Raw genomic sequence first — 144,179 nt, 5'->3', positions numbered from 1 at the left:
TCTGTCTATTTCAGTTTAATCCTTCAATAAATTGTATTGAGGCTGTTCATTTATTGTACAGTTAAGCTTCACAATGAATGGAATTCTGATGGTCAATCAGACTTGTGGGTTGAACATTGCCTAATTTCTAGCAATTACTTGTGATTTTATTAGCTATTTCTGATGGATTGGGAATGGTTTCAACTGACAGAAAATTGGCATGTGTAAGGTCAGCTTTAGATTCAGTAGGTAAAGTATATGTAAAGCCATTTTTGGGGGTAGAATAGGAAAGTAATCAAACTTTTGACAGTTTTTTTTTTTTTTGCTGTCATTGTCTACTGAGGAAAATTCCCTTAGATGGTTGTCAAAGGTGTTTCCATCAGACAGTTTGGGTGACAACTTTGAAATTTTCAATTTCCTGTTGACAATGGTCACCACCCAATATAAGAAGAGGGGAGAATCTCCACAACGAGGACATAGACAACCATAAAAAATTAAACAGGGGGTCCAACCCTTCTTTATCTCTAAAAAAAATTTGTTTAGAGGTACACTTTGATATATCAGCCCTTTGAATGCCCTGCATTGTTTTACAACAAATAGCAATTAAATGTATAGCCACACTGACATGTTTACAGTGAAAAACTGACTGGTTGCCACAGGAAAACGCAAACAATTCTTATTGTATGCTCTTTTTGATAATAAAGAAAATTGCTGTACAGTTACTTGGATCTGCACAGAACAATTTAGTAGTGTTTCATGACAGTCCTCAAAATATGTTTTGTTCAGTGGGGATTTCTTTTAATTTGGCTGCTGAAATATTAATGCATATATTTGTTTAGACTGTGTCCTGGAGAACTTAAAAGCTTATTAATGATATGGAAGCATGGAAAGTGTTAACCAATGATGTACAGATTGTACAGATCTAAGATATTGCTTCCCTTACCTATCTTTCTAAAGATAAATACATGTAGCATGTTACAGGGTAACATCTTTTTTGTAAGGAATGGTAATGTCAGATTATGTAGAAAACTGTTAAATAAACCTGTGCCCAGGTATGGACCTAGCTTACTGCTTGTATGAAGTATACAACCCTCAAATATCATAAAAAGACTCAAAAGTTATTTTTCAGTTATTTTTCACATCTGTTTACATGTGTTTACATTATATGTCTGGATGAATTTATGCACAATGCCTATAGCTACAGAGGTGAATGAGGGTTTGTGTTAACCAATTAATGACAACCCACCTGTCCACATTGTACTGTGGACAGGCGGCCGCTGTAGGCAAAGTGACGTACTGGTAAGTTGCTGCCTACTTCTGAGTTAGGGCTTGCGCATGCATGTTCCCTGGCCGGCTCCCGCTATGATTATACACAGCGGGAGCCTTTCAGCAAGTCCTGGCCAATGATGTACATTCACAGCCAAGAGCTCTGTGTTGAAATTCAACACAGAGCTCTGTACACATGGAGTGAAACAGGGATAATAAACTGAGAGATCAATAGTAAAAAGCAGCAAACTGTACACTTGTTACACATTGTTAGGCACATATTTAACCCTTATATGGTATAATCACTAATCACTGTATTAATGGCACTGGTGATGTCAGTGTCAGTTAGTCAGTTCCCCACAGCATCAGTTAGTGTCAGATTCTCCGTCGAAATATTGCAGTCCTATTACAAGTCGTTGATCGCTGCCATTAGTAGCATAACATTTTTTTAAAAATTCCATTATCTATATCATAGCGTGTATGTGCTATAACTTTCATGCAAACCAATCAATATACACTTACTGGGATATTTTTATATGAAATATATGTAGCAAAATACATTTTGGCCAAAATTCTGGAAGAAATTTGTTTTTTATTTTATTTTTATTTTGGGTGAGATTATCATAAATCATCCCAAGCTCCCACACCATACCTCTAGGGATCACAGAGATCCCCCACATCAATAAGTAGAAGGTCCCATTAGTATATACTACAATATGTCCTAGTCTGGAGTGTAACTATGATTAATAAGATTATTAAGAAACTATAATAATTTTGTTTGTGAGTGATCTAGCATCCCATCAATCATATTTATAGTACAAAGGAGATCAGTTTTCCACTGAAATTAATGAACTAGGAAGTGCTCAGTAATGTGCATTTCAGTGTTCATGGTATGTCCTAGTACCAGAAAGAAAAGATAAGGACATTGATCTCGGTCTGCAGCAGAAACAACAGGGGTATGTTTAAAACTATGATGCCTACTTGCAACAGTATACAGCAGACCTACATGGTGGACAGTGAACAATACAATAGAAAAAGGATTAAAAAGCATATTAATGTGCAATACATTGAGACTGATATACCAAAAGAGTTGAGAATTTTTGTTTGATAAGTTAAATGAAGATTCACTTCAATTATCCAAACATGTGAAAAGCAAATTTCCATATATTTATTTTATCCTCACATAGATGGGTTTTCAAGTTATTGAGTGAAAACCCAGAAAAATTAAATTTTCCTATATATAGCTGGCACGGAAGGTAATAATTAAGTAACATTTCTAATTATGCTGATACAGTTTTATTATTACTGATAAGCCTTTAGTAAATCTAAAAACAACTGAGGAAGACATAGGACTTTATTGACTGGTGTCTCACATCAGAAACTGCACTTAATTGTCGGGAGGGCGTCTATAGAAGTCCTCCCGAGCATGCACTGTCAGCACGTCCCTGCACATGGTGCGTTCTGTGATCACTAAGTCTATGAGACTCGGCTAATCACAGATCCCGGCCCAATAGCATGTGATTAGCTGTCACTAAAGATTGGTAAACTGTCTTTTTTTTCCCTCAGGGGGGGAAAAAGCCAATCACCGGATTATTTTCAAGGAATATTATTCCCTCACACGGAGAGGCACTGCTGTTATGCAGTGCCCACCAGTGTTACCTGCCAGTGCTCACCAGTGCCACCTACCAGTACCCACCAGTGCCACCTACCAGTGCCACCTATCAATGCCCACCAACGCTGCCAAATAATGCCCATCAGTGCCTCATCATCAGTGCCACCTATCAATGCTGCCTATCAGTGTCACTTACCAGTGCCCATCAGTGCCACCTATGAGTGCCACCGACCAGTGCCTCCCATCAGTGCCACTCATCAGTGCAACCTCTCAGTGCCACCTCTCAGTGCCCATCAGTGCACATCAACGAAGAAGAAAAATTACCTGTTTTCAAAATGTTATAACAAACTATGAAATCCGTTTTTGTTTTTCAAAATTTTCAGTCTTTTTTGTTTTTTTAGCAAAAAATGTAAAACCCAGCAGTGATTAAATACAACCAAAAGAAAGCTCTATTTGAGGGAAAAAAATTATAAAAATTTAATCTGGGTACAGTGTAGCATGACTGTGCAAGAACTTAAGTTATAGGGCGGCACAGCGATATAGTGGGTAGCACTCTCACCTAGCAGTAAAAAGGGTCATTGGTTTGAATCCCAACCACGACACTGCCTGCCTGGAGTTTGTGTGTTCTCCCTGTGCGTGCATGGGTTTCCTCCGGGTACTCTGGTTTCCTCTCACACTCCAAAGACATGCTGTTAGGTTAATTGGATTCTGTCTTAATTGGCCCTAGTATATGAATGTGAGTTAGGGACCTTAGATTGTAAGCTCCTTGAGGGTAGGGACTGATGTGAATGTACAATGTAAAGCGCTGTGTAAATTGACGGCGCTATATAAGTACCTTAAATAATAATAATAAACTGCTGAAAAGTTGAGCGTTGCCCCTCCTCTTCCTTGTTGCAAGTTTTCCTCTTGGTCACTGAGGCCTTCAGCTACAATAAAGGACCAATAGACAGGCTTAGGAGGCAATGATCGGCATAAATTTGAGCTGACTATATCTCTAGATCTACTTATCCTATTGGCATGCAGTTTTATTGTAAAATAACCTTCAGTTTTTTTTTTTTTACATCCTATGCTTGGTTTGAATTGTACTGGTTTGAGATAGAATTACTTTAGAATTTCAATATCATTTACAGGAATATATTACTGAGCAGATGCATCTGTCTAAATCATTTCTAATATAGACTAGACACACATGAGCATGTGCTCCCTGTAATATGACTGACAATGGCACATAACCATAATAAAACTGTTTGAAGAAATCATCTTGAATAAATGGTGGAAGCTGATATCAAGAAGTGCACAAATCAACTGCACAGAAATACTTTCTTTGTGCTCTACAGTTATCTGTAAAAACCAGAAACACTTTCCAGGACAAAACCTCCGTGGAAAAAATATGTAATGAGACTGTCCCTTCAGATTACAGACAAATGTCAAACAAGTAGTGTAAGCTATTGTATTAATATTTTCAAAGACCAGCCTTTAGATTTATTATTCAAGGAATGACTAGGAATGAAATTTATTGCACAAACTTGCAGGCATGAAACCAAAATATAAGCATTTTGTTTTATTCGCTATAACATTGGTTAGTTCTAGGCTCTAGTGACTAAGTGAAACACAAAGACATACATTTTATACCCTACAAATCTGTTGCTAAAGAAGCGGTATCACAACAAATTTAAATCCTTATGGAATCCTCCAGTGGACCTAGTGCATGGAGTACTTGGTCCAGTTCCGATCCATGCGATGGTTGCGGTTGACCATTCTGTTAGCAAGCAGATTCATTTTTAATTATGACTGAGTGAATAGGAACCTGTTTTCTTCTACAGGGCTCAGTGCAGTCACAGTGGCTGCATTCAGGGACTAAGGCCGCGTACACACGGTCGGACAAAACTGATGAGAATGGACCGAGGTTCAGTTTCATCGGTCCAAACCGACCGTGTGTATAGCCCATCGGTCTGTTGTCCTTCGGTCCAAAATTTTAAAACATGCTTTAAAATCGAACCGATGGCCCGCTGCCCGATCGGTCCAAACCGATGGTTAGTACAGAAAGCATCGGTTCAAAACCTGCGCATGCTCAGAATAAAGTCGACGCATGCTTGGAAGCATTGAACTTCGTTTTATTCAGCATGTCGTGTGTTTGACGTCACCGCATTCTGACCCGATCGGTTTTTGGAACGATGGTGTGTACGCACACCAGACCATCAGGCCACTTCAGCGGTGAACCAATGGAAATGGCCTGTCAGACCATTCTCATCGGTTTGGAACGACCATGTGTACGCGGCCTTACTCAGAAACTTCCAATTCTGGCCAAACACGTAATGTTTTTATAGGCCCAGGAAAGTTCAAACACCTCATAAATCGGCAATATTTTGGAAAGTAGACACCTCAAAGTATTTGCTGAGAGGCATATTGAGTTCATGGAACATTTTATTTTTTGCCACAAGTTTTGGGAAAATGACAAAAAATTATATTTTTTTGTTTAATCCTAATTTTCAATTTATTGATATATTGCTCACACATTCCATGGGTATATGTAAAAAATGTATGTATAAAAATACGTTCTGTTACTTCTCCTGAGTATGGGAATACCATATGTGTGAGGCCTTGGACACACGGTTGGACCAAACCGATGTGACTGGTCCGTTGGACCGTTTTCATCGGTTCACCTCTGAAGTGGCCGTACGGCCTGATATGCGTACACACCGTCAGTCCAAAATCCGATCGGGTCAGAATGCGGTGATGTCAAACACACGACGTGCTGATTAAACAAAGTTCAATGCTTCCAAGCATGCGTCGACTTGATTCTGAGCATGTGCGGGTTTTGAACCGATGCTTTTCTGTACTAACCATCGGTTTGGTCCGATGGGGCAGCGGTCCATCGGTTCGGTTTTGAAGCATGTTTTAAAATTTTGGACCGAAGGAAAACAGACCGATGGCCTATACACATGCTCGGTTTGGTCCGATGAAACTGAACTTTGGTTCATTCTCATTGGTTCGGTCCGACAGTGTGTACGGGGCCTGAGACTTTCTGTTAGCCTAGTCACGCACAGAGGCCCAAAATCCAATGACGTCGGGAGCGAAAAGGAGGATTAGGGCTGCTCTGAGTAAATTTAATATTGCATAGAGCAGGTGTAACATGTTTGTTATTTTAATTAAAAAACAACGCAGGTTTATTGTTAGTTTATTGTAAATGCCAGTGCCAAAAAAAAATAACTTCTCCTGGCCACATGAATTTTAAACATTTTTTTTGCTTTGGTACAAGTTCCCCAGGGAAATCCCCACCACCACCACCACCATGCTGCTTTTTGAGACCCCCTAACCTATTAGCCCTATTAGGCTTTTGTAGTGTCTGCAGGAGTCTTCAAAAATAGTGGCCCGTCTATAGGCTGACCTTTTGCTCAGTGTCAGCAGGACAATGATTGGTCTTTTACAATCATAGTCATAATAAGCAGCTTGTGTGATTGTGAATGACTGCGCTTGCCATTCTCAACAGCAAAATGATAGCAACACAAGCTGCCAGTTATTACTCTGCTTGCTTGCAAAAGATCAATCACTGCCCTGCCAGCACTGAGCTATGCACTGTGCCCTGGATCTTCCAGACAGACAGCAGCATTTAGCATAAATAGAAGAAAATTTGATTAAAAGAGTCAGTTTTGCCTAGTAGGAACACGTATAAACTCCCCAAAAGGAACAAATAAATTGGGCTTCTCCCTGAGGTGAAAATACAGCCAGCAGAAACATAGAAAAATAATAAAAAAAGTTTACAAAATGAAGGGTTGTATCAGAACAGGACTAAGTGCTCCATGCATTGAGTCCCCTGGGGAATTGCATAAGGATTCAAAAATGTTATCTGTTCTTTAGTAGGGATGGGCTGAACACCCCCCGGTTCGGTTTGCACCAGAACACTGCAAACAGGCAAAATGTTCTAGCGAACTATGGGACATGAACATGAAAAATCAAAAGCGAGCTATGGGACATGAACATGAAAAATCAAAAGTGCTAATTTTAAAGACTTATATGCAAGTTATTGCCATAAAAAAAATCCAGGAGGAGGGATTTTAATAAAGCTTAAAGTGAAACAATACAAATGAAATATTCCTTTTTAATATCGGGCCTGGGGGTCTCTTTAGTCTGCCTGTAAAGTGGCGCATCTGTGCCACTTTACAGGCAGACTAAAGGGAGCCCCAGGCACGATATTTAAAGAACATTGCCACAGCAAATCGAAATTTCTAAAGGAAAAAATGTAATCTAAACGGCTCCTGGCAATATAGATAAAAAATAAAAACTGGCGTAGGGCCCCCCCCCCCCAGTCCATACCAGGCCCTTCAAGTCTGGTATGGATTTTAAGAGGAACTCCACGTCAAATTTAAATAAAAAAAATGGTGTGGGTGTCCCACTCAAAATCCATACCAGACACTTATCTGAGCATGTAGCCTGGATGTCAGGATAGGGGGGGAATGAGCAAGCTCCCCCCACTTCCTTAACCATACTAGGCCACATGCTCTCAACAAGGGGAGAGTGCTTTGGGGTCCTCCCAAAGCAACTTGTCCTTATGTGGTTGGGGATAAGAGCCTCTTCCCGACAACCTTCTCAATTGGTTGTCGGGGTCTGCATGCTGGGGGCTTATCGTAATCTGGAAGCCCGCACCCTGGCTCCAGTGTCACTGGATTTAATTGACAGCAACGGAAACCAATTTCTCCTGCTGCTCTCAATCTATCCAATGAGGACCGGAGCTGCTGGGCTTGTGCTCGTCGCTGGAACGATTGGGTTTAGGTAAGGAGCTGGGGGGCAGCTGCAGCACAGAAGGTTTTTTACCTTAATGCATAGAATGCATTAAGGTAAAAAACCTCGAGACTTTACAGCTTTTTTTTTTTTTTTGGAAAGAATATTGTTTCTGTATATTATGACAATTATTTTCTTGCAGACTTTTATTTTAGGATTAGCCTGGTAAACATGTGAAAATGTACCTAGTGTGCCACCTGCTGGCTGGAAATAGTAAAAATGAAATAATTATATGAAATATTTGATCTTTATTTAAGAAATGAAAAATTTCTACTTTTTTATTTATTTATTGTTCTAAACTTAGTAAAACAAGGAAATACGTATAAAATGCTTTACATTTCCCCTAACAATGTAGGCTGTTTTTATACAACAAACTGTTGTTTCTCATGTAAGCCCCTATCTTGGTGATATTACTGCTTAGGTCTATAAACCATATATCACTATAGAGTCTGTATTGTTATTTATCACTTGTGTTGATTTCTGCCATAGAGAAATGTGTGCAAGATAAACATGTTTTAAGAAGGAAAGACGGATCATTTCTCCCTCAGTGATCGATTGCCTCCTAATGTAGAGAGACCCTGCTGAACCTGCAAAGATAATGCCTTGTTCCTTTTACAAGGTTCAAACCAGAGTGGAAAAAAAGAAGGAGCCCATAGAAAATGTAGGTCAGGACCAAAGATTGTAACACAGGATGTGAGCTGGTGCTCAGGGGATACTGGTAAAGAGATAATTGGGAAAATAAAGTTGCAGCAGGTTTCATTTTTGTTCAGAAAAAAAAAAGATGTACCAGCATATCTCACAACACTGTGTTTTCACAGTAGTCAGGGGCAAGAAGACTGCAGCCTGCTTCGGTATCTGCTGACACTTTATAATTTATACGTAGCAGGAAAGATATGCCTGAACATTTAGATGCATTATCAGCAATATCATTTATTTATGTGATTTTATTCCTTTGACATATACATTATCCATGCATTTAATGAGAAAAACAAAAAATATTTTGTTGTATAGTTAGTATACTCTGTAAGAATATTTTCATATTTTTCATCATTCATCTATACCCTAACCCGTTGTGACTAATCTTTTTATGGCATTGTTCTGCATCAAGCATTCTTTATATATCAGGCATTACATCTGGGTCCAGATTTGGTTAACAGTTACTATGGACTGTGATGGTGGCACCACAATAAAATGGCAGCCATTCTGCATTTCAGAGTGTGTAATGTAGACAGAACTTTCCAGTAACATTAGTACATCTCCCACTATCCATAGAGTCTGACTGACAGTGTAGGCTCAATGCTGGAAGCTTTACACAAGGATAAGAATCTTTATTTTCAGCAGTGTGTTTGTAATTTCCAAATTTAATTTTACACAAGGATAAGGATCTGTATTTTTAGCCATCAGACTCAAAATCTCATTGAACTAAGCTGAACATAACTGTCACTTTTTTAAAAATAAGGATGATCGTTTCCTGGTGCTTATCCTTGTGAACTGAGTTTCCATGTTATTTCTTTTAAGTATTTTTGAGCACAAATCACCTCCTGTTATGTGACTATATCCTTTGTACTGCTTCCGGCTTCTAGCCCTGAAATACAAGCAGACTAGCAGGAACATGTGACTTTATTTTAGAAGACAAGTTTATGGTACTTTGACTATTTTTTTTTTTTATAAATGGATACATTGAATGCATGTACCAGCATTTCCTCTGCTAAACTATGTATTCTAGTGCTTTTACCTGTGCTTTAAATTGAAAACAAAACTTTTTTTATGAGTAAGATCTGCATATTATTAGGTTAGAAAGAATACAATTTGACCTGCAGCACACGTAAGTGATTTACTCATATAAGTGGACTTGTAACAACACATTTGAGATTGTGCAAGATACGTTTCTTATTATTTTCAAAAACAGTTAAAATTCAGGCCATGCATTTGCGCTCTACCCCATTCCTCTTGGTCCAAGCAGTACTGGACCCCTGGAAGCATGTCCTACAAAATGAAAATTAATAGAAAAAGTATCACATATAATACTCAAAAACTGTATACTAATATGGCTACATTCAAGTCACACAAGATGGAAGATACTGTCTATAGCCACACAAAGAAGCAGTTAACTATCTGGATTATAAGGGAAACATAAGTTAATAGTAACAATACTGCTTGGACCTTAGAGAAGGGGGTAGCATCCTGCTTTTGAAAACAGTGAGGAAGCATCAAGATCAGTTTTTTGTCATAATAGCATATTTGAACCAAATCCTGGGGTCCAGCAAATCACACCATGTCCCCAGGTTGGGAGTTGGGACAGTAAAAGTTTGTAGAGATGTAAAATGATTTGGTCAATGAAAATCATTTCATGAATATATATATTCATGAATTTCATGAATATAATGTAAAAATTTGCATTTTTTATTGTGTTGGCCCTTTATTAGCCACCCCTGTCTGGACATACAGATAAGAGTACATGAAAAAATATTGTTATGCCAATTGTCTTTATATATACCAGCAAGTATTCATTTACATACCTTTTTTCCAAATGTGTGGCTGTGTGGCATCATAGGTCATCTTCCTCCTTGTGTGACATCATGGGTCTTAAATTCTACAGGGAATAAAAATATAACACTGTTTTCTGTGAAAATGACCATGGTTGCTTGATGAGAGCATGTCCTTGATATTCTGGGCTCACAGAAAGTGGGTTGAATAATGCTGAGCATCATTCAACCTGAAGAAAGGTCTGTACTGGATAGCAGAGAAGTGAGTCTGATGGGAACATCATCTAAAATTAGGTGAGTATTGCATTGATGGCTACATTTCTTTTTTACTACAAAAAAGCAGTGGATTTTAGTGAAAATTACCCATAAGCCTCGTTCACACAGCCAAGGAACTCGACGGGCGAAACACATCGTTTTGCTCGTCGAGTTCCTTGTGAGGCTGTCGAGGAACTCGGCGAGCCAATTTTCTCCATTCCCGTCGAGGAAAAAGAGAGCATGCTCTCTTTTTGGCTCGACGAGTTCCTTGACAGTTTCCTCGTCGAAAAATGTACACACGACCGGTTTCCTCGGCAAAGAAAAAAACCCAGCAAGTTTCTTGCTGGTATTTGCCGAGAAACTCGGTCGTATGTACGAGGCCATACGCTCTATTTAAGCTGTGATTTTATTTTGTGATCATTTCATAACCAAAAATTTCTTTTCACAAACATAAATGTCGCAAAGGTGTGGATCTGTTATTGTTTCACTTGAAATTGATATTATTTAGCTCTATTTTATCTTATTTATATTGTGATTTTCTACCCACCTTCTTGAATCGTAGGCCCTGTACACACGATCGGTACATCCGATGAAAACGGTCTGATGGACCGTTTTCATCGGTTAACCGATGATGCTGACTGATGGTCAGTCGTGCCTACACACCATCGGTTAAAAAAACGATCGTGTCAGAATGCGGTGACGTAAAACACAACGACGTGCTGAAAAAAACGAAGTTCAATGCTTCCAAGCATGCGCCGACTTGATTCTAAGCATGCGTGGATTTTTAACCGATGGTCGTGCCTACTAACGATCGTTTTTTTTTCTATCGGTTAGGAATCCATTGGTTAAATTTAAAACAAGTTGACTTTTTTTAACCGATGGATAAATAACCGATGGCGCCCACACACGATCGGTTTGGACCGATGAAAACGGTCCATCAGACCATTCTCATCGGTTTAACCGATCATGTGTACGCGGCCTTACAGTTAGATCAGATATTTATTATATTATTTATATTATAAACTAGTTATTTGAAGTAAAAACCTATACAACTGCAGTAGTCATTTTTTAATTCCCTAGAGTATTTATTTCTGAAACTGGTGAAAAATTATGTTTTTGGCTTTAGCAATTAGATCTGTTAAGAGACATCCAACTTTTTAACAGTTTTCATAGCTCCATTAGTTTAGTCGGGCATTGCTAGTCTTTAGCTGAGTAGCTCTGAATGAGACTGCAAGATTGTTACTTACATAGGTAACTCAAGTAATTTGTTGAACTACAACAAAGAGAGATTTCAGTGTGGCAAGTTTTGCCAACAAGGTTAAAAAGATACATTTTTGAAGCTTTTAGGAAGAAGTCAATTGTTTTTAAAAAGAAAAAAAGAACAAACTGGAACAAAAGTTGTGATGTTGCCCCTATTTACATATCATTCTGTTAAATTTTTCAAGAGAATAAAGGATGAAATCAGATTGGTAACCATGGGCTGGTTCTACACTTATATACAGTATCTATTTTTCTTTTCCTCTGTGCTATAGTTATTAAAATCATTTTGAGTATTATTAGTATTATAGAATGTAATGAGAATACAGAACAGTAAGGCCCCTTTCACACTTACGGACCATATGTCCGCTTTTTCATCCATCCGTGTGCAGATGAAAAAGGGACATACATTGGTCCCTATGAGATCGTGGGTGTCAGCGGATGAATATCTCACCCGCCTCCGCATTCCTCTGATTCTGCAGACGGAGGAAAACCCTATTTTTCCTTCCGTCTGCGGATCGGATGAACACGGACACACGGTCCATGTTCATCCAATCCCCCCATAGGGGAGAGCGGAGAAAAGACAGGGCGGTCCCTGCACAGTGTGCGGGGACCGCCCTGTCATCCGCTGGCTCAGCGGGGATCAATGGAGCAGATGGAGGTTCACGGGCGGATCATTACTGATCCGCCCTGTGTGAAAGGGCACTTAAAGTTACCTGCACAATCAGCTAATAGGCAAACGATAAAAGGCATACCAATTTTTGAAGGGGAAAGCCATATCCAAATATTTGAGACATTAAATACTTACAACCAGAACATTCTCTACAAAAAACAATAAAAAATTCACATTCTCTGTGTGTTTGTATAGATTTGATGCTAAAAACATTGTTTGTGAGATAAATAACTTCTGTCTACATTTTCAATTAAATGCAGTTGTTTGTATCATTGCTGTGATAGGAATAGAACATTGTATGCTTCCTCTGAAAGTAGAACTATGGCCTCCAATTACAAAAAATAAGTTGTGCTGCTTATTGTCATTCCTCTGCAAATTCTCACAAATACCCTTTGATCTCAGCATTAAAGTTTACCTTATGTAGCGTTCTGTGATGGAATGATAACACTGTAGCACTAGAACTGCTCCTGAATACAGAGCAGTGCTGTCACCATTATTAATTTATAAGGCATGCACATCACAAGGTAACTGAATTTGGGGCATATTTAGGCTGTCACAAGTGCTACATAGGAACCTTTAGATGTACTTAAGGAAAAGTAGGGTCAAAGCTCTTTTGGTTTCACTTATCCTGTAGGTCACAGGAGTACACTTCATTCTGCACTCTTGTGACCCGTATTCAGTCATCAACGGGCTAAAGTCCACTGTCAGTTGACGTCACTCAGCAGATCCAGGGCTGACTTTAATGTAGGGATCCACCCAGATGCCTGACCGTCAGCTGGCTCAGCCTCTTAGCGTGCTGCTGAGAGCCTGAGCAAGCCACTCCTGCATCCCCCCCCCCCACAGCCCGGAACTCTAGGACAGAGCACATAGACGGTGACTCACAGTATGCAGAATACAGACAACTGAGTAATAATTAGTCTTTGAACGCTTCGTTCTAAGTTTTAGAGGTGGCAGTGGACAGATGCAGCATCAGATTTATAGTACATTCACCTAGGTGAGTTAGTAGAGTTTTTTTTTTTCAAACCTCATACTTGTCTTTTAAGGCATAGTCAAATGTTAATGGTAGTTTAACTTTTTAAGCCACTGCAAAATATTATTGCCGGAGCATCTCTATAAATGCTTCTGATTAAGCTGTTATTGTGATCATCAACTCTGTATATAGCACTTATGGTCTTAAATTCTACACGGTTGCCCAGTCAATAATGTTCAAATTTTGCTTGCTGTTGTGTGGGACCTGTGGAGACAATGTAATGCTGTGTATATGTGAACATTGGTTAGTTGTTACTGACATGCCATCAATCAAGTTATGGTGGTTAATTTACTAAAATGCAAAATTTGGTGCAGCTCTGCATAGAAAGCAATCAGCTTCCAGTGTTTTTTGTCAAAACTGAAGTTAAAAGCTGATTGGATGCTATGCACAGCTGCACCAGATGTTGCCCTCTCTTGTTTTAGTAAATCAACCCCACCATTTCTAGTAGGGCACATTAGCAGTTGTAATGCTTTTAAATACATATTGAACAAATACAAAGCTAAACAATAAAATGCAAAATTGATTATTTCACTGTTTTGTTCCACAGCAGTAGATTTGTTGCAAACATAAAGTTAACCTTTTAGCCAATTAGTAAAAAAGTCAATGATATTTTGATGAACATTTAAAAGCCTTTGCATTACAGTTATAATACCTAAGAATGCATAATAATAATTAAATTTAATTTGCAAATGATATCATGATCTATGTAGCAGTATGAATAATAGATGAAGAACATTAACACTTTTCCATCATTTCTTTTCCAGGCGCTAAGCTGCTCTTACTCCTTACTTGCTGCATAATTTACATATTTAAAGTGGAATGTTGTCCAGAAACCTGCCTGTGCTACAATGAACCGAAAATCACCTTCAGTTGTTCACAGCAAAGACTGACTTCCATCCCTTTATACATTCCAACACAGACTCAGCGTATTTTTCTTCACAATAACAAAATAACATTTGTAAGGGCAACTAGCTTCACCTCCTGCCAGAACCTTTCTATTCTATGGATCCATTCAAACAACATCAGTCATATAGAGTCTGGAGCATTTTATGGATTAACAAAACTGGAAGAACTCGACATGAGTGACAACTATAACCTTAGATCTGTTTCTCCACTCACATTTCGAGGTCTTGTTCACTTACATACTTTACACCTCAATCGCTGTGGTCTGCAGGACTTACCTCTTGGAATCTTCCAAGGCCTTTTCTCTTTGCAGTACCTCTATCTTCATGATAACAACCTTTACTTCTTGCATGATGACACATTTGTAGATCTGGGGAACCTCACTTACTTGTTTCTTCATGGCAACAAACTAAGTACCCTATCTGAAAATGTATTTAGTGGCCTCATAAATTTAGACAGATTACTGGTTCATCAAAACAGGCTGGATTATATCCATCGCAGAACTTTTCATGAACTTAAGAAAGTAACAACTCTCTACTTGTTTAGTAACAACTTAACCGTACTCAAGGGAGAAATACTGTCACCTTTAGTATCCCTTCAATACCTACGTTTAAATGCAAACCAGTGGACCTGTGACTGCAGAGCTAAATCCCTCTGGAACTGGTTGAAAGCATTTAAAGGCTCATCATCAGAGCTAGAGTGTTATGTTCCACCAAACCTAGCTGGGAAGGACCTTAAAAAACTAGTCATCGCAGATCTTGATGGATGTGCCAATACTTCTTTCCATCAAATGAGAACAGGTTTATTTGGAGTCAAGGGCGAAGAGATTGCAGACAGCTGCTGTCAACCTCCAGTCGATAAGTCCCTAATTACTGGAACAAATGCTAAGTCTGGCCCATCTTCTCATACAAGTAGAGTTTTGCCAAATATCCCAGTCAAAGACAAAGAAAATATTTCAAAGACAAAAATCATTGGTAATTCTGACCCTAAGAAAAACAAAACTTATAAGCCTATTAATCACTCTCCTTTTGGAACATTCACAAGCAAAGTAGATAACTCTTTAACAAAGTTGAATCAAAATAATGTTTTTGATTCAGTTGAACCATCTACTGTCCCAAACAAAAAGAGGCTTCCCTGCTCAAAAAAAGTTAAGTCAAAATCACAGTGTCGAATGTACCAACCAGGAACCAACTCTGCATTACCGAATTTGCACACCATGGATCTTCTATATATAACTCTGATTTTCATCCACCAGATGCACTTTTAAGCTCTCTATCACACAGTTTCTCTCTCTATCTCTCTCTCTCTATATATATATATATATATAAATATTTTTGGGTTTAAGGAAGTTTCAAAGAAAGACTATGAATGACCTTAATAAATTGTTGCTACTATATACAAAAATGTGCATAAACAAATGGCTTCACAAAAGGTTATTGGTTATTTTTTTATGGTTGTGTACTTAAGAGTGCAGCAAGTGAAAAAAATATTGCTTTATTCCTCATATATTTAAGGATATGTTTAATCCTTTAAAGATTGAAAAAAAAAAAAAGCTAAACCTGAATGTTTAGCCTTTATTTGTATTTAAAGTTGTACTTAAAATGATTCAAAGTGTACATTGCAAAGAAAATGCTGTTGTCTGCTCTGTTTATGACTTAGAGTTTATTGTAATTATTTCTGTCATTATGTTACTGGGTAGTATTTGTTGAAGAATGCTATCCATTTACTTAAACATTTTCCATGTATACACATATAGATATGCATTTTATTTTAACTGTGCCGAATTAAGTAAAAAATAAATCTGTTCTTTTTTTTTTCTGTGCAAAGTTTTATTTCAGTATAAAAAAGGACACTGGTTTAAATTGAGGAGTCCTTGACACCACCAAATATAATAAAATTATACCTAATGTTTATTTTTTTTCCTTGTTATGGGGGAGAATCTAAAAAGGTTGGGGGTCTTATTACTGACTGTCAGTTTTCCTGGTTGGGATGTAAGAATTTTAGGAAAAAGGAAGAAAGAAGATAGGCCTCTAGCGAGAAGGGATCTGATAGAGAAAACTAATGCAGGTGTGCCACATCCCAATGGATATAGAATAAGGAAATGGGGGAACCCCTGGGGGTGGGACTTTAAAGGCACTACCAACAGAATGGAGAGGATGTATTAAAATATAACAAAGTTAGTTATTAACAACAAGTAAAAAATAGAACACAGTGTTCTATATATTACTTGTTAATAAAACTAACTTTGTTATACTTTCATACATCCTCTCCATTCTGTTGGTAGTGCCTTTAAAGTCCCGCCCCCAAGGGTTCCCCCATTTCTTTATTCTATAGGCCTCTAGCAGTCATTTACATTCCTAATGCCATCTTAAGCATTCGACTGGCTGACCTTTAATATTTGTTTTTCTTGTTGCACAAAGTTAGGACAATTTATGCACTAAACAATCAACATGCATTGCAGCTTCCTGTAGACTGTCGAGACATGGTACATTTTTAGCCAATGCAATATAATTCTATAGCAAGCCAGTTTTTTCACTGCAATCCATGCAGGCAATCCTGGTCCAATCTAGTAATCTGAACCAAAATAAATATCAGAAAAACACCAACAAAAATTTGGAAAACTAGTGTTCAATCTCAAACCAACAACAATCCTTTGCAAAAACAGCATGGTAACAAAATTGTGCAACCTGGAAGAATGCTTGTGACTTTCATCCAACAAATGTTTTATAAACGGACCCATAAACTTACCTAAAGCATAACTTCTGGGCCAGGAAATACAAATATTCCTCCAATATTTTGACCATAAGGCCTCGTACACACGACCGGACATGTCTGCTGAAACTGGTCCGCGGACCAGTTTCAGAGGACAGATCCGATCATGTGTACAGGCTAGCGGACAGATTTCCAGCGGACTAAAGTTTCTTAGCATGCTAAGAAACTTGTCCGCTGGAGAACTGTCCGTCGGACATGTCCGCTGGTTAGTACGTCTAACCAGCGGACCGAAATCCCGTGCATGCGTCGAATTGATTCAACACATGCGTGGAAGCATTGAACTTGCGCGATAGAGAACGTCGGTGTCGTCTACGTCACCGCGTTCTCTGTCCGTGGGGATTTCGGTTTAATGGTGTGTACAGCCATCAGACCGAAATCTCCAAGCGGACATGTCCGATGAGAACGGTCCGCGGACCGTTTTCATCGGACATGTTCCCTCGTCTGTACGAGGCCTAATGTTCAATGTTAGTCCCATCACTCTAAATGATTTGTTCCAAAGGCTTTGAGACTTCTCTATGTGCTGTTTGGTATTTTGGAAGTGGTCTGTTCTGTGGCAGTGGTACAGCAAAAGTGGCTAACATTTTTGTATGTCAAAGGTATGCAATCTCCAGCATAAGAACAACTGTAAGTCTTTGGTGATACCGTACATAACAAAGTGGGCACTCAGGCATTAGAGCTGTAGAAGTACCTAGAAAAATAGTAAGTAAAGTAAACTGTAGGTATAGGCGAGAAGGTAGAGCCTAGCAGAGTCAGAAGAAATGCAAATGAAACAAAAACAGGGTTGACAATGGCCAGGAACACTGACTAAATTAGAGTCAGAGATTCTTTTTAGTTGTAATATGCAACATAATATACACAGTGCTATGTAAAAACGATTTTTATTTCAAGTTACCTACCAAATAAAACATACAATCTAATTGTACAACAGCATGTCTAGTTATGAAATTGGTGCCTATTAAAGTGCAATAATGAATGAATCAGTATCATACAGTCAGGAGATTAGAGTAATAGTGAACATAGCTTCAATATATATATATATATATATATATATATATATATATATATATACTATATATATATATATATATATATATATATATATATATACACTGTATATATATATATATATATATATATATATATATATATATATATATTGTGCATGCACTGTGCATTTCCACTGTCCTTACATCTTTATGTCTAAGTCGTTTTAAAGGACACCCAGCGACTTTTAGTGCTATTATGCAGATTATTCCATTTTCTGGTCCTGAATTTTATATCTCTCAAGTTAAATGTTCCTAAATCACTACACTTTTTCCCCAGGAATTTATAAACCTTGCCAGCCTTGTTCTTTTCTGCAGTGAAATATGCGACAGCTCAGTATGGGCAAAGATATAGAAAAATAGTTTTCTCTGAAAATATGTCTGCCTTACTCAAATGTATTCAAGGCCACTGCCAGTAACTTAAAAAAAAAAACTTTTCAGCCCCGGAATATAATAGCAGGTAGTAAAATAGATGTTATAGCAGTAGTAAAAACTATTTTGATTTAACAAATAATCCTTAGAAGTAAAAGTAAAAAAAACTGTAAATGTATTTAATATTTGAATCTAGACATTTTACTGGAATGTAAAGAAAAGTGAATAGATTTTATGTTCAGAAATCAGTAAATTTTGCTTAAAATTACCCATTCATTAAAAAAAAAAGAAAAAAATAATTTTTTCAAGAAGATAAATTTCTTTGCATTGATCAGTAGTTTCTTTCTCCAGCATCCATGTCAATACTGTATCCAGTAGTGATCTGGAGGTTAGTTGGGGCATCAACTGAGTTCTATGGTGGACTAGATGTTGGTTTCTCAGTTGACTTTAGGATTTCTTGTGAACAGGGAAGCTATTTGGCAGTGCAGGCACACAGTACCTATTCATAATTTGTTTTTAAAGTTATTTTAATTCCCAAAGCATGGGACATACCTAAGAATGTTGTATTTCTTTGGAGAAATACAAGAATCATCAAGTTACCCAAGCTGAGCAAAATGGATGAATGTGCTTATTATCCACAATCTTACACTAACCTATCTAGATCTGTAAAAAAAAAATCAGTACACATACCTTTTCTGCAGCCGATTCCACTCTGAGCTGTCAGCTACGGCTTCGCAGTGGAAACGGGTGCAAAGGACACATTTGACAATGGAAGCCCCATAGCATCACTCCCCATTCATTTCACAGTCATTGTCGGTTGTGTCCTCTGCAGAGCTTCTGCTGCTGGAGACCAGATCGGCTTCAGAAAAGGTTTGTACAGTGCCTTGAAAAAGTATCTATACCCCTTGAAATTTTCCACATTTTGTCATGTTACAACCAGAAATTGTAATGGATTTTATTGGTATTTTTGTAATAGGACTTGGTCTTGGTCTTTCAGGAAGAGTGGAAAGAAGAAAGCCATAAGAAGTCCCATTTGCAGTTTGCGAGAAGCCATGTGGGGGACACAACAAACATGTGGAAGAAGGTGCTCTGGTCAGATGAGACCAAAATTTAACTTTTTGGCCTAAAAGCACTAACACTGCACATCACCCTGAACACACCATCCCCACCATGAAACATGGTGGTGGCAGCATCCTGTTTTGGGGATGCTTTTCAGCAGGATGGACATGGAAGCTGGTCAGAGTTGATCAGACGGATGGAGCAAAATACAGGGCAATCTTAGAAGAAAATCTGTTAGAGTCTGCAAAAGACTTGAGACTGGGTGAAGGTTCACCTTCCAGCAGGACAATGACCCTAAACATACCCCCAGAGCGACAATGGAATGGTTTAGACTTTAGATCAAAGCATATTCATGTGTTAGAATGGCCCAGTCACAGTCCAGACCTAAATCACATTGAGAATCTGTGGCAAGACTTGAACATTGCTGTTCACAGACGCTCTCAATCCAATCTGACAGAGCTTGAGATATTTTGCAAAGAAGAATGGGCAAAATTGTCACTCTCTAGATGTGCAAAGCTGACATCCCCAAAAAGACTTTCAGCTGTAATTGCAGTGAAAGATGATTCTACAAAGTATTGTTTTAGGGAGGGGGCTAAATACAAATGTACCCCAAACTTTTCATATATTTATTTGTAAAATGATTTTTAAAAATATTTATAATTTTCCTTCCACTTCACAATTATGTGCCACTTTGTGTTGGTCAATCATATAAAATCCCTATAAAATACATTTCCATTTTTGGTTGTAACATGATAAAATGTGGGAAATTTCAAGGGGTATGAATACTTTTTCAAGGCACTGTATAAAGATTTATTTTTTACATGGTTCTGTGCTGCAGCTACCCTTCAGAGCCCCCCTTTTTCTTACCTGAACCCGATCGTTCCAGCAACAAGCACAAACCCGGCAACTCCAGCTGCTGTCCCGGGTCCTAAATGGATAGATTTATAGCAGCAGGAGCCATTGGCTCCCACTGCTGTCAATCAAATCCAATGACACGGGAGCCAGGGGTGGGCAAGTCCTGCTGTCTGTGTGAATGGATGCAGCAGCAGGACTCGGGAGCACGCTCGCATGGGTGCCCCCATGGAAATCGGCTCTCCGTGATGGCACTCACCAAACAGGAGGAGCCAGGAGCGCCACCAGGGGAACCCAGAAAAGCAGGATTAGGGCTGCTTTGTGCAAAACCCTTGCACAGAGCACGTAAGTATGTTTGTTATTTAAAACAAATAATAATTTACAATCACTTCAAGTGCCACTGCAGCTTGATAAATCAGGGCATACTGTACATTCAGGGCTGATGCAAGGATTTTTGCCAACTAAGGCAAAGGTGCATTTTGTCTACCCCCCCCCCCTGGCGCATGCGCACACACACACACACTATACATTATATCTGTGCTCCACTAAGCTTTAATGGTTATGATGCTTAAAGCGATCGTTTAACTTATTTATCATTTATCTTTTACAGAGAAAGATAGCATAGGTGCCGTCGTATCTTAGCTGTCTATTTACGCCGGCCGCTAGGGGCGTGTACGCTGATTTACGCCTAGAATGCGAAAATCAGCGAGATACGCCTATTCACGAACGTACGCTTGCCCGTCGCAGTAAAGATACACCGTTTACGTAAGGTGTTTTCAGGCCTAAAGATATTCCACCAAAAAGATGGCGCAGCCAATGTTAAGTATGGACGTCGGAATCGCGTCAAATTTTTAAAATTTTTTATGTCGTTTGCGTAAGTCGTCCGTGAATGGGGCTGGGCGTAATTTACGTTCACGTCGAAACCAATAAGTCTTTGCGCGTAATTTGGAGCATGCGCACTGGAATACATCCACAGACGGCGCATGCGCCGTTCGTTCAAAACGTCAATCACGTCAGGTCACGATTCATTAGCATAAAACACGCCCACCTCTTCACAATTTGAATTAGGCGCACTTACGCCGGCACATATACGCTACGCCGCCGTAACTTAGGACGCAAGTGCTTTGTGAATACAGCACTTGCCTCTCTAACTTACGGCGGTGTAACGTAAATGACATACGCTACGCCCGCATAACTTTAAGCCGCCGTACGTGAATCTGGCTATCAGTCTACTGTTTTATCTACCAAAGGATTTGTAATTGTTTATATTCAGTCTTCTGATTTGCATAGGTCTGCCACACTCCACAGCAATGAGGATACTCTACTGTTTCCTGCATTAGATTTACAGCTTCCTGGGTCACTTTCCTGCTAATTAAAAGGAAGCAATGATACTGATTCATTATCCAATGAATGAGCTAGAGAAGGAAAACTGACCCAGAAAGCTAAATTGCTGAAAAAAGTATATGACCTGAAAAGATAATTAGACAGAATTAAAAATTATTTGGCAAATAAAACAGTTTATAAACTGTTTAAAACAAATAAAACATTTGTTATAAACTGTAAATATTCCTCTTTGTATGTTGTGTATGCAAATTTAAGTAAAAATACTATAACAAAGAAGCTTCCTATGAAGTTATTAAAACAAACATTGTAAAACGTGCCTAATTGATACCCTAATTGATGACTTTGCCAAGTGGCTTGAAACTGGAACTATACAGACACCAACAAAAGGGAGTTCAATCATCCACAGCCCAAGGAACCCTTGGCAACCTCAGGAGGAACCCCAAGGTTCCATAGAAGCCTAGTTGAGGATGGCTGCTCTAAGGTCAGTGCTACTAGTGCTGATGATCCTGTATTAATCCAAATGGAGATGATTTAGTAAAGAAGACACTAATTGAACTTTGATATCATACACTGAGCAAAATTTTAAACACAACACTTTTGTGTTTGCCCCTACTTATCATGAGCTGCACTTAAGCGTTTGCCGAGCACACCATGTAGATATACATCAGCAGAATGGCACGGCTGTGCAAAGACACGCATATATACGTTGCTTTGAATTTTGCACCATGCGGGCGCACACCCCTGCCGCAAGCTCCGTGACCATGCCTGTGGGACCCGTGGACTCGATGTCTGCCGGTGTCCCGCGATTGTGTCACGGAGCTGCAGAACGGGAAGAGGCCAGTGTAAACAAGGCATCTCCCTGTTCTGACTAGTGACACGACACTGATCTTCTGCTCCCTGTAATCGGGAGCAGTAATCAGTGTCATGTCACTCGTAGCCCAGCCCCCACACAGTTAGAATCACTCCCTAGGACACACTTAACCACTTCCCCGCATTTTTATAGCACTGATCGCTGTAAAAATGATAATGGTCCCAAAATAGCATCAAAAGTGTCCGTTGTGTCCGCCATAGTGTCGCAGTCATGATAAAAATCACTGATCGCTGCCAATTTCTAGTAGAAAAAAAATAATAAAAATGACATAAAACTATCCCCTATTTCGTAGAAGCTATAACGTTTGCGCAAACCAATCAATAAACGCTTATTGCGATTTTTTTACTAAAAATATGTAGAATACATATCGGCCTAAACTGAGGAAAACATTTTTTTTATATATATTTTTGGGGGAGATTTATTATAGCAAACAGCAAAAAATATTGTTTTTTTTTTTTCAAAATTGTCGATTTTTTTTTATTTATAGCAAAAAAAAATTAAAATCGCAGAGGGGATCAAATACCACCAAAAGAAAGCTCTATTTGTGGGGGAAAAAAGGACGTAAATTTTGTTTGGGAGCCACGCTGCATGACCGCGCAATTGTCAGTTAAAGCGACGCAGTGCCAAATCGCAAAAAGTGGCACGGTCATCTGGCAGCCAAATCCTCCGGGGCTGAAGTGGTTAAAGATCTATTACTTTTTCTATGTACACAAAAGGCCTTTTTCTCTCAAATATTGTCCATAAATCTGTCTAAATCTGTGTTAGTGAGCACTTTACCTTTGCTGAGATAATCCATCCACCTCAGGTGGGGCATATCAAGACAGCATGATTATTGTACAGGTGTGCCTTAGAGCCCACTCTAAAATGTGCAGTTTTACTGTATTGGGGTCGGGGGTTCGAAAACCAGTCAGGTTCTGGTGTGACCACCATTTGTCTCACTCAGTGCAGCCCATCTCCTTCGCATAGAGTTGAACAGGTTGTTGATTGTGGCCTGTGGAATGTTGGTCCATTCCTCTTCAATGTCTGTGCCAAGTTGCTGGATATTGGAACATGCTGTTGTATAGTGGATGGAGGTGGATGGATTATCTCGGCAAAGGAGAAGTGCTCACTAATGCTGGCCAGTCACGGGTCGAATTTCGAAAAGATCTTTCCTTTGAAAATCTTATCTAACAATTTTCGTTCGTATTTCACACCATTAATGGGCTGCAGCAACAGCCGATTTTCGTGCGGCAAATTTTAATAATCGGACATGTTGGACATTTTTTGAAAAACAAATAATTTTCTAATCAATGAGAATGAGAAATGTAATCGAAAAAAAATGCGCATGTGCAAGAAAAGAAAATTCCCGGAAAGAAGAGGATTCCTGGAAAAAAACTAAGATTCCCAGACACGAAAATTCTTTTCTGTAGGAACATAAGGCGAAATTGAAGGTTGGGTTGGTCGAATTTTCGAAATCAATGGTGGCACCATCGGATCACAAAACGCACACATTTTTTGATTTTCAAAAGAAAGTTCTTTCGAAATTCGACCTGTGTATGGCCAGCATAACACAGATTGAGCCCAGGTTCACACTGGGCTACGGGAATGAAGCCGTGCAAGTTCAGCTGAACTCGCACAATTTCACTCCCTCTGGCAGTCCCGATTTCAGCTACGATTACAGAGACATCTGTGCAGGTTTCTGCACAGATGTCAATGTAAATCGCGGGCCGAAATCGCAAAAAGTAGTACAGAAACTACTTTTTGAAATTGGTGCAGCGCCACATATGCAGCGTTGCACCGATTAGGGTGGTGTCATTGCCGACAATTGCAGTAAAATGCCGCCGATTTGACATGTGATTTGACACGTCAAAACCCAGCAGGGTGAACCAGGGCTTAGACAGATTTTAAACAGTATTTGAGAGAAATAGGCCTTTTGTGTTCATAGAAATATTTGTAGATCTTTAAGTTCAGCTCATGATAAATAGGGCCAAACACAAAAGTTTTACGTTTATAACTTTGCTCAGTGTATAAACTGCTCAGTGCATTAAAAAATACATTTAAAGATGTGGTTGCTATTTATTTTGCTTTAAGGTGTGCTGTCAACCCATTCAAAATGAATGGGCTGCCTTAACACAGTGCACTTTAACCACTTGCCGCCCGCCAATGACAGATTGACGGCGGCAAAGTGGTAGTAGAATCCTGACTGGACGTCATATGACGTCCTCAGGATTCTGAGCCGCTGCGCGCCCCCGGGGGCGCGCATCGCGGCGATCGTTGTTGTGGGGTGTCAGTCTGACACCCCGCAACACCGATCTCGGTAAAGAGTCTCTCACGGAGACTCTTTACCACGTGATCAGCCGTGTCGAATCACAGGTGATCACGATGTAAACAGGAAGAGCCGTTGAAGGCTCTTCCTCACTCGCGTCTGACAGACGCGAGTAGAGGAGAGCCGATCGGCGGCTCTCCTGACAGGGGGGGTTCGCGCTGATTGTTTATCAGCACAGCCCCCCCTCGGATCGCCACATGGACCACTAGGGAAGCCCACCCTAGACCACCAGGGAAGGGCAGATCAAAAAAAAAAAGGCTCAAAAAAAAAAAAAAGGCTGTAAAAAAAGGCTGTAAAAAAAAAGATGCCAATCAGTGCCCACAAATGGGCACTGACTGGCAACATAGGTTAATCAGTGCCGCCCCAGTGTCCATCAGTGCCACCCCACATTGTCCATCAGTGCCACCCTACAGTGTCCATCAGTGCCACCCCACAGTGCCCATCCATGCCCAGTGCCCACCTATCAGTGCCCATCTGTGCCACCCATAAGTATCCATCAGTGCCACTCATAAGTGCCGCCCAAGAGTGCCCATCTGTGCCGCCTATGAGTGCCCAGTGCCGCCTATGTGTGCCCATCAGTGCCGCCTATGTGTGCCCATCAGTGCCGCATACAAGTGCCGCCAATCAGTGCCACCTCATCTGTGCCCGTCAGTACTACCTCATCGATGTCCATCAGTGCCATCTCATCGGTGCCCATCAGTGCCGCCATATCAGTGCCCGTAATTGAAAGAGAAAACTTACTTATTTACAAAAAAATTAACAGAAAAAAATAAAAACATATTTTTTTTCAAAATGTTCAGTCTTTTTTTGTTGTTGCGCAACCAAAAAAAATCGCAGAGGTGATCAAATACCACCAAAAGAAAGCTCTATTTGTGGGGAAAAAAGGACGCCAATTTTGTTTGGGTACAGTGTAGCATGACCGCGCAATTGCCATTCAAAGTGCGACAGTGCTGAAAGCTGAAAATTGGCTTGGGCGGGAAGGTGTATACGTGCCCTGTATGGAAGTGGTTAAAAAGTGAAAAGATTTTGAGTTAACACCCATGCATTAATGCAATGCATAGTGCAAATCCAGCCTTAAACAATCCTATTGAGCCTTGTGTTATGGGCTAAAATGTCTGCTCCTGTGAGGCAGTAATGTTCTGTCAAAACCCATTACACAACCTATTCAACTCTGCCTGTCCCATGCTAAGCATTATACAGGCAGTGAAAGCTATCACTGGGGTATACCAAGGCATCAAAGCAAGTATCATAAAGTAGCTTCCATTGCAGACTTATCATTTTAAAAATATTATTTCCAACTCTATGCTCCCTAAACATTTAGCGAACTGGCATCTGAAACGTATTCCTGGTACATGGGAAAACTGAATTTAAAATCCACAAAAGAAAACGCAGCAGCAAAAAAATATATATAATAATAATAGCGAGTTATACAAAAAAAAAAAAAGGAATTCAGTGAACAGGTAAAAAAAAACACATCATGCTGCAAAAAAAGTCATAATCTTCATGCTTTAAATAAACTATATTTTTATTTTGGCTTTCATTTAAGCCATGGATCGAAATTCAACTGGTTCAGCAGGGAGCTGATGAATTTTGGTCCATGTATGGACAGAGTGGTTGTAACTTCTTTATAACCACCTTATTGGATTTGTGCCGTTTGGTCAGCGCTGCTGGCTATAATTGGCAGTGCTGACCTGTGTACTCTAATGGTGGGGAAGCCTCCCCGTTGTTAGAAAACAAAAGCACAACAGGAATTTCGTTTTTTCTTTTTTTTTTTTTTTTTCGTTCAATCCCCTGTTGAAAGGAAAACAAATCTATAATCTACGGGTTGCCTTGTAGCAGCATTCATTGATAATAACACCTCAAAGAACAACCACATTAGCCTGAAATGGAACTGCACTTCAGGTTGTGCATTGAGTTTTACTGTGTTAAAAAATAAAATAAAAAAATAAGCAGCAGGTCCAGTTGCAGTCCATTAATTTGGATATAATGAATTAGCTGCCTTGATGCAACACACATCAACAAGATATTTCACTTTGCTTGCACTGTAGAACATCAGGAAATGTGAGGAGTTAAATCCTCTCTAAAGCCCTGTACACACGATCGGTTCGTCTGATGAAAACGGACCAATGGACAGTTTTCATCGGATGAACCGATCGTGTGTGGGCCCCATCGTTTTTTTATCCATCGGTGAAAAATATTTGGTTTCCCTCTTCAAAACTCTGTTTCTGCCTTTAACTAAATTATAAGATTTGTGCCTTAGTTATTCTACAAATAATTTATATCATTATTCTCAAATTTATAACAGTGAAGTTTTTATTACTTTAAAGAAATTAAAGCCCAGCTTGCGCCAGGCTCATGCTTACCTTTTCCTGAAGCTTTCTTAACAGTCACATGTTGGGTTGGTCCCTTTCCACTTTGGCCTTAACCCAGAGGCAGTTCTATAATTAGGCAAATTAGGCAGACGCCTAAGGCCTCGCACTCACAGGGGCCTTGCGGCAGCCTTACTTCCCCAATGCATTACCCCAGTTTTGAGGGACAGGGGACCTTAATGCTGCTGTGCTCAGGCAGCGTCCCTAACAACCAGTGAATATCTGTGACTCCACCCCTTGTGACGTCAATGTCCCAGCATGCCCTCAGTCAATGATGTCACAAGGGGTTGTGTTCACCAGATGACATCACCGGGTGGCCCCCGCCCCTTAGTTGTTAAAGTGCAGGATCTGGAGGCCACCTTGTTAAAGGGGGCTTTTAGATTCTGATAAGCGCCCTGCCCACAGACCCCCCCCCCACAACCACCGGCCAGGGTTGTGGGGAAAGAGGCTCTTGTCCTTGAATTATTTTTCCCATCATGGGTGTGATAGAGCTTTCTTTTGGTGGTATTTGATCACTTCTGCGATTTTATTTTTTTTGCGAATCAACTAAGAAAATACAGAAAATTTGGAAAAAAATAAAGTTTTTATTTTTTTCTGTTCATTTTTTTGTAAATAAGTAAGTTTTCTTCTTCAATTATGGGCACTGATATGGCGGCACTGGTGGGCACCGATGAGGTGGCACTGATGAGGTGGCGCTGATGGGCACTGATAGGCAGCACTGATGGGCACTGATAGGCGGCACTGATGGGCACTGAAAGGCAGCACTGGTATGTGCCACTGATGGGCACTCATAGGCGGCACTGATGGGCACTCATAGGCGGCACTGATGGGTACTTATGAGTGACACAGATAGGCACTTATAGGTGAGCACTGGGAATGGATGGGCACTAAGAGGTGGCACTGATGGACACTGAGGGGTGGCACTGATGGCATTGCTGGGCATCACTTGTTTATTTATTTACTCATTTTTGCCAGTCAGTGCCCATGTTGCCAGTCAGTGCCCATTTGTGGAGACTGACTGGCATCTACTGTGCTTATTTTTTTACATGTGGATGGCCATGGGGGATGAACCTGGCCATCCACATGTTGCCCCCTTCCCTGGTGGTCCTGGTGGCTTCCCTGGTGGTCCAGTGTGTTCACCAGAGAGGGGGCTGTGCTGATAAACAATCCGCGCGAACCCCCCTGTCAGGAGAGTCACCGATCGGCTCTCCTCTACTCGCGTCTGTCAGACGCGAGTGAGGAAGAGCCGATCAACAGCTCTTCCTGTTTACATCGTGATCAGCCGTGATTGGACACGGCTGATCACGTGGTAAAGAGCCTCCGCCAGAGGCTCTTTACCGGGATCGGAGATGCAGGGTGTCAGACTGATCACCGATTGCCGCGCTGCGTGCCCCCACGGGCAGGCGCCGGCATGTTATCTTGCTGGACGTCAATAGACGTCCAGTCAGGATAACAGAACCACTTCCCGGACGTCAGTTTACTATTGACCGGGCGGGAAGTGGTTAATGATGCAAAAAGCAGCCTAGATGCATGAACTGTGTCTGCAGCAAAGGGAAGAAAGATTATCCAAGCGAAATACAGGAATATTTGATAACAGCTATGTGATAACAGGGCCACTCTCTGCACCATTGCACAGTGAATGCAGGGCACCTCAGATACAGGGAGTGAGACCATGACATCCTACACTACTACTATACTCTTAATCTTCCAGGTTGAAGGAAGCTGAGTCTAATTCAACCTGGGAGACTCAGGACATCTTGAAGAAAAAAAAAAAGAACAGACAACTTCAGAGTGAAGGTATTTAAAGCTGTGGTGGGACATTTATAAAAAAAATATATAATTTAGCCTTGATTTGGGCTTTTACATGTAATGGTTGAGTGTAAATCCTTGGTGTCACCTGTCAGAAGAGTTAGTACACATTAAAATACTGATTCTCTTTGCTCCATTTTGTGAAGATTTAGGCTGTGCTGCATTTACACTTAAAGTGATACTAAAGCTTTGAATATAAAAAAAAAATAACAAACATGTCATACTTACCTCCACTGTGCAGCTCGTTTTGCACAGAGTGGCCCCGATCCTTGTCTTCTGGGGTCCCTCGTCGGCTGTCTTGGCTCCTCCCCACTTCTGATTACCGCCTCTGGGAAGCGCTCTCCCGAGTCCTGTATTCGGCGTCCATAGCCGCCGACTACAGGACTTGGCCCCACCCCCTGGCCCTTGCGTCATTGAAGTTGATTGACAGCAGCGCGAGCCAATGGCATCAGATGTTTTTTCACCGTGAAAAAACATGAACCTTTACAACCCCTTTAAATTAAGGTGTTTTTCCTAAGGATTTAAAAGCTCCATTAAACTATCTGTTCTTGTACCACAAAAAGCCCATCAATGCTGGAAGCCTGCAGTTAGATATTGAGGAACGCTTATGCAAGCAATGTTCCTTCTCAAGAAAAACAAAAGCTGCAATTTTCAACTTGAAGACTTAGGCAACCATTACACCTAAAAACACTTAAAAGAAAATACTCATAAGAAAAATATGACATGAAATTGAACACTCTCCACAAATTAACAATTCATATTATTGTAATACCTAATAAATGAATAGATGAGACAAGGACAGAGAATATACAGGCCCGGATTCAGAAACGAGTTACGACAGCGTATCTCCGGATACACCGTCGTAACTCTGAGTTGCGGGGTCGTAACTATGCGACTGATTCATAGAATCAGTTACGCATAGATTTCCCTAAGATCCGACCGGCGTAAGTGTCTTACACTGTCGTATCTTAGGCAGCATATTTACGCTGGCCGCTGGGTGGCGCTTCCGTATATTTACGCGAGGAATATGCAAATAATGTAGATACGCCGATTCACAAACGTACGTCCCCCCGGCGCATTTTTTTACATCGTTTACGTTAGGCTTTTTCTGGCGTAAAGTTACCTCTGCTATATGAGGGGTATCCTATGTTAAGTATGGATGTCGTTCCCGCGCCAAATTTTGAAAATTTTACGTTGTTTGCGTAAGTCGTTCGCGAATAGGACTGTACGTAAGTTACATTCACGTCTAAAGCATTGACGATTTGCGGCGGAATTTCGAGCATGCGCACTGGGATTCTTTCACGAACGGCGCATGTGCCGTTCGTAAAATATGTCAAATACGTGGGGTCACAGTGAATTTACATAAAACACGCCCACATCATCCACATTTGAATTAGGTGGGCTTACGCCGGACCACATATGTTACGCCGCAAGCTCTTTCTGAATACGGAACTTGCGCCCTAATTTACGGCGGCGTAACGTATCTGAGATACGTTACGCCCCGCCGATAGATACTCCAATGTATCTGAATCCGGGCCACAGTATTTATGTTTTTTTGTGTAGTTTATTATTTGACTTTTTAAATAATGTTTTGCAGAGAAATCTATTTATCCTAAATCCCTCCACTCATCCCTAGTCAGAATTTTGAATTACAAGTTATCAGGGGCCTTTGATGTAACAAACAGGAACCTTTGTTAGGCAATGACAAGGTACACTGAGCAAAGTTTTTAATCACACTCACAACATGCAGTGCTCTATTTAGTTCAGCAGATAGCAGGGTGATACATCTAGGAAAAATGCACATAGCCTAACAAGTAAGGTGCTGGTATAGATCTTCAGAATGCAGATCATTGAGCTGTGACTCCCCAAACAGCTAAATCAAAATATGTTGGCTCATTCAAATTGTGAAAAGGGGTACTTCTTGTTTTAGGAGATCAGACCCAAATTCATGCTTATTCAGGCTATAATTATCTATCGCACATAAGGTCAATTTATGGAGCTCAAAACATTGACAATTTGATGCAGTTTTTCATGTTAATTCTATACCTATTCTGATGTAACTAATCTTATGGCCATTTATACATCTTATGATCTTTACCACTGTCTTATGATTAGAGTAATAACTTTATATTAATAATTATTGTTATCTCATTGTCTTATGATCTTAATGAACGGTCTACAACAGTAATACAACTTGCAAGCAGGACATTTCTAAAGGGTCAAGAGGGCATCTGAAGTAAATGCTGCAATATACAAACTAATAAACATACAATAAATAAACTATATAATTATTATCCAGAAAGGTGATTATGGATTCCCTAGAATGCCTAGATCTTTTGCATATATGTATTAACGTGTCTATTCCCATAGTTAACTAGTCTAAAAAAACTCAGAGAAGCATAATGGTATAAGGTTAGCTATGAAAGAAAAACACATCAGTATAGTGAAACAATATCTTTCATTTATTTCCCAAGAAAATAGGAATATGCTAACACCAAACACTAATGTAAAGTATAACAGCAGAGTATATGACAAAAATAACATTAAATACTTATCACACATGGTTTCATCATCTGGGCTCTGGATGGCAAAAGAGAACGAGCCACAAGGTCACATAAGCAGGCCAGGAAAAAAGGGGACTCTTACTCTTCTGCGTGTGCTTTTAACATTCATTCACCCCCACTCATAACCACCCCCACTTGCCTCCTGTCCAATCAGATATTGACAAGGTGATCCTTCTCAACAGATTATATTACTGACTGTCTTGCCGTATTGGCTTCTGTGGGCAGTATTGCCCCTATCATCTCTAGAAGCTTGTTGATCTTTTGATCTTTGTCATCAATTATCTTGGCAGCCATAGCTCTCTTTGAAGCTTGCTTGCAGAGTGGTAATCACTGATTATCATCTTATTGTCCTAGCCAGACAGGAGCCATGCCCCCTTGCTATGCAGATTCTGCTTGGGGCCATCTGCCTGTAAATACCTTTATCCTTTAAAACCATGGAACTGCAAGTATCAGCCTGGCTGATCTTTGGGAATAGAAAACAGATATGTAGAAATTCCAGAAATATGACATTAGACCATGTTGCCTTCCAACAGCATCTTTAATGGCTATGATTAATTCTGGTTGCCTTTTCCTGTAAAACACCAAAAATATATCAATGAACAAGGAACTAATAAAAAAGCTTGCAACACTGAATAATGCAAACTCGAACCTAGCAGTATTTAAACGTTATTTGATAACATATAAAAAAAATTCAATGAAAACCATTACGTCTCCTAGTCAAAGGCTTCAGTGCCCTTTTCTTTTCTTTATTTTTATTTATTTATTTAACAAAGTTAGACATTTTACAAAATACAGACATATTACACAAAACACATTTTACAGGACATTACCAATGCTCCCCCAAAAAATGTATTATGCTTATTAAAGAGGGTGGACATTACAGTTGGCATTAAGTACCTTTTCACTTAAGGGTGTGTGTATATATGCATATTTACATCAATACTTATGGTACATAAATAGCCTATAACAATATTGGGGATATAGCCTCGAGCCATTTTGACCAAACAGCCTCAGACTTCCTCTTCTGCCCTCATCCCCCTCCTTAATTTTTTTTATGTTTTTCAAAAGAAATAATCCTATTAAGATCAAAATTCAAGCCTGATAAGGTAGGAGAATAAGGGGAGGGTCCACTTAAGGGCAATTTGTCTGCAGGCCACAAACAGGAAACGTCTAAAAGTATTCGCTATAGGAAAAGTATAAACAAAAGAATCAAGATAGCCCAGTAGACACATACGTGGTTCTACAGGAATATTTACATCTAATAGCCCATTAAGTGTACCAGCTACCTTCGCCCAATATTCAAGAAGCATCAGGAAATGGATGAAAAACAGATCCACAAAGTGAATATTCCAAAAGCAAACAGATTCTTGCATTGCGGATATTAAAGAAGAACTCCAGCCTTTCCTCCCCAAAACAACAGATGCATTTAGCATGTAAATGAATCATACCCCACTGTCAGTTTGTGTGTAACTTACCATCCTTTGTCTGTGATGTCACTTCTCCTGATTTCCAAAGTTCTCTGACTTCCTGTTTCCTTCCCCTTCCAGTCCTGAAATTATATGTCCCATGATCTTTTGAGCCTCTGTAGCTTCAGGGCGGGCTATGGGAGTCACTTGTAGCAGTTCTGGGAGTTGATATGGGGGTGTCCTAAGGTTACTGTGGGTGTTTCTGGGCCTTCATGTGGGTGATAAAAGGTGTAAATGTGTCATACCGCCTCCTGTGTCATTCCTGTCTATCAGTATGCCAAAGAATAATGGTTTACTGCAAGACTACAGAGGAAGGGCTATTGGAGGTTATTATAAAGGTGTTTCCCTCATATGTAAATGAATCACTTCACAGACAGCAGAGCTCTGGGAGGGTGATATCTGAGGGGTGGGATTCAATTCTAATTGTCATCCATTATATCCTGCCCAGCAGCACTGTTAGCTTTCAGAACAGGCTGTGTATGAAGGGGTTATCTTCTTGAATAATGCTGTGATCTGTGAAGTGGGACTTGATAAGTTTGGACTCTTCCTACAGGGCTGGATTGAATGCTAATTAGGATGTATTCAATGCCACCCACAATCAGAGCTGTGAAGGAAATTACATAATTTGCACAGTCTGAAAGACTACAAAGGGGAGTGTTACAGACTCTAGCTGCTTTAGGAAGTGTCTGTGGAAGGGACAGAGTATATCAGCAGGATATACAGAATATCACATGATACAAAGCCACAACTAAATCCAGAACATCAGAGGATCTGCAGACGAAAGAGAAACATGGTACAGATGTATGATCTATGCTGGGACTGATCATTCTATTCAGTTCTAGTGAAAAGAAAGTTGGAATTCAGCTTCAAAGTGATTGTAAAGGCAGAAGATTTTTTATCTAAATGCATTCCATGCATTAAGATAAAAACCCTTCTGTACGTGGCAGCCCACTTCAGCCCCCCTAATACTTGCCTGAGCCCCATCTACATCCAGCGATTTTCACGAGTGCCTCGGGCCGTTCTGGACTCTCCTTCCCGATTGGCTGAGACACAGCAGCTCCATTGGCTCCCGCTGCTGTGAATCAAAGTTAGCCAATCAGGAGAGAGAGGGGACGGGGCCGGACTAGGGCTCTGTGTCTGAATGAACACACGGAGCTGCAGCTCAGCTCAGGTGCCCCCATAGCAATCTGCATGCTGTGGGGGCACTCAACAGGAGGGAGGGGCCAGGAACGGCAAAGAGGGGGATCTGGGCTGCCCTGTGCAAAACCAGTACACAGAGCAGGCAAGTATAACATGTTGATTATTTTTCGAGAAAAAAAACGAGACTTTACAATCACTTTAAGGTAAAGCTTTTTATAAGCAGCATAAGAAAGACATCACCAAACCTCAATCCAACTGTTGTGAGACTATTAGTCAGAGGTACATGCTTTCGATGATCTCACACTGCAGATATGCAGCTGTGAGACTCAAGGCGAAGTAAATGCACTGCTACTGTATTTTCAGAAGGAAATAAAAAGGGGAGATTTTTTAGAGACAATTAATTATCATTTCAAATTGTTTCCTAAGAGACAGGAAATCTACATTTGAGCTCAGATTCACTTTAAGTAAAATTTATAACAGCTAAGAAAATTATACAAAAAGAGATTTTTAAGTAGTATTTATGCCCGATAGGCAAATACAAAATGACAAGAATTTCAATGATATTTCACTGTATTTAACTGATCTATGTTGCATGTACATGCATATGTTTTAGCAAGATCTGAAAATATATATTTTCTCAAAAAAGAGAAACAGTATGAGCGAACTGATAAATAAATATTGCTAAACATCAGGCTATTGGCACTGTTGTCTGACAACCGTTGTGTTATTCCTGGAGCAGAAAATCAAATTAAAACTGATCACTGTGTGGAAACCTAAACGTTTCTGGGCACATTTCTTTGCGTTGCCCAACATATAATAACAATGACAAGCATGTTAATAAAAACAACAATAATTCTTCTAAAAAAATGATCCTTAACCACTTTCCGACCGCCTCCTGTAGTCGGCAGAATGGCACGGCTGCGCAAAGCAACATACCCGATTTGTTTTGAATTTGCGGCCAGCAGCGTGCGTGAGTTTTGTGACCGTGCCGCAGGACTCGATGTCCGCCGGTGTCCCGCGATCGTGTCACGGAGCTGCAGAACAGGGAGATGCCAGTGTAAACAAGGCATTTCTCTCTAATCGGGAGCAGTAATCAGTGTCATGTCACTCGTAGCCCAGCCCCCACACAGTTAGAATCACTCCCTAGGACACACTTAACCACTTCCCCGCCCCTACTGGTTAACCCCTTCACTGCCTGTGTCATTTACACAGTAATCAGTGCATTTTTATAGCACTATTTGCTGTAAAAATGACAATGGTCCCAAAATAGCGTCAAAAGTGTCCGATGTGTCCGTCATAATGTCGCAGTCACAATAAAAATTGCAGATCGCCACCATTACTAGTAAAATAAAATAATTAATAAAAATGCCATAAATCTATCCCCTATTTTGTAGATGCTATATCTTTTGCGCAAACCAATCAATATATGCTTATTGCGATTTTTTACCAAAAATATGTAGAAGAATACTTATCGGCCGAAACTGAGAAATAAATTATTTTTTTGATATATTTTTGGGGGATATTTATTATAGCAAAAAGTAAAAAAATAAAAAAAATTTTCTTCAAAATTGACGCTTTTTTTGTTCATAGTGCAAAAAATAAAAACCGCAGAGGCGATCAAATACCACCAAAAGAAAGCTCTATTTGTGGGGAAAAAAGGACGTCAATTTTGTTCGGGTGCAACATCACAGAACCGTGCAATTGTCAGTTAAAACGACGCAGTGCCGAACCGCAAAAAATGGCCTGGTCATTGGGCAGCCAAATCCTTCGGGGCTGTAGTGGTCAATACATTCACATTAATAAATACTTACAGAGTATTCAATTAGTATATACATGATATACAGTATATACAAGAGTACTGTATATGATCTTCTTAGTCAAGTCCATGTAGATTAACCCTAAGGGCTTGTTCAAACGTGAAGTGGCTATTGTTGCCGCCTTTGTGAAAAGCAGTCTGGTAACCCTCAAAATGCAGGCAGCTGCATGCGTTGCATGCGGTTACAGAGGGGGAGTTTCAGCACAGCCTCATTTACTTACATTTGGCAGTGGTAATGCCTGTAGAATGTGTCATGCCATTTATTTTTGTCAACAGCTATGATCGGCTGCGTTTCTGTATGTAGGTGGGCAGTTGGAGGGGTAAACCTATGGCTGAACTATCTGCTTTGGTCACTCATGGGCCACTCATGAAAACAAGCCCTTAAAGTGTATTTAAGTTTAAAAAGATGTTACATTTTTGTTTAACCACCACTTGTTTTGTTTGTTGTAATTGCCGATGGCTCCACTTCCTGTAATAAGTGACAATGCACCCTGAGAGGCTGCTTAAATGGGAACAGCATTGTCAGTGTAGTATATGCGCTCCCACCAGGCCCGGACTGGGACAAAAAATAGGCCCGGGCATTTTTAGACTGAGCAGCCCGGTCACTGGGGGGGGGGGGGGGGGGGTTGTCGACATTCATGGGGGTGGCTGGTGTCGGTTCTCCACACTGTAATGGGCAGGGACACAGTGATATAAAGGGGACTGCACTGCAAAGGGGCCCTGCTATGATTACATTGCCCCTTTACAGTGCAGTCCCATTTTTATCACAGTGTCCCAGTCCTATTTTGGCTAGTACTCTTTGTCTCCTATTGTCCCCACACTGCCCCGTGACACTGACCTGCTCTCTCTCTGGTGGTGCTGGACAGCATGGCGCTCTCTCTGGTGGTGCGGGTACAGCGTGGCTCTCTCTCTGGTGGTGCGGATACAGCATGGCTCTCTCTCTCTGGTGGTGCGGATACAGCATGGCTCTCTCTCTGGTGGTGCGTGTACAGCATGGCTCTCTCTGGTGGTGAGGGTACATTGTTGCTCTCTCTGGTGGCGCGGGCACAGCGTGGCTCTCTCTGGTGGCGCAGGCACAGCGTGGCTCTCTCTGGTGGCGCGGGCACAGCGTGGCACTCTCTGGTGTTGTGCGGGTACAGCATGGCTCTCTCTGGTGGTGAGGGTACATTGTTGCTCTCTCTTTGGTGGTGCGGGTACAGCGTGGCTCTCTCTGGTGGTGAGGGTACATTGTTGCTCTCTCTTTGGTGGTGCGGGTACAGCGTGGCTCTCTCTGGTGGTGCGGGTACAGCATGGCTCTCTGGTGGCACGGGTACAGCGTGGCTCTTTCTGGTGGTGCAGGTACAGCGTGGCTCTTTCTGGTGGCGCATGTACAGCGTGGCTCTCTCTGTTGGCGCGGGCAGTGTGGATTTCTCTGGTGGCGCGGGTACAGCGTGGCTCTCTCTGTTGGCGCGGGCAGTGTGGATTTCTCTGGTGGCGCGGGCACAGCGTGGCTCTCTGGTGGCGCGGGCACAGCGTGGCGCTCTCTGGTGTTGTGCGGGTACAGCGTGGCGCTCTCTGGTGTTGTGTGGGTACAGCGTGTCGCTATCTGGTGGTGCGGGTACAGCGTGGTGCTCTCTGGTGGTGCAGGTACAGCGTGGCTCTCTCTGGTTGCGTTGATACAGTGTGGCTCTCTCTGGTGGCGCGGGCACAGCGTGGCTCTCTCTGGTAGCGCGGGTGCAGTGTGGCTCTCCGGTGGCGCAGGCACAGCGTGGCTCTCTGGTGGCGCGGGCACAGCGTGGCGCTCTCTGGTGTTGTGCGGGTACAGCGTGGCGCTCTCTGGTGTTGTGCGGGCACAGCGTGGCGCTCTCTGGTGTTGTGCGGGTACAGTGTGTTGCTATCTGGTGGTGCGGGTACAGCATGTCGCTATCTGGTAGTGCAGGTACAGCTTGGCGCTCTCTGGTGGTGAGGGTAAAGTGTGGCACTCTCTGGTGATGCTGGGGCTATTAGTTCCCCCAGCACAGTCCTCTTTCTTTTTCTATGTCTCCTGTAGTAGCTGCAGCCTGCTCAGCCTATTTCCTGGTTTTCTCTTTCCCCCCAACAGAGTGCATGCTGGGGAATGTAGTCTGCTCCCCACTGATAACAACTGGGCCACCTATCTCTGGGACTACATTTCCCATGATGCCCTCTATTTTTCTGTGATTGGTCTCCGCTGTGGCCAATGGGGAGGGGAGAAGAACGGGCTGGAAAGACTTCTCTTTCCATGCTGCCGACATGAGAAGGAGAGGGGGGGCCAGCGGGGGAAACATTCCGGACTGCAGCTCTCCCCACCTGTGCGGACGCTCATGGCTGGACGAGGAGGAGTGGAGAGCGGAACTGTCAGCGCGGCTCTGAGGCTGGGCTGTGTGTGAGAGAGACACACAGCCCAGCCCAGCCCATGCAGCCGCTAGTTCCGCCAGAGATGACAGGTATGGCCGCATAGCGGTAGGCGAGCGGCAGCCGCGGCCTGTGTTAACCCTGTCCAGGCCGCGGTCGTCGCTTAACTCCCGCTGTGCGGCTTGATCAGCAGCATGTCACGGAGCGGGTGGCCGCAGCCCACCGGGCATTTGCCCGGTCTGCCCTATGGCCAGTCCGGGCCTGGCTCCCACTGTAGACTGGGCTGTAGACCATTTACAGACCATTGTGTGTTATTGCCTAAAGAGGAGTCCCCAAAAAAAGTCAGCAGCTACAAATACTGTAGCTGCTGACTTTTGATATAAGGACACTTACCTGTCCAGGGATCCGACAATGTCGGTACCCAAACTGATTCTTCCATTGGCTTTGGGTGCAGGCAGCGGCATCTTCACTTTACCTGCTGCGCTTTCCTAATGGTCCCACCGTCTTCTGGGACCTGTGTGTGTCCCAAGAGGCAGTGGGGGAAAAAGGGGGTTAAACATACTTGAAGATTGTTGCAGCAATCTTACCCATAAGTGGGAGCGGGTACCTGTCAAAACCAGGTACCTACTGTACTCCCCACAAAAAGTGCCAAATGTGGCAGTGGAGGGGGAAGGGTGCAAACAAGTGGAGCTTCCCCTTTTGGGTGAAGCTCTGCTTTAAGGACAACTGTGCACTGAATGTAAGCGGTTCAGTGAAGCTTAGTTCACAAAGTAATGATACGTTTTGATAAAACAATACAAATGATTGCCCATCACTTTATGTCTCACTTTATGTCTCAATGATAAATATCTTCTTATTTACCAGATGTCAGAGTGATGGCTACAGAGCATATGGCATGATCTAGTTTAATTTCTGCTACAGATCTGTGAATAAATGTAGAGACTTGCACTGGTCTGTTTGTATACACCTGCACCAAACTGAATCAACAATAAAGATGGTCCTGAACCTACAATATATAGCCAAAGTGTGTTCATACCTAATCATCACACCAACGGCATAGGAGTTGTTGGACATTCCATAACCATAGACATTAATTTATCCTTAGCAAACAATTCAAAACATGTCTGCATAGACCTGGCTTTGTGCACATGGACACAGTCATGCTGGAACAGAAATTCTTCCAAAAGTTTGGAAGAATACTACTGCCTAAAATGTGTTGTTTTAGTAGTGTCCTTCACTAAAAACAGTTGTGTTCTGTCCACCAGACTTATATTCTGATTATCTGTATCAGTGTTGTGAAATTAACATCACAGTGAGTCGGACATGTCTTGCTCAATCTATCGCCATCACCCCTTAGAGAACTTAAAAAGTATGTTTTTATTATCTCATCTTGCATTGTATATTATTGTTTCTGCTATGTATGCTGTATTGTATGCAATAGTGTACTTATTTCTATTTCTGTTATTTTGTAGTTTCACCTAGCTTGTTCTAATAAACTGAGATCAAAGAAATATGGTATCTGAAGTTTATGGGATAAGAAGGTTTAGCTGAATGTCCTTGAGACAGAACAGGTTGCACTCAATCATTTGGAAGGTTGCCCACATAAGTGTGGCCATGTAGCGTACTTTATCCTCATCCTTTGGACAAGAAAGATCACAATCGAGACCTGCCATAATAAGGAAGTATTGCCATGATACATTAGACTGACATGTTATCAGTGAAAGCTGACATAGTACAAGATGTGGCTGGATAACACAAGAGAATGTCACATTATGGAGATCTAATTAGCATGTTACAAAAGATTACCGTGACAGATACCATAGCCATGTTTCAAAGGATATTTTACAGCAGACTGCTTGTGACTTCAGTAATTTGCAGGATACTGTTAACGACTGTTGTCACATTTCAAGCAGGCATGCGTTGTTATTAATTATTTCAAACCTAACTCCAGCCAAAACGTAATCTTTTTTTTTTTCTTTTTTTTCCCTCACTGAAAGTAAAACCAATTCAATGAACTAGGAGAAAGGGGGTCACCAAGACAGAAAGGTATAGACAGGAAAAAACAGAGGGTCTACCCTTTGCTCACTTTGCTTTAAACTTTGTTCACTGTCTCTAAAGCCCTGTACACACGATCGGTCCATCCGATGAGAACGGTCTGTTGGACCGTTTTCATCGGTTAACCGATGAAGCTGACTGATGGTTAGTCATGCCTACACACCATCGGTTAAAAAAACAATTGTGTCAGAACGCGGTGACGTAAAACACAACGACGTGCTGAAAAAAACTAAGTTCAATGCTTCCAGGCATGCGTCAACTTGATTCTGAGCATACGTGGATTTTTAACCGATGGTTGTGCCTACTAACGATCGTTTTTTTACTATCGGTTGGGAATCCATCGGTTAAATTTTAAGTTGGCTTTTTTTTAACCGATGGATAAATAACCAATGGCGCCCACACACGATCGGTTTGGACCGATGAAAACGGTCCATCAGACCGTTCTCATCGATTTAACCGATCGTGTGTACGCGGCCTTATAGAAACGTGTCTTTAATATTTGTTCCCCTGACCTCTCTGCCACTAGGACAGAAAATGAGAGAATATTTCACAGAGGTTCTAACCTTTCCTCACTTATTCCAAAAGAGAAAAAAAAAAATTGGGCTAAAGTTGGGCTTTAAAATGAGTACAAGAACAGCTTTAATGTACAGTTTGCATGATCCTTAAACCAAATCAAAAAGAACAAATCTACCAACAAGGACTCATTCAGATGGATATTGCAGAGGCAGCGGCTGCATAGATACAGCTGAATTCCAAAACACTCGCATGTCTGTAAAATTTAGGTAAGCAGCTGTGTCTGAATGAATGAGGTCTAAAGCAGGGCCGGACTGGAAATAAAATCCAGCCCTGGAAAAAATTTCACACCAGCCCTATAGCATTATTATACCAGCCCAACAGCAAACGTAATTTTTTTGTTCAGAAAAGGGAAAACCATACATTTTAAAGCACAGAGACCACCTTTCGCAGAAAGTAAACACTATGGTAAGGGGGGTGGGTTACTGATATAAGGGGGAAACCTTTACATCAGTGCTCCCTGACATTATTGTATTCACTCGCTCCTTACATCAGTGACCCCCCTTCAGACTGGCTTTGCGGCGCTGTCACTGACCTCCTCTCAGGTGCACCTTGCAGGGCTCAGTCAGATGGATCCAGGTTGGGGGCATTGGTTCTCCTCTCCACAGTCCACACATGTCTGACTTCTCGCATTACCCCAATCCTGGCAGCACTCCCACTCTTGACTCCTCTGCAGACTCCCTTAGAGACTGCAGACATGATACAGGAGATGGACAGAGTGCAGACATTATACAGGAGATGGGCAGAGTGCAGACATTATACAGGAGATGGTCAGAGACTGCAGACATAATACAGGAGATGGGCAGAGACTGCGGACATAGTACAGGAGATGGTCAGAGACTGCAGACATGGTACAGGAGATGGTCAAAGACTGCAGACATGCTGAGTTCCTGGGTCTGTACACCTGCTGTGCCCATTATGAGGAGTTCCCATCATCCTTGCTCTGAAGGTCTGTACACCCAATGTGCCCATTATGAGGGGTTCCCACCATCCCTGTGCTAAGTTCCCGGGTCTGTATGCATGCTGTGCCCATTATGAGGGGTTCCCCACTGATGGGCACTGATAAGCTGCACTGATGTGCACTGATGAGGGGGCACTGATAGGCTGCACTGATGAGGTTGCACTGATAGGTGGCACTAATGGACACTGATAGTTGGCACTGATGGACAGTGATAAGTGGCACTGATGGGCAGCACCAGTGATAAGTGACTTGAATATCTGTGTGCAGATCCCCTATACAGGGCCGGTGCTACGTATAGGCAAGGTAGGCGCCAGTCTAGAGCGCACATCAGTAAGGGGGTGGAGTCAGGAGTGGAGCCAAGAGGGGTGACAAAATGAGGTTTCGTCTAGGGTGTCAAAAATCCTTGCACCAGCCCTGGCCAAGGGCTGCTCTATATGACAAAATTACTTTCAGTAATTATAATGAAATTAAACAAATAAGAATAACAGTAAAAAGAAATAACGATGTTGTTAATATAAACTTTCAGGAGAAGTAAAAGATCAAGTACATTGGCACTTGGCATAAATGCAGTCATCCAGGCACTAAATCTAAGATAGAGATATATAATAGGTCATCACAGATATATTAGTCTTAATTAGTAACACCAATGCTTAACAAACATGTTTATCAGACAACTATCATTTGATCACGTACACAATTATACTGAGTATTTTATCATGTTTTTGTTTCTCCATAGCTGTATTTAAAATCCTGGTATTCCCTTCTTATTTTAAAGTATAACTAAAAGCAAAACTTTTTTTCAGGATTGGATTGGAACACCTGTCAGTTTTTATTGCAGTCTGTGCCCAAATTAGAGAGATTTACCATCTATATTTGTCCTGTTTATTATTATCATTGAAAGTGAAAGTAAAAGAAAATCCAACATTTTGGGTTGTCCCCAGAAAAGTAATAAAGGGGAAATCTTCCAATAATGACACTAGTTCTGGTGACCTGGGGGTCCCCAAGAGATTACCTTTATTTTCAGAGATTTCCTTTCACTTCTGGTTTGGCAAGGGGACAGGAAGTGTAGGTAAATCCCCCCAATGGGATATAGATGGCAAAAATAAACCTTACAGGGGTTATAACAGTCTCTTGCTATATCCAAAATAGTAATACTTTAATTAAAACTAAAAAGCAGAAATTAATTACTCGCCGTGAACTTTGTAGTGCTCCCTCACATTGGTGGTCATTGTAAATGCTACACTACATTGGTGACCAATGATTGTTTTTTTTTATCAACATGTCAACCCTTAAAATTGCCTGTGAAATGGTGACAAACTTTGCTACCCAAAGTTAGATGACGCTTAAACACCTCTTATAGGTCATTGGTTTAGAGTTAACCAGGCCTGGTGGCTTTAGAATTGCTGCTCTCATTCCAGCATGCATGGTGATATGTAACAAATAACACAATCAACAATATTGGCCCGGATTCACAAAGCACTTGCGCCGACGTATCTCGAGATACGCCGTGTAAGTGCAAATATGCGCCGTCGTATCTGTGCGCCGAAGCCACAAACTAAGATACACCTAAAAACTGGCTTCAACTCGCCGACGTAACTTGCCTATGCCGGCGTAGCGTAGGTGCACATTTAGGCTGGACGCTCCCATTGTTTAGCCATTCAAATATGCAAATGAGGGAAATACGGCGATTCACAAACCTAAGTGCGCCCGACGCAGGCTACACGATGTGCTCGTAAGTTGTACGTCCGGCGTAAAGTTAAGCCCCATAAAGCAGGTGTAACTCAGCAGTAGACATGCAAAGGTCTGCACCAGGGAACTCAAGCCAGCGTATTCTACGTAGTTTACGTTGGACGTGAATATGACTAGGCGTAGGTTACGTTCACGCCGTAGGCAGTGATCCGGCGTATCTTAGGCAGTTGCTCCGACGTGTTTGTGAGCATGCGCACTGGGATGTGTCCACAGGACGGCGCATGCACCGTTCCTTATACGTATCTGTCTGGCGCGCGGCCCATCATTTGCATGGGGTCACGCCTCATTTGCATGGCTCACGCCCACTTCCACCTACGTCGGCTTACGCTTTTGGGAGCAAGTGCTCTGTGAATTCCATGCTTGCCTCTCTGCGCTGCGTCGGCGTAGCGTACAGGAGATACGCTACGGCGGCATAAATTTGCACCTCTGTCTGTGAATCCGGGCCAATGTGCGTAGGTGCCCCTCCATGTGTATTTATGTACATATGTGTGTATATGTGGGGGCAGGGGGGAAGGGTCAGACATTTTTTAGAGTGTTTTAGGTACTTGGGTATAACTTTAATTTTCTAAACTTTTTTTCACTTATTTATTTCGTTTTTTATTTATTACAGGTACTTATATAGTGCTGTTAATTTACACAAATCTATATTATATTATATATATATTGTACATTCACATTAGCCCCTACCCTCAAGAAGCTTACAATCTAAGGTCCCTACTGTAACTCACATTCATACTTACAGTACACGTACTAGAGCCAATTTAGACAAAAGGGTACCCCAGCCGGTCAGTGTCTCCAAAAAAACTGACCGCCCATTTATAAACAATTAATATTTTGTACAAATCCCTGAACCCTGTGTTTGTGCAACATACAATGTATTTTGCAACAGTGTCCCCTATTGATCTGCCGCAGGTGTTGCCTTCCCTTGCGTTGCCTGTACATGGGGAATTCCTCATAATAATGTGACTCCTTGTAAGCCGCGAACGGTTGTGTGGGACGCCCTTTTTGGAGACACCGAACGCCCGGGGGACCCTTTTTGAGGACCTCTGGCTATAAGACTTGCTTCAATACAGCGTGATTGGTAACTATGCATTAGAATGCCTAATAATACTAATAATATGCCTTTTAAACCCATTAATTTTGAATTATCTAACATAATTCTCCCACAGTATACCTATCCTCTGAAGAGACCCTGAAGGGCCGAAACGCGTCAGTGTCATGTATTTACCAGCATTTGTCAACATACAATGTTGTGTATTATATTGTACTTGTACCACATGTATTGATTTTTAGAGCCCTTTGTACCAGAGCTCATATTTAATTGTCACGTCAATTTGTTATGGTTGCCATCAATAAATATAAATTTATAGAAATCATATCAAGTATTTTCTCTGCTGCCTAGAAAGTGGGGGAAACTTCCCGTTTGATAATATTCGGGGTGTGCAGCATCATTCCCCTTTTCTCCTATAAGTGTCTTCCCTTTTACATAAGACTCACTGAGATAATTTATAAAGTGTGCACAGGACATAGGACAGCTGTGATTTGATGACATGATCTACATTATATTTTGCACTTATCGAACAGGTATAACAAAATCATTTCAATGCAATGTGTAACAGTCCAAAAAGTACAAATAAGAGAAGTTCATTGTTACCATTTTTAAAGGGATAGGTGTTCAAATTAAATTTTATATCCATGTACCTGTGTTGTGTAGCAGTATCAGCCAAACAATCAGATCAGTGGTGATATGCAAATTCTACTTTACTAAACAATGGTAATCAATATAACAATGCATAGAGAATATCATATGAGCAGGGGAGTATAGAATAGGATGGTAGGGAACACAGTAATGGAGCATATGAGAACAATTCTGCCACTAGAAGGCAGTAGAGGTCCCAAGTTCAGTTCAACTTTAGAGAGACCTTATGAAGAAAGGTCCTGGGAAGCTCATGGCTGCGTGCATCTGGGTTGGCACAGGCTTCACGCTGGCACTGCTGCTGTTGTCTTCACTCAGGAGGTTCTGGTGGCTGAAGATAGGGCCACCCCACTGCATGGACAGCGTCTCCAAACAGACTGTAGCAAAGTCCTCTCCAGTCACTTGGGCTTAGATAGATGCTTCATGCTCTTGTGCTCACTGCTGGTGGCCCCCACACCAGATTTAGGGCCCTTTCACACGTGCAGACCATATGTCCGTATTTCATCTATCCGTTTTCGGATGAAATACGGACATACATGTATCCCTATGGGATAGCGGGTGTCAGCAGATGAACATCCGCTGACACCCGATCTCATCGGTCCCCGCTATGGTCCGATTCTGCAAACGGAGGAAAATCCTATTTTTCCATCCAACATCGGATCTGGTGAACACGAACAGACGGTCCGTGTTCATCCAATCCCCCCATAGAGGAGAGCGGAGATCTGATAGGGCGGTCCCTGCACCGCCCTGTCATCTGCCGGATCAGCGGGGAATTAACAGAGCGATCCCAGCTGAGCAAGCAGATATTAAAGCGGTAGTTCACCCGCAAAAAAAATTTAAGATTAGATTCATGCTCATTTTGTCTAGGGGAATCGGCTAGTTTTTTTAAAAACGAAGCAGTACTTACCATTTTAGAGCGCGATTTTCTCCGCCGCTTCCGGGTATGGTCTTCGGGTCTGGGCGTTCCTTCTTGATTGACAGTCTTCCGACAGGCTTCCGACGGTCGCATCTATCGCATCACGAGTAGCCGAAAGAAGCTGAACGTCGGTGCGGCTCTATACGGCGCCTGCGCACCGACGTTCGACCACTTTCGGAAAATCGTGACGCGATAGATGCGACCGTCGGAAGCCTGTCAATCAAGAAGGAACGCCCAGACCCGAAGACCATACCCGGAAGCGGCGGAGAAGATCGATTTCTAAAACGGTAAGTACTGCTTTGTTTTTTAAAAAACTAGCCGATTCCCCTAGACAAAATGAGCATGAATCTAATCTTAAAAATATTTTTGTGGGTGAACCTCCACTTTAAAGGAATGGATCCTCACGGGATCCGTTAGTGTGAAAGGGCCCTAACTGGGAGAACCCAGCACCTGGTGACAGCTCACTTGCCCAATCACTTCTGTCTCATCAGGCAGGGTTTCTCTGAGCCTAGGAAGCAGGGAGGGGCCGCAATTTATACCCCCTGGACATGTCCAAGAGCTCAGGAGATGCTGGGAACCCAGAGGATTGTGGGAGTTTGAATTAAAGGGACCTGCACCTGACTGCGGAGAAAGGGACACTCCGCCACACTTGTACATTTTTCATACATGTAACTATTTAATAGTATTGGATGGAATTTCATTTGAATCACTTTTTTTTCTATTCATTTCATAAATTCTATTTTCCTTTGTAATAATCAGGCCTTTTGTACAGTATGTTCAACATTGTTCAGGAGATAAGGTGGGATTTGAACTTGATTACCTAGCGAATGTAAAGAGAATGGACAGCTTCCAAACGTTTTGTGGTATCTAATAAAAGACTGTGTATTGCAAGTTTAATACCATAGCAACCACTGTTAGTTCAATAATCTCAGCCCTTGCTGACTAGAAGATCCTGCAGTAGATAAGCAGCTCTACGCTGTCATTGTTGAGGAACTTTCCTTGACAGCAAAATTTGTCATTTAGGCAAAAGCGAAAATGGTGAAGTTTAAAAATGCACAGAACCGCAGTACAATAGTTTGTGCTTCCGGGCAAACACAACATATCAACAAAACATACAGATCATTACAAGTTCCTTTGAGACTATAAAATGATTTCCAAATTGTAACTCTGTGGACCTAGTTTCAATTCTCATTTTTTCCCATGCTTGTTTGGTGTTTTTAACAGGTGCTACCGTTTTTTATCAAAAATTGTTTGCCTATCTTCTACAGATAACTGACTGCAATTGCTCTGTAAACCATTTCAGAATTAAAACTGGCCCTAAACATTTCATCCAATATTTTATATTCATTAGATTTTTTGAATTGTTAGTTGGATCAATTCAACTGTCATTTTTGACTGCAGTAATGAGAAAACTCAAAGGAGCAGGATAGAAAAAAAAATTGAACAAATTTCTAATAGTGTATGTGGTTTTAATTTCCGAACCTCCATTTTTTTTTTTTATTCCCCTGCCCCCTCTGTCAACACTGGAGTCACATTCAGGGAGTGAGAGAGAGTGGGTGAGGGAGATGAGAAACATTGGAATACTAGTCATTACCAGTATGTACAATATCTCACAAAAGTGAGTACACCCCTCAAATTTTTGTAAATATTTTATTATCACACCCCTGTAGAAGTCCTATGGGACAAAATGCATAGGGTGCTTTACATCTGTTGCTTTTTACTGCGCCCATTACTTTTTTTGTGATCGCTCATTTTACATTCATTGTCTGATGTTTGTATTTTATCAATTTTTTTATTAAATTCCTTGGTCATCTCTGATACTATGTGGAGGCTTCTTTTTTTTCTTTCATTTTTTTTTCTTCCATTTTTTTTTCTTTCATTTTTGGTCCATCCGTGGTATTCATCCATAACCTGTTTTTTTCCCCTGGGAGGGGGATTACTGCTAGATGCGGAATATCTCTCAACTCTCCACGCAGTGTGCATGTTTGACTCAGCAGTCATCAGGAACAAGACTGGATATCTGCCTTTGATCAGCATCTGAGGAAGTGAAGACACCGACACTCTTACCGTTTTGCGATCTTGACTCACCATCTACTAGTGTGTGGGTCCACAACTAACGGTAAGTGTACCGACCCTTATCCTATGGTGGCAGGATCACTACCCTTCTATCTAATGTTTTCACCTATGTGATACCATGACTGATGCCTTTTTTTCTTCATTTGCATCATTGCACTTTGGAAATCATCCACTCTAGTGTTTTAGAGACCTTTCTATTATTATTTATATATGGGAATTAATTTACTTATTAATGCCTGATTACGGCCACTATATATATATATATATATTTTCACCATTGTTTTGAGATCAATATTGTGACATTTTCACTTTAGTTATTTCACTTTTCCTTGGTCCAAGGGGAGTGTGTTCCATGTTTTGGAGTCATCAGATTCCCCTGATGTAATCTCACTTGTGATTGAGACCCCTGCTCTCCAATGTAATCTGTTGTGATGTACTGATTTACACCAATTATTTTCTTTTAAACATTGTTTGAACACATTGTCTCACTTTTAGCGCTGCACATTTTGTTCACTATTTTGTTACACAATATCTACTTGTCTGTGCTGGCTGCTTCTTTATCACACCAGATAGCATGGTAATATCCTTCCATATACCAATATTTTATTATAGCTTTTCATGTGACAACACTGAAGAAATTACACTTTGCTACAATGTAAAGTAGTGAGTGTTCAGCTTGTATAACAGTGTAAATTTGCTGTCCCCTGAAAATAACTCAACACACAGCCATTAGTGTCTAAACCGCTGGCAACAGTGAGTACACCCCTAAATGAAAATGTCCAAATTGGGCCCAAAGTGTTATACCTCGTACACACGATCAGTCCAAACCGATGAAAACGGACTGAAGTTCAGTTTCATCGGTCCAAACCGACCGTGTGTACGCCCCATCGGTCTGTTGTCCTTCAGTCCAAAAACAGAGAACTTGCATTAAAATTGGACAGATGGACGTCTGACCGATAGGTCAAAACCGATGGTTAGTACGCAAAAGCATCGGTTCCAAACCCTGGCATGCTCAGAATCAAGTCGACGCACGCTTGGAAGCATTGAACTTCATTTTTTTCAGCACCTCGTTGTGTTTTACGTCACCGCGTTGGACTCGATCGGTTTTTGAACTGATGGTGTGTAGGCACATCAGACCATCAGTCTGCTTCATCGGTGAACCAATGAAACTGAACTTCAGTCCGTTTTCATCAGTTTGGACTGATCGTGTGTACAGGCCCTTACTATTTTGTGTGGCCATCATTATTTTCCAGCACTGCCTTAACCCTCTTGGGCACGGAGTTCACCAGAGCTTCACAGCTTGCCACTGGAATCCTCTTCCACTCCTCTATGACGACATCACAGAGATGATGGATGTTAGAGACCTTGCACTCCTCCATCTTCTGTTTAAGGATGTCCCACAGACACTTAATTGGGTTTAGGTCTGGAGACATGCTTGGCCATCCCATTTACCCTTGGCTTCTTTAGCAAGGCAGTGGTCATCTTGGATGTGTGTATGGGATCATTATCATGTTGGAATACTGCCCTGAGGCCTAGTCTCTGAAGGGAGGGGATCATGTTCTGTACACTTACTACTTATTGTAGCAAAGTGTAATTTCCTAAGTGTTGTCACATGAAAAGATATTATAAAATATTTACTTAAATGTGAGGGGTGTACTCACTTTGTGGGATACGGTATAGGGGTATTTACTTAGGAAGGATAAGTCCCCTCTAATGTTGGGTGTCCTACAGATGTTAATGTTGCTGCATTATGTAAAACTAATAGTTTTGTTTTTACCATTTAGAATGGGTACCTTGACTGAAAAAAGGTTGAGAAACACTGAACCATACCTCCCTAAATGCGTAAAGTTGGCAATGGTGTAGATGTAAATATTTTTGCTCCATGCCTGAGCTGCTTTTTGGTCCCACTCAACAACAAATGTCCTATTAATTCCGAATCCATACTTCTTAAAGGAAAAGAATGGCCAAAGATTGTCCATATTTCTCCTGTGGGTCACAGGAATGCACTTAGTCCTGCATTCCTATGACCCAGATTCAGCCAACTGCCAACTTTGTCTTTTATGTTTAAACACTGGCTGCTGCGCTGAGATAGGCTGCCTCTATTTGGCTTGCTAATTGGAAATAGATGGATGCTGGGCTACTCCCAGGGATGTCAATTTATCTAATTGCCTAGGATACAAAATATGCCCATTACCCATCATTCCTTGCTCTGAAGAAACTCAGGATCTGAGTGAAATATGTCAGCATGATGCCACCACACCCTGCGTAGTAGGGATACAGCTTGACTACCAAGGACATTCTTCCACTTTGATATCCCTGGATGCTAGTTGTGGCTTAATGGCAATCTTTTAATGAGTGTGATACACCAGCAGTGCAAGCTGGGAGTGAGACAGCTTTCCATCCGGTCGAATGTTCTGCCGCGTACACATGGTCGTTTTTCGGCATAAAAAAAAATGACATTTTTCAGCATGTACAAAAAACAACTTTATCATTAAAAACGATGTTGCCCACACACCATCGTTTTTTAAAAATGATGAACAAAGCGCGGTGACGTACAACACGTACGACAGCACTCTGAAGGGGAAGTTCTTTTCTCCATTATGAATGGTAGTTTTACCAGAACGAGCGCTCCCGTCTAATAACTCTCTTCTGGGCATGCGCGGGTTTAAAACGTCATTTTAGCCCACACACGATCATTTTTTACAACCCGAAAAACGGCATTAGAAAAAACGACATTAAAAAATGCAGCATGTTCGAATTTTTTTTGGGTCGTTTTTCAGAAGCCAAAAAACAATGTGAAGCACACACACGATCATTTTAAATGATATTTTAAAAAAAGTCATTTTTTTTCATGCCGAAAAACGACCGTGTGTACGCGGCATTCCGCCTACAAGGTATAGTAGAATTCTAATGTTGTATGACTAGTAATAATTATATTTCTTAATTGTTATTACTAGTCAACCAACATTAGAATTTTTCTATAGCCCTGAGCATTTGACCGGAAATGTATGATTGCAGCATCATACAGTTTAGCTGCTCCGTCGAATCTTCTTAGAACTATAAGCCTTCAATGACAGATTCAACGTTTGTATGTTTTTCGATGCTTTGTCGAATATTCGTTGTTCATGTTGAATTGTCATGTTAGTTCTAGCTATTTTACTGCTCCTCCTCTTTGGTTACAATCAGCCAATAACATTTATCATCATCATTATTTTTATTTTACTTCCCCCACCCAATTCCAGCAGCGATCTTTTCTCTCTATAATGTCGAATCTTTTCTCTCTATAATGTCTAATCTTGTCTCTCTATAATGTCTAATCTTTTCTCTCTATGTAGAATAATCTTGGACTAATAGAGTTAAGGTTAGGCACATTCGACCAACAAAAATGAAAATAAAGCATTTGTTTATCTTTCAGTTTTCTTATTCTGTGCGTTCGTTTTCGTTTGTTAAAACGAAAACGAAAATACCTGAAAAATCGAACGAATGCACATGTCTAGTAAGGACATCGTTTTCATCCCGGAATGACAGATTGGATGTCTGCAGAGTGGTGAGCTTTTCTTTTTTCTTGTTCCTGCGATTCATTGGAACTTGATTTCTCTGCCACCACAAACACTATGCAGATATATACCACTTTACTACCCGCTGACTGCTGTAAATGCCAAGGGCTGTGTTTGTCTCTCAAAGGGAGTAGGAACTACCACTAGCTGCAATTACTACAGCGCTCGATACACATTAAGAGGATCCCATATTGCCTTAGCACAGGGACTTTGCTCTAAGGAACAACTTAACCTCAGATTGATCAAATGTCCATTATTGGATCACACTTCTATATCCTACACTGAAGACTTAAGATGGACTGTGTTGTATAATATACTGGGCTATGCCCTATCCATTTGAGTGGCTGCTTTTGCAATATAACAGATATCAACTTTATCATATATGTCTATTTCTATCTATTTGTTTAGGATGAGTGTGTGAAGTTTGAATGAATGTGGTAGCTACCTATATATTGACAATGTTGTCAAATTTTAAATGAATGTGGTGGAGGTGCAATTTTATTTAATTGTTGAATATGATTTATTTATTTTTTCAATAAAGTGTTTTTTTTCTATCATCAGTTGTTTCTCTTTAAAAATACACTTTGGATTCTTATCCATGTTCTATATATGCTGCTTTTTGATCTATAGAGACACACCTCATGGGTAATTACTAATGAGATGATGGTGTTTTTCTGCTGAATTGAGGAATTATAGTTGAATATTCCTCTTCAGCTTTTTCACACTATGGTAATGTAGCTCCCTTGACTATTTTTATTGTTATTTTCTCAACTGACATCTGACATGAGTTGGTCCAGGCTCCTTAGGGATCCTGAAAATAATGTCAGGATCCGGCTAGATAACTGACTGGCAGCTGGCTCACCTTCTGAGCCAGCCATTCTCACTCCCTCCACTGTCCAGCGCTCTGGTTAGTGCTGGAGGAGCAGAGCACAGAGGGGCAACTGACAATCACCATTCTGTGCTCAGAGAGGACCTGAAAATTGATCAGTGGTCTTTGATTGCTCAGTTCTTGGTGTTCAGCTAGCAGGGGACAGCTGCAGTTCTTCACTTCTTATTTAGGGAAACTAGAATACAAAAGGCTAATATATTGTACATCTGCCCTGAAATTTGCTTGAGTAAATATTTGGGGGTGGCAAAGGTAAAGATAACTGCAACAAGCTTTCAAAAGCACAACAATATTTACTAAAGAATAGGAGCACTGATCGATTAGGTCTCATACAGCCTTCCAAAGCTTGTGAACTATTGTATCCCCTAAATCCTTGCTACTCTAGTGCATACAGTAAATGAATAGTGTAGTACAATTGTACAGGTTGCATTGGAGATCCAAGTGCAAAGAAGGTAATCATTTTACTTTAATATTCAGAATGCTTGGCGGATAGATAATTACATTTCTAATGTGTTCAAAATAGGAATAATCTAAACACTTTTTTTTCCTGTCTTCAACTGCAGAGGTGTGAAATATGAAGCAGGCACCATAGAGATGATTAACGCTTAAGATGGGTTATACTGTATGCAAATGTATATACAGTATGTATGTTTATGTAGTCAAGTGCTCATTTACTCACCATGATCAGGTACAGGTGCAAGCTTTCTTTACTCCATTTCCAACAACTCCCTATGTTCCTGGACATGCCTATAGGGAAAAAAGTTCTACAGTTTCCCTCTCTCAATAGAGAGGCTAGGGATAGCAAGCTTGCAGCTTAGTGAGCTGTTCTCCGATGTAAGATCTAATGTGCGGGCAGCCCGGCAGGAGCCTAATAGCACACAACTTCTTAGGTAGACCAAGTTATTTTAGGGAGCCACTCCTCGATTGTTACCAGAGTGCTCCAGTTCCCGTGGGTTTGCCCTTGGGCATTGGATCCCTCCAGCTGCTCACCTGTGTTACAAAAACTACCCTGGACATCACAGTCAGGTCAAGTAGCTGTAATGTTACTAGACTAGTGATTCTCAGGTTGACTCTCTGTTGTTATAGAGTCTACGCTACCCTGATTGAACCACTGAAACATATCTAAATAAAGTCCATGTTTGTGCAGCTTTCAGAATCTGTTTGGTTTAATTCTGTAGGGTATGCATACTCTGTTATTACAGTTTCCAAATTTTCACTTGTTTAGTTAACTGCAAGTTACAGCTAATCTCCATCTGATCATTCAGCTGATTACTGATTCTGTTAAATGTACAAATTTTATACTAAGATTTGATTTACACTTGTACAGCTCTGCGAGCCAGTGCTACTTTGCACGGGCATGGCAGCCCATTCACTGCTGTGCCTCCTGAAAATGCAGGGAAAAGGTCACTGCTCCATTTTTTTTAAAACACTTTGTGCACAGAAACTGCAAGTGCAGTGCAGTTCACAGTGCAGGAAGCTGTGCTGCAGTTTTTAGTGTGTGGCGGTGTCATTAGGATTAAAGGAACACTAAAGGCAAATAGTTTTTTTTTTTTAAATAACAAACATGTTATACTTACCTCCACTGTGCAGCTCCTTTTGCACAGAGTGTCCCCGAATCCTGTTTTCTGGGGTCCCTCGGCGGCTGTCTCGGCTCCTCCTCGCAAAAGCTTTCCACCTTCATGCGAGCGAGCTTGCACGATGGAAAGCTTTTGCGGGCGCGCTCCCATGATACAGCGGCGGATGTGATTGACAGCAGCGCCAGCCAATGGCTGTGCTGCTATCAATCTGTGCAGCTTAGCCAATCAACGGCCTAGCTGGAAACCGAAGAGGATCACGAGGACGCGCGCGGGACTTTCGAGGGGTGAGGTAAGTAAAACGGGGGTTCGGGGGGGGCGGTACCGTCTGATGTTTTTTCACCTTAATGCATAGGATGCATTAAGGTGAAAAAACATTTACATTTACAACCCCTTTAATGCCAGCACCACACATCTCATGAGCAGCAGCGCATTGTTTTGTGTGAGTGGTTGCAGCTGACGGCGGCAATAACGTGCACAGGTGTGCACCTAGGCAAAAAAAAGAGAGCTACCAAGATTTGTTTCTTTTGGTTTAAACTTGATTATCACCAAAAACAATTGAGTTTACTGATAGCAGATTGTTTAGTGAACTGCAAGTGAATAAAGTACTGTAACTAAAGGGTATAACATCAGAAAACAACTACACGTATACATGGGCATAACTAGTAATCACAAGACCTCATATAAAATGTATCTACAATTTCATAACTCCTTTAACATCCTATAACCCCTATTAAATGTAAGTGTCTTGCAGCATGTTGCATTTTTTTTACCTATCTGCTGGCCACTTCACGCCTTCCTGTATCTGCTGCTCACTAACCTACTGCATCTCTTGGTTCTACTGACGCTGATGGTCCTAAATATGCACACAGATATATAAAGGTGGTCAACATGCAGGAACCTGCCACCTTCAACAACCACTCCAAATGTTAGAATTGTTCAAGATACGTTTAAATGAAAGTAGCGGGAAGTAAGGAAACTGCCAAATACACCCAGTACTATCTTGTGGAGCGTACTATCTTGTGGAAAACTACAGAAATAAGGCAGGGTCTTCTAGATCTAAGCTCTCCAATTTTTTCCCCAAAGCATGATCAACAGACATTTACTGTTGCCCCTAGACCAGGGGTGGATCCAGAGTCTAGTCTCGGGAGGGGCACTGCCAAAAAATATGATTTTTGCCGTCAATTTATCGGGAAAATGGCTGGTGTTAGCGCTTCAATCATCCCTTCACCATGGTTGTTATGGTGTCAGGATGATTGTATCGCATTATTTCTATTATTACATTGTAATATAAAAAGAAATAGGGAGGGAGCCCCGAGTGTGTCACTTGCCACGTCACCTGCCACACGTTGCGGAGTGTCCACTTGCCATGTCACCTGCCACACGTTGCGGATTGTCCACTTGCCACATCACCTGCCACATGTTGCGCATTGTCCACTTGCCACATCACCTGCCAAACGTTGCGGATTGTCCACTTGCAACATCACCTGCCACATGTTGCGCATTGTCCACTTGCCACATCACCTGCCGCGCGTTGCGGATTGTCCACTTGCCACATCACCTGCCACACGTTGCGGATTGTCCACTTGCCACATCGACTGCCACATGTTGCGGATTGTCCACTTGCCACATAATTTGCAACATGTTGCGGATTGTCCACTTGTCATGTCACCTGCCACAAGTTTCAGATTGTCACTTGCCAAGTCTAAACTCTAAACTGCAGCAACAACTGTTCCCCTATTTGAGACTCCAGCTCCTGTCACGTCGACTCTGAGACTCGAGTCCTACGTGACTCACTGACATCACCCGTCTGAGCCTCGTGTCCGACATGACTCACTGTTACTGACGTCACTCGTTGCTAGACATCACGCGGTCCAGGCGCTGGCAACGAGTGCAGGGAAGAGGCTCCACCCACCTCCTCCGGCTCCTGGTCAGTGCGGCCGCAGCGTAATAACACTAGACAAGTCTTTCTCTCGGCGCCGCTGATCGGCTAATGTGAGAGAGAGACTGGGGCAGAGGCAGTGCAAGTGACAATATGTCAGTGTGGTATTTTTTGGGGGGGGCATTGCCCTGTTGCCCCCCACCCCACCCTGGAACTGCCTCTGCCCTAGACATGAGATTGCAATCAATTGTCATCCAAAAGCCATAGCTAGGATGCACACAAAACTTCAGCATTATAAAATCAGTTCAGATAGGGCAGGTACTAATTTACTGGTTTGTGAAGTTGAATATCTGTCGTAAAAGTAGAAGTATCCAAGTTGCCAGCATGTTTAATCAATAAGTATTCCACATCATTACCTGATTTCCACCTAGTATATGCACCAATTCCACATAGAGGAGTTTATCATTGCAGAGATTTTCCCAATCTTCTACAAACTCCCTACAAGCTGGTCCAACCTACAAATAAGTGTGAGATTATGTCCTGCAATTCAGTGCACTGATGGCCTTTGTTCTTGGGGAGATACAGTACTAGCTTGCTTATGGCTAGCGCTTTCGTTAGCTGTCAGTGCTGTCACCTCGCAGTGCCCTCGTACGCAAGGTCAAACTATTGTGCAGTATAAGTGCAGTCTTGTGATATCCTTTTCCTAATAATGTGGCCAAAAAAAAAAGAAACAGCATCTCTTTTCGTGTGAAGGAATTTTTATCTGCAGACATAACAGATGTGAGCCAGTGCCCCTTATCACAGCCTACTGGGAGTTCAGTAAGCACACACTGAACGGTGGATTTGAGTGAGAAAGAGATCTTCAAAGGCTCTCAATTTTGCAAAAGAGCAATCAGAAACTCTTGCGCATGGTACCCTTTAATTATCATTAGCACAATTTGCTGAACTAGAAAACCATGCAATTCATCCAGCGTGTATTTGGTGAATATTAATATATCCATAGATTTTTCTCTCCTACACTTTAGCTGAGTAGGATATTATTTTAAATTATTATGTTATTTATTATGCTTCCATCCCCTCCTTGCTAAAATCCGGTTTCATAGAGGTGGCATTTTTCTACAACACTAGTATTGCTTGACCTGGAGAATAAGATGAATCTTCCTTTGGAAAAAAAATACATTTATATCCCGAAAATAAAAGAAACAGCATCCATAAAAACATTATAACACTAATCCTCTAACAACCAACAGCATCTATGACTTCATGTGTATGATAATACTGCCATCTGGTGGATAAAGAATACAACAGATGTTGCCAACCTGAAACCGCTCTATAGTTTTGTACCTGACTATATAGTACCACAGAGAGCTTGAAAAAGTCTTCTTTTTTTTATTGATTTATTTTCTAAAATATAATTTGCAGCATGAATTTTGAAGTATTCTGTTTTTAAATGTAATGGTACTATAGATTTTCTCAAGATGAAAGTCCTACTGTAATACCAACCAAGGATTTTGAATTACAGGCAAGGGATAGCATTAGGATGAGTGCTTGCTTCAAACACATTAGCTACTTTAATACGTCAAAGGAATTTAATTATGTTTGCAAAAATAACCTTTTTAACTTTTCTCCATTTCACAAACTTTGAAGAGCCCAAATCTGGTTCATTTCCTTTCCTTTAAATTCATTATTTTTCTTTAAAAATGTCAATACCCATTTTTTGTTTTTAAGTAGAATGGCCAAGAGTCAGTGGGCCATATTCTCAGAAGAGTTACGACGGAGTATCTCAGGAAACACCGTTGTATCTCAGTTTTTTGACCCGCGTATCTATGCGAGTGATTCCTAGAATAATTCACTTACACTGTCGGATCTTAAATGTAATTCGCCGCCGGCCGCTAGGTGGGGTTTACGTTCAGGTCTCATTTGTTTATTCAAATGAGCCTGATACGCCGATTCCCGAACGAAATCGTGTCGCGTAACCGTCGATTACGTCGTTTGCGTAAGCGTAAGGTTACCCCTGCTATATGAGGGGTAACCTTACGCCAGTCCTACGTATGCCATGTTAAATATGGCGTCGGGTCCGCGTCGTCTTTTTCCGTCGGGTACGTCGTTTTCGTAAGTCGTTCTTGAATACGACTTTACGTCAATGACGCACACGTCGGCGTCATTGACGTTTTCCGTCGAGAACTGGAGCATGCGCATTGGGCTATTTTTAGCCCGGCGCATGCGCAGTTCGATCGGCACGGGGGCGTGCTTAATTTAAATATAAGCCGCCCCCTTTGAATTACGCGGGGATACGCCGGGCCTTTTACACTACGCCACCGCAAACTACGGAGCAAGTGCTTGAGGAATATGGCACTTGCTCCTGTAAGTTGGGGCGGCGTAGTGTAAATAGCTTACGCGACGCCGCTGCAGGATCTTTGAGAATCTGGCCCAGTATCTTTTTGCTGTCAGTGGTTTCCCTTCACTTTTTGTCCCCTGTCACTGCAAATTAAATGAAAACTTTCCACCAGAAACAGGCAGTAATGAAAAGATAATAAATGTTTCTCATGCCATGCAAAGCCAAACAAAAAAAGTTTTGGCCTTAGGCCTTGTACACACGATCAGTCCAAACTGATGAAAACGGACTGATGGTCTGATGGTCTGATGGACTGATGGACTGATGGACTGATGTGCCTACACACTATCAGTTCAAAAAACGATCGGGTCAGAACGCGGTGACATAAAACACAACGGAGTGCTGAAAAAAATGAAGTTCAATGCTTCCAAGCATGCGTCGACTTGATTCTGAGCATGCGCGGGTTTTGAACCGATGCTTTTGCGTACTAACCATCGGTTTTGACCGATCGGTCAGGCATCCATCAGTCCGATTTTAAAGCAAGTTCTAAAACTTTGGTCTGAAGGACAAAAGTCCGATGGGGCATACATACGGTAGGTTTGGACTGATGAAACTAAACTTCAGTCCATTTTCATCAGTTTGGACTGATCGTGTGTACAAGGCCTTAAAGCTGACCTTCACACCTGAGCGATTATCTGCTTGAAGCTTGAAGCTCAAAAACGCTAGAGGATAAAAAAATCAATTATTCTCTATGGAGATGGTTCACATCTCCACTCCATGTCCCCTGAAGCCAAATGCCTGAAGCTCAAACAAGTTGTCTCTCAAATCGGGCAGATTTGGGCATTTTTGGCGCATTTTTATTCCCGTAGAAATAAATTGAAATGCACCATTCGCTTGTTTTTGTGCATAGTTAAGCATTTTTCAAGATTTTCCTCTCAAATTAAAAATTTCAAAAATAAAATAGTAATAATCTATGAATAATTATATGTAAAATAAATACACAAATAGCTAAAAATCATAATAAATAAGTAAAATTATATATTAATATGTAATAATACATTAATAAATAATAGATAGATTGATAGATAGATATACTTTATTGTCATTGTATACATACAACAAAATGTATCTGGGTACTCTTTACAGCAACAATAAAACACTTCTCAACAATAATTAACCTCTAACCTTAAAAAATATTAAATACATTATTATTATTATTATTATTAGTATTAATAATAATAATAATAATAATAATTAATAATAAAATAACAATAAAGACCCAAACTCGAACAAAAAAATACATCATTAATAATAATAATAATAATGTATTCTGTGTTAGGGTGTTTATTTATTTATTATTATACATTTTTTAAGAGTTAAAGTTAAGGGTTAATTATGTATTTATTGTTATTACTAGTATTAATTTATTGAATTTATTTTTTATTTATGATTTTATTTATGATTTTTTTATTTGTGTATTTATTTTACATTTATTTATTCATTTATCATTATTCATATAATAATAATAAATAAAATAAGATAAAAATAAATAAAATAATAATAAATAACCCTAACCTTCACTCCTAATCCTAACCTTAACCTAAACGGAACTCAAACCCCTTACCCTAATGAAAAAACGTCATAATAAATGAATCAAAGAAAAGAAGAAGTAAAAGCGAATGGAAAAGCTAAAAAAGCTGAAATACCTAGCAACAAATGATGCAACAGATAATATAGTTTTCTCCACTGGTTAATAAAAAAACGGTGCATACAAACGCGCAAGTCGCGCAAAAATGCACCAAAAAACATGTGAAAAAAAGTTCAAAGACGCTATGCTAATGTGTGAATGCCTCATGCACACTGGACTTATAAAAAAAAAAAAAAAAAAACATTAACGTTAGCTGTAGAAAGCTGTAGCTGTAAGTGTTTTTCAGCGTTTTTGCACCAGGCCAGGAAGTGGAACCAGCATGGAACGCAGGCGGAAGTGACGTCACCGGATGGACAGGATCAAAGAGACAATACAGGCAATATAGGCTACGCGCTCGGAGCTCCTGCTTCTTCTCTCTTTGATCCAGTCCATCCGGTGACGTCACTTCCGCCTGCGTTCCACGCTGGTTTCACTTCCTGGTGCCCACAGGACGTCTATGGAGCCGCAAATTGGATGATATATCCCACGGACGGTGCTTCCTTCGATGGACTGACTGGGACTCATCTCCCTTCCACTGACCCCCCATTTACTGAGCTGGATACTTACTTGCATTTTTAACCTATTAAATGGATTGCTAAAACTCTTCACTGAGCTGGCGCCTTCCTCCACTTCCTCTTTCTTGTGGGGAGTTTATTGACTGCAGAAAAATACGTCTGAAGCCAAAAACAGCAGCTGTAAAAACGTCAAGTGTGCATGAGGCCTTAGGCAGACATAAAAAAAAACAGCTATGTAACCACCAAAAGTACATCATTACAAGTACTTTCCATATGCAAGTAAACAAAATAGTTGAATTTGACCTGGTATTGGCCTCTAGCAGTCTCTGTACAGCAGAGCTGGAGTGGGAGAAGAAGAAGCAGTACAAGGAGCCAATCAGTTCATGTGCTAAGAAGTGTGTTGATATGAAGAAAGAGCAGAGAGATGAACTTGTCACAGTCTTCTCTTGATCACAGAAAGATGCTTCTAGAATATAGATTACCTTTGCATGGCGCAGTTCACAGTAGATGACTTCAATTATCTAGGAAACTCTTCTTTCTGCCCCTTCTCTCCTTAGTATATTGGTTTCTCTATGCAATTGTAGCCCCCCCCTTACTTTCAGTGCGGGCACTACACTAAAGTTAGTGGGGAATGGAAGGGTTAGTTTTACTTCCATTCGTGATTAATGGAAACTCAGGCTGCTGCCCACTTCAGAATCGGTCCTGTAGGTCAGTCTGCGCTCAGGGGTATGTTGTCATACCTGTGCGGCAGTTGGCGCTAGAGGGGTTCTGACAGACCCACCTTCTCCCAGCAGCCAATCAGAGGAGTTCTTCCCTCATTGGGCATGCTGGGAGGGGGGTATATCTGGGGCGGCCGCTTTTGGCGGGTTGTGCTATGCAGGGCCCGAGTTCCAGGTGCGGTACCCACCTTCAGGGTACGCGCATCCATGGGCCCCGCCACCGTGGCCTGCTTCGCTGAGGTTGTGCACCATGCAGAGCCTTATCCTGACATTGAGAGGGGCCCCAGCAACTTGCTGGGTCCCAACCTTCTGTTGAGAGGATCCTAAGCTGGAGGCTGTGCGATGGGGGATCGGCTCGAGGAACCTAGAATTAGAGGTTGTCCAGGAGGCCTAGACGAACCATCGGAGATCCGGTCACCACACCATATGACAGGTATGCTCAAGCTGTCAGTGGGTGACACTGATTGAACTAACTGGGAGGATTTGCTCAAATTGATCTCACAAATCCCAAATTATCCGGCCTGTGGCAGAGGCCCTGAGTCAGGCCTGTGGCAGAGGCCTGTTTCCTCCCAGTGATCCGCAAGTGACGCTCCGGCTGCCAGGCCTGAGATAACCGCCTGTCCGGGGGCACTTTACCCACCCTGATTGGGGTGGCGACGAATTGAGCTATATCATTGCTGAGAGCAGGCTTGCTCTCTCTCCATATCCAAGGCCTGATACTAAAGTTTCCCTACGCTCATCAACCTTTTTCTGTCGTGTGCCATGTTGATGTTGGCCGTGTTGGGCCTTGGAATAAAGCATTGAAAACTGAATTGGTGTCTGGACACTTGCTCTTTATTCATACTCACAGAAATCACCCCTAGACCAAGTCAAGAAGGTAACTCAGTAAGCCGATCCCAAACTAATCAGCGGCTCCTTGAGGGGTGAGCGCTACACAATCTTTGTGACATTGCACTGAAATCATCACTTCAAGAATAGATGTTAACTCAAACAGATAAGAAAAGCAACAAAATGTATAATTCCTTATTGCATCACAAACGTACACACGTAACCATATCTATTTACCTTTTCAGCAAACACTGCCCAATCTAAAACCGAACTATAGATAAAAAAGAAATAAATGAATGCAGTTTTGTAATCATTAACACGCCAATAAATGCAGTATTTTTAAATGCAAGCAGTGCAAGTACCTGAATTTAAACTGGTATAAGCTTCTTGCAATCCCTTGTAAAGCTGGGCTGCAATGTGAAAGGAAGAAGAAGCACAAGACCAATCAGTTTATGTGTTGACGAAAAGCATGTTGATAGGAAGAGAAAGCATGTTGATAGGAAGAGTGACAGAGATGAGTTAATTATTGCGCTCTCGTTTTTCACGGGCTAGGTCCGGTCTAATATGATCTGGGCTCAGACAAAATGGGTTGAATGATGTTGGCCAATGGCCATCAGAATGAGAACTTCTTGCAGCAGAAAAAAAGTGCTGCAGGGAATACTCTGGAATGAACAGTACAGCTGATTTTGTTATTTTTATCTTTATAGGGCTAATCAGTTATTTTTAGTGGATGCAATAATAACACCTACATTAGTGATAAGGGGTATCAATCCCCCCATTGGCAGCCATTGACCTTCCTGCATTGATGGTCAGTGGCAGTGCTTTTTAAAATATCCCTTCCCTTTGGTGGTCAGTGGCAGTGTTAATTAACCTCATTATGCATCATTAGTGGCCAGTGGTAATAAACTCTGTCACTAGACACTAATGCATTAGAGACCTGTGGAGGTTAAAAAAAAACCTTTCTGCAGTGTTACTGGCCTTTGGCAATAATGCCCAACTACCTACACCCTGAGGTGAAATGTGAGCCAGCCCTTATGCCGGGGGTCGGAGGGGGGGTGCTAAATTTTTGCCACCGAACGTGGGGCATGGCGTTATCTGTCTCATGGTTATCCCTATCAACAGACTGCTGAAATTCCCTAAATGGCTATTAGTCCAGAGGATGTCCGGATTTGTCCATCGCACCTCGACCAATTCTGACTGGAGGATCACTGCCAGTATGTTCATTTCCAGAGAGACTATCCCCAACAGGTAATTGGCTGATGTTCCGTGCAAAGTTAGTACAATTCAACACCTATAGCTTTGTGGCAAAGGGGGTTGTTTTTGGCCAGTGTTCAGGGCTTGCCACTTCTATACACCATTGGAGCCGGTGTCACAGCTGCAGAGGATTACTACTAGAAGTCGCCAATGCACCTCTGCCATCCCGAGCAATGTATGTAGACTGGGTATGCAGTCATACTACTGTCAAAATAACCAGGACTACCACCACTGCTGTGGCAGTCCGCTCCGGAACCTGCGATGAGATGGATTCATCCATTCTATTTATGCATATACTGTGAGTCATAGTTGCTATAGGAGTCTGCTGCTGCTGCTGCTAAAAAGATAAAGAACGCTGGGCCAACCCAAAGACTATTTTCTTACTGATGTCCACTGTTTTTGTAGGAGTCTGATAGCTCCTGTTTGCTCGTTCTGGGTGTCCTGAGCCTTTACTCGTCTCTCCCTGAAATTTTCTTCAAGAGCAATAAACGTTCTTTTGTTTTGTTCTAAAAGTGACTGGCGCCTACCTTTTTTTCACCTTTTCACATCCCACTATGCCCAACTACCTACACCCTGATGTGAAATGTGAACCAGACTTGATGTTGGGGTTCAGATGGGATGCTATAGACATCTTGGCAGAGGTAAGGACTAGCAGTCATCTTGTTGGGTATAGATCACCCCACCTGACAGAGAAGTGCAACGTCTGACTTTCTTGCGCCACGTACAGGAGCGAGTGGAAGATGCTCTGTTCTGGGTACTCTTAGCAACAGCACTGATTTACAGACTCACTCTATCTGCACCCCCTTCCCTCACTGAATTGTTGCACCCAGTGCTCTTGACCCTTCGGCCCCTCTCTTGTCCTGGCCTTGGTTTCATTTTTTTAAACAAGAAGGGTGCTTTATTGTTGTAAAAAAGGTTGATTACAGCATACCAGTTGGTACAGTACACTTCATGCAAAATAGACATATTCACATACAGAAATTAGACGTAGGTCGACCAATATATACAGTAATGTACAATATACATGTGAACCAAGTTTAAAAAAAGGCTCACCAACAGGTGTACTACAATCCCAAACGCCACAGTGACCACAAGGAACTAACCACCATGGGACATTAGGTAGAGGTCCAGGGGGCCCACATCTTCTCGCATTTCCATTGACAACCCTGATTAATGTAAATGATCCTATACATAGGCAGGGCCGCATCAACCTTGGTTTCTACTATAGCAAAATGTAAACATTTGCATATTGCAAACAATTCTGCTATTTCTGCTTTTACAATTAATTTTAAAGCAAAAGACAGGGGTTTTGGACCATGTCTGACAATAAACACAACATATTCTGGAAAGTTTTTACAAGCATGAGATATGCCTTAGGAAAAGGAAAGGTAAATATTTCCAGGGACAAAATTCAAAAAGCCTTGGACTGTCACTCCAAAATCAGTAAAAGATGACAAATATTTTATTGTCTTTGTGTTCATCTAAAAGAGATGAATTGTTGGTACACAAATCTAGAAATGTATCAATCCATGGTATTGAGTCCCCAAGGGTCATGCTACATTATGTGCTGTTAACAAAATAAATAAAATTGCAGCCACCCTTTACATCATTTTGCTGCAGGTATTCCTATGTGACTGCTGTTGCTAACGCTGTGGAAATATACTTTTGCAATAGATGCAGAATTAAACCTGTCACCACAAGATGTCAGTAAATTACTATTTGCTTCATGGGAATCTGACACTAACACTGTAAACACTTTAAAGGGCATGTATTTGCAAAACAGTGTCATGTAATAATGTAGATGATTTATTATACAACAATAAAAAGTGAATCTGTGGATAAAACGTATTTTCAAAACTAAGGCAGGAAAATGTATCGTACGGCATTAGCTCTCTGCACATAGCAGTAGACATCTTTAAAGTGACTGTAAATCTTTTTTTTTTTTTTTTTTTAATAACAAACATGTCATACTTGCCTGCTCTGTGCAGTGGTTTTGCACAGTGCAGCCCCGATCCTCCTCTTTTCAGATTCCTGCTGGTGCTCCTGGCTTCACCTCTTTTTGGTGAGCCACAATAGGAAACTGCTTTTTATTGTGGCACACCTGTGGGACTTGATTTCGACCCCCGCTGTCTGTGTCTCTTGGGCATAGTGCTGGCTTGAGATCTGGCATAGGTAAGCATAAGGGGCATCTGGGAAAGAAAGTTGACACAGAAGGTTATATACCTTGAAGTGGTATTAAACCCAAAACCAAAAATGTAATATATTGCAGTTTACCAATTCTTAGATGTGGTGGCTTCATCTGTTTTTTGTTTGTTTTTTTGGTATTTTCGCATCTGTTTTCACCTGGTAATCTGGGCAATAACACTATAGTGATATAGGTTACTGAAGCGCTGCTATGTGTATTAAATAAGCAGTGTAAAAAACATTTAAACAGTGAGCTTGTCATCCAACTGCTGAATTGGTGGTTGAGGATTGAACTTATTGTGTGGCAGCCCGAATGTGGTATATAAGGGTGGAGGTCATTACACATATATATTTGGGGACCGTAGCCTACCCCTCACTAAGCCTACATAGCTATTCCTCCTTAAGAACCCCCTCACTAGGTACCCCTTTGTTGCTGTATTACTCCTCTGATCACAATTGTGGATCTTTCTACCATTGAATTTTTTGGTGATACATATTCCAACCTACGTTTTACAATACCAGGACAACTCTTGGCAGTAGATTATTACTGACTACGGTACTTACTTCAAGCTTCTGAAGAAACGCATGAACGAAAAACATGTAGGACTCTGAGCTATTCTACCAGTCTACACCAATCCATACCAGGCCTATCCAAATACCAATGACTGCATTTGTACAAACATGCTAAGTTACAGTTTGGCCTTATGAATGGCTATGGTGATGTGTATGTGGTAGCTCTACTAGCACTTGTTGCTAGGAACTTTCAATTTATTTGTCATTTAAACTTCTTGTACAAATAAAATATTTTTAGATGACTATGTGTGTTGTGGTGCCTAAAAAGTCAATTTGGAGCCTATTTGTTTAATTATGTATAACATTTTCTAACATCTTTAAGTAGCTTTCTTACTTGGCACACTTCTTATATGTCTACTCCCTTTTCCCACTTCTTATATGTAATTGGAGGTGGGGGGGGGGGGGTCTTCACCCTCACATACAATCCATGACTGCTGGCCCTGCATTACACTTGATGACATGATCAGCAAAGAGGAGAAGCTGTGTGGGTCGTATGGTGGGGCGAAAACCAGCAGTATGTCTGCTTATTCCTGATCCTCGAGACTAAATGGAAATTTACCATTAATGGAGGCGGGGGGCAAAACTAATGCTATTTTATGGCTGACTGGCATTCAGCTTTAACAGTTATGTTATTAAATTAAGGCTGTAAGCAGATATAACCTAATTACATCTCAGGGAACTATTATGGTCAGAGTGTGCACTGTCATGCATTAGTGTGTTTTCTGAACACTCAACAGAACAGCTAAACGTATCATATTACTTTTGACCCAGAAGCAATAAATAATGATGCAGCTTCGCTCCTGGGTTACTCTTGAAGTTAAAGCACACAAATCACTTCTGTGTATAAAGGGGGACTTTAATGATTTGGGTCGTTTTTTTTTTTTTTTTTTAGTTTATTAAGTTAAATTGTTGTTTTTTATCTGTTTTTTTGTTTACTATGTTTATGTCTTTGCTTTACAAATAAATACTTAATAATAGATGTCCATTATGTCCAGAGTAATATGGTTGTCCAAATGTCAAAAGTAATATGTTTCAAAAGTTTGTGATTGAAACCTCAGTTGTATGGGTTTAGGGGTCAATTCCCTGACATTCTTAACATATGTGTAAATTTCGGCTTCAGCTATAGTACTCTGCAAACAACAGGTTTTTTATCAACAGAAGTGTGTAAAAACTGGAAACCTCAGTAAAAGGAGACTAAGTCGCCACATGCTGACAAGATAAATAATATATAATGTCCATATGTAATATTTTTTTTTTAACTAATTAAAAACAAATCATTCTAAACACATGTGACCATAATATAGTGGGAGTGTGTGACCAGCCATAGGACCAACCATTAGATGACTGTTTGCAGTTGACGTTGTGAATTGGGAAGGGTTTGGTTGGTGCCACATAAGGGTAGTGGTTGTCGTCTTTATTTCCCTTTTTTTCTTTCCCACTTTCCTCCTCCTCAGTATGTGGTGGTGAGCAGCGGATTTCCATTTTATCTTATTTTTTTTTTATATACCCATATATGCTCGAGTATAAGCTGACCCGAATATAAGCCGAGGCACCTAATTTTACCACAAAAAACTGTGAAAACACATTGACTCGAGTATAAGCCTAGGGTGGGAAAATGCAGAAGCTACTGGGTAAACAATGCCCATTTGCAGTGTAATTGTGCCCAGATATGCAGTGTAATTGTGCCCAGATATGCAGTGTAATTGTGCCCACAGTCAGCAGTAAAACAGCGTGTCTGTCGCTGTGTAATCCATATGCAGCTGTACCCTTTCATTAGTAAAACAGCGTGTGTCTGCCGCTGTATAATCCAGTCTGTTCCCGTCCATTGTAAGAAAGCCCCGCCTTCTCCTCCTCCTCGTCCATCCGTGATAGAGGAAGACTGATACGATGCTGGGAAACTTTATCAGTGTTCCGTCTATCACAGACGAGGAGGAGGCGGGGCTGTCTTACATTCGACAGCCGAACAGACTGCATTATACAGCGGCAGACACACGCTGTTTTACTAATGAAAAAGTATGGCTGCATATGGATTACACATTGGCAGACCCGCTGTTTTACTGCTGACTTGAGTATAAGCCTAGGGGGTCGTTTTTCAGCCTTAAAAATAGGCTGAAAAACTTGAGTATATATAGGGTATATATATACAATTTGTAATTTTATTTAGTATATTTTGTAGATGAATCTTGGTTCATTATTGGAACTTATATGAAAGCACAATTTCAGTCCTGAAGAAGCAGGATCACTGCAAAACGTGTAGAATAAGCCAGATATATCATATTAGGGCATCTTTAGCTTTCAAATGCATGTTTGTTGTAACTCATAAGAAAATCCTTTTTATCACATATGTTTTGTGGTATTTTAATTCTATGTAACTGATATTAGTTGTATATGATCAATTAATAATTTCTAGGGTGCATATTTAGAGCCCTTTAAATATTTTGTTCTTTACAATTATTCCAATTTGGATGATGCCCCATGGAAATTGAAATGGCTCCACATGTTTTTTGGTAGCCTACAAAAAATGTATGTACAGTACTTAACCACTATACATTAAAGTTGAAGTGCACCTTTTAGTAACTTTAAACGTTATAAGTCTGCATAATTCAAATAATAATTATAAGAAGCTGAAGAAATACACAGTAGAAGTATAACTTGAGCTCCAGTCAAGTGATTGTGCCTAGACTACGGTGATGCTCTCTCCCATGTGTAGTAAGACTGAATAATTTCTAACCAAAGATCCCACTTACACATTACTACACACGCATGAACGTAACACAAAAAACATACATGATCCTAGCTAGGTCCACTTTAAGTTGCCTGCTCATTAATATGAAAGAAGATTTCAACCACTATGCTACAGCTGTATGGTTATAAATACCGTATTTTCCGGCGTATAAGACGACCCGGCGTATAAGACGACCCCCTAATTTTCCAGAAATAATTTTGATTTTGGGATATACTCACTGTATAAGACTACCCCCTTCTTACTGTCTTTCTGGAAGCTGAGGGGGAGCCAGAACCGCTGACAGAAACAGGCTTTTTCAAATCTCACTGTGCCATTACATTACATTCCTCACTGTGCCATTACATTACATGCCCAGACTGTGCCATTACATTACTCACTGTGCCATTACATTACATGCCCAGACTGTGCCATTACATTACTCACTGTGCCATTACATTACATGCCCAGACTGTGCCATTACATTACATGCCCAGACTGTGCCACTGTGCAATTACATGCCCCCACATTGCCATTGTGCCATTACATGCCCCCACATTGCCATCACTTGCCCCCACTGTGCCTGAACTTGTTGCCTCCCCCAGTGCAATAACACTCACTTTTTCCCCCAGCGCTGACAGTCCCCCATGCTGCGATCACGATCGTGAATGATTTCAAAGCCGCGCCTTCACTGCAGAGTGTTCTGTGATAGGATGAACAAAAATCTTCCCAGCAGCGCCTCTGTTATGTTTCCCGCCTATCACGGACGTCTTCTCATCTCGTCCGAGGATGAGAAGGCATCTGTGATAGGAGGAACAAAGAACAGAGGCGCTGCTGGGAAGATTTTTGTTCATCCTATCACAGAACACTCTGCAGTGAAGGCGCGGCTTTGAAATCATTCTCGATCGCGATCGCAGCATGGGACACTGTCAGCGCTGGGGAAAAAAGTGAGTACTTAGACTGTACCCGGCGTATAAGACGACCCCCGACTTTGGATGCATTTTTTTGCATCCAGAAAGTCGTCTTATACGCCGGAAAATACGGTAGTAGAATGGCGAACTGCTATTTTCCCAGTGCTTTTTTGCAGTTGAAAAATGTGCCTGTAGTAGGCAGTTGCATCCATTATTGACTCCGAATGGAGTGGCTCTCACTGGTGGCTTGGTTCACAGATACCACGTACAGAGCTGACCCAAGTGGCTCTGTACCATGTGATTACTGTGAAGACCAATTACAGCAATCACAAAGATAAACACATTACTGTTTACATTAAGGAACCTTCCCATACATTAATGGTTCCAAACAGAGTCGTTCTCAGATAGCTGGGTTCACAGATACCTTGTGCACAGCTGATCCAAGTGGCTCTGTACAATGCTGTCATTGTGCAGTCATTGTGATGATCAATCACAGCGATCACAAAGGTAAACACACTACTATTTACATTGTTGATCCCCCCCTTTCTCCTACAAAATAAGAAGGAGAGAAAATAGTAGTAACCAGTAAATTGGAAATGAATGAATGCATCAGCAGCAGCTGCTGCTAATCTTTTTATTCATTGTTACTTATTCTGAAGTCTTTAACCCTTTCACCCCTGCCCCCTGCACATCTGAACTCCTGCCTGTATCTGTACATGACCTGTAAATTACCCTGCTCCTCTATTATTTTGCACATCTGTACTTTAACCCCCTCATCTCCATCTTCACACTGTATGTGATTTTACATTAACCCCTTCCCCTGCTCCCATCTCTGTATGAATCTGTACTGCATCTAGTGCACCATTACCCAGCACTGTGTTTTTTTTAAGAATATAGTTTTATTCATTTTAGGTACATGTAGGAGTTTTTTTTTTTTGTTTTTTTTTTTAAAAGCCTATGGCGTGTGAACACACCCAAAAAACTCCACCCGGTGCAGAAAAAATGTGCACACACATAAAGAGTGTTCACAAAAACGTGCAGACGGGTGCAACGTCAAGTGGTCCTCCTGTGAAGAGGGACCCAAACCCTGATCCCCCGGGGCGTTAGGCTCCAGACGGGGACTGAGGTACTGTGGTCCGAGCAACCGAAGCCGACACGGACCCAACTTCCTCGGAGGGACTGCCGAAACAGAACCCTCCCAGTACTAGGTGGGGCTCCCCCGAAGGGAGACCCCATGAGAGCAGGCGAACTAAGCCAGAAGGCCATGTCCACCCACTCCCAAGACGTTCAGGGCTGGCCCGAGGACGCGCACCCTACTAATCACACAGTGACAAAACGTGCACAACAAAAAAAAGACAAAAAAGTGACAAACACAGGCTTAAATAAAATAAAGTGGGGGAAGGGATAGTGGAGAGGAGAGTGAAAGAAGTGGCCATTGTGGTGAAACAATGACCAGGCCCTCCGGCCAGGAATACAAAATTCCTCCGGTCCTAGCCAAAAGGCCCGGCCCAGGAGGCAGGTGCTAAAAAAAGCGTGTATCTGGTGCAGTGACCGTGGTATCCTTAAATCAATGTGTCCCTCACACACAGTGATCTTCAGATACCCCTGGACTGCCACTCCAGGGGCACATGCACCATAGGCTTTTCGTTCCATATCCGACCCCCCAACCGGCCAGTGCAGCCCTCCACCCCTGCCAGCCAACCCGGCGGATTTGCATGGTCCTACCCCGTCGTATCCCAGGGCATTACCAGCTCCTCCTACCGGATCGCTGACAGAGATAGATCACTTACACCAGCCAGCCAGAAGGCCAGACTAGAACTCGGCAAAAAGACCTAGACCAAGCACAGCACCCATCCTCACCAGGAGCACCCTTCCAGATGGCTCAGACTCAACCATGGGCCGGCCCCCAGTATTCTGTCGGGCAGCACAGCGTAGTCCCTGCTGAAACCATCCTTCCAGGTGCAATGACGTCATTGGATTGCATCCACCCTCCCCATGTAGGAGGTGCTTCAGCGCTCCGCTGACAACTGATAAGGACAGATACCACACCCAGTCCCAGCCAAAAGGCCGAGAAGCGGCAGGGAAGACAACCACGATCAGCACGGCCTAGAGTGTGCAATAGCCGTGCCTCGCCCTGGGAGAACCACCTTCATGATCATGGTGTCTCCCCTGCCAGGTAAGTATGTACATGTAGGAGGTGCAAAAGCACACCGTATGACCACTCTCCCAGGTTTCCTATTTCAGGATGACTCCTTTCTCTTGCAGCATCCTATGGAGCCTCTCCTACATGTAGGTATTCGAGTTAGGATAGCAAGACACACACCAGCTGCCAGTTGCCCCAGAGCTTAATGAATGTGTGAAGTTTTTAGTATGCAAAAAAACACCCAATCACATGCAAGGACATTTTTAAAAAACATTTTGCTTGCACATGATTGGATGATGCAATACAGCAGTGCTTCACCTCATTCACTAAGCTGTGGGGCAAATTTCTTCCAGTCTATTAGCGTTTAGTAAATCAACCCCATTATGTTTGGGAATTCATTGTAGAGCCGCACTACAATCCAAGTGAGATAATGTGAGATTAAAAGTCCTACAATACTTGCAAGTATCCCACACAGGATAAACAGCTCTGTCCAAGATGAAACTGACCTGCACTAGGCATCAAATAGCAATACCAGCTTTTAAGAGACAAGGCTACAGATCTGCATTTCACTTCTGAGGACTATATGCAAGTCTTTGTGTCTGCCTTCTTTCACTAGCACCCTTGCTGTTGCTCCGTTGCTGATCAGGCATCAGCCGAGATGAGATCACTTCTTACTTGAATCCCAACTTGGGTTTCATAGCCGCCCCTCAGCCTCAAAGAAGACAGCTGAACTTTTCTGGATAGACCCCTTTCTGTGCACTGAATTTTCCATGTCTCAAACTCCTTCCAGTCCAGAAATCAAAAGGGCTTTAGAAGAGAGCCCAGGGACTAACATTGACAATGAATCCACGCCACCTCCCATGCCCAGCAATTACCTGATCTTATCGATATTCGCCTGTTTCTGCCCTGCATATCCTATAAACATTGTCGCATTTGTGTTCTCTATAATGGTAAGTACTAAACATTTACTTTCTTGATAACAGATGCTGTCGCAATTAAATGCACCAGCCTGTTTGCTAAGGAACGCATAGAGCGGTGATGATGAGCAAAGTGCAGTAACTCCTAGCAACCAATTAGATTCCGCCTTCCATCAATTTAGGGCTGAAAAATAATTGCTTAATAAGTGATATGGATTGCTACACTTTGAACATAGCATTCATTTTAGAAATGTATATTTTAAATATATATACCGTATTTATCGGCGTATAACATGCACAGGCGTATAACACGCACCCTAACTTTAAGAGCCAAGTTTCAGGAAAAAAAACTTTCCACATCCCCCTGCGTATAACACGCAGACACAGTTTACCATCTATTTTCAGGGTAAAAAAGTGAGTATTATACACCAATAAATACAGTATATATATATATATATATATATATATATATATATATATAACATTGTATTTAGACAGTTTATATAAACCATGTGATCAATAGGATTTAAAAACGAACACACTTGTAATTTAAAGCGATTCGTGATTTATTTCCTGTCCATTAACTCATTTTACAAATATAGAAGGTCCAGTATGTGGCAGATGAGAGTCAAAGCTAGCAGTACCTCAGTGGAAATAGCAGTGTGCATAAATCTTTGACTGGTATCACTATTTATTAGCTGATGTACATACATTTTGTAGCTGCAGAATTTATGTATATGCGATACTGACATTCATGTAGCTTTAATATAATGAAATAATGCTAATATGATAATGCTTTGCTAATGACTTTCATATCCAATTTATGTGAATGGGAGTTAAAGCGATTCTCAATATGCTTTATACTGATTGTAAAAATATTAAGTGGCGGCCATAAAATAAAGGCAAAGTGTCCTTGATATTAAAGTTATTAAGACCATCAATCTCCAGAAGGACATTTGTCCATTAGACAGGGCGTGAGTCTTGGTGGTAAAGTAATGGGTAATCTTGAAGCAATTTACAATTCTACAAATGGTTGTATATTATCTCTGCTCTGAACTACCAATTATACATTAAAAGTACATCATCGTGAGCAGCAGCTGTCATTAAGAAAATGACTGACCTGCAGCAAAAACTGCGGGGTACTTTAATGAAAACAAAAGCAAAGGAAACATAAGATGGTTGCTGATAACAATTAGATGTATCCTAAACAGGGCCGCCATCAGGGGGGTACAGGCAGTACAACTGTAAGGGGCCCGGAGGTCCCCAGGGCCCAGGATGGCAACCCCCCCCCCTTTTTTTTTTATAAGAAAAAAACATTTTTTATATTTTTATTAAATTTTTTATTAAAGGGACAATTTTTTTTTTTTTAGGGGTCAGGAGCTCCCCAGGGGCCCGGAGATTAAAGGGCCCAGGATGGAAGCTCGCCTTTGTTTTTAAAAATGTCTATTTTTTTTTATATATATTTGTTTTTATTTATTTTTTATTAAAGGGCCCAGAGGTTTATTTTTTTATTATTATTAAAGGGCCCAGAGGTCCCGGATGGCAACCCCTTTTTTTTGTAATTTCTTTTTATAAAAAATAATAATAATTTGTGTATATATATATATATATATATATATATATATATAGGGCTCAGTGGTCCCCAGGGCCCCAGCTGGCAACCCCCCTTTTTAAAAATAAAAAAATATATATTTTTTATTTCTTTTCATTAAAGGGCCCAGAGGATCCCCTTTTTTTTATATATATTTTTCTTAATTTCTTCCAGCCACCTCCCCCCCCCCCCCCGCTTCTCAATTTCAGACGGTAGCACAACCCCTCCCCACCCCCCCAGTTCTCTGCTCCAGGGGGCCCATGCCTTAAGCTGTGTAAGGGGCCCCATAATTCCTGATGGCGGCCCTGATCCTTAAAGCCTATTTAAACCCAGAACCACAAATGTAACATATTGCAGTTTACTAAGCCTTATGCCGCGTACACACGATCGTTTTTCGGCATGAAAAAAAATGACGTTTTTTTAAAACGTCATTTAAAATGATTGTGTGTGGGCTTCACATCGTTTTTCGGCTTCGGGTTGTAAAAAATGATCGTGTGTGGGCTAAAACGACGTTTTAAACCCGCGCATGCCCAGAAGCAAGTTATGAGACGGGAGCGCTCGTTCTGGTAAAACTACCATTCATAATGGAGTAAGCACATTCATCACGCTGTAACAGACAAAAAAGCGCAAATCGTCTTTTACTAACAAGGAATCAGCTAAAAGCAGCCCAAAGGCGAATAGAACTTCCCCTTTAGAGTGCCGTCGTACGTTTTGTACGTCACTGCGCTTTGTTCATAATTTTTCAAAAACGATTGGTGTGTGGGCAACATAATTTTTAATGATGAAGTTGGAAAAACGTTGTTTTTTTTCATGCCGAAAAACGACCGTGTGTACGCGGCATTAGATGTGGTGGCTGCATTAGTCTTTTTTTCGTCTTTTTATTCCTTTTAATTTTATGTGGTGATCCAGCCAGTAAAACACGTCCTGTTTTAAGCTGGCCTTAATTGTTGTTTTCAGAACATTTGTTTGATTAACTAAGAGTTAAAATCTATTGATAATCTACTTTAACCAGAGTGAGTGAAAAAATTGAAAGACAAGAATAGAAAATTCTTATCAAATCTAATAGGAAATTTCTAATCGTTGAATTCACTCCTGGCTGAAAAAAAATGTAACTAGTCTTATGTGCATGCTCTTGTCAAAGTTAATCCAGAAGTAGATAGATAGCTCATTTCACAAAAATCAAGACATTGACATGGTACTTGAATGAAAAATCATTCAAAATCTGTTGAGTCCATGAAGGCACCGTGGAATGGTTGAACAAGTCATTTTTATACTTTCTCGTTTGAATGTTCAAACAAAATTCTCCAGGTGTAGATCAACATTAGGGGGTCTCCTTTATCTGTGAAATAACACTCTGAGACAGCAGCACTGTCTGGAGAGGGTAGTGTTAAGCCAGCCATAGACAGTTTGGGCTAGATTCAGTAAGAGTTAGGCCAGCGTACTTTGCCGCAATACACACTGGGATATGTAGGCGGGCGGCGCATGCGCCGTTCGTAAAATACGTCAATCACGTCAGGTCAAGCCCCATTAACATAAAACACGCCCCCTCAGCTAAATTTAAATTAGGCGCCATTAAGCCCGCCCAATTTACGCTACACCGCCGTAACTTAGCAGGCAAGTACTTTGTGAATCATGTACTTGCCTCGCTAACTTACGGCGGCGTAGTATAAACACGATATGCTACGCCGCCGCAAAGTTAGGAAGCCCTTTCTGAATCTACCCCTTAGAATCTTGGCCGGCTCAGGAGGGACCAGCTGAGATTCGAACCATGTATGGGAAAACTGATTTTCCCAGTTCATTGATCGATCAATTTGGGTACAACCAGTCTGTTGGGTATTTCATCCGATGATTGCCAGTGGTAATAGCTGCTGGCAATTGTCACTGTGCCTTCTCCTGGTCAGGACGGGACAAGCTGTGCTTTGAATTCATACCATAAGGAATGCCATTATAGGTCCAGTTTACTTCTGGTATGTTCGCTTTGTTGCCAGTCAAGCCCTGATCAAGGGGGCAATTAGACCCCCAAAAACACGTTGGATACTGTTTGAAATTGTACCCCTGACCTTTAATGGAATAAAGTTGGTTCTCTTAGTAGTGATGTAATGCTTCAATTTCAACTCTTTTTACATCACACTACAAGCCAAGGAGACTGTGGAAATCCTCTGGGGTATAGAAGCCACTTGCCCAGGAACCAGATCATTTACACCAAGAGTAATACCTTAAGGACCCGCTCACGTATATATATATACGTCGGCATTTTAAAGATGGATATCTCGGTAACGGCAGCAGCTGCTGCCACAACCGAGATATTCATCTTTCCTGTGAGCGGTCCTGTTAACGATAATGGTGGTCTCCGTGGCGGATTCGCCGCAAGATCACCGTTATCGGTGGCGGGAGAGGGCCCCCCTCCCGCCGCTCTCCCACACCCTCCGCCGCTTACCGGAGCCGTCAGCAGCGGCAGAGGCGATCGGGTCCTTCCTCCTGCACAGCTGGGATACGAGTGAGGGCAAGATGGCCCCCACCCGTCTCCATAGAATAACAGGGCGGAAGTTATGTCAAAACGTCACTTCCGCCAATGCTTCTTAACCACTAGCCGACCAGCCGCCGGCGGCAGGTCGGCTCTCCTGGGCGAGACCACGTCATTCTACGTCGGCTCCGACTCCCGTGCGTGTGCCCGGCGGACGCGATTGCCGCCGGGCACACGCGATCGCTCGTTACAGAGCGGGGACCGGGAGCTGTGTGTGTAAACACTGGAGTTTAGGCCAACTAATGCCGCGTACACACGATCGGAAATTCCGACAAGAAAACCGTGGATTTTTTTCAGATGGAATGTTGGCTCAAACTTGTGTTGCATACACGCGGTCACATAAAATTCCGAACACTACAACAAGCCGAGAAAAATAAAGTTCAATGATTCCGAGCATGCATCAAATTGATTCCGAGCATGCATGTTTTTTTTGCGCGTTGGAATTGCATTCAGACGATCGGAATTTCCGACAAGAACTTTTCTTGTTGGAAAAATTGAGAACCAGCTCTCAAATTTTTGCTGTCGGAAATTCCAAAAGAAAATGTCTGATGTAGCCTAGACACGGTCGGAATTTCCACCCAAAAGCTCACATCAAACTTTTCTTGTCGGAATTTCCGATTGTGTGTACACAGCATAAGTGATTTTTTGACAAAAGTCCAAAACTATAGAAATTTTGCATTTATTAAATACTACCCTAATTCATCTAACAAGGTCAATTACATATAAAGGGGTTTACAGAGTCTAAACAGAAAAGAGCAATTCATATTAGTCCTTTCACTGCCAGGGACAATTTATATCCCAGACCCCTATCTGTAACCTCTCCATACATTGTATACATTATGGCAGCCAAAGGGTTAAACAAGCTCATGGCTGCAGTGGCAACCATGATCTTGTTTTTTTTTTTTTTTCAATAACTTTTATTGCAAAGAGCAACGAATCAAAGAACGAAAATAAGCAATGTCATACATTGAGATTTATCAATGAGTGGATCATTTGGATATGTACATATGACATAGCATGGTGTTAACAAAGGTAAACATTCTAAATAGTGTAGACCACAGATGTCAAACACAAGGCTTGCGAGCCAAATCCGGCCCTCCATGTCATTTCATGTGGCCCTCGCACCTCTCCTGCAGCTGCAGGAGAGCTCCAACCCTCCTCTGGTCCTCCTCCAGACCTTGTACTTTCTGCTTTCAAGAAATGCATCCAGCTTCTTCCCAGAAGCAGCATAAGGAAAGGAGGGTGCACTGTGATATAAGGGAGAGTGGGGGACTCAACTTCTGATGGTGGGGTGGCTCTTGACAGCTAATGTAAGGGGAAGGGATGCGCTGGACATCTAATCTTACAGATACAACAGGCTCTTTTGAGGACAATGATAATGCTGATGCGGCCCACAATGAAATTGAGTTTGACACCCCTGGTGTAGACAATCTGAAAATCCAGGAGTAAGGTTAGGGCTAAAGTCTAGCATCCCCGGACACCCCTTCTGGGATCAAACTGTTCCGGGGTTGGGAGACAACCATGATCTTGTTTTAATCCATAGCCCTTACACTAAAGTTAGAAGCAACCTGAACTATTACATACTACTACCAATTTGAAGTCCTTCACAGACTTTCACGTCTGTAATGTGCATGCAAAAAATAGCAACGTTGGGTTTGCCATTTGATGTGCAAAACAGGAAGCAGTGCCCAGCAAGGGTTAAAGTAAACCCTAGTTTAAGCAGTTTTTCATTATCAGCTCTGTCCGGGCTTGTAACAGGTTTAAAGGTAATATAGCAGACATAAAGGACCCAAATCAATTTAAATGTTAGCAGTGTATGTATCTGAATGATATCTGATATCAGTCTACTGCAATACCTGTACAGCACAACCCATTCTGGGGGAAGAGGGGAAGAACACAAAGACAGTTGTGCTGAATTAGATTATGCTAACAAGGAGCATACTGACAGGAAGAGAAAGCAGAGTGACAGAGAGATGAGCTCATCAATGTGCTGATTTTTTTTTTTTTACTGTCCAGATAAAGGGGCAGGGGGACCTGTAAGGGTTACCTAGCTGCAGTAAAGTTAAATCATGTCTCCTGCTGGACAAGAATGTGCTGTGCGGCAGCACATTTCAGGACTGGGTGGACAGAATTATATATATATATTTTATTTGCATATAGAACACCTTACATATGTGTATTTAGCTGTTTTCCTGCAGTTCAGCTTTAATTTAAAAACAAAAATAGCTCTTCTGCCAAATATCAGAAATAAATGGCTGCCAACCTACAGTAGGTTTCTGGTGTAAAAAAAACTCTGGTAAGATCATTTCCTCTTTCTCATACATCTTGTGTCTTCTTCATATTTACCACCACGCAGGTTAAATGAAAGGTTTCCCACAGCTGTAAAAAATGCACTCACCGGACAGTTTATTAGGTACATGTCATGAGGGCCACGTCATGAGCTGAGACGGAAGTAGTGGGGAGGCCTCCCTTGCACCTCTGGTCCTTGAAGCCTCTGGACATGGAGACAGAGACTTAGTGGGCACCGAGTGGCACGGGTGCCAGGGGTGCGAAGCCTTAGTCCGAGATCCGAGCCGAGGTCAAGTCCACTCTGGCAACAAAGTACAGAAGGGTTAATCAGAAGGAGAATGGTCGAGATCCAAGCCGGGGTCGGTTCCAATCTGGAGTACAAAAGGGGCAAAGAAGTAGAATGGTACACAGTACAAATCTGAGGTCAAATGGCAAGCAGCAATCAAGACTAGTCAAATAGGTTTCCAGGTCACAACAAGATCAGACAGATCACACACTAGCACAGGAACAAGTGGGGACTGAAGATAATCTAGCAATTTGGCAGTGTCTGGGCTGGGCTTATATAGGGACGTTTGAGGTCACTTACTGTGCGCCTCCTTGGCATTTTCCTGCCATTTTTCCATCAGGTTGAGGTCACTTTCTGTGCGCCTCCTGGGTATTTTCCTGCCTTTTTCCATCAGGTTGGGGTCACTTCCTGTGTGCCTCCTGCCTTCTTCCACCAGGTCTTCTGCGCAGGTGTGGGTTGGCACACTGAGGCGTAGTAAGCCCTGGACTCTTACAGCACACCTGTTCAATTGCTTGGTAACACAAATTGCTAATCAGCCAATACCTTGGCAGCAACTGAATGCATTTAGGCATCTAGGCGTGGTGAAGACGACTTGCTGAATTTCAAACCGAGCACCAGAATGGAGAAGAAAGGGGATTTAAGTGACTTTGAATGTGACATGGTTGTTGGTGTCAGGTGGGCTGGTCTGAGTATTTCAAAAACTGACAATCTACTGGGAATTTCACACACAACCATCTCTAGGGTTTACAGAGAATGGTCTGAAAAAGAAATAATATCTGGTGAGAGGCAGTTGGGTGGACAAAAATGCCTTCTTGATGTCAGAGGTCAGAGGAAAATAGGCAGACTGGTCGAGATGATAGAAAGACAACAGTAACTCAAATAACCACTCGTTACAACAAAGGTATGCAGATTACCATCTCTGAACGCACAACATATCAAACCTTGAAGTAGATGGGCTACAGCAGTAGAAAACCACACCGGGTGCCACTTCTGTCAGCTAAGAACAGGAAACTGAGGCTACAATTCACACAGGCTCACCAAAATTGGACAATAGAAGATTGCAAAAATGTTGCTGGGTCTGATGAGTCTCAATTTAAGCTGCAACATTCAGATGGTAAGGTCAGAATAAACAACATAGAAGCATGGATCCATCCTGCCTTTTATCAGCGGTTCAGTCTGGTGATAGTGGTGTAATGGTGTGGGGGATATTTACTTGGCACACTTTGGGCACCTTAGTACCAACTGAGCATCATTTAAATGTTACGGCCTACCTGAGTATTGTTGATGACCATGTCCATCCCTTTATGTCTACAGTATATCCATCTTCTGATGGCTACTTCCAGTAGGATAATGCACCATGTCACAAAGCTCAAATCATCTCACCACTAGTTCCTTGAACATGACAATGAGGTCACTGTACTCTAAAGGCCTCCACAGTCACCTGATCTCCATCCAATAGAGCACCTTTGGAATGTGGTGGAACTGAAGATTCGCATCATGGTTGTGCAAACGACAAATCTGCAGCAACTGTGTGATGCTATCATGTGAACATAGACCAAAATCTTTGAGGAATGATTCCAACACCTTGTTGAATCAATGCTACCAAGAATTAAGACAGTCCTGAAGGCAAATGGGGGGCCAACCTGGTACTAGCAAAGTGTACCTAATAAAGTGACCGTGAGTTTATAAATCTTGAGGCTTGGCAATAATACTGTATGACTGCAGCCTAGCACTGTGAAGTGTATACATTATGATTAATGTAAAGAACTTTACCACTAGAAATATCATTAAGCTACTAGGTAATTAAAAATTTCCTGTGTGGCAGGTCAACAAGATTTCATTTTTAAGATTAATCCTCTAATAATGTGCAATTAAAACTCACTCTTATTACCGCAAGTCAGACAGAATTCACCTCTTCTCCTGTTTCAGTGACTATTTTTCTATTGGTGAGCATAGACTGACATTCTATTTAAACTTTAACAAATGGTTCATCCATCAAAATATTATTAAGTTAACCAACAAGCAAAACCTATTTTGTGTAATAGAAAGACTCTTGTACTGAAAAAAAAATGTGCTGAACCCACATACCATTTCATTTATCTCTGTTACATAATATCATTCAACCAGAAAACAAACTCCCTTTGCATTCAAACCCAACCAACCAGAATCCCCAAATCCTCTCTTACCATGGCCTATTGGAGCGCTTACTGTTCACTTTACTAGAAAGCCTCAATAGAGAAAAAGAGGACTGCCGCTCCATGTGAGTGTGCTATGCAATCAATGTCCTCTCAGAAGCGTGGGTGCAGGCAATGCATGGAGCAAGAACTTGGAGAAAAGGGATTGGACAGCCACACTTCCACAAAATCCTTAAAAAGTTTGCCTTTAATGGTAAAAAAAAGAACAGCACTACAAATCACAGCAAGCAGTGGGGTATGAAGCTGACGCGTTTCACACTGTAATGTCAGTGCTTAGTCATAGCTAACACAACACAACTCAAATATATACACCCAAATCAAACACGTGATCCACCTCCACCTGTGGTAACCATCGTTAATGATGTATGTTCAGATAATGAGTAACAATCGATGGTGATCACCTGGAGAGGTGGACCACATTAGTGGTCATATCTAATACACATGGGGACCCAAAGGAAAGAAAAAACTGTAAAAAAAAAATATATATATATAATAAATCTATAAGATGAACAAACACAAATGTAAAAAAGGCATAAATAAAGCTAATGGTAACAATCCGACATACACGTGTAATCAATGTGAAAACAAATAATGCAAAACAATGTCATTAAAGCGGGGGTTCACCCAAAAATAAACTTTTTTACATTAGCTACATCCCTCCAGCATGCTGCTAACATCTGCAGTATGTTGTTTTTTTGTTTTTGTTTTTTGTACTTATCGTTATACGAGCCCTTGTTATCCGGCTCCGAGCGGGGGATTACTTCCGGGTATAGGCGTTCCTAAGCGAAGAGGAGTTGATTGACGGCTGCTAAAGCACGTCACGCCTTCCGGAAATACCTGAAGTCACACTCGGGTGTTTACGGCGCCTGCACAGTCAGCTCTACAAGGCAGGCGCAGGCGCCGTAAACGCCCGAGTCTGACTTCCGTTTTTTTCGGAAAGCGTGACGCGCCTTAGCAGCCATCAATCAACTCCTCTTTGCTTAGAAACGCCCATTCCCCGCAGGATTCCCCGCTCGGAGACGGATAACAAGGGCTCGTATAACGATAAGTACAAAAAAAAAAAAAAACAGCATACTGCAGATGTTAGCAGTATGCTACAGCTAATGTCAAAAAGTGGATTTTTGGGTGAACCTCCGCTTTAAAGCACAATTATGTGAACGTGTGTTCTTGTTCAATGTGTAAAACAGTGTGAAAAACGCAAGAATCCTGTATATACACATATATGAGAATCATAATGATGCAAGAGGGTGAGCATAAAAAATGTGTGTATTTTTTCTCATATGTGTATTAGTCAGGATACTCAAAGAGCATGAAAAACAGAGAAAAATAAACAAACGGAAGAAAAAGTAATAATGTGCTGGAGGAACAAAGCTCATAATGAAGCTAAAAGAAGAAGCTGATAAGATAAAATGTGTATGTCATGTGCCAGTGAGTTAAAAAGATAAACTGTGAATAAACTTGTGTTCATCATGATAATCACGATGTATGTGATTAAAGAAAAAATTGGGTGACCAATTGTATGCGTCCGTACATCTAAAAGACGTGATGGAAATCAAAGGTATATGGGGAAGGGTGACACGGGCGTGGATATATGTGTGTATAGACCACGCCAGCAGGACTCCCACCACATATCCCACCGTATGCTGGCATTCACAGTGTATATCATAGTTAAAAATAATCAAATCGTTTTAAAAAACTATGGCTGAAAAATGTTAGGACCTGCAGAGAGTTCAGCTGTGAAGTTAATGAAGCGGGTATCGGCGTATATCGCGCACCCACGATTTTGCCCTGATTTTCAGGGCAAAAAAGTGCGCGATATACGCCGATAAATACGGTAATTTCCAGTAAAACATGAGGGAGACCTGAATTCCACCATCATTGCAATTAAATTCCAAAGGTCTTGAGACATCCCTCTACCTATGTACATAACAACTTTTTCTCTATATCTATCCTCTTTATATCTATATTTTAGAACAGGCTGTGTTTTTCACGTTGTATGGAAATCTTTCCCGCATTTAATTATGACATCAAGCACTGCTCTCAATATATTTTACATATTGTATCAAGTACATCTATCATTTATTATTTATTTTCTATTAGAATTGGTCGATTTGCTGAGCCTTTTTTGTACAGCATTTACCTCCATTGGGTGTACATGCATGTTTTCTCTCATTTTCTTGGGAGCACCATGCATGTCGCCCTCCTTTTGCATACGATAAGGCTTTTATACCATACATACAATAAGCCTTCAACCGATTTCTTCATTAACTTCACAGCTGAACTCTCTGCAGTTCCTAACATTTTTCAGCCCTAGTTTTTTAAAACTATTTGATTATTTTTAACTATGATATACACTGTGAATGCCAGCATACGATGGGGATTCAGGGATATGTGGTGGGAGTCCTGCTGGCGTGGTCTATACACACATATATCCAAGCCCGTGTCTCCCTTCCTCATACACCTTCGATTTCCATCACGTCTTTTGTACGGACGCATACAATTGGTCACTCAATTTTTTCTTTAATCACATACATCGTGATTATCATGATGAACACAAGTTTATTCACAGTTTATCTTTTTAACTCACTGGCACATGACATACACATTTTATCTTATCAGCTTCTTCTTTTAGCTTCATTATGAGCTTTGTCCCTCCAGCACATTATTATTACTTTTTCTCTGTTTTCATGCTCTTTGAGTATCCTGACTAATACACATATGAAAAAAAATACACAAATTTTTTATGCTCACCCTCTTGCATCATTATGATTCACATATATGTGTATATACAGGATTCTTGAGTTTTTCACACTGTTTTACACATTGAACAAGAACACACGTTCACATAATTGTGCTTTAATGACATTGTTTTGCATTATTTGTTTTCACATTGATTACACCTGTATGTCGGATTGTTGCCATTAGCTTTATTTATGCCTTTTTTACATTTGTGTTTGTTCATCTTATTGATTTATTATATATATATTTTTTACACAGTTTTTTTTTCCCTTTGGGTCCCCATGTGTATTAGATATGACCACTAATGTGGTCCACCTCTCCAGGTGATCACCATCGATTGTTACTCATTATCTGAACACACATCATTAACGATGGTTGACCACAGGTGGAGGTGGATCACGTGTTTGATTTAGGTGTATATATTTGAGTTGTTTACCATCTTGTGTTAGCTATGACTAAGCACTGACATTACAGTGTGAAACCTGTCAGCTTCATACCCCACTGCTTGCTGTGACGTGTAGTGCTGTTCTCTTTTACCATTACATTAAAGGCAACCTTTTTAAGGATTTTGTGGAAGTGCGGCTGTCCAATCCCTTTTCTCCAAGTTCTTTCTAGAAAGCCTCTTGTCTTAGCATTGCAATACCCAATAAAAACCTAATTTACAGTAATTGTCTTTCTTTCCAAACATGTTTCAGGTCTCGTTTACACTATGTGCGGAGCCCTACATTTTTCTGCACTTAAAAAGCACAGGTCTCCACAAGGACAGGCAGAAAATATGTGCAAAAAGCAAAACATGCACTGCCTTGAAAAAGTATTCATGTCCCTTGAAATTTTCCACATTTTGTCATGTTACAACCAAAAATGTGAATGTATTTTATTGGCATTTTATGTGATAGACCAACACAAAGGGGCACATAAATGTGAACTGGAATCAAAATGATAAATGTTTTTCAATTTTTTTTACAAATAAATATCTGGAAAAAAAAAAGTGTGGCGTGCATTTGTGTTTAGCCCCCTTTTCTCTGATTCCTCTAACTAAAATATAGAATAACCAATTGCCTTTAGAAGTGATCTAATTAGTAAATAGAGTCCACCTGTGAGTAATTTAATCTCATTTTAAATACAGCTGTTCAATTAAGCCCTCGAAGATTTTTTAGAGAACATAAGGGCTCTTTCACAAGGGCGGCCCGTTCAGATCCACCTGCTAGTTTTTTAGGCGGACCTGAACGGGCGCTCTGTGCTCCTCTATGGAGCCGCGGATGTCAGAGGTGACATGCCCGCTGACATCCGACCCACTCCCATCCGCCAAAGTTGATGGAAGAAAAACCTACTTTTCCAACCGTCTGGCGGATCGAGTGAACACGGACAGACGGTCCATGTTCATACGATCCCCCCATAGGGGAGAGCGGAAAAAAGACAGGGCGGTCCCTGCACAGTGTGCGGGGACCGCCCTGTCATCCGCCAGCTCTGCGGGGATCAACGGAGCGATCCCCGCTGAGCAAGCGGAGGTTCACGGGGCGGATAATTACTGATCCACCCCGTGTGAAAGAGGCCTTAGTGAACAAAACAGAATTATAAAGGCCAAGGAACACACCAGACAGGTCAGGGATAAAGTTGTGGAGAAGTTTAAAGCAGGGTTAGGTTATAAAAAAAAACACAACTGCAAGCCTACCAAGACATGTCCGTCCATCTAAACTGACAGGCCGGGCAAGGAGAACATTAATCAGAGAAGCAGCCAAGAGGCCAATGGTAACTCTGGAGGAGCTGCAGAGATCCACAGCTCAGGTGGTAGAATCTGTCCACAGGACAACTATTAGACGTGCACTCCAGAAATCTGACCTTTATGGAAGAGTGGCAAGAAGAAAGCCATTGTTGAAAGAAAGCCATAAGAAGTCCCGTTTGCAGTTTGTGAGAAGCCATGTGGAGGACACAGCAAACTTGTAGAAGAGGTGCTCTGGTCAGATGAGACAAAAATTTAACTTTCCTGACTGACTCCATGGCAGCCTACGTGTGGGTTAATCCCGCCTCCTCTCCATTGATAGGACCCCATACCCATAAAGGTTTACTCACCGCCCAGTACTGGTGTTCCTTTTTTGTCCTCCTCCATGGATCCAGGAAATACAGATTTGTGCAAACAAAGACATACTTGAAATGGATAGCACACTTTAAGCGGTGCAGCTCGGATCCCAGCCATGGGCGGGTGGAGAGCTTTGCAGCAACTTCCCCTCCGCTGTGCGGTCGTTGCTGCGTGTGCTGAAGATCCGGACTTCCTGGCTGGCAAGGTCTTATTTCTATTCCATGGCAGTCACCTATGTGTTGTATGTTTTCCATGTATTGTTTTCTGCCTGTATGGCGGCTGGAGCGCTCCTGCGTTCCAGCGCCGTTTGTTCTCTTCCTGGTGCGAGCACCAGAGCCCTTCGCGCATGCGCAGTGCCCAATCTCAGAGCGAGGCTTGGTTCACGCATGCGCAGTCGGACGGGACTCGCGGCGGCCGCGCAGGCGCCGTTGAGCCATTCACCACTGCGCAGGCGCGTACGTGGGCAGCGTCTGACGTCTCCGGCGGGGGATTTAAAAATCAGCTGCTCGCCTGTGTACATTGGGGTTTTTCCTGACAGGCGAGCAGCTGATCCTGTGATACTCTGCCAGGTCAGTGGGGGATCTGCCTATGCTATAGGCATAGATCCTCTTTTTTATTCTTCTTGTTTAATACATTATTGGTGTTTTTTAAATGCTGCATAACAAATTAATTTTTAAATATATTTTCTTTTCTTGCCTAGCATTTTGAAAATTTTAAATTTCTATATGGTTTTTAAAAAAATGTTTTCTCTTCTTAAAGGGGCAGTATTTTTTTATATTTTTATATTTTTGTTTTTTATCCGGCATCTTAGGATCTCTTCAGTTGTTTGGATATATATCACAGTACTATGCAGGTCCAAGAAACCATGGACCAGTCACCGTCTACAGGTGGCCAGCCCTCACGCACAAGGTATGTGCGGGTGAGGGGGGGCATAGGGGTGGAAGTCACACTTTGTATGTTTTCTGTCTGACTTATTCCCCCTATATATATATCTCATTTTTTCCTTAGCCCTTCCGGTCCTGATCCTTATGCCGCTATCCAGTCCGCAGACCTTGCCAGGCCGCATCAACGTTCCTCTTCTAAATCTAAATCAAAGAGTAAACGAAGATCTCCATCTACATCTTCCCATCAGAGGAGAAGTTCCCATTCCTCCTCCAGACACCGCTCCCACCACCACGAAAGCCGCTCTGATCACAGAGCCTGCTGGGGATGTGATACTTATGTCCCGGAGGGCAAATCATTGTGTGACCGATGCTACGCCCTGGCGGTTGGGGAAAAGGAGACTGAAGATCGTCGTATCGAGTCTCTTGTGGAACGTGTGGTACAAAAATCTTTGAGAGAGAATGTCTCCCACACACAAAGTCAAACCGGTACCGTCAGGTCTGGTTCTCCGGCCATCGAGGTCCTTGAGGATCCCGGTCCTTCCCAGCCTCGCGCTGCTTCCCCAGATTCCCAGGAGGGTGAACTGGAAAGCGATGAGGAGAGTCTAGAGTTCGACTTCTCCCAAGTGACACCACTTATCAAAGCAATCAAGGAGGCTCTCTTGTGGGAAGAGCAATCTACTTCTCCAGCTAAGCAAAAGAAATATTTTAAACGCCTGGGGAAGGAACGCCCAAGTTTTCCGTTGTTAACCGAACTAAAGGGCATCTTTGAAGAAGAATGGAGTAGAGTAGACAAGAGGTCCTCTATGGCCAACAAGGCCTCCAGACTGTATCCCTTCAAAGCAGATGACGTTAAACACCTGGAGAATATTCCTGTGGTAGACGCAGCAGTGACTCGACTGGCCAAGCATGTTACACTGCCACTGGCTGATTCAGTGTCCTTCAAGGACGGTCTTGATAGGAGGATGGATCAAGACCTCAAAAGAATCTACGGTCTTGCTGGTACAGCCTGCAAACCTGCTTTGGCCTTGGCAGCTTTATCCAAAGCAATGGAGGCCTGGACGGAAAATGTGGACTCCTTCCTTAAGGGTGTCTCTGAAGAGCTGGCCAGAAGTTCTGCTACTTCAGAACTTAAACTAGCAGTTGCCTTTCTGGGGGAGGCATCCGTCGATTTAATTCGCCTATTGGCAAGAATTATGCTGTCCTCTGTTACAGCCAAGAGGGCCTTGTGGTTGCGCCCCTGGGTCGCTGACCCATCGTCCAAACAAAATTGGTGTAAGATTCCCTTTGAGGGATCATCCTTGTTTGGCAACAAGCTGGATGACGCCATTGCTAAAGCTACAGGTGGTAAATCGGGTTTTCTCCCCCAGGACAGGCGTCAGTCCGGTAAGAAGAAACCGCAATTCCGAAGGTATAGCCCGGACCGCACTAGAGAAGCTCGCGCCTACAGACCTGGCGGAAACTTCAGAAGAAACTGGGGTAGAGGCCGTGCATCTTTTCGCAAACCAGCATTTTCGAACCAAGCGTCGAGTGGACGCGATCAGGCTAAGTCCTTTTGAAACAACGCCCGCCCAGGCGGATCAGGTGGGAGCTCGACTGCTCCTCTTTCGGCACGTTTGGGCGGCCTCGATCACGGACTTTTGGGTCATCAAGACAATAACATCAGGCCACGCATGGTCGTTCTCCAGCATTCCTCTTCCAAGGTTCATTTCCACCCTTCTCCCAAGGTCAGCGGAACAGAGACAGGTTCTTCTAACTTATGTGGATCTACTCAAATCCCAAGGAGCAGTAGTATGCGTCCCAAAGGACGAACAGTTTCATGGAGTATACTCCTCCCTCTTCTTGGTGCAGAAGAAAAGCGGTGCTTGGCGTCCAGTCATAGATTTGACCTATCTAAACAAATTTATAAAACACAGAAGGTTCAAGATGGAAACTCTGTCGACAATCCAGCAAGCCATACAGCCAGGCGATTGGATGATCTCGATAGATCTGAAGGACGCTTATTTCCACGTTCCGGTGGCAATCGAGTTACAGAAATATCTCAGGTTCCACGTTGGACAAGAACACCTTCAATTCGTGTGCCTACCCTTTGGGCTGACAACCTCACCACGAGTCTTCACCAAAACCCCGTTGGCAGTGGTGGCCTTTATCAGACTGAAAAAGATAAGACTTTATCATTATCTAGACGACCTCCTTGTCCTAGCCCAGGACAAGACTCAGCTCTTAGCGCAAAGAGATCAGGTAATCTCGATCCTGTCCGAATTCGGTTGGCTCCTGAACCTATCGAAAAGCCATTTGGAACCAACTCAATGCCTAGTATATCTGGGGGCCCAGTTCGACACAGTGAAGAAAACCATCTCTCTTCCGATGGAAAAGGTCCCTGTGGTTCAAGAGAGGATTTCTCGAGCATTAGACACCCACCACCTGAAGGCATTCCAATGTCTAAAGATCATCGGAACAATGGTTTCCACAACCCCCATGGTGAAATGGGCATTGTGGAGACTACGTCCCTTCCAGTCCGGCTTCCTCAAGCAGTGGAAGTCAGGCAACAAGAATCAGCAGATTCGCATCTCAACTTCCATGAGGAACAGCCTCTTTTGGTGGCTTCAGCCAAAAAATCTACGGAATTGCCATTCCATCGCCCCGGTCTCCTGGGTCACAGTGACGACCGATGCCAGTGGCTACGGCTGGGGGGCCCTGTGTGGTACAAACATGGCACAGGGCAGATGGGATGCTCGCCTCCGCAATCCGGGCTCGAACATCCTAGAGCTTCGAGCAGCCTGGTGTGCCCTCCAGTCCTTCTCCCAACTCCTGAAGGGAGAGTCGGTACTGTTGAGGATGGACAATACCACAGCAGTGTCCTATGTCAAGAGGCAAGGAGGGACACGGAGTTCGTCTCTTCTACGGGAAGTCGAACCCATCATGAAGTGGGCACAGGAAAACCTGGTCAACCTGACAGCAGTCTTTATTCCCGGAATACAGAACTCCCAGGCAGACTTTCTTTCTCGCACTCAGGTGGATATCAACGAGTGGTCTCTCCACATCCAAACATTCCAATGGATCTTGTCTCTGGGAGTCAGTCCCCAAGTAGATCTTTTTGCTTTACAGCACAATACCAAGATGGAGAAGTTCTACTCGAGAGGTCATTGCAGTCAGGCGATCGGGACGGATGCCTTGACGGATCGGTGGAGTTTCCAGAGAGCATATGCTTTTCCCCCGATCCCAGTAATTCTGAGATTTCTACAGAGACTTCAAGCAGAAGAGGTCGAGGTGACACTAGTGGCTCCCTACTGGCCGAACAGGCCATGGTTCCCTCTCCTGGTCCAACTGAGCTATCGGGACCCAGTACCTCTACCAGTCAGACCGGACCTTCTCTCTCAGGGTTCACTCCTACACCCCTGTCCGGCTCTGATGAAACTGACGGTCTGGTTCTTGAGAGGGAGAGGCTGGAATCCCTTGGTTGCGCCTCTGGGGTGATCTCCACGCTGATGAGCTCGAGAAGGGCAAGCACGAATAAAGTCTACGGAAGAATTTGGGCTAAATTTGTAGAATTCTCTACGGTCTCAGGCAGGTCCTTTAGGAATCCAGAAATCCAAGATGTATTGAGTTTTCTCCAAACGGGGTTAGATCTTCCCCTATCAGTAAGTTCATTGAGAGTTCAAATCTCGGCTCTGTCGGCCTTCTCTGGAATTTCGTGGGCAGTACACCCACTAGTCAAACAATTCTTTCGAGGGGCATCAAGGTTGAGACCTCAAAGGAAGCCAAGATTTCCCAAGTGGGATCTCCCACTAGTCCTGGATTTTCTGAGTGGGCTCAGTACGTCGGGGCCTTCCCCGTCCTCTATAAAGGACTTTTCAGCTAAAGTGGCATTCTTGGTCGCTATCACCTCGGCCAAAAGAGTGTCGGAGATCGGGTCCCTTGGTCACAAAGAGCCATTCCTGACCTTCTTCCCGGATCGGGTGGTTTTGATACCCATGCTGGGTTCAAATCCGAAAGTTTCTTCTGTCTTTCATGAGAATCAAGAAGTTGTCCTTCCTACCTTCAGGTCTTCGGATTCCAATGAGACTCACCCTCTAGACATGGGCAAAATCCTTTCTGAATACATCCAGATGACGTCCCCCTTTAGACGTTCAGATCATTTGTTTATCCTGCACTCAGGCAGTAACAAGGGGAAAAAGGCTTCTGCCAGAACAATCGCGGCCTGGATCGTTCAGACAATTCAGCAGGCTTATAGGGCGAAGGGCTTGGCTCCTCCGCAAGCGGTGACAGCTCACTCTACCAGAGGGATGGCAGCTTCCTGGGCGGCAGCTCGTCACGTGGCTCCAGATGTCATCTGCAGAGCGGCCTCTTGGTCTTCTATACATACCTTTATGTCCCATTACTGTGTTGAGCCTGCATCTCTTTCCTCTGTGAATTTTGGTTTATCAGTTTTGTCAGTTGACGGGACAAATTAAAATTTATTTTTGTTCAGCATACCCACCCGTGTGGTCTGGCTAGTTATTTCCCACACGTAGGCTGCCATGGAGTCAGTCAGGAAAAAGGAAAATTTATTATCATACTTACCGTAATTTTCCTTTCCTGATGGACTCCATGGCAGACGGAGTTCCCACCCTGAAATTATGGAGTCGGGATAGTTACGGAACACCAGTACTGGGCGGTGAGTAAACCTTTATGGGTATGGGGTCCTATCAATGGAGAGGAGGCGGGATTAACCCACACGTAGGCTGCCATGGAGTCCATCAGGAAAGGAAAATTACGATAAGTATGATAATAAATTTTCCTTTTTTTGGCCTAAAAGCAAAACGTTATGTGTGGCGGAAAACTAACACTGCACATCATCCTGAACACACCATCCCCACCGTGAAACATGGTGGTGGCAGCATCATGTTGTGGGGATGCTGGGACAGGGAAGCTGGTCTGAGTTGATGGGAAGGTGGATGAAGCCAAATACAGGGCAATCTTAGAAGAAAACCTGTTAGACTCTGCAAAAGACTTGAGACTGGGGCGGAGGTTCACCTTTCAGCAGGACAACGACTCTAAACATACAGCCAGAGCTACAATGGAATGGTTTAGATCAAAGCATATTTATGTGTTAGAATGGCCCAGTCAATGTCCAGAATTAAATCCAATTGAGAATCTGTGGCAAGATTTGAAAATTGCTGTTCACAGACGCTCTCCATCCAATCTGACAGAGCTTGAGCTATTTTACAAAGAAGAATGGGCTAAAATGTCACTCTCTAGATGTGTAAAACTGGTAGAGACATCTCCAAAAAGACTTGCAGCTGTAATTGCAGTGAATGGTGGTTCGAGAAAGTATTGACCCAGGGGGGCTAAATGCACGTCACACTTTTCACATGTTTATTTGTAAAAAAATAAATGATTTAAAACCATTTATCATTTTCCTTCCACTTCAAAATTATGTATCACTTTGTGTTGGTCCATCACATAAAATCCCAATAAAATACATTTACGTTTTTGATTGTAACATGACAAAATGTGGAAAAAAGGGGTATAAATATTTTTTTTAAGGCACATTCACACTACAATGAAGCAGAGGGTTGACGAGTGCAAAGGTGCAGGGAAATGCAGCATGTCTGTATTTTTACGCCTCGCATGGGAGCTCCGTCCTTTCATGGTTTTATTTGTCATTCTGTGAAACCTCAATAAAGAAAAAAAAGAAAGGTAAACAGTGCCTTGCGCTGTAAAATGCGAGGTACTCAGTCCTGCCCGCACTGCTTGTACAGTATGGATACCATTCCGCACAGTTGAGCTGCACAATTCTGGATAAAATGACAATCACAATTTTTTTGCTTAGAATAAAGATCATGATTCTGTCATGATGTCATGATTCTCAGCATAACATCGTCTTTCACATTATACAAAAAAATTGGGCTAACTTTACTGTTTCTTTTTTTTTATTAATTGAAGTGTATTTTTTCCCAAAAAAATTGCTTTTGAAAGACCGCTGCACAAATACAGTGTGACATAAAATATTGCAGCATCCGCCATTTTATTCTTTTGAGTCTCTGCTAAAATATATATGTATATATATCCTGTGGAGTCGACTTCGCTGCGCCTGGACCTATACTGGTATTGGATACAGAGAACGCCCCTCGATTCTATCTCAGCACTGGGAAGATTCCGTGCAACACGTGTTACCCACTGTTTGGATTCTGTTCCAGTTTTGGGAGGATTTCGTTGACACGCATGACCTAGTGTCTGGAGGTAAGCGCACTGCGAGCCTAGGCTAAGCAAAGAGTTATCAAGATTGTCCACATTGATGCCCGAAGTGCAGAAGTTTTGTTTATCACTGGCACACTAGATTGTTTTATCCAAACTTTGATTTATATATTTGGACTTTTATTTTTGGATTTATTATCAGTTTTGGGTTATTTCACTAATTTTGAATTCACTGCATATCTTTATTGATTGTTATCAGTCCCCTATGGACTGTCTTTATATTCACTTTTAGATTTTCAGTTTGCGCTCATCATTCTTTATTCAGACCTTTATTTGTTGTTAGCACATTTTAGATTTGAGCAGCATTTTGTTTTTCACTGGTCACTTTTAATTTTCACTGTTGGCTAGCGCTTTAGTCACCCACTTGTCTATTCATGTATATATACATAATGTTTGGGGGTTCTAAGTAATTTTCTAGCAAAAAAAAATGATTTTAACTGGTAAGCAACAAGTGTCAGAAAAAAGCTTAGGGCCAGATTCACAGAAGAGATACGACGGCGTATCTCCTGATACGCCGTCGTATCTCTGTGATCCGCCCGTCCTAACTATGCGACCGATTCATAGAATCAGTTACGCATAGATAGCCATAAGATCCGACAGGTGTAATTGACTTACACCGTCGGATCTTAGGATGCAATTCTAGGCCGGCCGCTAGGTGGCGATTCCATTGCGGTCGGCGTAGAATATGCAAATGACTAGTTACGGCGATCCACGAAGATCCGCACGTTTGTCGCAATCCCGTACGTCGACGCTAGTCGTTTTTACCCGTCGCAAAGTTACACCTGCTTTAACATGGCTTATCTTTAGATCAGCCATGTTAAAGTATGGCCGTCGTTCCCGCGTCGAATTTCGATTTTTTTTTTTTTGCGTAAGACGTCCGGGAATACGAAATGCCGTAACGCACGTCGCATTTAAAAAAAACGTCGGGGCGCCGTAATTTCACGCAATGCACGTCTGGAAATTTCCTAACGGAACATGCGCACAACGTTCGGCGCGGGAACGCGCCTAATTTAAATGATGCCCGTCCCATTTGAATTAGGCGGGCTTGCGCCGAGCGCATTTACGTTACACCGCCGCAAGTTTACAGGTAAGAGCTTTGTGAATCAGGCACTTACGCTGTAAACCTGCGGTGGTGTAACGTAAATCAGATACGTTACGCCGCGGGGGAGCAACTTAAGTGTCTGTGAATCTGGCCCTTAGTCTTTAACTACTTGCAGACCTGCCGCCGTCGTTTTACGGCGGCAGGTTGGCTCCCCTGCGCGAGAGCCCGTAGCTCTACGTCGGCTCTCACAGGCCACTAGGGGTGCGCGCCCCCCGCTCGCCCCCGAGTCCTGTGCCCGGTGGGCGTGATCGCCGCCGGGCACCCGCGATTGCTCGTTACAGAGCGGGGAGCGGGAGCTGTGTGTGTGAAATGCTGATCCTCTGTTCATACAAAGTATGAACAGAAGATCAGTGATTTCCCCTAGTGAGGCCACCCCCCTACAGTTAGAACACACCCAGGGACATACTTAACCCCTTCCCCGCCCCCTAGTGTTAACCCCTTCACTGACAGTGGCATTTTTATAGTAATCCAATGCATTTTTTTATAGCACTGATCGCTATAAAAATGCCAATGGTCCCAAAAATGTGTCAAAAGTGTCCGAAGTGTCCGCCATAATGTCGCAGTACCGGGAAAAAAAACGCTGATCGCCGCCATTAAAAAATATTAATAAAAATGTCATAAAAATACCCCTTATTTTTGCGCAAACCAATCAATAAACTCTTATTGCTATTTTTTTTACGAAAAATATGTAGAAGAATACGTAGCCTAAACTGAGGGAAAAAAAAGTTTTTATATATTTTCGGGGGATATTTATTACAGCAAAAAGTAAAAAATATTAATTTTTTTCAAAATTGTCGCTTAATTTTTGTCGCGCAAAAAATAAAACCCGCAGAGGTGATCAAATACCACCCAAAGAAAGCTCTATTTGTGGGAAAAAAAGGACGTCAATTTTGTTTGGGAGCCACATCGCACGACCGCGCAATTGTCAGTTAAAGCGACGCAGTCCCGAATCGCAAAAAGTGCTCTGGTCTTTGGGCAGCAATATGGTCCCGGCGTTAAGTGGTTAAGGCCCCTTTCTAACGGACTCTGCTAGCTCAGTGGGGATCGCTCCGTTGATCTCCACTGAGCAGGTGGATGACAGGTCCTTTTCTGCTCACTGTGCTGAGAAGGACCTGTCAGAGCCCCATTCTCCTCTATGGGGAGATCGGATGAAAACAGACTGCCTGTTTGTTTTCTCTGGATCCAATCCGTTGAACGGTTGGCGAACGTATATTTTCAGCAGATCTTGTCGGGTCGGATGTCAGGTGGGTGTCAGAGAACACATAGCCACTGACACCCGACTCCCCATAAAAGTCAATGGGTGGCCCGATTGGATCCACCTGAAAAACAGACATCGTTTGAAAGGGGCCAAACTGGTTAATCTAACCTCATTTGCAGACCGAAGTTCATTCCTTTGGTCTACAAAAAACAAATGATACATTGTTTCTGTTTATCTCAGCGCTGAGCAATGTTGTGATAAACTTTGCCGGCTGCCTTTTTTTTTACATCTCTGAGCAGAGAACGGCTCTGCACTTGTTACATGAATTGTGGAAATGCCGGGTTAAGATCGTGAGCAGGATAGAATCGAGATCGTGATTTTTAAACAATTAATCATGCAGCTCTACCGCACAGGAAAAACGGCAATTTTTTCTTTGCAGGTTGGTATCAACAAGTCCTAAATTACAGGTGGAGTATCTCTTGTCAATTCGCAGTGTTATGTTCCTCTTATGCCTACATTAGATTCTCTGTCCTCTGGGTTACGCAGCAGGAGAAGTGGGAATACTTAAGGGTCTATTTATAAATCTTTCCACACACAATTCACAAAATTTCCACCTAGGATTTACATCAGAAATCTTAGCAGGAAATTGTGTGAATTTTGGGTAACACATGTATAAATAGACCCTTAAAGCAGTAGTAAACCGCAAAAGAGAAAACAAAAAAATCTTCTCCCTGCAAGATAAAGATCCCTGCAAAGCAGAGATGAGAAACAGATCAGTTAGTAAAAGCAGCAAACCGCACACACATTACACATAGTGAGGCACATATTTAACCCTTTGATCACTCTAGATGTTAACAGTTCCCCCACCCCCCAGTGTCAGTTAGTGTCAGATTGACCTCTGCAGTATCACAATTGTTATATTAGTAGTAAAAAAAGAAAAATTCCAATAATTACCATAGTTTGTAGGCGCTATAAACTTTCCCGCAAACCAATCAATAAACACTTATAGGGATTTTTTTATCAAAAACATGTAGCAAAAGACATTTTTGACAAAATGAATAAAGAAATTAGATTTTTTTTATTGGATATGTTTTATATCAAAAAGTAAAAAATAGTTTTTTTTTATTTGGTTTATATCACAAAAAATACAAAACCCAGTGGTGATCAAATATCACCAAAAAAAACCCTCTATTTGTGTGAGTCTGGGAGAGCTAAAACCCCTGCAGTATTTTTTTTTTTTGTTTGTTTGTTTGTTTGTTTGTTTTTTGCAATCTGTAAGGCCGCGTACACACGATTAGTCAAAACCGATGAAAACGGACTGAAGGACCGTTTCATCGGTCCAAACCGATCATGTGTGGGCCCCATCGGTCAGTTATCCTTCGGTCAAAAAAAGAGAACTTGCTTTAAAATTGAACCGATGGACGCCTAACCGTTAATTGGCAGTTAATTGGCAGAGTGGGGGGGGGGGGCAGCCCTGACGACCTGATCTAATTTAATCACTTGAAGTTTATTTAGATCTGTAAATTTGAGATACTTTACAACTGTGTACATCACCATACTACTAGGCAATTTTTTTCTCTACTGCACAGCTTGACCACTTTGGACCCGGAAGATTTGGCTGCTCAATGACTGGGCAATTTTTTGCGAGATGGCACTGTGTCGCTTTAACTGACAATTGCGCGTCGTGTGACGCTGTACAGAAACAAAATTGACGTTCCTTTTTCCCCACAAATAGAGCTTTCTTTTGGGGGTATTTGATCACCTCTGCGGTTTTCATCTTTTTAACTATAAACAAAAGAAGAGCGACAATTTTGAAAAAAACACAATGGGCTAGATTCACATAGATTTTGGCGGGCGTAGTGTATCTCAGATACACTACGCCGCTGTAAGTTAGAGCAGCAGGTCCTGTATTCACAAAGAAGTTGCGCTCTAACTTACGGCGGCGTAGTGTAACTGGGCCGGCGTAAGCCCGCCTAATTCAAAATAGGCTGGTTGGGGGCGTGTTCTATTCAAAATACTATTGCCCCCCACGTATTTGACGTTTCTAACGAAAGGCGCATGCGCCATCCGTGGACGTATCCCAGTGCGCATGCTCCAAATTACGCCACAAAGACTCATTGGTTTCGACGTGAACGTAACTTACGCCCAGCCCCTTTCACGGACGACTTACGCAAACAACGTAAAACGTGAAAAATTTGACGCGGTTCCGACGTCCATACTTAACATTGGCTGCGCCATCTTTTTGGTGGTTTATCTTTACGCCTGAAAACGCCTTACGTAAATGGCGTATCTTTACTGCGATGGCCGGGCGTACGTTCGTGAATAGGCGTATCTAGCTGATTTACATATTCTAGGCGTAAATCAGCGTACACGCCCCTAGCGGCCAGCGTAAATATGCAGTTAAGATACGACGGCGTTGGAGACTTACGCCGGTCGTATCTTAGCAATATTTAAGCGTATCTCAGTTTGATTTGGCGGGGATTCGGACTTACGACGGCGTATCTACTGATACGCCCGTCGTAAGTCTACATGAATCTGGCCCAATATCTTTTAATTTTTGCTATAATAAATATCAATTTAAAAAAAATCCTCAGTTTAGGCCAATATGTATTTTTCCACATATATTTGTTAAAAAAAAACCGCAATAAGCGTATACTGATTGGTTTGCGCAAAAGTTATAGCGTCTACAAAATAGGGGATAGATTTAATGGCATTTTTATTATTATAGTTTTTTTTACTAGTAATGTTGGTGATCTGCGATTTTTATCGGGACTGTGATATTGCGGCAGACAGATCGGACACTTTTGACACATTTTTGGGACCATTGACAATTATACAGCGATCAGTGATATAAAAATCCACTGATTACTATATAAATGTCACTGACAGAGAAGGGGTTAACACTACAGGGTGATCAAGGGGTTAACTGTGTTCCCTAGGTGTGTTCTAACTGTGGGGGGGGTGGGACTGACTAGGGGAGGAGAGAGATTGGTGTTCATACTCATTATGAACACACGATCTGTCTCCTCTCCCCTGAGAGAGCCGGGATCTGTGTGTTTACACACACAGATCACAGTTCTCGCTCTGTCACGAGTGATCGCAGGTGTCCAGCGGTTATCATGCCCGACAGGCACTCACATCGGCTCCAGTGGCGCGCACACACCTCCTGCAGCGTCTTAAAGGGGCGACGTACAGTTACGGCGGCTCGCCCAGGGGAGCCATTATGCCGCAGTAAGACTGCAGCGGCCGGTCAGGAACCGGTTAAAGCAGTATTAAATCCAAAGCCAAAAATGTTATATATTGCAGCTTACCAGTCATTAGATGTGGTAGCTGCAGTTTTTTGGGGCTTTTTCCCCTGGTGATCTGGCCAGTAACACACCTCGGGGCAGATCCACAGAGAGAGTACGCCGGCGTATCTACTGATATGCCGGCGTACTTTCAAATTTCCTGCGTCGTATCTTTGTTTTGAATCCTCAAAACAAGATACGACGGCATCTGGGTTAGATCCGACAGGCGTGCGGCTTCGTACGCCTTCGGATCTAAGATGCAATTTTTCGGCGTCCGCTGGGTGGCGTTCACGTTGTTTTACGCGTCGAGTATGCAAATTAGCTATTTCCGCCGATCCACGAACGTACGAGCGGCCGTCGCATTATTTTACATCGTCTCTAGCCAGCTTTTTCCGGCGTATAGTTAAAGCTGCTGTTTCGTGGCGTATAGTTAAACCTGCTATGTTAAGTATGGCCGTTGTTCCCACGTTTATTTTGAATTTTTTTTTTTGTTTGCGTAAGTCGTCCGTGAATCGCGGGATGGACGTAATTTACGTCCAAGTCAAAACAATGACGTCCTTGCGATGTCATTTCGCGCAATGCACGGCGGGAAATTTAGGGACGGCGCATGCGCAGTTCGTTTGGCGCGGGGACGCGCTTAATTTAAATGAAACATGCCCCCCTACTCGCCGATTTGAATTAGGCGCCGTTACGCCGCGAGAGATACACTACGGCGCGAATTCTTTGTGGATTCAAAGCTGCCAAAAGTAAGTTACAGCGGCGTAGCGTATCTCACATACGCTGCACCCATCTAATTGTATGTGGATCTGCCCCCTCCTCTATAAGAGTGACTCCACTCTGGATGAAGGAGCACAGGGCCACCTTTGGACAGCAGCAAGACTGCTATATACTGCTGATGAGAAAGGTATTTAGCAGTTTATATTTACTAAAGGATCTGCATTTCCGTGTCCTATGTACTGTGGGAGACCAGATATAGTGAATGCAGGGTTATTGCTGCATAAGAATCTTCAGTGGTGGACACCTCAGACGTGCTTGTCTACCTTAGAAAAAAAGACCAAACAAGGAAAAACACTGCGCTAGACGAATATAAAAGTGGAGAAAACCCCATAGTGATGATGGGATGTAAGCTGCCAGTACCAAAAAATTAGAATACCACATTTTAGACAATAAATAAAAACAAGGTACAGCGCTAAAACAAATAAGCCGTGACAGACCTAATAAGTGAACATAGGTGTGCAAATAAAGTTGTGTTTAAAATATTCAAAACCAACTAGTGATGAAAAAGGAAAAAATTAATAGTGAATAAAAAGTCCCACATAAATGATTGAATCAATAAATCATGAAAGAAACAGTCCTTAGAGTGCAATTCATAATGGTGCACAAAGTTGAATTTGTGAAAAGAGGGATCTTCTTCCACCAATAAGACACCCAAATATTGGTATTGTAGTCTCCTTACCAAAGGTCGATGACCGCTATCACAGCGGTCTCTCTAGGCACAGGGGTTTAAAGTCTCCCAACAGACTCTCTGCAGATGGTTTTTAAGCACAGGATGGTGTCTTAATGTCTCAAGAGATGGAAAACAGAGAGATACTCCATAGCGTAATACTGCCTAACAAAATGTTTAATCTGCTAAAAGTATTGCACTTACAATTAAGCTGTTAAAAGTTTGCGGTGGATACAACATAGAGGCTTCTCCTGTCTGTTAAGCTCCGTATCAGTGTACTCCGTGTAAAGAGGCGTAATGACATTGAATCAGCTGGCCACACCTACGCGTTTCGTCATCAAAAGGACGTTGTCTGGGATAGGCTCCTCTGCTGTCTCTTCCAACGTCTTCTCTCTATTTCCTTCCACATTTTGTTAAGCAGTATTACGCTATGGAGTCTCTGTTTTTCATCTCTTGAGACATTAAGATGAATTACATAGTTAGTCATGAGTTGTCAGTCCGCCCCTGAGCACAGCCCTTCTTCTCAGAGATACCCTGCCTTATCCTCAATGACCAACCACACTGCCCCCTATTTTGTAACTCGGTTGACCAAATAACTGTTTCTATTTTCACACATATTACACTATTAAAAGTTTGATGCTGCATGACAAATGTTTTCAAAAATAATATTCTGGCTAAAAATACACAATGTTTTCCACTAAACATAAACAGACAAAACTTTACTGAGTTAAAAAAGAAATATTTTTTAAATTAAAAATTTTACATTTTTGCAAAACCTTGCACATTCATATTTTTTAAATTAGGAATTGGGGATCTGTACAGCTTTTGCAGCCATAAACTTGTTTTGACCCTTGGATTTCCATGATGTACTGCATATGTCATTACCTACCTAAAATGAGTACAGACAAAGTCTGGAACAGGTATTTGACAGTCATAAGTTAACACTAGACTCCAGACAGACAGTTAAACTACTTACATATCAACAGGGCTGGACTGGGACAAAAATTTGGCCCTGGACTTCATCCAGACCGGCCCACTTTAATTCAATAAAATGCTGCCCCCACCCCCCCGAAAAATCACGCCCACCAAAAGGCCCCTACATCCATTATTGTATATCATGAGAGGGTGAGAGAGAGGGAGGGTTGAGGGAAAGGGGGTGAGTGTAAGAAAAAGAGAGTGAGTGTAAAAGAGAGGGGGTGAGTGTAGGAACCCTTTTTACACTGTGGCGTTTAGGCACTTTTGGGCTAAAAAATAGCGCCTGTAAAGCGACTGAAAAACGCTTCCGCTGCAGTCCCAGTGTGAAAGCCTGAGTGCTTTCACACTGGGGCGCTACCTGGGCTTTAAAAAAAGTCCTCCAAGCAGCATCTCTGTTTTAAAAAATGGCCCACTGAGCCATCGGCCCACCGGGAAACTCCCTGTAGTCCCTATGGCCAGTCCATCCCTGCATATCAACAAAATTACCTGCCAAAAGTTTGGTTATTTTGTCCAGCCAGTCCTGAGATTTAAACAGCTTTGCCATACAGCAAAGCCAGGTTGTTGGCCCTGTTTTTTTACCTAGCCTGTATGTGACTGGGCAATGAAAGAGCAAGAGGTCATCTATCTTCTTCTGTTAGCAAGTTCCTTATCAGCACATGTGCCCTGCAGCAAAGAGGGTTATTTACAAAAGTGCACTGCAAGTGTAGTGTAGTTGTAATTGCAGTCGCTGTAGATCTGAGGGGGAGCTCTGAAATGAGGGGAAGCTCTGCTAATTTTATCATCCAATCATGTGCAAGCAAAAATGCTGTTTTTTATTTTCCTTACATGTCTCCCTCAGATCTACTGCAACCGCACGTCCAAGTGCACTTCCAAGTCCACTAGCAGTGCGCTTGTAGTGCAAAGTGGATATGCCCTTCGTAAATAACCCCCAAAGTCTCATAAACTCCTACATTTGGTCCTTCTTTTCATAGAAGAGTTCTAGTCCAAAGGGGATTACAGAAAACAGATTCAGGTACTTACACTAATTGTATTCAAAATATATTTAATAAAATAAAAATTGCAATAAATTGTGTTTTTATTTATTTTATTTAGTGTTTTTTTTGCCATTGAGCTTTAGTATCCTTACTATTTTAATCTCTAGAAACATATTTTTTTAGAGAGGATTATAGAACTCACTCTCCTCCTTAATGATCTTACCACTTTACATCCAACCTGCTCACATGTCACCACGTCGTATGACAACTTATGCCCTTAAGACTGTAAACTTGAATAAGCAAGTTCATTGCTTTAAAAATAGCACCATGCCAAATTGCTGGTGGTTTCTAATTACTGAATAATAATATCTAAAAATAATTAATAATAATGTAATTATTTCAGGAAAATTTTGTTGTTGTTATTTTTTTTTTGGCCAATTCTGTTTTTCATGCAAAATTTCCATTTTTATTTTCAAACAAATCATTGTACAAAAAAACTGGACAGTGGACATCAATAGACCATTTACAGTTTCTCCGGGAGCTAATCTGGATTTTAGATTATTTTTAGATATAACAGTTTTATGTTTTTTTTTTTTATGGTTGGACTGGATAGACTTATGTCTTTTTTCAGCCTGACTAACTATGTAATTTACATAGAAAGCATACAAATCATTTACATTTGGCCATTTGACTAATTTTCTCTGTAAACCGTTTCAATTAGACTAAGTAAAAAATTGCAATTTGATCTTTGCCATAATTCAGTCAACCTTTAAAGGATATCGAAATCCAAGAGAAAAAATGTAATATACTGCAATTTATTAGTCCTTAGATGTGGTAGATGACGAAGCCTACTTTTGTAGCTTCGAGCGAGAAAGTTCTAGGTTGTAGCGCAAAGAAAAGTTCGCAGGCGTTGCGGAAGGCTCTGTATTTGCTGCGGTCACCAGAAAATCTTTCAGGTGTGGGCACACGGGGTTCCGGTGGCAACATCACTACAGAAGGGGTGGCTGAAGTTCCGGATGCTGCAGGAGCGGTTGTAGCCAGAGGTGCGTGGTCACCGGGGCCAAGAAGTGCCGATCAGAGACGTTCAGAAATACTCGAAAAAACTCTGAAATACTCAGTTCACAAGCTTTTCCAGGGTTTTCTGAGTTCAGACGAGCTGTCCCTGAGCCTTTCCGAGTATTTCTGAGGCTCTCCGGCACCCCCCACCTCTGGCCACATGCGGTATTGCATGCCATAGAAGTCAATGAGGAACGAATTATCTTTGTTTCCATTGACTTCTATGGGGAAACTCGCTTTGATATGCAAGTGCTTTGGATTACAAGCATTCTCCTGGAACAGAATATGCTTGTAATCAAGGTTCCACTGTATACTTAATTTCACACCTATAAAAGTAGAAACCCTGCCTAAGCCTAGGTTCACACATATTCGGTTGATGTGTGCAAGAAAAAGGTCCTGCACCTTTTTAAAATCACAGCTGCCAAGAAATTACATGGTGCTTTTGCACCATGCATTTTCTTGTGCCTGAAAATGTACTGCGTTTTCAGATGAGTGGGGGGCCATTAGAAATTAATGGCACCCCCGCGTGTCTGCTAAAAAGCATTGTGTTTTGCTTGCAGGTGCTTGTGGGTGAGGGAATGCATGCAATTTACATGCATTCCCATAGTTGCCAACATTTGAAAAAAAATTCCAGGGACACTTTGCAGCACAGCTATTAACTAAGGCGAAGGTGCATTTTAAACCCCCCCCCCGGCGCGCGCGCGCGCAGGCACACACACCATACATTATATCTGTGCTCCATTAAGCTTTAATGGTTATGATGCTTAAAGTGATCGTTTAATGTATTTATCTTTTACAGAGAAAGATAGCATAGATAGCGTTATTCTGCATTGCGCTGTATAATGTACTATTGCTGGGATTTGTAGTCCTCTATAGCTGGTGGTATTCTCCATTACGTTATATAATGATTATACTGCGCAATGCAGATTACCACTGATCAGTTATAGAGGAACTACAAATCCCAGCAATAATACATTATACAGCGCAATGGAGAATACCAGCAGCTAGAGAGGAACTACAAATCCCAGCAATAATACATTATACAGCGCAATGGAGAATACCAGCAGTTAGAGAGGAACAACAAATCCCAGCAATACATTATATAAAATGCAATGCAGAATACCAGCAGTTACAGAGGACTACAAATCCCAGCATTAAATCACAGATCACCACCATTACTAGTAAACCTTTACCTGCCTTCAGTTGCGGATTGTCACTCACCACGTCACCTGGCTTCAGATGTGGATTGTCACTTGCCACATCACCTGCCACACACTGCGAATTTTCACTTGCCACGTGTGGCGGATTGACACTTGCCACACGTTGTGGATTGTCACTTGACACACGTGGCTGGATTATTAATTTTGCCAATCAAGGGGACTTTAGTAGCTATCTCTGCCACTGCCCAATGTCCTTGTTTTAGCACATAACGATGGGAATATTGTGGAGGGCTGATGTTATTTATCTATACCTTCTTGCAGTATGCCTTGGGTTTTGTCAATGTTTCCCACAATACAGTATTGAGTATTTGTCCATACTATAATAAATATGTATATGATGACATTATAGTTTACACTGTGATCTCTGAATATAATTGCTGCAGCTGCAGACTGTGTATAATACTGTCTGTCTACAGCTTGAGTCAGGCAGTATTGCAGACACACCATCTGACCGTACTGGCCACACTGACACATCAGACTGTCTGTACCTTCTTCTCAGCTCCAGCCTGAGCCTCCACTGAACAGTGCAGACCATGTGGGACAGCCAGCCAAGGCACTGCGCGGGATCCTCTGCTCTATTGTAGGTGGGACTGGACTGGAGGACGGAACAAAATCACAATGATGTGGGCGGCGCACCATGACCACCCTCAGCACCTCATTGGCTGTCAAGGCACCTATCCTGGGCACACGGTGCCAGCCAGGAAGCATCCTAAATGTAATCTTGATGGGCATTGGCGGGTTCTGGCAGGCGGCGGAGTCATGTCCTATCTAATTGGCAGACACAGACAGCGCAGGATGGGCAGTGTCATCTTAAGAGCATTATTGGCCCCCGGGCAATACAGTGCACTGGGGCCCTATCTACACAATCACGCACGAGATCTTACTGACAAAAATCATAAAATTTACTGGCAGAACCATATTTTTTACTGCAACTGCATAAAAAGTACCTAAAATTACAGTTTTCAGTACCGAACAATGCAAATGTCAGTCTTCATTGACATGAAGGTCAGGTTACTATAACCCAGCCAGCACAGAGTTTCCTCTTACATCAGAGTCTACAGGATTCCCCCTTACAGTGAAAGGGAACTCTTATGTAAAGGGAAACGCTGCAGATCATGATCTAAGGGGGGAACTCTGATGTGGAGGGTGGCTCTGGTGACCAGAGACCACCTTATATCAGAGTCCACTGCTTTCTCTTTCCCACTTACATCAGGGTCCGCAGACTGAGTTCCCCCTTGCATTGTAAGGGGGAATCCTGCAGACTCTGATGTAAAGGGGAACTCTGATGTGGGGGGCACTCTGGTGACCAGAGACCACCTTCCGTAGAGTAAATACACTAAGGTTAAGAGGGGTCACTAATACAGGAGGGGGAACCTTTATATCAGTGCCCCCTTACATTTTTGCATTCACTCCCCTCTTACATCTGCAATCCCCCGCACTCGTGGAGGACCGGATCTTCTCTGTGATTTCCGCAAACTGGGCATGGGCAGTTCTAACCCGTCACTTTCCACAATTTTTTATTGGGGTTGCTGGGCAGCCGGTGGGGCCCCCAGGCAAGCGGGGCCCCCGGGCAACTGCCCAGCGTGCCCAATGGAAAAGATGGCCCTGAGGATGGGCGGACCATGATGCCTGCACTCTGCACGAATCCTCCCTCCCCATTATAATGTGTATATATCCTTCTACTTCCTCCGTGAACGTACTCCATCCCGGCCAGCTGCTCCCTCCCCTCCCCCTCCATTCATCCCTCCGACAGCACACACACAGCGCTTACTTGCCGCTTTTACTGCAGTCTACATGTCAGCCAGACAGCCGCAACCTCCCTCCTACGTGACCAAAACATCATCCCTCCCGCACAGGGCCGCGCCCCCGACACGCCCCTCGGCCAATCGCCTGCCCCAAGGTGGACAAGCGGTACCCCTCCATCTTATGGCGGTGAGGCTGGGCGTGGCTGAGCTCCATGTGCTTCTTGTTTTGTGTACGTGCTGAGGGGAATGGCCTGTGTGCTGGGGAATGAGTAGAGACCTAGAAGCCGCACCTGCCTTCCCCACTAGCCGGGACAAGTCCCAGCAGGCTAAATTAGCCGGGACTAGGTCCCAAATAACGGGACTGTCCCTTTAAAAACGGGACAGTTGGCAAGTATGCATTCCTGCACCTGCATATATGTGTACCTAGCCTATGACAAGACAAGATTCCAGCTATTATCTTTTACAAAGACAGTGGGCCAGATTCACAAAAGGGATACGCAGGCGTATCTCCTGATACGCCGTCGTATCCCTGGGCCTGATTCCCAAAAGAGATACGCAGGCGGAACTGCTGTTCAGCCTGCTTATCTCTGTGCCTAACTTTGGAAACGATCCTCAACCTTTTCCAAAGTTAGGCAGAAAATCTGACATGTGTAAGACACTTACACGGTCAGATCTTAGGATGCAGTACCGCATCCGCCGCTGGGAGATTTCTCATTGAAATGCAGCTTTGAGTATGCAAATGAGGACTTAAGCAGATCCACAACGCTTTTCAGCACTGTGATTTCTGCGTAAGTTCCGATTTTGCTTGCGCAAAACTAGGGCTGGTTTTACAATGTGGAAAGTTAGTCACACCTTGTAAAGGCCCATTCAAGCGAAGGCATTTGGTATGCATTCCTGAGGGAGAACTCCACGGCAATTTTTAAATTCAAAACCGGCATGGGTTCCCCCCCCAGGAGCATACCAGGCCCTTAGGTCTGGTATGGGTTGTAAGGAGACCCCCCCACGCCGAAAATTCGACGTAGGGGGTCCCCCTACAATCCATACCAGACCCATATCCAAAGCACGCTACCCGGCCGGTCAGGAAGGGAGTGGGGACGAGCGAGCGCCCCTCCTGAGCCGTGCCAGGCCGCATGCCCTCAACATGGGGGGGTTGGGTGCTCTGGGGCAGGGGGGCGCACTGCGGGCCCCCCCACCCCAGAGCACCCTGTCCCCATGTTGATGAGGACAGGACCTCTTCCCGACAACCCTTGCCGTTGGTTGTCGGGGTCTGCGGGCGGGGGCTTATCGGAATCTGGGAGTCCCCTCAAATAAGGGGGCCCCCAGATACCGGCCCCCCACCCTAAGTGAATGGATATGGGGTACATCGTACCCCTACCCATTCACCTGGAGGCAAAAAGTTAAAGTTATTAAACACACAACACAAGGGTTTTTAAAATAATTTATTAGTCTGCTCCGGAGGCCCCCCCTGTCTTCTTTATTAGCTCTAATACCAGGGGGGCTTCTTCTTCCGCTCTCCGGGGGTCTTCTCCGCTCTCCGGGGGGGGCCTCTTCTTCCGCTCTCCGGGGGGGGCTTCTCCGCTCTCCGGGGGTCTTCTTCTCTCTTCGCCGCTCTCCGCTGTTGACTCGGCGAACCCCTGGATCTTCTGCAGCTGTCCGGTGCCTTCTTCTTCAGCGCTGGCTGCCTGCTATCTTCGTGTGTTAGCTCAATTACTAGCAGGCAGCAATCGCGGTCTTCTGTGACGTCACCTTCTTCTCTTCTGTTCTTCTCCCCTCTTCCGATGTTGACTCGTCGCCTCTTGTCACTGCAATGATGGAAGCGCGCCTTGCATCCCATTTATATAGGCATCACCGTCCCATCATGCTCCGGCAGGTACCCACGTGGTGGGTGCCTACCCACGTGCACCCACCACGTGGGTACCTACCGGAGCATGATGACCGCGATGGCTGCCTGCTAGTAATTGAGCTAACACACGAAGATAGCAGGCAGCCAGCGCTGAAGAAGAAGGCACCGGACAGCTGCAGAAGAACCGGGGTTCGCCGAGTCAACAGCGGAGAGCGGCGAAGAGAGAAGAAGACCCCCGGAGAGCGGAGAAGCCCCCCCCGGAGAGTGGAAGAAGAAGCCCCCCACGGAGAGCGGAGAAGACCCCCGGAGAGCGGAAGAAGAAGCCCCCCCTGGTATTAGAGCTAATAAAGAAGACAGGGGGGCCTCCGGAGCAGACTAATAAATTATTTTAAAAACCCTTGTGTTGTGTGTTTAATAACTTTAACTTTTTGCCTCCAGGTGAATGGGTAGGGGTACAATGTACCCCATATCCATTCACTTAGGGTGGGGGGCCGGTATCTGGGGGCCCCCTTATTTGAGGGGACTCCCAGATTCCGATAAGCCCCCGCCCGCAGACCCCGACAACCAACGGCAAGGGTTGTCGGGAAGAGGTCCTGTCCTCATCAACATGGGGACAGGGTGCTCTGGGGTGGGGGGGCCCGCAGTGCGCCCCCCTGCCCCAGAGCACCCAACCCCCCCATGTTGAGGGCATGCGGCCTGGCACGGCTCAGGAGGGGGGGGGCGCTCGCTCGTCCCCACTCCCTTTCCTGGCCGGCCGGGTAGCGTGCTTTGGATACGGGTCTGGTATGGATTGTAGGGGGACCCCCTACGTCGAATTTTCGGCGTGGGGGGGTCTCCTTACAACCCATACCAGACCTAAGGGCCTGGTATGCTCCTGGGGGGGGGAACCCATGCCGTTTTTTTCTTTGAAAATTGGCATGGAGTTCTCCCTCTCAGGAATGCATGCTGAGCGACGCTGTCATTTTTGTTTATAATTATTTGTTTTCCCGGCGCGTATATTTTTTTTCACCCGTCGCAACTTTAGTGTCCCGTCGCAATCCACAAAGCCCTGCGTCAATTACGTTCGCGCGCTGCACATCGGGAAAATTACGTCACACGCATGCGCAGTACGGCCGGCGCGGGAGCGCGCCTCATTTAAATTTTAAACGCCCCTCGGAGAGGAGGACCGCCTTGCGATGGAGGCACTTAAGTTACACGGCCTGAAATTTCTAGGTAAGTGCTTTGTGGATCAGGCACTTAGGTAGAAATTTTAAGTCAGTGTAACTTAACTGCTATAAGTTAAGTTAGGCAGCTTTTTTGGGAATCAGGCCCCCTGTTTCTATCTATGCGGCTGATTCATAGAATCAGTTACGCATAGATATCCCTAAGATCCGACATGTGTAATTGTTTTACACTGTCGGATCTTAGGATGCAGTACCGCGGCCGCCGCTGGGGGGCGTTCTCGTCGTAAACCAGCGTCGGGTATGCAAATTAGCACTTACGGAGATCCACAAAGCTTTTTCCCTTCGTTAAGTCGCCGTAAGTGTTAGTTTGCCGTCGCAAAGATAGGGTACCTTTTACAAAGTGTAAAGTTAGTACACCATGTAAAAGTGTACCCGTCTTTCCCGCGTCGCTGTCCAATTTTTCAAAAAAAAAAATAATAATTTCCCGACGCAACTTTTTTTTACCCGTCACGATTCACAAAACCTCGGCGCATCGTAACTTTGCGCAAAGCACGTCGGGAAATTTGCGTCGGGAGAATGCGCAGTACGTCCGGCGCGGGAGCGCGCCTAATTTAAATGGGACCCGCCCCATTTAAATTGGCCCGCCTTGCGCCGGCCGGATTTAGGATACACCGCCGCAAATTTCCAGGTAAGTGCTTTGTGGATCGGGCACTAACTTGGAAAAATTGCGGCGGTGTAACTTAAATCGGAAAAATTAAGTTGCGCCCGGGCTACGTGAATCTGGCCCAGTGTCTTCTGTGCCCATCTGATTTTGTTTTTTTTTCTCTCATTCTAGCAGTTTAATCAGTTTTATTCAGCTTAAAGTGGAGTTCCAGCCTGTAAATAAATTGTAAAGTCTGCTAACTTTTAATATAAAGACACTTACCTGTCCATAGACCCCCAAAGTCGGCACCCCAAGCCGATTCTTCCATCAGCTTTGGGTGCAAGCGCCGGCATTGCAAGTAAGGGAAACTGGCAGTGAAGCCTTCAGGCTTCCTGAATGGACCCATAGTCTTCTGGGACACACAGGTTCCAGAAGACAGTGGGGAGAAGAAGGAGGGGCCGTACATGACGCAGATGACTGTGCGACGACCTTACCAGGAAGTTGAAGCGGATACATATCAAAACTAGGTACCCGCTCCCCCAAAAAAAGTGCCAAATGTGGCAGTGGAGGGTGCAAACAAGCAGAGCTTCCCCTTTTGGGTGGCGCTACTCTTTAATATATTGGAGCTTGTCATTCTTAGGTGAGATGCTTGCATTAGTTTTCTTTTTTATGGCTGTTTCCTTTTATTTTCACCTGGTTATCCTGCCATTATCACACCTACTGTCCTTACTAATTTATTCATTCTTTCACTGTACTGTATCCATTAAGGAACAGCATTGCTACCCACAGTCAGAAAGTGTGTTAGAACTACAGAACAACACACCCTCTCCTCATTCCCATAACATAAGGGGGTGTTCTGTAGTTCTGCAGAGAGCTTATAATAAGAAGGCCAGTATGGTGGCCTGAGTTTATGGGAGGAGCCCGGAGGGTATTTAAGCAGCCCACTCACACCTGCTCTTTGTCGGTTCAGTGTGCGGTACTTCACATCACTAGGCCGACTCTTCCCAGCTCACCTCATGTCTGAGTATGCGCATTCAATCGCATTCGACACCCTCCCGCCCTTCCATTTTTCAGGGCACTTCTCAGCATAATTAGCGTAATTAACTACCCATTACATACCTTGAGTATGCCCCCTTTTTTTGGCATACTGACCAGACCACCAAGGCACACTTTAGGTCTATTTATGTTGTAAGTCTTGTCGCGTGTTTATGTGATCCACATCACTCGATCAGAGGGTAACGACCATAAACACTGTTTAAGACTTCAGTACAGCACAGACACTCTGGAAAATTCAATGCTTAGGACACCATTGGTGAGCTCGACATGTAGAACATGGTCCACAAAACACAGGTACAGCTCAAGGGATAAAGAGTCTGGGCACGTAGCCTACTGTGTGTTTAGTTAGCACTTGGCTGCCCAGGTCACAGGGAAGGAGTTAATGTTTCTTGCAGCCTCCCTACCATGTGCTATAAAAGGTAAGAGGTTCGGGTCCTAGGGGGCTCGGGGGTTAGAGAAAGAACGGAACACGTACAGAGGACAGTTGGGACCTGTGGTCATGGACATCTCCTTTTGAGTCCAAATATGGACCTTTCCGAAAAAGACATAACATGTGCAGGTACCTTGGGGCAGCCACAGTTAGGTATAGTTAGGAGAGAGACGTTTATTCATGCAATACATGTTCTGTTTAATTCTCAGTAAAAGTTGTTCCAGCTGCCGTAAACCTGGTCTGAAGTTATTCAACGGAGGTCATGTTGAGTTTTGGTGTATTCCTAAGAGCCTTGGGTCTGTAAAAGCACTATAGGGTATGTGTAACACCACCAGAAGACGTTGAACTTAAAGGCAGAGAAGAGGAGTTAGTTGCCATGGGTAACCCCAAGGAAAAACAGCAACCAGTCGTTTGGCATGGTACCTGGTTATGTGACAGGTCCATCGGTAGAGATGGGGTCAGTGTTCTGAGTCCCTTCCTAGCTTTCCGTCTCCTCCAGTCACCGGGAGCAGACTAGTGTTACAGAGAACTAAGACTTGATCATTAGATACGGGGAAGGAAGAGTTAATGTAGGACATGTATGAGACCCATGCTTTGTGTCCAGCAGGGTTTCATTTCATTAGTGGGAGTGAGGAAGTGGAAGTACGCTGGACTGGTGGGTAGGGCAACGACTCTGCATGTCCCTCCGAATGAAACACATACATCATTACAAGAGTGCAGTTACTTGGGGCAAAACATCTTAAGGAAGACCTCTGTACATGCTGCACTCAAGTGCTGCACTCAAGTGGCTCATCTCTGAGTCAGGTACTGCCTTAATATTTGATTCTTCACATGACCACAACCTCCGTATGGTCCCAGGCATTGGTGAACATGCCTTTGGGTAAGGTGATACACCATGTGCACGGACGCAGCTAGATCCCGCCCACAAGAGCAGAGCAACACGTTTAATCCTACTGGATTTGTACATCACCAGGATGTTACATATATGTAGCGCCTGGTTACTTAAAAAGTACCGGTGCTAGTTACATTTAGAAAGGGATCAGAGTGTTATCTAACTCTGATCCAATTATAATGTTCAAAACTGGGTCTCTGTCTCAGCTTGGCTGTGCTGTGGGCTGTCTATTGTTGCTGGGGTGTAGTTCCTACCCCAGGGCGATGGGTGGCAGCAGTGAAATCAAGGTTTGGGTGTTCTTCCCCAGCAGCCTATCAGGAGGGTTGAGCCTCGCTGTGCATGCTGGGGGAGGGTATTTATGGGGCAGACGCCATTTGGTCTGGGTTCTTCTTTGGACATGCGGGACCCAAATTCAGGGTGACTGCATCACGACGCCCCGGCGTAATGGCCTTCCAGGCCGGGGTGCGCTTGCAACGCGGTGTTCCTGGTTCCGGGACCATATTGGTCCAGAACATTTAAGCTGTGGCAGGGAGCCCAGTAGTTGACTGGGTTCCCAATCCTGAAGATCCCAAGCGAGATAGGTGTTCGGTGGGGGTCCAATTGAGGAGAGCCAATGAGAGGCTGACGATCCAATAGGGTCTCGACAAACCACCGAGGATCAAGGTAGCCGGACACAGAGGCTGGTCACCTGTCAGTCGGTACCTGGAAACTATCTGAAGGAGATCCAGGCACAATTCTATCAAGGAGGATCATCTCCGTAATCACAATCACAGAGGGCCTGTGGCAGAGGCTTTTCCCTGAGCTCATTTCAAGAGGGTCTGTGGCAGAGACTTTTCCTTCCGAGTGATACCCTGGCTGCCAGACCAGTGAGAGAGGCCTGTCCAGGTACACTATACCCACTCTGATTGATTGATTGATTGATTGATTTAATGGATTTATAATGCGCCAAATACTGACCCGTCAGGGCAGTGTCTAAGCGCAGAGTGGCGAAGAATTCAAAGTATTGTTGGGAGCAGGACTGTTTCCCTATTGTTTAACCTGAGTCTGCTACTTCTCCCTTTTATTTCACCTCTACTCTTCATCACAAGTTTTAATGTTTTTACCCGGCTGGGTAATAAAGAGCACAGAAAAAGACACCTGTCGTGGACATTCCGTTAATGCTACATTCACCATACACCCTTAGACGGCGGAGGAGCCATGAGGTAACATGCCACCCAAAACAAACCAGCAGCTCTTCCGGGGGTAGTGCTACATATACATACATATTTTATACTATATACATTTACATATTTTTATTTTATTTTTTTTCTTGCTTTTATTTAAGCTAGTTTCTTCACTAGGTATAAAGCCAATGCATATATATCCACCAACTGAACTGCTTTCAATTAGAAAAGAAGGAAAGAAGACAAAGTCAAGTGTCTGTGTTATCTACACCTACCAAGCAGATTCAGAAATGTGCATACTTACTTTATTTATCTCGATTTTTATAGCATTATCATATTATGCAGTGCTTTACTATCTATCTCTATTTTCTAGAATTGGTAATTTCTATTCAGTAGGTGATTTCTTATGTGGTTTCTCAGAGCTTCTAACATAGCTCAACATATGTGCCATATATTATGCTTGTAGTTTATTATGCATTCACACTCTAATGACATCCCTTCTTTTTTTAAAAAACAAATGTTTTACACAGCATATACTGTAAGTACATTCTTTGGTTTCCAAAGCTCCATGGATTAGCACAAGTGACAGTACAGCAGTAATCTAATTTCCAGCTGGTCCCTTCTAGTTGAAAGGACTCATTGGGATTGATTTCGGCTAGGTTCACACTTATGCGGTTTCCCTGTGGCCATGTTTGCATGGGCACAGCAGCTCATTCATGCATCGAGAAATGCAGGGAAACGGTCCCTGAAACGTTTCTACAGCCGCAACCACATGGCGCTACGTGTTTTCACACATGGGGAAATTAGTTGTGATTTCCAAAAAATGAATGGCACCCCTGTGCATCCACTAATCAGCAGCTTGTTTTTGCTCTTCAGCAGCTGAACAAACAGAAATAAAACTGCTTTGCTTTAGTAAAGTAGGGTAAGGCTGAATCCCTGTAATATTTTTCTTGTTTTCTGTGCCTGCTGAAGATTTTCTCTTCTCTTTTCTGATGAAACCTTGCAGGACAGCAAGACAAGAAGTAGGGGAAAATCTTGTTATTTGAGCCCCTGATAGCAGTACAAACCTGACGGGGGCTTCATTCTTTAATACTCTATCCAAACCTATCCAGAAAAAGTTTTTGGCTTAACAATCACATTCCACTCAAGTGCAAGGGAATTTTAAAAATGTTTTTTTGCTTGCACCTGATTGTAGGATTTAAAGTGGTTGTAAAGGCAAATAATAAATTACAGCCAGCTCCTCTGTTCTTTTAATGTCTCCTACAATGTGTAGATGCTTTTTTTTTTTAAATGATTCCTGGAAATACCTTTTTCTTTGATCTTTTATGGCCGGTCACGTGACCTCCGGCTCCTCTATTCCTCTGATCAACGGGCTGCAGAGTTCCCCCTCTGACATCAGCCGGGAAGGTCAGAAGAGATCAAAGGTATTTGCAGGCTTCGTTTTTCAAAAACATTTACGCAGTGTAGGAGAGATTAGTATAACAGAGGATATGGCTGTAATTGTTTTTTATTTTTACTGCCAGCTACTAATAGCGGCAGGAGGGAGGGGGGCTAGAATGGGGAAAGACACACATGAGCTGACAGGCAAGGAGGGAGAGAGAGCAGAGAAGCGGGATGATGAAGACACGTAAACTGACCACGGTAGTCAGGGATCAGCAGCCATGATTACCATGGTCAGCGCACAGAGGGGGACACAGGAACAGGCAGGATCAACCAAGTTTTTTACAGCTTGGAAAGGGGAAGATTAGACAACATAAGCACTGCTGTTTAATCTGTTATAAGGGAACAGGATGTCTTTTTTTTTTTTTTTTTTAGGGTTATAACCACTTTAAGTGAATATAGTTTCACCGTATTCATTAAGCTAAGTAAACATTTACACTGTGTTCTCAACAATGTGCTTTTACAACACCCTGAATATGAGACACTGTGCAGTATGTGAAAGGGAGCCTGGGTATGACCTGCTGGCTAGATACAAGACTACATGATATTTGCATAAATACAATACCCAACTTAAAAATGCATTTTTCAAACCATAAAAGAAAGTATGAATTCTTTACATTCTGTTATCTGTTAATTTAAAGTGGATGTAAACCAGGGCTCGACAAATCCAGGTCGCCACGGCGACTAGAAATAGCGTCCTGGCGACTTGGCTTGGAAGGTGGGCAAGCCTCGCCTAAAACATCCTGCCCGCAGCTCGCCTTGATCCTGGGAAAAGGCCACGAGCGGCAGATGAATAACTTAAATCTGACCAAACAAGATTCTAATAGGCATCCCGGGTATGACATTTTTTTTAAAAACAAAATTATAAATTATAATATAATAAATAATTATAAATAATTATAACAAGTAATAACATAATTATAATAAAAATGATTCAATAATGTAATCAAATCAAAATCACTGAAATTTGCTCAGTTGCAGAATTGTCGCTGTCATTATTTTTTTTTTTTATGACGAATTTCCCCACAAATCGCTATCGCACAATTCTGCAAGTGATTATAATTTATTATCGCTGTTTTTTAGCTGCTCTAAAACTATTTTTTACATAAAGGGACACTTTTGGTTGCTATGGACAATCTACAGTTTACAGGCAGAAAAAAAATGTTTTTATTATATAAAAGTACATGTATGGCACTGGGCAGACCACTAGGGACAAGGGGGGTCTGTATTTTTTACATACAGTACTGTAATCTATGAGATTACAGTATACTGTATGTAATGTGTTTGTTTACATTTTTGAATTTGGCGCCGTTCTCCGCTCCCGTGCGTCGTAACATCGATCGTGACGCCGATTGGAGATCGGCGTCACACAGAGGCACTGTGTGAATCGAGCGAGGTCCCGCTCGCTCGCACAGCGCGGTGGCATCGCTGGATCCAGGGACAAGGTAAGTAAACACTCCCTGTGGATCCAGCGAGGCAAGCCCGAGTCTGACTCGTGGTTACCGCTCGCAGCAGGAAAATCTAACCCCGAGTCAGACTCGGGAATACCGCCAGGGGGGTTAAAGACAGTTATGCAATTCATTGAATGCTTACGTGCAACTGAAATATGCTTTCTATTTTGTTTTCCGTACTAACATGATAAAATAATAACCTAGTTATTAAGAAAAAAAGCACATTCTGATATAAAAAGATAAATGTATTTTGTACTTTTACTACTGCAGGCCTTAAACAGCTATAATGATGGAGATATCGATGGATCGAAGAGGTTGGGACGTAATGCCCTGTATGTTGCGATTGCATCAATATTAATTGGTCTAGCGGTTATTACGACGTACTGTGTTGTTCATTTTACAACGGTATGTATTATATTTATTGTTACTGTGTGTCAAATTGCATTCATTTTCTTCTTTCTAATACTTAATGGTGTGAGGATCAAATAAATGAATTTTCTGATTCTGGCTGTGAGGACAGTCATGTGTTTCAGAATATGCCGCCTGCTAAGACCGCAAAGGCTAAAAGATAGAATAACTTGCATGAAGAGATAGTGGTAACAATTAAAAATATGTGCTTAGGTGCAGGGTGTTCTCTCCATTATAATCCCCTCATTCTGAAGACTGTTGACTGATTGTGACTTTCAAATGAATTTTACATATGAAGAAGGCTTGGTACTGGAATATATTTACCAGCATTTTAAAATGTATATTTCAGCTTTAATGTACCTTTCAGAGTATGTTCACAGGGCCAGTTCAAACCACAAAAAAATCTATTATTTTTTACAATTCTGTATGCACGTTTTTAACTTGTTTTTGATGCATTGTGGTGGGTTTTTCATGTGTTTCCAGATACATTCCAGGACTTTTTTTTTTTTTTCTTTAATTTATAAACGACCAGAAGGATGGGATAAACAGCTCGATCTCTGTATTTGTGGACGATAATAAGCTAAGCAGGGCACTAACTTCTCCGCAGGATGTAGAAACTTTGCAAGAAGATCTGAACAAATGAATGGGGTGGACACATACATAGCAACTGAGGTTTAATGTAAAAAATCTTAAATAATGCATTTGGGTGGCAAAAAAAATGAATGCAATCTACTCACTAGGGGAGATCCTCTGGGGAAATCTAGGATGGAAAAGGACCTGGGGGTCTAAGTAGATGACAGGCTCAGCAATGCTATGCAATGCCAAGCTGCTGCAAGCAAAGCAAACAGAATATTGGAATGCATTAAAAGGGGATTAACTCCAGAGATAAAACAATTATTCTCCCACTCTACAAGACTCTGGTCTGACCGCACCTGAATAATGCTGTCCAGTTCTGGGCACTAGTCCTCAGGAAGGATCCCACAATAGGGAAAGAACGCAGTGACGTCTTTGCGTACGACGAGCATGCGCTCGTCACATTCGATGCGGTCGCCGCCATCTTGCTTTACCCTACCTATGCCGTGGAAGCTACCGTGCATGCGTCAAAGTCATTTCGAGCATGCGCGGGTTTCCACGGCGACAGGTAAGTATACACACTCTCGGGTTTCTCGTCGGGAAACAGGCCGACAAGAATCTCGACGAGAAAAAAGAGAGCAGGTTCTCTTTTTTTCTCGTCGAGATTCTGCCCAGATTTCCTAAAGAGAAACCTGAAAGCCTCGTACACACGAACAGGAATCTCGGCAAGAAGCAGTTTTCGTGTGTACGAGGCTTGAGATTAGGCATACAAGCAGATGGATGTGCTTAGTTAAGAAAACCCTTTGTTCGCTCTTGAAGACTCCTGGAGGCTTGGAAGCAAGGAAGTAAGGGACAACATTTTAAAGAGTTTAGAACAAGTAAATATGACATACTTTCCTATCTATTTACTAATACTAAACAGCGTAAGGATTAAAATAGTGTTGATTCAGAGAGAGAAGATCCCCTTTAATATGACATCATGACTGTCACTGTGTCCTGTAAAAGTTATGGGACTCAAAATAGATGTTCCACATCTAGATACTGGCTCATTGGATTACACTGCATGCTTAAACAGGAACAGAGCCATAAATAAAAACATTATATAACGGCAATTGTACGTCAGAATTTGTGGCAAATATGAATAATATGTTGTAGTAAAGATCGTTAGGTTTTGCATTCTCTGTGCTGTAACTGTGATTATTTTACCAGACCAGGCAAGTTTTGTAGTAGGTATCGGCTGCTTGATTGCATTTAAAGGAGACACAAAGGCATTTTCTGATTTGCTGTATACCTTGTTTTAAACCTGATTAAACCTTAGTGGTCCCCAAACTATGGTCTGCAGGCCAGTCACGGCCTGCTGGTTACCATAGACCAGCCTCTGTAATGAGAAGGCTCAGGATGCAGGGCTTTCCAATTTTACTAACCGATGTGCAGCATGCCAGGCACTGGGAAAGAGAGAATTTCTGCACCCAGCAATGTAACAGACTACAGGAATCCGGCGGTGTATTCTCCTTCCAGATGGTGGGTGTATAGTCCCGGCTATCACTATGAGGCACACCATGGGATATAGAGAGCCACTGAACATCAATGAAGAAGCATTATTTCCTCTGACATGGGGACACAGAGACACTGTTTCATTGACTAGTGACACAGGAGCGCAGTTTCCTCTGATTACAGAAATAATGGGGAACATTTCTATTGACCATTTGTAGGCCGACAGAGTTTATTGCTACCCCAGCCTGAAAAACTAGTCTTAACTATATTCCCAGATTTTTCTTGGCGTTATTTTGGGGTCCGACCCTCTGGTCCTGTATGCTATAAAAGAGGACAAGGGTCTGGACCTAGGTGATTCACACTCACACCGAGAGAGAGAAATATGTGGGAATTGCTCATTGCCGATGCCGAAACTCAGATTGCCAGTGCCATGCCAAGTTTGAAGTTCTCGCTATTAACGGAAAGTGCTGGGAATAGTCCTCTCGGGAGATAACATCCATGGACTCTGCCAAGTATGCTGGGGCAGCCACAAGGAAAAGACTGCACATAAATAGGAAGTAAACCCATCCATTTAACAGTTTCAAAAAACTGTTACATTTCTGGCGCATGTCGGGAATGTAACACTCCCATTGGTTGTGTGCTCAACCAAACTGTCAAACCATCCAATGGCTGGTGCCATAGCTGATAACATGTGCAGCATCATGACAAATGTAGATCAAACAGAGGCCAAGATGGCAGCTTCCTTGGCTGAAAAAAATAGGAGAGTTTATTTCCACTTTAATGTTAAACTGTTATGTTAATTTATTCTTCAGTAAAAGCTTTGAAACTTTGGTTTTGCCTGGTCTGAAGTTACTCAAGGGGTGTTATGCAAGTAACCAGCACATATAGCCTACAGCTCAGGTCCCTAGGCACAGTGGTGTATGAAGAAAACAGTACCATAGTTAATAGAGTGTGGAGATACAGTGGCTACCAAGGGTACCAAAGGTGTCTCTAGCAGCCTGTCAAAAGCATGTACAAGTGACAGGTGGGACAGCTTATTGCAGGAGGAGTTGCTGACGAAACTCTCTCCGTGAGCAGGTCCATCTCCCATAGCAAAACGAGCAGATCAGCACAGCAGAGGTCCCCAGCCTGTACACATCTACAGAAGAGGAACAGTTAAGTAAAGTGCACTCATGACTGTGAAATAAACAATGCATGCAATTGCAGTGAGTGGGAATCACAGTAAAAGTGCAGAAGTGACTTGAATGAACAATAAGTTAGGTGCCAAAGTCCAATAAGTGAAGGAGTGCAACCCAATTCAATCCACGGATCGTGCAACCCGCACCATTGGGTGAAATAAGCGGCTTACCTCCTGGTTATCATTCACAAATAAAGTAAATTACTAGTACTTCAGCCTCTTTTTTGTTGAGTATCCTCTTAACAGATCACAATGTTTGACCATACATGTAGGGAAAAAAAAATATATATATTGTAGCTAGGCCTCCTGCCACTCAAAGGAAAAGAAAAGAGTTTCTCAGAGATGCAGTGGGTAAGTGTACACTTACGCAACTCACACTGTGTGTATGGGGAAGGTGCCTGTCTCCACGAGCGCCAAGCTCGTATCCTGATCTTCTCACTGTCAGCACTCAGCTCCTCAGATATCCGTGAGGGCGGCCGCTCAAATCCGGGTAAAGGAGCATTTTATTGGTTTATTAAAAGTTTTGCTGTGCTGTGCAGTCCCACGCGATACGCCCTCTCTCTTCCTTCTCCTCTCCCCTCTCTGCTCCTTTACCCGGCTTTGAGCGGCCGCCCTCACGGATATCTGAGGAGTGAGAAGATCAGGATACGAGCTCGGCGCTCGTGGAGACAGGCACCTTCCCCTTACACACAGTGTGAGTTGCGTAAGTGTACACTTACCCACTGCATCTCTGAGAAACTCTTTTCTTTTCCTTTGAGTGGCAGGAGGCCTAGCTACAATATATATATATTTTTTTCCCTACATGTATGGTCAAACATTGTGATCTGTTAAGAGGATACTCAACAAACAAGAGGCTGAAGTACTAGTAATTTACTTTATTTGTGAATGATAACCAGGAGGTAAGCCGCTTATTTCACCCAATGGTGCGGGTTGCACGATCCGTGGATTGAATTGGGTTGCACTCCTTCATTTATTGGACTTTGGCACCTAACTTATTGTTCATTCAAGTCACTTCTGCACTTTTACTGTGATTCCCACTGATTTGGGTTCCCACTCACTGCAATTGCATGCATTGTTTATTTCACAGTCATTTGTAGTACACATTAGGTATATCACACATTTTACCTATTTATTGTTTGATTTTGTGTTTCATCACTCAGTCCAGCTAGGATCAGATTCATTCACTATTTTTGTAGGCCACTTCCTGTTGCATCTGAACACGTTTGATTTCCCCGATTCAAACACCTCCCCCCCCCCCCTTTTCCACCACCACTCTTTTCCTGTCCATCCTCCACTAGTTTAATCACAGCGCAGACACTCACAACTATTGCATTCACTTTTGTCCTTCATTGGAAAGACTTCCTTTTCTGTTTGCTGCAGTGCCCACCCCCAGTTTAACATTTCCCCTTCCCTCTCTTCCCTTGCCACTCCATCGTCCCCACACTTATCCATCACAGCGCAGGAGTACCACCCAGTTCCAAAGTGCACTCATGGAGTCAGTGCTAGGTTCATGGCAGGGCTCCATACTGTTACTGGGAGTGAGGTAGTGGTGATACGCTGGACAGGTGGAGAGGGCATTGCATGTCCCTCCTAAATGCACAAGTAATCATGGTTATGTACAGTAACAACAAGAGAGTATATTAGAGTTCAGTAATCGTTTCAAGTTAAGATACCCCATGTGTTAAGCAGTGACCCTCTCCAAAGTACATAGCGCAGCCCAGAAGAACCCACCCCAGGGTAGGCCTCTCATGTGACCCTTGCTTGGTGCCCAATATGGAGCTATGCCTACTGAATACACCTGAAGACCACCTCTGTAGTGATATAAATGTAAAGTGGAGTCCGATCAGATAATTGATATTTAGGTGTTAGTATGATGACTATAAATTATGTCCCGCAGCAACACACAAGCCTCTCCAGAGAGTGCATTTATTTGACTTCCAATACAGAATAAAGTCCAAATTCCACAGACGATACAAATCCAACAGAGTAGTTCAAAGTCTCATCTTTTCCTAGACCTGTGCCATATTCATACAGAGGATATATAGAGAATATACTCAGTGTCAAGACTGACTGAATGCCAGCTTGAATGTCTCAAATACTGGTCTCACACTGGAGAGAGGGGTTCTTCCAGGTCAACCAAATGTTTCCCTGAATGAAAACCCCCTCAAGTCTAATTACCATCAATAAATACTTCCTAGGTAGTATAGGGTTGTGAAAGACTGAGAGGGATTATATCGGTGCCATTTAAACAAGTCAAAGAAGAATGATCAAATCAAAAATAGAAATATAAACATTTTATTGATAATACAAAAGTAGTATAAAAACATTTAAGGTCGACTAGAATTGATATTGGTTGTTACAGAGTCCCGACATGTTTCGGCAAATCGTTGCCTTCCTCAGGGGTATGAGTCAATCAATATATTTTGTACAATCTGTTAAAAGATACATACACATAATTAGTTCAGAGAATACAAACAAATGAATGCCTCAAAACAAAGTTAAACTCTCAAAGACAAAATGAACAAACAAGGATCCATTGTGTGGAAAACAACCGATGTAAGAAAACTGAGATAGGAGCCAACCTACCCTGTGTCCATACAAGAGACAGAGCCAATAGCAGTGAATCACAGCGCTAACCGACAACACCAATCAAACCAGAGTGTGGTTGCAGGGGGCTAGTATTGCAAACTAAAATATAAGAATTCAAAAAGAAAAAAAGGGTCAGGGATTAAAAAGACCACAAAATATAATTTGCGGTAACTTATCCCCTAACTGGGACTAACATAGCCTCCATACATACCGGATTTGAATTCATTTAAGATTTAAATAGAAGGGCGCTGAATAGACCGTCAGAGGTAGAAAAATGGCAGTGTAGTCAATAAGTGGATTGCTAAGTCCTATAGCATCACACAAGGCATGAAAAAGGCAATTAAAGAGAGAACCTGAAAAATATAAATAAATAAAGACCAATCAGAAAGACGGTCCCAAATTCTCAAGGATGGCAGTAAAGTCAACCAAGAGTGCAAAAGTGTAAATGTAAAAAAGAAGAAAAGAAAAAAAATCACCAAAAGTAGCTAATAGCATTTACCTTTTTCCAAGCTAAACCGAGTAACAGCGCCCAACAGGCTCAACAGCAAACTAGTGCTGACTGAGCCTGTTTATATAGCCCCCCAGCTGGTCAGTGATGATGATCACTGAACAGCTGCTGACAAAAAGTAGCCACTGAGCATGCGCATACTCCGTCGCACGCCTACATTTCCCATAGTACTGTGCGGCATGATGACAGTCGCCGGCCATGGGAAAACAACACAGCGGCCAAACAACGTCAGCCAGCAAGATGTTACAAGGGGGCAGAGATGGTTTATCCAACAGAGAGCAAGCAGGGCGTGGCCAGGGGCGAGAAATGTGTCAATAGACAACATAGCCCTTGGGTGTCCATACAACCACAGGTAAGGAGGCTCGGACAGCACAGCGAAAACGCCAATCGGGAAAGGCAAATGCTGGAACACAGACGGGTAGCAGCAACAAATCACAGCCAAACACACACAAGTAAAGCCACACAGTGGTGTAAAACAGGAGGATCCCTGCATGGACATGAAATCAAGGAGAGAAACCGTGGATGAGACATTCTGCAAATCTGATGGAGAGAGCAAAAAGAAGGGGAGAGGCAAAAACAGATAATTACAAATTACAATATGTCTGCAGTTACAACAGTGACAGTAATAAATTATTCAACAATATATACTGAAAATACCGTTTAAGAAAATGATGTAAACATAGATAAACTAGAAATGAATACAGGTACTATTAAGAGGGGGGAAGGGAATGGGGATTAGAGATAGAGATGGGGGGGATCCAATAAGTCCCATAAGTCCCAAGATGGAAACGGGATAGATACAAATTGTGGTTAAAAGAAAGAAAAGCGCAGGGATGCCAAGGGGCACGGGTCCTAGACAGAACCCGAGGGGACCTAAAGATTGTACATAAAACAAAACCAAAATAAATAGCTCATAAAAAAGACTTGAAACTGATATATTCATTAAGGCCTGGGTATTTAATAGCACCCAGGCTATGAATCAATCGTGTCTCCAATTGTAACAAAGTAACATCTATATCACCACCCCGAACATGTGGTAAAACATGCTCAAGGGCATGAAACCGCACCATATTCGCATAAAATCCATGCTGGCAGCCAATATGCCGATTAAGTGCAGTGGTGGTTAGTCTTTTCAAAAGTGGCAAAATATGGTCTCTGATTCTTTTAAAGAATGGTCTCTTAGTTTTTCCGACATAAAAACAGCCACATTGGCATAGAGCAAGATATACCACACCAATCGTTTTACAAGTTACACGTTTTTTCCACAAGGGAAGGTGCCGGTCTGCAGAATTTGTTCGGAAATTTCAGAACAAAAGTGTCTCGATATCAACCGGTCCTTAATGGAAGGAGCATGGCGGTAAGTTATCTGAGGGTTGGGTTGGATGAATTTCTTTATGGTATTGTCAGCCAAAAGAATAGGCCAAAATTTCTTGAGAACAGTATTAAGTTGGCCATGCTGTTTAGAAAACGTAGTAATAACGTGAACAGATGTATTGGATTTAGGGATTTTTTTTAATGGATTAGATCCTTTCTGTTCAATTTCATAACTCTATTAAAAGATTTCTTCAAAAGGGAACTGCTGTAACCCCGAACCAATAGTCTGTCGCACAATTCATTAGATGCTTTAATAAAGTCTGATTCCAATGTACAGTTTTGTTTTAGCCTACGAAATTGACTGTAGGGAATGCTATTAAGGAGGGGTTGAGGATGTGCGCTGGCAGTGTGCAAAACCGTGTTGCCAGCAGAGGGCTTGCGAAATAAAGAAGAGTGGAGTTTACCCTCCTTATCAATATGGATCTGTAAGTCAAGGAAATTAATATACTCCTGACTACATTCCATAGTGAACCTTAGGTTAAAATCATTTACGAGTTCGTCCATCAACTGCCCGAGCCCATCCCTGGTACCTGACCAAAAAATAGGAATAGGTTACGATACCCATCCATTTATACCTATTGTTGGTTACTATAGCGAATTTTACCGTATTTTTTGCCGTATAAGACACACTTTTTCTACCCCAAAACTGGGGGGGAAAAGTTGGTGCGTCTTATTCGGCGAATACACGGTTTCGCCTGACCGATCTGCGTTCCGCGGAACGCACCGCCGCCGCGGCCTTAGGAAAGACCGCGGCTTTGGCCTAGCTCCGGAGCGGTCGGCCATCTTAGTACACCCAGCGCACTGACGTCATCACTGCTCTGCTCGTGGATCTGTTTATTCCTAGCAGAGCGCGCGCCGCGATCTTGCCATGCATCTGCAACAACAGTGAGTTGTGGGGGCAATGTTACTGGCTATAATTACTATGTGGGGGCAATGTTACTGGCTGCTATTACTAATGTGGGGGCAATGTTACTGGCTATTATTACTATGTTGGGCAATGTTACTGGCTGCTATTACTAATGTGGGGGCAATGTTACTGGCTGTTATTACTATGTGGGGGCAATGTTACTGGCTGCTATTACTAATGTGGGGGCAATGTTACTGGCTGCTATTACTAATGTGGGGGCAATGTTACTGGCTATTATTACTATGTGGGGGCACTGTTACTGGCTATTATTACTATGTGGGGGCAATGTTACTGGCTATTATTACTATGTGGGGGCAATGTTAATGGCTATTACTAATGTGGGGGCAATGTTACTGGCTATTACTAATGTGGGGGCAATGTTACTGGCTATTACTAATGTGGGGGTGGTGTGATGGTCATGACGAGTGGGGGGCAAATATTTTACTACAGTATTTGGTTCAGAATCTTTTTTTCTAGATTTTCCTCCTTTAAAATTGGGTGCGTCTTATATGCCAGAGCGTCTTATACGGCGAAAAATATGGTAACTTTCTCATAATAATGACAATATTACAGATGCTGATCTAGATCTTGCTTTTATGAGATTGCAGCGCCTTCTTGAAAAGAAGGTCCGAGTGTATTGGCACAAGGCGTATTTTTCTAAATACTCTGATAATCAGATCGTACCGTGGGGTCTTAGGATTCAGATATTCCCTAATGTAAGAAAGGTCAACGATGCCCTTAAAACTTCATGGGAAGCTAATCTTCAATCCTGTTCACTAGAAATGATTTCTATCTTATGTAATCAATATGACAAAGAATTGGAGGTCTTAGACCTTTAAATCTCTAACTGGTACCATGACTATACTCTTGTACAAATCTCTCCTAGATTCTCTCAACGGGAAAAAGATCTTAAAATACATTTGGAGGAATATACTCTGACTATCATTAATAATAAGGAAGCCAAGTTTCAAAGAGACAAGGCAGCCCATGAAAACAGCTATGCGTATAGATGGAATCAACCATCACATGAGAAATTCACTACAAAACCTCCTTCTTCTAACATTCCTAAAACTCACACTAAGGCACCTAATGTCGCTTCTCCCTCATTTTCATTGAGTACTTCAACACTATATAGGGAAATGTCCCAAGACGTGTTTCCTAAAAAACGTAAAGGGGATCGCACTGTCACTTCCTCTGATTCCCAGAACCGCACCACAGCGTCCAATTCCACTCGTCGACCACCAGGCATTCGTAATGTTAACAGTAACTCCCATGCCCCCCAGATCTTTGGCTGTTTCCACTTCCACTTTATCTCCACACCCTTCTTTGGGTGCTGCTCATGCGCCTTCTTCTCCCTCCACTTCACACCATAGGGGTAGTGAACCAACTCTTAAGACCATGTTCCCATTGAGCACACAATCCCTGGACTACAAAATTGCGCCTATGTTTTTAGGCAAAGCTTTGGACACGATCCAGAATTCATCGGACACTCCTCCAATATAGACAATCTATGATTAGATGTAATTAATCTTTCCTCTACTACTTTAACTGTTGAACAGACATTTGTACTTAAATTAGGACTTACATTTTGTCCATCAATTAATGTTGATAGATTTAATTTCATAAAAGATATACATCTCTTTGCGTGACGATTGATGTTCAAAGTTTTGTATGATCGACCAGTTCCTTCTTGTGATCTTGAATCTGTTGACGATTTTTCCCCATTGGAATTTTCTGAATTAGAACTTTTGGCTATGGATGACTTGATGTCCCTCTGGGAGGAGGGACACTCCGAAGACGACGACCCGGCTGTGGTTACCCAGCCCGGCTTGGTCGTTCCTGGTGTGTCCCTCCCCCCTCCCCAACGTCCTTTAAATTAAAATCACGTAACTTTCCTCCACAACATACCAACCCTAACATCTGGGCATTTGTTCAACAAGTCACCACAGAAATAAAAAATATGAATTTATCTAATTTAAATGATTTCAATCTGTCCCCTAGGCATCGTAAGGCATTACGAGATCTCCAGACACACCCTGGATTAATTATCAAACCAGCCGACAAGGATGGCAATGTGGTTGTAATAGATGTCTGGGCTTATGAACGCATGTGCCTAGACATTCTTGACAACAAATCGTGGTATCGACCCATTTCGAGCACTTTGGTGGAGAATTTCATTCAAGAATATCGTGCCATTATCTTTAAGGCATACCAGGATGGTACTATTGACTAATGCACCTGGAATTACCTGAATGTACGAGACCCTAAAAAAACCGACATTCTATTCATTGCCCAAGATACAAAAAACTTTGGTTCATCCCCCTGGACGTCCGATTGTATCTGGCTACCAGGGGCTAACCGAAAATGCGAGTGCCTTGGTTGACAAGTATTTACACCCCCATGTTACATCACTATCCTCTTATGTAAAAGATACCATCGATCTCCTTCGGAGTATTGATGGTAAACATCTCCCACCAGGTACTTGGCTGGTTGCACTTGACGTGGAAAGCCTTTATAATTCCATCCCCCATGAAAAAGGTATTGCTGTTACTCGGACACAATTGGATGAACGCGGATCGTCCTCTGGTGATTACAGTGAGTTCGTCCTTCAGTTGCTCGAGTTCATTCTTACTCAAAACGTTTTTTTGTTTGGCACCTCCCACTTCCTCCAGGTACAGGGTGTGGCTATGGGGACCATTTGTGCTCCCTCCTATGCTAACTTGTACCTGGGGGGGTGGGAGAGGCAACTATTTTCTAATGATCGTCTATCCTCTTGGTTACAACATGTGATCACATTGTCAAGATACATAGATGACATTCCAATTTTTTGGTCGGGAACCAAGGATGGGCTCGGGCAGTTGATGGACGAACTCGCTGTAAACGATTTTAACCTAAGTTTCACTATGGAATGTAGTCAGGAGTATATTAATTTCCTTGACTTACAGATCCATATTGATAAGGAGGGTAAACTCCACTCTTCTTTATTTCGCAAGCCCTCTGCTGGCAACACGGTTTTGCACGCTGCCAGCGCACATCCTCAACCCCTCCTTAATAGCATTCCCTACAGTCAATTTCTTAGGCTAAAAAGAAACTGTACGTTGGAATAAGACTTTATTAACGCATCTAATGAATTGTGCGACAGACTATTGGTTCGGGGTTACAGTCGATTCCCTTTTGAAGAAATCTTTTAATAGAGTTATTAAATTGAACAGAAAGGATCTAATCCATTAAAAAAAAATCCCTAAATCCAATACATCTGTTCGCGATATTACTAAGTTTTCTAAACAGCATGGCCAACTTAATACTGTTCTCAAGAAATTTTGGCCTATTCTTTTGGCTGACAATACCATAAAGAAATTCATCCAACCCAACCCTCAGATAACTTACCGCCGTGCTCCTTCCATTAAGGACCGGTTGGTATCGAGTCACTTTTGTTCTGAAATTTCCAAACAAATTCTGTAGACGGGCACCTTCCCTTGTGGAAGATGCGATGTCTGTGGTTATTTGTCTAATTCGAGTGTTCTACCTCTTCCCACGGGTTTTATTCATAACATGTAACTTGTAAAACGATTGGTGTGCTATATCTTGCTCTATGCCAATGTGGCTGTTTTTATGTCGGAAAAACGAAGAGACCGATCTTTAAAAGAATCGGAGACCATATTTTGACACTTTTGAAAAGACTAACCACCACTTCACTTAATCGGCATATTGGCTGCCAGCATGGATTTGATGCGAATATGGTGCGGTTTCATGCCCTTGAGCATGTTTTACCGCATGTTCGGGGTGGTGATATAGATGTTTCTTTGTTACAATTGGAGACACGATGCATTCATAGCCTGGATGCTATTAAATACCCAGGCCTTAATGAATATATCAGTTTCAAGTATTTTTTATGTCTTTTTTATGAGCTATTTATTTTGGTTTTGTTTTATGTACAATCTTTAAGTCCCCTCGGGTTCTGTTTGGGAACCGTGCCCCTTGGCATTCCTGCGCTTTTCTTTCTTTAAGCCACCATTTGTATCTATCCCGTTTCCATCTTGGGACTTATGTGACTGTTATTTAGGATCCCCCCTATCTCTATCTCTAATCCCCATTCCCTTCCCCCCTCTTAATAGTCCCTGTATAAATTTCTAGTTTATCTATGTTTACATCATTTTCTTAAACGGTATTTTCAGTATATATTGTTGAATAATATATTACTGTCACTGTTGTAACTGCAGACATATTGTAATTTGTAATTATCTGTTTTTGCCTCTCCCCTTCTTTTTGCTCTTTCCATCAGATTTGCAGAATGTCTCATCCACGGTTTCTCTCCTTGATTTCATGTCCATCCAGGGATCCTCCTGCTTTACATCGCTGTGTGGCTTTACTTGTGTGTGTTTGGCTGTTTTGTTGCTGCTACCCGTCTGTGTTCCAGCATTTGCCTTTCCCGATTGGCGTTTTCGCTGTGCTGTCCGAGCCCCCTTACCTGTGGTTGTATGGACACCCAAGGGCTATGTTGTCTATTGACACATTGCCCGCCCCTGGCCACGCCCTGCTTGCTCTCTGTTGGATAAACCATCTCCACCCCCCTAGTAGCATCTTGCGGGCTGACGTTGTTTGGCCACTGTGTTGTTTTCCCATAGCCGGCGACTGACATCATGCCGCACAGTACTATGGGAAATGTAGGCGAGCGACGGAGTATGCACATGCGCAGTGGCTACTTTTTGTCCGCAGCTGTTCAGTGATCATCACCAGTAGTTTGCTGTTGAGCCTGTTGGGCGCTGTTACTCGGTTTAGCTTGAAAAAAGGTAAATGCTATTTGCTACTTTTGGTGATTTTTTTTTTCTTTTCTTCTTTTTTACATTTACACTTTTGCACTCTTGGTTGACTTTATTGCCATCCTTGAGAATTTGGGACCGTCTTTCTGATTGGTCTTTATTTATTTATATTTTTCAGGTTCTCTCTTTAATTGTCTTTTGTATGCCTTGTGTGATGCTATAGGACTTAGCAATCCACTTATTGACTACACTGCCATTTTTCTACCTCTGGCGGTCTATTCAGCGCCCTTCTATTTAAATCTTAAATGAATTCAAATCAGGTATGTATAGAGGCTATATAAGTCCCAGTTAGGGGATAAGTTACCGCAAATTATATTTTGTGGTCTTTTTAATCCCTGACCCTTTTTTTCTTTTTGAATTCTTATATTTTAGTTTGCAATACTTGCCCCCTGAAACCACACTCTGGTTTGATTGGTGTTGTCGGTTAGCACTGTGATTCGCTGCTATTGGCTCTGTCTCTTGTATGGACACAGGGTAGGTTGGCTCCTATCTCAGTTTTCTTACATTGGTTGTTTTCCACACAATGGATCCTTGTTTGTTCATTTTGTCTTTGAGAGTTTAACTTTGTTTTGAGGCATTCATTTGTTTGTATTCTCTGAACTAATTATGTGTATGTATCTTTTAACAGATTGTACAAAATATATTGATTGACTCATACCCCTGAGGAAGGCAACGATTTGCCGAAACATGTCGGGACTCTGTAACAACCAATATCAATTCTAGTCGACCTTAAATGTTTTTATACTACTTTTGTATTATCAATAAAATGTTTATATTTCTATTTTTTATTTGATCATTCTTCTTTGACTTGTTTAAATGGCACCACTATAATCACTCTCAGTCTTTCACAACCCTATATTACAATTTATAGGGATGAGGTGCTGTATCCAAAAGAGGACACATCAATCACTCTCACTTACTTCCTAGGTAGCCTTGCATAAGATTAACACATCAAAGGGTCTTTAGCTGTCCCTTTGATATGTTAGAATTCAGATAGCTTGGACAGTTCAACTGCATTCCTGGTCAATATGGTAATTCAATACAATATATTGTGCAATACATACCTACACATAAATATTAATATTACAACAACCCAGGGCTTTTTTTCTCAGACAATAGGTGCAGGAACTCCCCCTTTCCGAGTCACCCGTTTTCTCCGCCCACTACCCACCTCCCAGTACCGCCCCTTTTAGACAATATAGAACCAAGTATCATTTTGTGGTGCTAAGTGATTTATATGGAATTTGGTAATGATATCAAGAAAAGCAGTAAAATAGATCCCCTGCAGCCAGCAACAATAGATCCCCCTAACAACAATGGCCCACCCACAACATAATTTCCCCGCCAGCAACAATAGACTCACGGCAGCAGCAACAGATCTCCGTACAGCCAGAATTAATAGACTCACTGGCTGCCATCAACAATAGACCCCTCCCCCAACAGTAGATCTCTTTCAGCAACAACTGAGCCCCCCAGCAACATAAGACACCCTAGAAACAATAGGTCCCCTACCAGCAACAATAGACCCCCCTGCAAAAATAGATCCACAGCAGTGAGCATCAATACCCTGCAGCACACCCCAGCATCCCTTGCTATTACATACAGTCAGTTCAGAAGGTGCCGGAACTGCGTTCCCCCGCGTTCCTGCTGGAAAAAAAGCCCTGCAACAACCTCTAAAGGGACAATGGCAGTAGCTAGCTAGTTAGAACTTGTCTAGGCTTGTCCAGCAATAGTCCATGTGAACTACACATGTCTGCTTCCTGATTTGCTCCTGCATGAGGTTCCAGCACTAAATTTGTGGACATCTTGATAAGGGTCGTATATAGTAACCAGACCTGGAAAATAATCTCAGATTCTCCACGTGCATTTCTACCAGCTACTATGGCCAGCCACCAGCTTCCATGGAAACCAATTCTTTCATTCTGCAATACCGGGGAATGGTATCAGCCGGTGCATGGGTTTTCCCTCTACTGTTCAGACAACCGGGAAGAATTCCAAGTCCTCTGCTCAACCTGCAAGAGGCGCCTGGCAACACTTATCCCTCAGACTTGCTGTCACATGTGCAACACACCGTTGTTCCAGTCCGTCTTTCATGAGAAACCCACCATGTGATCGGTCTTGATAGCTTGCCCATGTCTACCCCAGAGCCAGAGATGTTACCTCAGCCAAACCTCCGACAAAGATCCTCAAGCTGTGCAGAAGCCAGCCCTCTGGAATGGCCTACCCCCGTTTCTTGGGTCGAGCTGCCATCCTGCAAAACCAGCATGGAGTCCACGTCCCTTCGGGAAGAAGTACCACCTCCACCTATCCTAGATGCCCCAACAAAAGACTGTCTGGATACCACCAGCTCTTCCATTTTAGATTTACCTCCTATCCTCCCTTGGAGACCAACCTGGACAAGGTCTCGCCACCGCCAACACCAGACATGTACATTGTGACCTTCTCCAATAGCCCTGGCTCTGCATCTGGGCTATCCTCCCTATCATCAGATACTTATCAATTTGTCCCTGTGACTCATGGATCGCCAAGGATGGCACTCTCCTATCCTTAGCAGCCAGTGTTGACGATGTCCACCAGAATTATTCTCAACTGTCATCCACAGAAGACAAGAATGATTCTCTGCTGCAAGCTTCTAGCTTCCCCTTCACCTTGGAATTTACTGGTCTCCTGTACAAGACCACTGCAGAGTTTCCACCAGCAAAATGAGTATAGTAAGGCGAAGTTCCACCCCCTGTACAGATTTTACAATACAGGAAGACACAACTTCATAAACCAGGCAGAGATATTTAAGCACTGTTATATATAATGCCCTGCACCTTGTTGTTCATGCCTTGTATGTTTGAAATATTTATCGTGTTATGCATCCTGGACGGTTTGCTTTTTATGGGTGATGTGTGTAGGCAGGTTAAGTTTAAAGAAGAACGCCAGCTTTTCCTCCCCAAAACGGATGCACTGTGCATTGTAATGTTTGGGGGACCAGCTTGATCGCAGGACACAGGCTTTTTAAATCAAAACTGAGGTTTATTAAACTTAAATGGCTTAGCAGCAGCAAAAACAAAGGAAATAACAGTCTCACCGACTTGTACAGCTCAGAACTGCTATCGCAGTTAAATAGTCCTTGCAGGTAAGTCCTTCAGTAGCAGGCTTTCAGGCAACACACTGCCAAGTCCTTTCACAGCTTTTCATAGCTTCCACAGCTTTCCTTGTCCACCATTCACCATGCATAGACTCTCCTACACTCCTACACTCTCACCTGCACTTCCTGTCTGCTTTAAACTCCTTCCTTGGACAGGTGCATTAACCCTTTCCGTTCCCTTAAAGGCACCACAGTCCAAACAGAGGGGAAATATAACGTCCTTCCAGGACCCAGCCATGGCGTCCTGTACATATCCCCCCCCTGTGCCCCAACGCCAAGGAGGTGGAGGCAACAGTGGAGCTAAAACAATGGACTCGGGAGAGGGCATCTGCATTTTGATGCAGTCTCCCGGGCCTATGCTCCACTATAAACTTAAACTCTTGGAGCGCCAGGAACCACCTGGTAATCCTGGCATTAGTCCCTTTACCTTGCCTCAGCCACGTTAAAGGGGCATGATCAGAAACTAACCTAAATTTCCTCCCCAAGAGGTAATATCTGAGGGACTCCAGAGCCCACTTAATGGCCAGACACTCTCTTTCAATAATAGCGTAGTTTTTCTCCGCTGGTGTCAACTTCCTACTGAGGAAGACTACTGGGTGCTCCTCACCATGAACAACCTGTGATAATACAGCTCCCAATCCTAAATCGGAAGCATCAGTTTGGACAACAAACTCTTCTGAAAAATTGGGCGCTATCAAGACAGGGTGTTGGCACAGTGCTGACTTGAGCACCAAAAAAGCCTTCTCAGCGTCTGCATTCCACTCCACCATGACCGATTTCCGACCCTTAGTCAGATCGGTCAATGGAGCCGCCAATGTGGCAAAGTTGGGTACGAACCTCCTGTAGTATCCCACCATGCCCAGGAATGCACGTACCTGCTTTTTTGTGAGGGGGCGGGGCCAACTCTTTATAGCCTCTACCTTGCTGACCTGAGGTTTCACCACCCCTCTACCCACAATATAGCCCAGGTATTTCACCTCCTCCATTCCCAAAGCACATTTTTCAGGGTTTATTGTAAACCCCTCTTTCCAGAGAGAGTCCAGTACTACCTGGACTTTGGGCAAGTGTGACTCCCAGTCTCTGCTAAAAATGACTATGTCGTCCAAGTACACTGAGGCATACTCCCGATGAGGTCGTAAAATCCTATCCATTGCTCGCTGGAACGTGGCTGGAGCAGTTTGCAGTCCAAAAGGCATTCTTTTGTACTGAAAACTCCCCTCTGGAGTAGAAAAAGCAGTTTTCTTTTTAGCAGCCTTAGTTAATGGGATTTGCCAATACCCCTTGGTAAGGTCTAATGTTGTGATATACCTAGCTGGACCTAGTCTCTCAATAAGTTCATCTACCCGGGGCATGGGGTAGGCATCAAACCGTGAAACTTCATTAAGCTTCCGGAAATCATTGCAGAATCGCAGAGTCCCGTTGGGCTTTGGTACCAACACAATCGGGCTCGACCACTCACTCTGCGATTCCTCAATGATCCCCAGGTCCAGCATCTTCTTTACTTCCTCTGAAACGGCCTTCCTTTGAGCCTCTGGGATGCGGTAGGGCCTGACAAAAACTTTGACTCCAGGTTCCGTGATAATATCATGCTCTATGATACTAGTTAGCCCCGGCAAGTCTGAAAACTTCTCTTTATTTCTCTGCAAGAACTCCTTTGCCTGCTGACTTTGGTATTTAGATAGGGTATTTGCTACTTGGACACTCTCCACCCCAACCTGTGGCTTAAGCCTTGCACTAGCCAGGGAGGTCACCGGTTCCCTGTCTGTCCAGGGCTTTAACAAGTTGACATGATATATCTGATACGGTTTCCTCTTGCCTGGCTGGTGGACTCTATAATTGACCTCTCCCACTTTTTCCACAACTTCAAAGGGTCCTTGCCACCTGGCTAAGAACTTACTTTCCACAGTGGGAATTAGCACCGCTACTCGATCCCCCACTTGGAAGTGCCTTATTTTAGCAGCCCTGTTATAGACCCGTCGTTGAGCCTCCTGGGCTTTTTGCAAATGCTCTTTGACTAGCGGCATCACGGTTTGGATCCTTTCCTGCATTTGGGAGACATATTCCAGGACACTCTTATGCTGAACAGGTTCACTTTCCCACTCCTCTTTAACCACGTCAAGAAGTCCGCGAGGTCTCCGCCCATATACCAACTCAAAGGGCGAAAAACCCGTGGAGGCCTGGGGCACTTCCCGGATAGCAAACAGGAGAGCTGGTAACAGGCAGTCCCAATCTTTCCCATCCCTTTGTACCACTTTCTTGAGCATAGATTTAAGGGTCTTATTAAAGCGTTCCACCAACCCGTCCGTTTGGGGATGGTAGACCGATGTGCGTAGCTGTTTAATCCGGAACAGCTTACACACATCGGCCATAACCCTTGACATAAACGGGGTGCCCTGGTCTGTGAGTATTTCCTTGGGGAAACCAGTCCGTGTAAACATCTGGAATAACTCCCGGGCAATGGCCTTTGAGGAGGTATTCCGCAGGGGTAGCGCCTCAGGATATCGGGTGGCATAGTCAAGAATCACCAATATGTAAGAGTGACCTCGAGCTGACTTTACCAAGGGACCCACTATATCCATGGCTATCCTCTCGAATGGGACCTCAATTATGGGCAGAGGGACCAAAGGGCTCCGAAAATGAGTCACCGGAGCGGTCAACTGACAGGTCGGACAAGAGGTACAGTATCTCTTTACCTCTGCTTTCAGACCTGGCCAGTAAAACCGGTCGGTGATCCGTGCCTCCGTTTTTTCAACTCCCAGGTGTCCCCCTAACACATCGTTATGGGCCAGGTCCAGAACCTTTCGTCTATATTGTTGGGGTACCAACAATTGCTCTACGACATTTTCTCTCTCCTTGGTAACCCGATACAGCAATTCATTATATATTGCAAAGTGTGGCCACCTCTCATTCGCACCTGGCTCTTGGGGAACCCCATTTACTACTACCACTTGTTCCCGTGCATGGGCAAAAGTGGGGTCCTGCATCTGAGCAGTCCCAAATGCCCCATGGGGAACACCCAAATCCGGCAGCGCAGGGGTAGAGGCCACTTCCTCATCCTCTTCCCCCAGCATTACCTGAAGTGGGAAAGGCTCCTCCCCCTTAGTGTTTTGGTAGGTCTGTGGACCACATATCTTGACATCCTCAATAGTATCAACACTACTTTCATCACCATTAACCCAATCATTAGCATTTTCCCCATCTGGGTCCACATTAACGTTTGGCAGTTCAGGGTTATCCCTCTCAGCAGCAGGAACAGGGGGGCTAGTTTCTCCCCAGTCTCTGAACTGTTCTCCTTGTTCCCACAGTTTTGTAAACAATGGACAGTCTCGTCCTATTATAACATCATGCACCAAGTTCTTTATCACCCCCACCTCTTGAGTAACAGTGCCACATGCTGAGGAGATAGACAACGTGATGAGCGGGTACTCTCTAGTGTCCCCGTGAATGCATACCACCCGTAAAGTTTTTCTTACCGGACCGATCTTCCCAATCACTCTAGGATGAACCAGGGTTACCATGCTTCCAGAGTCCAACAAAGCCCGGGCAGGGAGGTGGTTCACTTGGACTTCACACTCAAACTTTTCCTCATCCAGGTCGAGGTGTGTGGTGCACACTTTGTGGGCACAAAAGGACCCCCTCCGAAGAACCCCGCATTCCATGGGCTCCTCTTGCAGTGGGCAGTGTGCCCGGGTATGACCCCAGGAATGACATCGCCAACATTGTACATCCCCTCCTCTCCGAACAGGAACAGAACGCTGCGAAGGTACCGGGAGTGTCTCTTGGCCTTCCGGGGTGTTTGTCCCAGGGCTCCTTGGAACATCCTTTCGAAGGGCAGCAGTTGGTCGAACAGGCCGTGGCAGACTAGGCCCTATGCGCTTGGTAGGTCCGAGCAGGTCCTCCACCACTGTATATCGTTCCACCATCTCAACAAGGAGGTTTGCTGTTTTGGGGTCTCCATGGCTGACCCACCGTTGGAGGTCATCTGGCAGGGACCTCAGGTATCGGTCCAGCACGACCCGCTCCACGATTTGGGGGCCAGACAACACCTCAGGCTGTAGCCATTTTTTTACTAGTTGCACTAGGTCGTGCATTTGAGACCGGGGTGGCCGATCTGGATGATATTTCCATTGGTGTACACGTTGGGCCCGAACGGCCGTAGTCACCCCCAGACGAGCCAGAATTTCTGCCTTTAACTTTTGATAGTCTTTAGCATCATCTGGTGGCAGGTCAAAGTAGGCTTTTTGAGGATCTCCAGTGAGAAAAGGAGCAATGAGGCCGGCCCACTGGTCCTGAGACCATCCTTCTCTCTCCGCTGTCCTCTCAAATGTAGCAAGAAATGCCTCTACATCATCGCTCAGGGATAATTTCTGTAGAAAATGGCTTGCCCTCACAGTCACCTGGTTGCCAGGGGCAACAGCCGCTTGTTCCCGAACCTGAGACAGCTGCTGCACTGCTTCCTTTAAAGCCGTCACCTGAGCCTGCATAACCCCTTGCTGCGTCGCTTGCTGGGCCGCCAACAGGCGAATATTTTCTTGCTGCAGAGCCAGCGCCTCTTTGTGGTAAGTTTGTTGTGCCTCCAGCTGGGCTGCTAAGCGCTGATTAGCTTCCTCATTGCGAGTCTGCGCTTGCATGTTAGCCAAGGTCAGCTGTTTAATTAGCTCCTCCATTGCTTCAACTTTCAATGTTTGTGCAGCTTTAACCCAGGACATAAATTCAATGTACTGTCTCTTTAAATGTCAGTTCAATATAAAGTCCAATGCAAAAAGAAAAAAAGTTTTTTTTTTTCTCTTCTTATGCCTGTTATTCTGTCCTGCCCGCATTCGAGCACCAGTGTAATGTTTGGGGGACCAGCTTGATCGCAGGACACAGGCTTTTTAAATCAAAACTGAGGTTTATTAAACTTAAATGGCTTAGCAGCAGCAAAAACAAAGGAAATAACAGTCTCACCGACTTGTACAGCTCAGAACTGCTATCGCAGTTAAATAGTCCTTGCAGGTAAGTCCTTCAGTAGCAGGCTTTCAGGCAACACACTGCCAAGTCCTTTCACAGCTTTTCATAGCTTCCACAGCTTTCCTTGTCCACCATTCACCATGCATAGACTCTCCTACACTCCTACACTCTCACCTGCACTTCCTGTCTGCTTTAAACTCCTTCCTTGGACAGGTGCATTAACCCTTTCCGTTCCCTTAAAGGCACCACAGTCCAAACAGAGGGGAAATATAACGTCCTTCCAGGACCCAGCCATGGCGTCCTGTACAGCATATAAATAAATCACAACCCCAATATCAGTGTGTGTGTATCTTACTTCCCAGCAGGTTCTGTATCTGTGATGTCACTCCTCTTTCTGCCTCAATTTCAAAGTTCTCTGACCTGTTTTCTTCCTTTGCCAGTCCTGATACTACATGTCCCATCATGCTTTGAGCCTTTGTAGTTTCAGGGCGTGCTATGGGAGCCACTTGGAGCGGATGTGGGAGTTGATGTGGGCGGGTCTAAGGATTAATGTGGGTGTTTCTGGGCATTCATGTGGGTGGTGATTGAGGGAGGAATGAAAGTGAAAGTGGAAACTTCCCCACATGGAAGTAAAAGTGGAATTTATTTCCATGAAAAGGCTCACCAGAATCTTCAGCACCAGGCCCATGATGCTCTTAATTTGGCCCTGGCCAGTGCCATGCCCTGCCGAGTTTGCAGTCTTTGGCTAACATCCCCAGTCAGAGTTAGGGACTAGGGATGTATTTTGGTATAAGAATGCATTTTATTTAATTCTACAATAAAAGCTTTGAAACTTTGCCTTTGCCTGGTCTGAATTTACTCAAGGGGAATAATGCAAGTAACCGGCACATATAGCCTACAGCTCGGGTCACTAGGCACGGTGGGGTATGAAGACAACAGTACCAATACAGTTTGAAGATACAGTGGTTACCAAGGGTAACAAAGATTTCTCTAGCAGTCTGTCGTAAGGGTGTACATGTGACAAGTGGGTCAGCGCTGCAGAGGTTCCCACCGGTATGGAAGAGGAAGAGTTATGTGAAGTGCACACGGCGGGGCTCCATACTGTTACTGGGAGTGAGGTAGGGGTAATATGCTGTACAGGTAGAGAGAGCAAGGGCTCTGCGTATCCCTCCTAAATGCACAAGTGACCATGGTGATGTACAGTAACAACAATAGAGTGTATTAGAGTTTAGTCATCTGTTCAAACAAAGGCACCCCATGTGTGAAGCTGTAACCCTTTCCAAAGTGCCTAGCGTAGCCCAGAAGAACCCATCTCGGGATAGGCCTCTCACGTGACCCTTGCTTGGAGCCCAACGAGGAGGGAAACATGGAGAGCATGACAACCACCTCATCACCCTACCCCCTCTTACACACTGATGCAGGGGCACCATTACTACTGACACAGGGGTACCATTCTGACCACTGATATAGGGTCATATATCACTCCCACTGATGTAAGGGCCCTTATTATTCTCACTGTTCACTGATGCAGGGGTATTTTTACTTCTATGGATGCATTTATTACTCTGATAATCACTGACCATCCATGCAGGGACATTTATTCCTCCTACTGACCACTGATGCAGAGACATTTATTACCCCTATTGACACAGGGATGTACACTTCTAATAACTGTCAATGCAAGGAAATTTACTATTCCTACTGACCACTACTAGTGACTGCCAACACAGTGACATTTATGTCTTCTACTTACTATTGATGCAGGGACATTTATTACTCCCATTAATCACTGATGCAGGAGCATTTTTAGTTAAGAAAAAAAGCTTTTAAAGCCATTGAACTTTCAGCAAAACTTTCTTATTAATGCAGAGTGTTGTAATTGTATAAGTATTAAAGTGTCTAACAAAGAAGTAGCAATTTTGTAAATGTTATGACCTTAGTTAATATATTCATGCTGTAAATGTCTCTTAATGATTTCCTTTTAATTGTTTATTTCAGCATACAGTCTGAAGGCCAAACAAGAGATCATGCTTGCATTAGTCATGCATTAGGCTAATCTCATCTGCACATGGGAAGAGGCAAGGTCTTGCATTTGAGAGTCCTAACCGTCAAAGCAGCCACAATGGAAGCAATTGATTTGTATACATCTAAAAGTGTGTGTGTGCACGCATATATTCTGTATGTATATACATAAGTGGCTTTAGACATAAAAACAGATGACATTTTGCACATGCAGAATTTTTTTTAATTTATTTTGTTTATTGTTCCTCATACTGGCATAGCCATGGAAGTTCAGAACACACAAATGCTAAGTAATCTAAGATTAGGTTACACAACATACCTTCTGATTTCCTGCAATAGAAATATGACACTCACAATGACCCATGGCCAACTTTGCAAAGTGTTCTCTGCGCTATAAAATATTTATAAGTGGCATGCCTACTGGCTTCCTAAAACCTAGACTGGTGCTCTCATTAAATCCAAAACAAATGGAATGCTCTGAATTTTTGTAATATGAAAACATTTCATGTTTACCTGTGACATTTGTCTAGAATAGCACAGTCAGCTACACCATATAAATATAATATATTTCATATCACCACTATTCTTCTTCATCATTAATAATTACCAATTTAACCGCTCGCCTTAGAAAATACACCTTTTTCCTGCTAACATGAATAACAATAATCATAACAATAAATCATGAACTAAATACACGCCCAAGAAATGGGATATGTCATGATGGAAAAGTTTGTGTGTATATGTGTTGACCTGAAGATTATATTCATTTTGATAACTATTCTATATTTATAAATGTTGGTTTGTAGATTTTCTTAACTTTGTACTTGAGTAAATTAAATGTTTATTCTATATTTTGGCTGTGACACTTGAACTATGTAATATTTAAGAGCAAGCAGGGATTGAAATATCCATATTATTGATAACCCTTTGTATAAAATGTATTTTCCAAAAATATAAAACATTGTCAATGTATACAGGATTTCTGTTTATATAAATGCAGGATTTACCATGGCTTCATCCAGAACAATTTTTAGTTCAAAGCTATTCAAGGCGGAATGAATTCCAGGCAAACAACTAAGTGCACGGGTGAAATACATTAATGAGAGGCATTTTCCCGGCTAAAAGATATGCATCTCTATCCATCAAAATCTCAGGTTTACACTTTCTAGCAAGTGAGAGGACTGGATTTTTCTTGGCTGCAGTTTCAATTTCATTTATGTCTCCTCCCCATACTCTGAGACTGGTGGCAGCAGAAGCAGAAGACTTATGAGCTTGTTTCTCTGTATTCTGCTCTATCCACATGCTTCTTGTAATGTTTCATACCTGTTTGGCTCCTTGTGCTGCTTCTGCTTCCCCTTTTCTGAGTTCTACTGTATAGGGACCACAAACAATTGATATCAAGTCAAATTCATTTCTTTACACTGCTTGAATTATAATAATATTTATTAAAATAGTATTATAATTTAATTATAATTAAAATAATATTAGGATTAAAAAAATATCTTTAATAATGTAATAATAATTACACATCTGCCTGGAAGTTTTGCTTTTAACCAGTGGCGAGGTGGATGAAGGTTCTACCCCCCTGAGATATTGTATTTTGACAGTGTGACCCTCCACAAGGCCCTGTACTGGGTCCTGTTCTATTTAATCTCTATGTAAGTGATACAGTGGGGAAAATAATTATTTGATCCCCTGATGATTTTTTAAGCTTACCCTCTTACAAAGAAATTAGGGGTCTATCATTTTTACAAAGGGTGTATTTTAAATGATAGAGACAGAATATCAACCAAAAAAATCAAGAAAAAACACATGATACAAATGTTATAAATTGAGTTGCAGTTCAGTGAGTAAAATAAGTATCTGATCCCCAAGCAAAACATGACTTAGTACTTTGTGGAGAAACCCTTGCGAGCAAGCACAGAGGTGTGCACACATCTCAGAAGGGATTTTGGTCCACTCTTCTTTACAGATCTTTTCTAAATCCTTAAGGTTTCTTGGATGTTGGTTGGCAACTCGAAGTTTCAGCTCCCTCCATACATTTTCTATAGGATTAAGGTCTGGAGAATGGCTAGGCCACTCTATGACCTTAATGTGATTCTTCTTGAGCCACTTCTTTGATGCTTCGGCGGTATGTTTTGCGTCAGTGTCATGCTGAAGGACATTTAGCAGAGAAACAGCCCCAAAGCATAATGTTTCCACCTCCATGCTTAACTGTATGATTGGTGTTCTTAGGGTCATAGTCAGCATTTTTCTTCCTCTAAACACTGTGAGTCCCCTTCCTCAAGAAGGCACATGTACATAATGCCAATGAACATCTAAATGATACAGAGAAGGATTGGGAGAAAGTGCTGTGGTCAGATGAGGCCAAAATTGAGCTCTTGGGCATTTACTCGTCTCGCTGGGGTTGGAGGCAGAAAAATGCTGATTATGACCCTAAGAACACCATCCCTACAGTCAAGCACGAAGGTGGAAACATGATGCTTTGGTGCTGTTTCGTTGCTAAAGGTAATGAACGACTTTGCAGCATTGAGGGGCCAATGAGCGGGGCCATGTATTGTAAAATCTTGGATGAGAACCTTCTTCCCTCAGCCAGAACACTGAAAATGGGTCATGGATGGGTCTTCCAGCATGGCAATGACCCAAAACATGCCGTCAAGGCAACAATGGAGTGGCTCAAGAAGAAGCACATTATGGTCATGGAGTGGCCTAGCCAGTCTCCAGACCTTAATCCTATAGAAAATGTATGGAGGGAGCTGGAACTTCGAGTTGCCAAGAGATAGCCAAGAAACCTTAAGGATTTAGAGAAGATCTGTAAAGAATCTGTAAAGAGTAGACCAAAATCTCTCCTGAGATGTATGCAAACCTGGTCACCAACTACAAGAAAACTATTACCTCTGTGCTTGCCAACAAGGGTTTCTCCACCAAGTACTAAGTCATGTTTTACTTGGGGATCAAATATTTATTTTACTCATTAAATTGTAACTTAATTTATAGCATTTGTTTTATGTGCTTTTTTTGCATTTTTGGTTGATATTCTGTCACCATCATTAAAAAAATACACCTATGATAAAAAAATTATAGACTCTTTGGGCCAGATTCACAGCGGAGATACGACGGAGTATCTCAGATACTCCGTCGTATCTCTCAGAGTATCTATGCGACTGATTCATAGAATCAGTTACGCATAGATAGCCCTAAGATCCGACAGGTGTAATTGTTTTACACTG

General features: G+C 42.7%; 2 protein-coding genes and 1 non-coding gene across 3 annotated transcripts in view; 2 read left to right on the top strand and 1 right to left on the bottom strand.

Moving 5' to 3' along the window:
* The window catches only part of RTN4R (reticulon 4 receptor), a 304,428-nt gene extending 288,374 nt beyond the window's left edge, over positions 1 to 16,054 (top strand). The window contains exon 3 of the mRNA XM_040350588.1: positions 14,102 to 16,054. Coding sequence (XP_040206522.1) covers positions 14,102 to 15,507 — 1,406 coding nt within the window. The 3' untranslated portion in view covers positions 15,508 to 16,054. The remainder of the gene's footprint in view (positions 1 to 14,101) is intronic.
* Positions 16,055 to 72,052: 55,998 nt separating this feature from the next.
* LOC120925679 lies at positions 72,053 to 72,211 on the bottom strand. Its single transcript, XR_005746894.1, has one exon. It is a non-coding gene; the product is annotated as a U1 spliceosomal RNA (small nuclear RNA).
* A 485-nt stretch (positions 72,212 to 72,696) lies between these two features.
* TMEM233 (transmembrane protein 233) lies at positions 72,697 to 141,960 on the top strand. The gene is made up of 3 exons (XM_040350575.1): positions 72,697 to 73,120; positions 117,262 to 117,396; positions 140,926 to 141,960. The coding sequence occupies exons 1-3, from the start codon at positions 72,941 to 72,943 to the stop codon at positions 140,935 to 140,937; spliced, it is 327 nt and encodes a 108-aa protein (XP_040206509.1). The 5' UTR covers positions 72,697 to 72,940; the 3' UTR covers positions 140,938 to 141,960.
* The last annotated feature ends 2,219 nt before the right edge of the window (positions 141,961 to 144,179 follow it).

Source organism: Rana temporaria, chromosome 1 (assembly GCF_905171775.1).
Source record: "Rana temporaria chromosome 1, aRanTem1.1, whole genome shotgun sequence".
NCBI lineage: Eukaryota > Metazoa > Chordata > Amphibia > Anura > Ranidae > Rana > Rana temporaria.
The sequence above is the reverse complement of the archived record's forward strand: the minus strand, read 5'-3'. Positions and strand labels throughout refer to the sequence as shown.

Excerpts from the sequence above, each read along its gene's own strand:
- TMEM233 (XM_040350575.1), top strand. The coding sequence starts at position 72,941 with ATGTCTCAAACTCCTTCCAGTCCAGAAATCAAAAGGGCTTTAGAAGAG. Across the intron at positions 73,121-117,261 it reads CATTTGTGTTCTCTATAATG|GCCTTAAACAGCTATAATGA; the intron begins GTAAGTACTAAA and ends TTACTACTGCAG.